Source organism: Anomaloglossus baeobatrachus, chromosome 1 (assembly GCF_048569485.1).
Source record: "Anomaloglossus baeobatrachus isolate aAnoBae1 chromosome 1, aAnoBae1.hap1, whole genome shotgun sequence".
In the NCBI taxonomy this organism is placed as follows: Eukaryota; Metazoa; Chordata; class Amphibia; order Anura; family Aromobatidae; genus Anomaloglossus; species Anomaloglossus baeobatrachus.
In genome coordinates, this window is record NC_134353.1 from 819,340,907 (window position 1) to 819,485,085 (window position 144,179).

A 144,179-nucleotide genomic window follows, 5' to 3' on the forward strand; every position below is an offset into this window, starting at 1 on the left:
CCATTTAGAGAATGTACCATTTATGACTACTCTTTATTTCCTATCTTTTAGCCAATTCCTTACCCAGTTGCATATAGTTTCCCCTAGTTCTTGCTTCTGGAGCTTTAGAATAAGGCTATTATGTGGCACAGTATCAAATGCCTTTGCAAAGTCCAAATAAATCACATCAATTGCATTACCAATATCCAGGTTTGCGCTTACCTCCTCATAGAACCCCAACAGGTTGGTTAGACACGACTTATCTTTCATGAATCCATGCTGTCTGTCAGTTATTATATTATTTTCTGCAATATATTTTTGCATGTCATCCCTTAAAATGCCCTCAAAAACTTTGCATACTACTGATGTCAGGCTCACTGGACGGTAGTTGACTGGATCCACCCTCTTACCTTTCTTAAATATCGATACCACATCAGCAATCCTCCAATCCTGAGGCACCAACCCTGTTACAAGCAAGTCTAAAGGCCCTGTCACACATAGAGATAAATCTTTGGCAGATTTGTGGTTGCAGTGAAATTGTGTACAATCAGTGCCAGGTTTGTGGCTGTGTACAAATGGAACAATATGTCCATGATTTCACTGCAACCACAGATCTGCCAAAGATTTATCTCTGTGTGTGACAGGGCCTTTAGAAGATGAGATACAGCGGTCTGTCGATTACAGAGCTCAATTCCCTCAGTGTTCGTGGATGAATGCCATCTGGCCCTGGGGATTTGTCAATGTTTAATTTACTCAGATGCAGACGTACTTCATGTTATCGTAAATTAATTATATCAGGTGGTGAAAATTGATTTTTCACTTGTTGAATGATCCCTGGTACAGTCAGTTCCTTGGTGAACACTGATGAGAAGTGCTTATTTAATATCTCAGTCTTTTGTTTGTCTTCTATAACGAAATTGTTATAATATTTTAAGGGGCCGATACTATGCTTTGTTATCCTTTTGGCATTAATGTATTTATAAAAGATTTTGGGATTTATTTTAATGTCATTGGCGATTTTTATTTCAGTAGCTTATTTTGCTTGCTTGATTTCTTTTTTCATTTCTTATTGAGATCTTTATACTCCTGAAATGCTATTTCTGTATTCTCAGCCTTCAAGATTTTAAACGCCCTTTGTTTTTGTTTCATTATACTTTGTACTGTCATATTTATCCATAGTGGTTTCTTTTTATTCCTGGACATTTTATTACCAGAGGGTATAAGTTTTTTACAGGACTCTAGCAGTATATCCTTAAACTTACCCCATTTATGTTTGGTATCCCCAGTAACCATAACATTGTCCCAATCTACACATTCAAGCTCTTCCCTTAATTTGTTGAAATCAGCTTTCCTAAAATTCCAGGTTTTAGGATTTCCCCTTTGAAATGTTCTATTGAATATTACTTTGAAGCTTACCATATTATGGTCGCTGGTGCCCAAGTGCTCCCGGACCTGTACATCTGAAATTGTATCCGGTCTATTTGACAGGACCAGATCTAGCAAATGATCTCCCCTGGTCGGTTCATCTACCATCTGAGAGAGGAAATTGTCTTGAATAGTAGATAAGAACTTACAGCTTTTAGCACAACCAGAAGATTCTATATCCCACTGTATGTCTGGATAGTTGAAATCCCCCATAATAAGAACCCGATTATTATTATTAGCTGCCTTTTCAATTTGTTCCAGCATTTCACCCTCTATTTGTTCAGGTATGTTAGGAGGCTTATAGCAAACTCCAATTAGCATTTTTCCATTATTCCCCTCCCCATGTACATTTACCCATATTGACTCTACATTGTTGCAGTTCCCCCCCCAATGTCATCATTCAACACAGCTTTCTTGCTTTAAAAAAAAAATAAACAAAAATGCTGACACCAAAAAATGCATGAAGAAAAGCGAAAAACTATAAAAGTGTAAAAAAATAGAATAAGTATTCAATATACAGTGCAGATGGCTATTGTGTATTTTAATGTGGACACCTGTGGAAAACAAGCTGTTGAAAATTTCCACTGCGGGAAAATGACCTGAGAATAATGAGCCTGATGAAAACTCTTCCTGAAAGTACAGAAAATATGAGTCTAAAAAAGCACAGTTTAAAAAAATTGAAGATTACTAATATTGTTTTTTTTTTTAATAAAGAACATCACATATGAAAAAAACACTTCCAAAAAAGACATGTAACACAAAAACCTGATTTTAACAGTAGGTCTTTTTTTTACCGATTGCTTCCTTTTAAAGCGAAACCCTACCTTCTAGCCCACATCGCAACATGGGTGAACTAGAGATCGCCTACCCGCTGCATAAGGGTACGCTCACAAGAGAGTATGAATCGGACGAATGCAATGCGAGAAAATCTCTCATTGCACTCGGACCAATGTTAGTCAATGAGGCAGAGCACTTGGTCAGCTTTTTTCTCATCCAGATTCTGGATGTGAAAAAAGTTGTAACATGCTGTGATTTGCTGCTAAAAATATCTGAGTCTCGCTAATACAAGTCAATGGATGCGAGAAAAAAACGGACGTCGCAGGGACAGCACACGGACCATCCTAGTGACGTCCGTTTTTATGGATGTGACATAATCTCTGGGGGTTACTGGTCACCGGGCCGGTGTCGGTTTGGGCTGTCACAGCGGCCTGGCCCGGTTTCTTGACCCCGGCGGTGTCAATAAAGATGGGATGATGGGAGTTGTTATTCGTTATGCCACCTGTGGTGTGCGGCATGTATTAGCAGTCGCTGCGGGAGGTCTTCTCTGAGGCGGATAATAACGCAGCTCAGATGGTAAAGCTCTCCACAGGCAGAGCTCAGGTCCCGGGGAGGATGATGCTGGTGGCAGTCGCCTATGGTGAAGAGGCGCGAAGATGCAAGCACTGGCAGTAATGGAATGACACAAAGGGTGCAGTTCAAGTTCTTTTACTCACTGAAAATACACTGCCGTTGGCGTACCAAGCTACGCTGTGATGGATTCCTGCCGATCCCGGATACTTCGGATGTCGAGGCCGGTGTTTCCTTCTGTGCGTCACCTTTTGACGGTTTCCCTCCAACCCAGCTCCTGGGCCATGGAACGGGTCATGGGTGCCTGCTGCACTCCGCACGAACCCTGGAATTCCCCTTCTTTCCTAAGAACCCTGGTCAAGCTTCTAGCTCCAGACCACGGGCCCCGAACTGTCCGTGTCCTTGCTTGTCTGTTTCTGCATCCGTCTTGGTGCTTGCTGCGCCTGGAGCTAACTGAATGCTGTGTGAGATGGCTTCTCACTTCCCCTCTTTGTGCCCCGCCTCCATGGTTACTGAACTAGTGGGCAAGAGATCCCATACCTCATGATGGCAACCCCAGTACTTACCCTAGCCCAGTCCCAGTGGAAGAGCTGTTTATCTGTTGGATGAGTGTAATGGTGGTGATTACCGAAGACAACCTCCTCCGTATCTGAGATGAATACTGCACCTCGGGTGAGGCGCAGTACCCGGTGGCGCCTGAAGCCGCAGGGGCGCCACAGATGCATTACTATCATGTAGCACAGAACACTGTAAATGGTCCTGTAAATGATTGTAAATGACTATGTGCGCACACTGCATCTTCGTGGTGACCATAAAGATGCACGTTTTTGGTGCCAAAAAAACACTCCCTTGGCATGCATTTTTTTGCTGCGTTTTACTGCATGTTTTTACCGCATTTTGCCCAATGCGATTTTAAAGTCAAATCTATTGACTGGAAAGGCTCAAAAACACTGACAAAAAATTACAAAGAATTGACATGCTGCATCTATGTGGTCACCACAAAGACGTAGCCAAAAAAAGCTGAAAAGTGCAGACAGCAAAAATGAAATCTCATAGACTTTGCTGGGGAAGAATGAGCGTCTAATGAGCGTCCTACTCTGTGTCTCCTGTCCCTCCTTTCGCCGTCCTCTTGTGCTGATTGATGTGGATGACCCCTCGGATACCATCCACGTAGGCGGGCAAAATCTCCATGTACCCGGCTCGCACAAAACATAGGTGCGCCTGCGCAAATTGGCGAGTTCTCTGTGCAGGAGCAAGATTTTGCAGGCAATGTGGGTGACATTACCTGCTTGATCCACTGGACCAGACAATTTACATACAGGGCGGGAGATTTTATAAAGGTATTTGTGGGATCTACAGGGGGGGGGGCAGGGGGTAATGTGCACTTTTTTGGAATGCAGCACAGGTGCTGCGCTTAAGGTGCTAGTTTTAGTTTAGAAGGCCATAATCCGGTGACAGGTTCCCTTTAACAGATAGAATGACATGATAAATTAGGATATTCTTGTGACACCTTTACTTTACCACTTTCATAAACGCTGTGACCCATAGTCATTATACCTATGTCAATCATCAAGTAGTACTAATTTTTTTGGCCTATATTCACATCATTTTTGGCGAATGTCAACCATAACTGTAATGCACCACAAGGCTTCTATTTTGCAGACGTATTTGATTAATATCTTTTTTGCAAATGTTTACATAGTTAGGGTGAAAAAAGAAGTCTAATCCAGGGATGAGAAAGGCAGTGTTTCCTCCTGAGACCATTATTGGGAGGTTACTAATATGCTCAATGCCAGACAGCTCATGTTCATGTGCTCGTTGGAGTCCCCGGTGCTTTGAACCACATACTGATGGATTAATATCTGTCCTTTTTAGCTTAGAACCTTTTTTAGGACATATTCACATTGGAAAAAAAACAACCCATGCACATTCTTATAGATGCATGGACATTATGTATGAACTGTATTTCTTGCTTAACTGTATAGGAAGGCGATGCAGAATTGACTTTCCTATACAGAGGGCCACTGCAAAGAAATGTATAGTATGTATATGGTATACGATTATTTATAATGTACAAACGGACAGATGGCTTGGCGTTCATGTGTTTTTGACACAACAAAAATATGTAGCATGAAAAACTCACCAAAAACTCATCGTGGGAACATAGCGTCATTCTGCTAATTCCATTCCATGTATATTTTCACTGTGACCTATCGGAAGACACTATTGGTGCCCCCAAAGTGTCTGTCTGAGGGGGGTTATGTTTTTAGCAGAGTATCTCTGAGTGTGGCAGGATAGTACTCACCAGTAGATAGCCTAAGTGCAATATAATTATACATTGACAAGTTTTACAAAAGTGAAGCAGTCATTCTTGTCAGCGCTCTGGTCACATGATGGCACACCTGTGCTTCGGCAAATGGATATAACTTCTATAGTCTTCCAGCTTTGTCAGGTAACTATGTGAAGGCCACTTGTGTTTTTCCACAAAATCCAGTTCTTCAGCTAAAAAGAAAAAGAAAAATTTAAGATTACACTAGATACATTCCTGTATGTGACAATGTTTAGTTTTTACCAATGCATGTGTGGACTTCAGTTAAGGTGCAGTATTCATCCCGGGTAAGGAGAGAGTTAATCATCGATGTTTCCACATTTCACTTTACATACAGCTTAGGTACTTTCTCACTGGGGACTGGACTAGTGTAGGCTGGGGGATGGACATCACGAGGCATGGGACTTTCCTGGTCACTAGGACAACCACCTGGGGGGGGCGGGAACTACTTGGGGTAGAAGTAGGAGCAACCTTGACACAATCTTTAGTCTAGTCAGGACTACAGTTCTGGCAACACGACACCATTTTCTTCCTTCTTTCTTCTTCAAGGGGCCTGAGGCTTGAAGCAGGAAGCTCAGCCCGGGTTCCTCACTTCTAAAGGAGCAATCCCTGGGAAAGGACACTTTCAAATACCAGTGGCTACCTCTAGCTTATCCAGGATTGGCTGGACCTCATCAGGGCGGAGACCGGCACCTGCAGGCAGCCCATGGACAGTGAGTAAAGACATTGAACCGCAACTACTGTGTCAGGCCATCATTGCCGGCGCCCCGCGCTCCGGTGCCGACAGCCACTACTACCCCCTCCATCATCCTCCCTGGGGCCTAGCTTCCCTTGCGGGAAGCTGAACCATCCTAGCTGCGACATCATCCGTCCCAGAGGACAGCGACTGCAGCGGCGGCTAATCCCTGGCCGCATACCGCAGGTGACGTCACGAGACAACTACTACTCCTCAACTCCCAACAACCTCATCAGATCCTTCATTCCCCTTTTGTGGACACCTCAGGGTCACGAAACCGGGCAGGGCCACCCGTGACATCCCTTGAGCCTCACCGGCCCAGTGATGAGTATTTCCCAAGACCCCGTGGGGTGCTCCACATGTAAGGCCCCCTTCATACGTGAGCATAAAAAAGCACGTGTGGCATGTTCCGCATTGTCCATCCATCTGGCCATCTGTATGTCATCTGTGAGATATGTACAGTAAAAAAAAAACCGCATGACACGGAAATGAATAGTTTTTAGGTGTTAAAGACGTGCAAAGAGAGATACAATAGATAGATGATATGTAAATAGATACAGCGGAGAGATGATAGATAGCTACCGTCTTTTCCCCAAAATAAGACCTACCATGATATTAAGCCCTAGCAGGAATTTTCAACCTTTTAGAATATGCTTAAATATAAGCCCTACTCCAAAAACAAGACCTAGTTGCAGTGGAATAATGAAGTGTTTGGGCAGCTATAAAAGTTACAGAATACAGCAGGACACTTCATTAAAAAAAGCAGTCACTCCAAATAGAGGGAAGACATCCTCAAAAAAAGCAGACAGCAACCCCCCCCTTCCCCCCAAAAAAAAAAAGAAAATGAAAAGAATGACACTCACCAGACGCTGAACAACTACAGCCGGCAAATCAAAAAAGGTGGATGGGCTCTCCCACATTGATTGGCATCACTAACAGGTCCATCACCGTTACGCTCACACACACACACACACATTGGGTCCAGTATCCCTCCACATGCACACACACACACGCACACACACACACACACAGACCAGATCCAGTATCCCTCCACACTCTCTCTCATACACACACAGATCAGGTCTAGTATCCCTCTGCTCTCTTAACTCCGCTCTCTCACACATACAAACACATCAGGTCCCAGTATCAATCCGCTAACACACACACACACACACACACACACACAAACACACACAGCCAATCGTAGTATTTCTCTGCTCTCACACACATAATGTCACGCTCGGACTGACGTGTCCGAATATATCGCGTAACAATTGTGCACAAACCTACGGGTGTCCGGTGCACAACACAACAAACAAGGATACACAGGGGACATTAAACAATGGTGGGCCCTGGTGCTAGGGAGAGGGGTGATGGGACACCTTAAGCACTAACCTGCAGCTGTACCCTGAGCTCCCTAGCATTCCCTATATGGGTTCTTGCACCCTGTCGCCGAGCAGGATACCTATTACCTTGCTTTCCCTAAATTCACCCTTACTAGTGAGTAGGCTGGCAAAAGAGCTAGTCTCACCGCTGCACTAATAAACACAAGGGGAAGGAAAGACAGACAAGAGGAAAAAAAAAGATAATGATACCAATTTCACAGCTACAGTTACATTTCTAGTCACCAGTCAGTACTCCAACAGCTCCTTCTACCCAGGCAGTTGAACAGAATGAAATTCTATCACCAGCATAAGCTGATGGGTCATGAGACTATTTGAAGGAGGTAGGCGTGGTAACGGAGCAGCTGCACCTGAAACAAATTACAAAAGAGCTGCTAGTGTTGACGGTACGAATTGAGTAACCTGAAGTACTTAATTCAGCCATTTCACAGACCCAAATATGGGATTTAGTTGATGTAACCTAACATATTTATGAATGCTTTTGTTTCCTACTAACTCAAATATAAATATATTCAGTGATTTTCCTTAATACAAAACGCCAGCCTTGGACCCTCTAATCTTGGGAAAAGTTTTGGAAGAGCCCATCCCACCAAACTGATGTCTCCCTGGCCTAGTCTGCTGAGCACTGACAGTGACAAGCGAGTTAACGTCTTGCCTCAGAAACCAATGGACCTGAAACAACTGAAGCAGAGAGCGGCTGCCATTCCACACATTATCTCAGAAGGCTTCTCTGAGCCAGCGCCACAAACTGTTCACATGAAGCCTCATCACGCTTTGGCTCTCTATCAAGAGCAGATCACAAAGATTCACGAGTCAGCCCTGGATGGACTAGCACTGACCAAGTATTCTCCTTATCATTTAATATCCGAAAAAGAATCACAGACAATCTGTAGCAGATGTTTTTTGGTTATGTGCTGACCTCAAGATAAGATCTAGACTCAACCTTCCTTGGTCAGGACAATGTGCCCTAATGAAAGTAATAAAGCCAATCCTAATCATGGAGTAAAGGCCACGTCTCACTAAGCAACATCGCTAGCAACATCGCTGCTGAGGCACGACTTGCCAGCGATGTTGCTGTGTGTGACATCCAGCAACAACCTGGCCCCTGCTGTGAGGTCACTGGTTGTTGCTGAATGTCCTGGACCATTTTTTAGTTGTTGCTCTCCTGCTGTGAAGCACACATCGCTGTGTGTGACAGCGAGAGAGCAACAACTGAGTGTGCAGTGAGCAGGGAGCCGGCTTCTGCGGACGCTGGTAACCACGGTAAACATCGGGTAACCAAGAAGCCCTTTCCTTGGTTACCCGATATTTACCTTCGTTACCAGCGTCCGCCGCTCTCACACTGTCAGTGCCGGCTCCCTGCTCCCTGCACACATAGCCAGACTACACATCGGGTAATTAATCCGATGTGTACTCTGGCTAGGAGTGCAGGGAGTCAGCGCTAAGCGGTGTGCGCTGGTAACTAAGGTAAATATCGGGTTGGTTACCCGATATTTACTTTAGTTACCAAGCGCAGCGTCGCTTCCACGCGTCGCTGCTGGTTGGGGGCTGGTCACTGGTTGCTGGTGAGATCTGCCTGTTTGACAGCTCACCAGCAACCCGTGTAGCGACGCTCCAGCGATCCCTGCCAGGTCAGGTTGCTGGTGGGATCGCTGGCGCGTCGCTTAGTGTGACGGTACCTTTACCCTCGAACAGATAAAATAGGTATCCAAGGCTGGAGACAGAGCCCGTAGAGCTGTGTCAAATAATGACCTATTGGAAGACCCCCACGTATATATAGATGTAATTGGAGTCCCAAGGGGGGGTCCCAGACGAGTATAGGGTCCGAGAATGTGACTAGCACATACCTATATACTGTAGCATGGGACTAAAAATTCCCTGGGAAACCTCTAGATTTAAGATGAAAGTAGACAGATAATCTTATTAAGCGGGGACTGTGAGGGCCTAGCTATGAATCAATTATCCAAAATAATAAGATCATCTGTGTTTGTATGATTATTGCTCAGATGCTGATGTGCAAACTAGGATGCGCCTTTGGAATGTGTTATTGAAACAAATTATGCTAGGCTAAACACTGCAAGTATTCAATAGCTGGTTCAAATCTATATATATAATTGCCTTATTCTGTCTGTCTGTCTGTCTTGCTCCAAAATTGTGTCCTTACCGTGACATGTCCTTACGGTGACAAACAGCGGATTGGCCGCTGGCCTCGCCATGGCCCCCCCCGCACGGATTGGCCGCTCGCCTCGGCTCCTCCCCCCCGCACGGATTGGCCGCTCACCTCGCCTCGGGTCCACCCCCCCAACAAATTGGCCATGTCCTTACAGTGACAAACAGCGGATTGGCCGCTGGGCTCACCATGGCCCCGCCCCCCCGCACGGATTTGCCGCTCGGCTTCACGGATTCGCCATGGCCCCGCCCCCCGCACGGATTGGCCGCTCGCCTCGGCTCCTCCCCCCGCACGGATTGGCCGCTTGCCTCGCCTCGGCTCCGCCCCCCCGCACGGATTTGCCGCTCGCCCAGACTCCGCCCCCCACACGGAATGGCCTCTCTCCCCGAGGTGAGAGCATCAAGGTCCTGCAGCGGCGGAACACACACACACACACGCACACACATAACAGAGACACACGCACACACATAACAGACACACACACACACACACACACATCAGATCACACTCACTCTCACACACACATCAGATCGCATCCACGTCCTGCAGCGGCGGAACACACACACACGCACACACATAAGAACAGACACACACACACACACACACATCAGATCACACTCACTCTCACACACACCTCACACACACATCAGATCGCATCCACATACTCACAACATCCCGTGATATCGCTTGCTTCTCGGCGGCGATACTGTGCAGTGACCTTCCAGGACCTGCCGGAGGATCACATGGCTGGAAGCATGTGGTATCTCCGGATGTTGTGATTGTGTCAGCGCGTATGTGCGATATCGTCAGTGTATGTGTGTGAGTGTATGCGATCGGATGTGCGTGAGTGTGTTCTGATGTGTGAGTGTGTGTGTGTGAGTATATGCGATCGGATCTGTGAGTGTCGGCAGAGGAGCATGGCGTGCAGCACAGCTGCTGGGACCGCACACCGGTGGGCACAGGGAGAAGTGGGGTGTGTGTGTGAGTGTGTGCGATCAGATGTGTGCGTGTTTACTGTCTGATGTGTGACTGTGGAGCACGATGGGGGGTGCGCAGCATGGGGGATGGAGCACGATGGGGGGGTGCGCAGCATGGGGAATGGAGCACGATGGGGAGTGTGCAGCATGGGGGATGGAGCACGATGGGGGGTGCGCAGCATGGGGGATGGAGCACGATGGGGTGTGCGCAGCATGGGGGATGGAGCACAGGGGGGGTGCGCAGCATGGGTGATGGAGCACGTTTGGGAGTGCGCAGCATGGGGATAGAGCACAATGGGGAGTGCGCAGCATGGGGGATGGAGCACGTTTGGGAGTGCGCAGCATGGGGGATGGAGCACGATGGGGAATGCGCAGCATGGGGGATGGAGCACAATGGGGAGTGCGCAGCATGTGTTATAGAGCACGATGGGGGGTGCGCAGCATGGGGGATGGAGCACGATGGGGGGTGCGCAGCATGGGGGATGGAGCACGTTTGGGAGTGCGCAGCTTGGGGGATAGAGCATGATGGGGAGTGCGCAGCATGGGGGATGGAGCATGATGGGGAGTGCGCAGCATGGGGGATGGAGCACGTTTGGGAGTGCGCAGCATGGGGGATGGAGCACGATGGGGAATGCGCAGCATGGGGGATGGAGCACGATGGGGAGTACGCAGCATGGGGGATGGAGCACGATGGGGGGTGCACACCTCCCCCCAAAACACACACACACACTGCCACACACGCACATCCTGCCACACACGCACTGCACAACACACCACACACTGGGAACCACAAACACTGCCCTACACAGACACCCACACACACAGACAACTCTGCATACACACACACACACAACACCCAACACACAAACACCGCGGCACACACAAATATACACACATACCGCACAACACACACATTGCACAAAACATACCTCCCACCAAAAACACACACCCCACACCCACACAAACCGCGCAACACACATACACAACGATACAGACACACAGCGCTCCACAAATAACGACACACAACGCAACACACAAACACCGCTCTCACCCCCCGCCACACCCAGACAACACCCAGAACATGTACAGCCCCTACACAAACACTTGGTAACTACAGACAACAACATCTATATATACATATAACAAAAATCATACATTAACTACACAATACGTAAATTCTAGAATACCCGATGCGTAGAATCGGGCCACCTTCTAGTTGGTATCATAAAAGTCAGTAGCAGGCTGATGACTACTACATAGGCCTTGTCGCTTATCTCTAAACAATGAAGGACAATGTTGAATTGTATAACTGTGATTGTTTTACAATATACGGGTTAGAAGAGCATTGAGCTTCTCCCAGATAGAGACACGTCTCTGTGTGGTCATTTTTCCTTAAGGCCACGTCTCACTAAGCAACATCGCTAGCAACATCACTGCTGAGGCACGACTTTTGTGACATAGCAGCGATGTTGCTAGTGATGTCGCTGTGTGTGACATCCAGCAACAACCCGGCCCCTGCTATGAGGTCGCTGGTTGTTGCTGAATGTCCTGGACTATTTTTTAGTTGTTACTCTCCCGCTGTGAAGCACACATCGCTGTGTTTGACAGCGAGAGAGCAACAACTGAATGTGCAGGCAGCAGGGAGCCGGCTTCTGCGGACGCTGGTAACCACAGTAAACATTGAGTAACCAAGAAGCCCTTCCCTTGGTTACCCGATATTTAACCCGATGTGTGCTGTGGCTAGGTGTGCAGGGAGCCAGCGCTAAGCGGTGTGCGCTGGTAACCAAGGTAAATATCGGGTTGGCTACCCAATATTTACCTTAGTTACCAAGCGCAGCATGCTTCCACGCGACGCTGCTGGCTGGGGGCTGGTCACTGGTTGCTGGTGAGATCTGCCTGTGTGACAGCTCACCAGCAACCCGTGTAGCGACGCTCCAGCGATCCCTGCCAGGTCAGGTTGCTGGTGGAATCGCTGGAGCGTCGCTTAGTGTGACGGTATCTTAATACATACATCTGCGCAGCTCTAATCTGGAATCCTCCTCCGTGACCCTGAAGACCCCCTAGAGGTCTTCCCCAACACTAGCAGCAAAACTGACATTAACCCCTAGTGCACCAAAAGAAAGGAAAATATGTTTAATATGAAGAGTCTCTCATGACAAAATAAGACTCAGGTCCCAGAACCTGTCACATCTCTCTTATATTGGGAAACTATCATGACAGAACCCCCTACCATTTAACAAGGGGCCTCAGGACCCTCAAGACTGGATACAACACTGCCAACTACTTGTGTTCACTACTATATGTAAACCGATCCTCACAGTAACCAATAAGGCTATGTGCGCTTCAGAGCGCAGCTGAAAAGCTGCGTTCTGAAGCGCATGGTGCCGGCAGAGAACGTGCGCTCTGCATGCTGCCTCTCCCTATAGACAGCATGCAAACCGCACGAAAGAAGTGACATGTCACTTCTTAGATTGCAGCAATTCGGGCAGCAGCCGAATCGCTGCGTTATAATAGGCCACGTGCGCACGGCTCCTGCACAATCTCCATAGATTGTGCAGGGGACGCAGGACGCATGCAGTTACCCTGCGGTGCAAAACGCAGCGTAATTGCATGCAATACGCACACATGCGCACATCCCCTAATGCACACCGGTGATGATGGTAACAACGGCTCAGGACTAAAAACACATCTCTTGAGTGACAACCTGTGAAAAAGGACATTTAGAACTGGGGGAAGCTCAAGCTGAACAGCCATAAAGTTAATTATGTTTGCTACATGATATGGACCAATAAACCTGAGGCCCAACCCCCCAGATGCACACTTCCACCTAATGTTTTTAGTAAACCCACTCATACTCATTCACACACAGGACCTTAACATTTATTACCAAGTATGCATCTTTTAGCAGAAAGAAACCTCCAAAAATGACAGACTACAGAGGAATCACCTTTAGACTGCACAACCTTACATTCAGGAATAACGGCCATCCCCCTCCTACCACCCCTCCATTGGGAATACGTAGGCCTAGAATTAACCTGAGGAGTGGGAAGGTTAACTCCGCTTCTCTCTAAATGACATAGGCTCTGTGCGCACTGGGAAATGAAATTTCCTTGAGAAAATTCCGCATGCTCTCAAAGATTACCGCACCCGCGGTAAAAAACCGCGGGAAACCGCACCCGAAAACCGCATGCGGTTTGCCGCGGTTTGCTGCGGTTTTACCGCGGTATTATTCGCGGTATTGCCGCGGTTTTGCCGCGTGCGGGTTGGGATGTGCTTTATTGCATTCAATGCAATAAAGCACATTGAAAAAAAAAAGTCATTTAATTCTGATAGTAGATAGACAGAAGAATAGATAGAGGGATAGATAGATAGACAGACAGAGGGATAGATAGATAGATGACAGATCGCTGCATTTCCCACGGTCGGCAGTGAGTTCACATTACCGGCCGTGGGAAATGACCGGTAATTACCTCTGTTGTCTGCTGCATTCAGCGCTGTGTCTGTGACAGTCGCGGCTGGATGTCAGCAGTGCAGGACTTGTGGATTACGTCGGAGCAGTGGATTACGCCGGAGCTTTGGTGCGGGAGGGGTTAATAAAATGGTGAACGAGGCTTGTTTGTTTTATTTAAAATAAAGGATTTTTGGTGTCTGTGTTTTTTTCACTTTACTTACGGGTTGATCATGTCAGCTGTCACATAGACGCTGCCATGATCAAGCCTGGGGTTAATGGCGGTGGTCCCCCATCACCATTAACCCCTTGTATTACCTTGCTGCCACTGCTACACGGCGGCAAGAAGAGCCGAGGACACGCCGGTGCTGCCGCATAATGTATGCGACAGTGCCGGGGCAGCTGCGGCTGATATTCTCGGCTGCGGGAGGTGGGAGTGAGGCGGGGGACATTACCCCTGCCCCTCTCCCTCCCCAGCCTGAGAATACCGGGCCGCCGCTGTGTGCTTACCTCGGCTGGACGGTAAATATGCAGCGGAGCCCACGTTCTTTGTTTTCTATATTTTCGTTTTCTTTCTATGTGTGTTCTATGTGTCTGTGTCTATGTGTTCTATGTCTGTGATGTGTTCTGTGTCTGTGATGTGTGTGTTTACTCTCTGCACGGCTTCCTCTTCCTGTAATGACATTACTTCCCTGCAAAACCGCAGACAGGCGATGTGCATTACCGGAGGTAAACCGCGAAATACCGCAGGGAATAACGCAGGAAAACGCAGTGAACCGCACAGAATTTGCTGCCTGCGTTATTCCCTGCGGGATTTCATGATTAACATTGGAGTCAATGGAGTGAAATCCCGCAGCAATGTGCGGAAAAGAAGTGACATGCACTTGTTTTTGCTGCGGGATTCCCGCAGCAAAACATGCAGCTGTCAAATTCCGCCCAGTGCGCACAGGATTTTTTTTCTCCATAGGATTTGCTGGTGATTCACTGCAGAGATGTTATGAACATTTTCTGCAGTGAAACATGCAGCAAATCCGCGGAAAATCCGCGGCAAAATCCGGTAAGTGCGCACATAGTCTTAGAGATTTCGGTAGGAAAGATGGGTGTTGCGAAGTAAATATATCCACTCTGGTCGTCTCCCTCCACACAGGGAGATGCAGCTTTTTGAAAGATGTTACTTGTTTGTGTATGGATGGACAAGCTCAAATGTAATGACCCTTAAGACCACAGTAAAAACATACCCCCATCCCATGAAGAACCGTACGCGACCTAGTATGAGGAGAGCCCCCCATGTGCATGGGTTCAACAAGTTGTACCTATGAGATCTCCTCCTGCGGAAGAACCACAGGGGGCAGGATAACAGTGGGTCTCTCCCTGAGGTGTCTATCCACCCTAATAGAAATTGCCATTGGGGCCTCTAGTAATTTTAGAGCAGTATACTGAGCCAGAGAATCCTTCAGCCTATCAGACAGACCCTGACAAAAATGACTCCTAAGAGCAGGATCATTCCAATGGGTCAACGAGAAAGGTCAATAAATACATTTCAGACCAAGGTCAAAACCCTGCAACTCTCACTTATAATCATAATCAGGAGAACCACAAGTCGATTTCAGCAATCATAAAAACACCTTTTTATTAATTTTATTAAATCCATTTATATAAGTAAACAAAACAATTGTTTCAAAACACAACCCCAATTCACAGTATAAATAAGCTGTTTGATCCATAATTATATCATGCTCCACACACACACACACACACGCGCACACACACACACACGCGCACACACACACACACGCGCACACACACACACACACACACACGCACACACACGCACACACACGCACACACACGCACACACTCACATTGTTGGGTAGCAGTATCACTCTGCTCTCGCTAACTCCAGCAAGGGGAGCAACTACTGTTGAATGCAGGTTGTCTGGGGTCTGGTAAGTGCGATTCCTTTGGTGGGGTATTTGCCTTCTTTGAGGCTAAAATTATCCGTATTTCCCCAAAAGACCTACCCTGAAAATAAGCCCTAGCACATTTTTCGGAGCAAATAATAATATAAGACACTGACTTATTTTCGGGGAAACACGGTACTAACCAAATGAATGAATAATTAAGAATTTTAAGTTAGGGTGGGTCCCAGTATACAAGAGATCACCTTGTAGTTGGCTACTGGGCTCTCATGCATTGGCCAATACATAAACTAAGTGTCTCTTTTTTCAAATATTCCTATAGCAGTAAAGCAATAACAGAGTATCCTAATTCAATGTTAGTGTTCTAGAGTGCAGCTGTATGTATTTTTGTAGAAGTAGAGTGAGACTGATGCTACCCTTATAGAAATACTGGAATTGAGTTAATGCAAGTGAAATTTGTTAACTAGAATCTTTAGTAGTTGTATGTAGTAGATCAGTCGATTGTTACCCTGCATATTGCTAACTATGAATTGATTTGCCTTGTCTTTAACACTTGTATCATTTATTGATTATCTGTCCTTCCTTCCTGTTGCTGTACAATAAATACTTGTTGTGAGTCACCACTGAGACACTTTTATTGTGTCGTTGCATTCCTGGCACCTGTTTACACTTGATGTAGTCAGCAGGATGCAACGAGGACTGGCAAGGTAAAAGAGAGGAAAAATGTAAGGGGTTGGCAAGCAAAAGAGGCTATCCATCGTCCCACAGCAGTTGTAAACAAATACCACCATCTGCTGGTGGGAGAGAACTGACAGGAACTGAAGTATAAGGAGTGTATTTCCTAGAGGAAAGAGTTTGAATGGAACGCCAGGTCAGGTGACAACTATGGTGCAGTTACAAAATATAAAAGGCTAGTCTAGCAGCAAAAAGGCGGAGTTGGTGCCACAACTAACAGGGGAGCGAACATGATGTGAGTCATCAATGAGCCTTCTTTATTGTATTGTTGCATTTCCTGTACCTGTTTACACATGCTCTCTGTTTTTCATAGATAGAACTAGATCCAGATATGCTCTATAGGGTCATGGATTAGATTAATTCTTTCAAATCATTGATGCCAGTGAATAAGAAAAGCTTGAAATTTTTGTTTCACTCAAGAAAACAGATGCTGCACTGATTGTAATAATGGATAATAGCTAAATATAGACCAAAAACGGAAAAAAATGAAGTTCAGCGCATGGGTGAAAAATTGTTTATTTTTCTCACTTACAAATTATCCCAAAAACCTAGATGAGGCCTTACAGACAACATCTGTCCGCAGCATAAAAAAGGCAAACAAAAAAAAAAAAAAACAGGTTAAAACACCAGAAAAAAATCAGAATAAGCATTTTTTAAAATGTAAGGCAATTCAAAATGAAAAAAATGCTGCAACTAGCTGAGGAGTAGCCTCCCACGGGGCATTTGTTATGGCAGCCGGGATGGTGTTGCTCCCCACAGGCGGGACGGGCCCCGGGTGGATGACGAGGGCAGTAGTCCATGGGAGCACCGATGCACAGGGCGATGGCGCCGGCAAAGACAGGGACGACACAGGGGGCTGCGGTTCAAAGTTCTTTTTACTCACAGTTCTTAAGATGCAGCTTGGGAACCCCAGTGTCTCTGATAAATGTGCCATCCCGTATGCAGGTAGCGTGAATCCTCACCGTGGGGTCTGGCTGCAATCCCAACCCCAGATCCTATGTGTCACTGTGCTCCGGGAAAATGGGTAGTGGGCGATGGGACTTAAAATCCCCATCCTCTGCAGATTCTGGCAGACAACATAGAGTATAATCTGCCCTAGGGCTTCTGCACCCTGTCAGCGCTGGCACTGTGGGAACGGTTAGGCTCGACCTCCAACTACCATGTTCTTATCTGTCTCACTATCTCCACCGGTTACTTCTTGCCCTCTTCCAGTGTGCCCGGTTCTAACTAGAATAGCTCTGAAGCACGCCTTCTAGCAACCGTGTTGTTCCAAGTCTCTGACTATTCTGAATTGAAAACTGTTTGTGTTTGCTCACTTCCTCTAGCAGACCCCACCCTTGGGATGACTCATAGTGGCTGTTACCCTGATAAGGCTGCTTTCACACATCCGGTTTTTCCTGTGTGGCACAATCCGGTGCTTTGCAGAAAACCTGCAACCGTTTTTTTTGCCGCCGGTTGCGTTTTTTTTTGCACAGACTTTCATTAGTGCCGTATTGTGCCGCATGGGCTTGCGTTCGGTCTGGTTTTTGCTGCATGCGGCAGATTTAGCCGATGCGGCGGTCGGATGGAACGTTGCCTGGCACGTTTTTTTGTCCGGCAAAAAAAACGCATCGGCCGATGCGGCGCGATTTGCAATGCATGCCTATGGACGGCGGCGTCCTGCGGCAAACACCGCATCTGGCCGCCGCATGCGGTTTTTTCCACTTCGCATGCTCAGTAGCCTGCCGCAAGCGGCAAAAACCGGACGGGCCGCATGTCAAAAACTTATGCAAAAGATGCGGTATTGTCGCCGCATCCGTTGCATAGGTTTTAGAGCCGGATTGGCCGGCTCTGCTAAAACCGGAGGTGTGAAAGCAGCGTAAGCGGGAACTTCCCAGGCTGGCTGGTTTCCTGAGTGGTGTAACTAGCCGACTCACTGACTGGATTTTGTGTAAGTGAAACAAACACCAGTGGTTAACTCCTTCATCCCCTGGGATAAAGCATTGCATCTTAAGTCAGTTACAATACCCTGTGGCGACTGAGCCTCAGGGGCGCCATTCAACCACAGTGGATAAGATTTATAGAAATCCTGTGCCCGCTGTGCTTCTTCTTTCCGCGTAAACTGACATGTGAAGCGGCTTTCCGAGGAGAACGCAGCGAAAGTCCGCAGTGCCCTGAGCCCTGATCGTGGGCACGGACTGCTGCGTTCTACTGGAGAGAACACTTACATCTCCGCAGAAGGGCAGCCACTGCTTCTAGGACTATGTGTCTGCAGATCGTATGCATATACCCTTACCATGCAATGTTTGTGCTGAATTTTTTCAGCAGCCAAAACCTATTCTACTGCTTGCATGCACTAGTTCAATGGTCCTATCTACAACTACAGCTTTAGATAAGAAAGGGTAAATGGGACATTCATAGAAATGAATGCAACACAACTTACCTTTTTGTTTGGTTCAGGTTTTCTAACACTATCTATGATTATTGTGTTAATTCTAGAACAACTTACCTGATAGGTCTTGGAACTCTTGCTTTTGATTGAAGATCATGTAGTGCGTTGCAACAAAGTAAAGTAGCCAAGTATAAAGGCTTTCTGAGTTATAAAACTATTAAACAAAAACAAATCAATATTAATACAACATATACATATATTCACAGGAAATCTGTACACACAACAAACATTTATAGCTTGTCATATACAGCATGGTTATTACTCTAGAGCAAGTTGTATGAAACAGTAAAACAGCACATTCTACCATATTTCTGAGGTTTCATAAACATGTTTTTCTATTATTCTTATGTTTAAAAATGGAATTGAAAGCATTATGGCTGTAAGGCAACCATATAAAGCACTATACATTGTCAAACACCTCCATGGTACAGAGGAGCAGAAACTCCATGCTAGGCCCCATTCACACATCAGTGATCCCCGTACGTATGACATCCGTTTTCATACGTACCGGAGACATGGACATACACAGACCCATTCAAATCAATAAGTCTGTGCACACATCAGTGTCTTCATAAGGATCGTGTTTCCGTATGAAGCGTGTCCATTTGTTTCGAATGGAGACAAGTCCGTTTTTCTCTGGCAGTACTAATGTCACATGAACCACACACTGATGTGATGATTCGTATGACATCAGTAGGATACATACCAGAGAAAACACATGTCTCTGAAATAAAATTATTTTCTATACTCACCTGTCTCCAGCACTGCTGTCTTCGGCGCTGCTGTCACTTGCTTTTGGGCCTGCTCATTATGCACATGGATATTCATTGCACCGCGGATCCGGAAGCAGCAGTGCTGGACACATCAGCATCGGGGACAGCAGCACTGGAGACAGGCGAGTAAAAAGTTCCTGCTCTCCGTGTGCTATCACGCATTGCACATGGTGAACACTAGTGTGCCAAAATCACGGCACACGAATGGGCCATATGCACCTTCTACATGGCCATGCAAAACACAAATGTTTTTCATAGGCGTATGAAGGGGACCTTATACGGTCATTTGGACATCTCTGACTGATTCCACTCTGTAGGCTCATGCTGCATTCTCCCCAAACAGTTCCCAAATTAAAAACAAAACAAACATATACCAAGTGGTATACACTGTTTACTGTATACATCTGTACAAGGCACTCTTCAATATAACAAATGAAGAGTTTACAGAAGCATATCACCCAATAGAAGCCAAAAAGACAGTCTTTTGGACTTTGTCAGGTGAATAGGGCTTATGGATACATTCGACCTATGTACCAGGTTCTTCTCAGCGTTTAGTGCAAAAAAATGTGAAAGTAGCCTTGCTATTAGAATTTAACCCTATCAGGGCTTTACTCGGGAATTAATGGTGCTCTATAAATAAATAATAATAATAATAATAAATGTGACTGCAGACTTGCGAGTCCTCACATTGTTAGCACTGTGCACTGTGAGGATTCTCCGGTGTCCGAGCCGGGAAGGTCACGTGGTTGCAAATATGCAATATGAATACTCCTGGACGGAATCCAACTAGATGAGCGCAACCTGGCTCAAGATATTTTTAGCAAAGCCAGGCCCATCTTATCTTTTCAGACCGTGCAAACTTTTTAATCTCATCCTGCAACTTGATTCAGGAGATTTGTTTTACCTATGTTCTTTATCCTTCACACAGTATAGTCTATAAAGACATATAAGTGAATTTCCCCCTATCTTACTTATTAGTCTGTTTAATAAAAAATTACTTAACCTTTTCTAAAAGTTTCCTTAACCATTTTATTGATATTTATTAGATTTCTTACGACCACTTGTACAAATAGAGAAAATGTATCTGGTGCTAGAAGCTGCTTATTTTTAATTACTGAAGCACAAAGATATACACATATTCATGTAATTTGGCTCAACAAAAGTTTCTTTAGGTCTTGCCAGGACATGGAGCCAGTAGAGCATGCAATTAATAAATAACCCTGACTCATCACTTTCCATGATGCTGCCTGCGTGTTGTTTGTTTGTGCTGGAACCAATCATAATGACATGTTTTACCAGCAGATCTTGAGAATCATGAAAACTGTTGCAGAAGATATGCATTAAACAGCTGAGCTATTTCCTAAGACTATTAAACAGCTTAAGTTCCCGTAACATCATGTTTAGAAGAAAAGCAGCATGACCGCCGAATCTTAATGAAACGTTTTGCAGTACTCGAGGTCCATTTTTTGGACTTTACCATACAATCTGTACAAAATGAAAACCTCAGACTTCCTTTCTAATGGGATAGTTTTTAGCCAAAAGGCTGCGACCGCACTTTGCGTTTCCACCTGCGTTTCAGATGCTTTTTAGATGCGTTTTGAGAAGCACCTTATTCATGCCAAAAGGCATGTGTTTTGATTTCACAGCAAAGTCTATGGAAAATGGGGATTTCTAGACCGCACTTTGCGTTTCTAAACGCTGCGTTTAATTTGCATATTTTGTGGCAAAAAACATGCAATCAAAGAAGCAACATGTCAATTGTTTTTGCCATTTTAGGTGCGTTTTGCTAACATTGGAGTCAATGAGAAATGGCAAAAACCAAGATTCCTACAAATTCCTGCGTTTTACCTGCTTTTTGAGTGCAGAAAACATGCATTTTGGCCTGACAACACGCATGCTTTTTGCACATTAAATTACTGAATTCATATGTCCCTTTACACACACACATAATCTGACAATTAAAATAAAGAAAATATTAAATTGAGTGCTTTTTATCTAAGAAATACGATATTACCGCTATAATTCCATTATATATTTCTATTTTCATTTTAATTTCGGCACTTATGTATTTAATCCTTTTTTTTCTCTTTTTTCAATATATTTGAATGTTTAACCTTTATTTAGCAGTGTCTAGATTTCCAAAACGCATTTGTCAAAACGCAGGTGGAAAAGCATGCAAAAAGCGCTGAAAACACATCCAAAACGCGGTAAATATGCATGCGTTTTCAGCGCTAAATTTCTGAAAAAGGCAACTTTGGTCAAATCAATTAAGCACAAAACGTGCGTTTAGAACTGCAAGTAGGTGAACGCAAAGTGCGGTCGCAGCCTAAGAGTATGTGCACACAATGTCTTTTCAGGCAAATTCTGACTGGAATCTGCCTGAAAAAGTGCTGCAAAACCTCTACAAAAAATGGACAGAATGCACAGCAATGTATAAAATGACATTGTTGTGCGCACATTTTCAGTCTTTTGTTATTTCTTTTAACTGCTTGAAGTTCTCAGCTAAAAGTAGCATCTTCATTCTGTGGCTGACTTCTACTAGAAAAAAAAAAAGACCTCGGTGGAGAAGCCAATGTAAAAATCAATGGCATAACCGCCAACAAAGCCACTTAAGGAAAAAAGGCTGCCAGTTTTTTCTTTGCCTAAGAAAACCTTAATGAGTACACCAGCATCTTAAAGAGATCAGTGTCACATTTCAATTATTTTTCTCAAGTATGAAAAAATGGTCTGTGTTTTTTACAATGTGCTAGATCCATTTTTGATCTGTGTGTCACTTTTTACAATTCTTGTTGCATCAGTTTTTCTTTTTTTCAGGTGCGGATAAGAGGGAGGGAGCACTTTCTCCCCATCTCCTCCGCTACCTGTCTCTGCGTTTATCGCACTGCACTTGGATGACATGCGAGTGCAGTGCGATGTTTCACACGCTCCCCTAGACTTGTATTCGGGTGCGTGAGCCAAGTCTCACTGCCAAACACAGCAGGCTGCGATTCATTCCGCATACCGTTATAGCATGAGAAATCAATGGACACTGCCCCATGGTTTTGCACTAGAGTGAGAGCAATCCAATGTTTCATTCGATTGCACTCGTTCGTGCAAAACGCAAATGGAACCGTACCCTTAATGTCACTTCCTAAATTTGGTTGTGTGGTAAAGGCTTTTCACTATTGTCACTCAATAGCATACAGATGTCTACATGGTAAAAAGTAACCTTTGGCAAAGATTTGGCCAATGTTAAGTTTTTAGTACTATATAAAGTCATCAATAAAATGTTATTCTATATACTACTTCCATAAACATGTGTCTGATGTAAATATTACAAACTGTTGACCACATGATGGCATTACCTTGGCTTTTTTGAGCAGACGGACCACATTCAGGCTTGTTGATGCCAGTTCTCGGCTCGGCACACTCTGGAGCTGAATGGTGATGTTACACTCACACATACGCTGCAGTCTGGATACTTGATACATCTCAGAACAAATCAGAAGTGACATGGTTTGCAGGACACTGGCTGTAGGAAAAAAAAATAATTTCCAGAGCTGCCCACACGTTCAATATGCAAATTCTTAAATAGGTAAAATTGAAATGTGCTTGTAAAAACAAGTAACTTTGCAGTATATCCCCTATTAAAATCTCCCTCTTTATGCTCAAGATTTTAAATGTTATAGTGCACAGTTTATTACTTAGGTTATTAGCTACCCTGCAATCTCAGAGTGGTCGGTTACCCAGGTAAGGAGACCTCACCACTTGTAGGCACTATGCGCTACCGCCTGCTCACAGCGCTCTGTAGCTGGCCGATTGCTGCAAGTTCACCTTGCGCTTATCTCATGTTGCAGAGGGGAAATTACCTCTAGGACAGTGATGACTAACCTATGACGTGTGTCAGAGGTGACACGCTAAGCCATTTTTGCTGACATGCACAGTATGGGCAGGTGGCCGCATCTCAATGTATAAGATAAGCCACAGCCGCCAGTGATTTAACTAGAGCTGCATGTGCGACCTCCAAAATGACCGGCCCGGAGTGTGGTGCAGTTCTAGTTAAATCACTGGCAGCTGTAGCTTGTGTTAAAGATTGGGATGTGGCAGCCGGTAATTTGTGTTCTGTATCTTTAGTGCGGGTCCTGAGTGAGGCATGCGTACGTATCACGCAGCGCATAACATGCCTCTCTCTAACCCAGGGATCTCAAACACACAACCCTTGGACCGCATGTGGCCCCTGAGGCAGCTTCTTGCACCCACAGGCCCCCTGATGATCGCAGCCCTATGCCGGGAGCCGCAGCCATCTGTGCTTTACTTCAGATGATTGATTTCCGCCGCTGTGCACAGGAACTCTCTGCAGAGCTTCATCAAAGGCAGTCGCCACCAAATTATACGCCAGCATGTGACGGCGTTGTATGACATCACCTGCGGGCGTCTGATTGGCCAGCGCATGCCATTGGAGAATCTCTGCAGAGCTTTCCTTTGCGCTGTGGCGGAGTACAATCATCTGAAGTAAATCGCAGATGGCTGTGGCTCCCGGCATAAGGCCATGATCATCAGGGGGCCTACAGGCTACAAGAAGCAGGAAAGAGGACACCGAGGCAACCGAGGACAGGTGAGAAGAATTTTTTTTTTTTTTTTAACGTGTGTATGTGAAAACGGCATAATGTGGCATGAATAAGGGAAATTACTACAGGATGAGGCACTACTAAAAGAAGGGGACAAAGATGAGCACATTACTACAAGGGTGACAAGTATGGGGCACATTACTACTGAGGGCAAGGATGGGAACATTACTACAGGTGACAAGGTAGGCACATTACTACAGGATGGGGCATTGCTATAAGAACAAGAATGGGGCAAAAGATTTGGCACATTACTACAAGGGTGACAAGATGTGCATATTACTGCAGGGGACAAAATGGGCACATTACTACAGGATGGGGCAAATTACTACATGATGGGGCACATTACTACAGGATAGGGACAAGGATTGGCACATTACTACAGAATGGGGACAAGGATCAGCACATTACTACAGGGGACAACATGGGCACATTAATACAGGATGGAGCATTGCTAAAAGAAAGAGACAAGGATGGGGCAAAAGAATGGGCACATTACTACAAGGGTGACAAGATGGGCACAGGCACATTACTACAGGGGAAAAGATGGGCACATTGCTACAGGGGACAAAATGGGCACATTACTACAATATGGGGCACATTACTACAGGGGACAAGGATGGGCTCATTACTACAGGATGGGGACAAGATGGGCACATTACTACAGGATGGGGCATTGCTAAAAGAAGAGGACAAGGATGGGGCAAAATAATGGGCACATTACTACAAGGGTGACAAGATGGGCACAGGCACATTACTACAGGGGAAAAGATGGGCACATTGCTACAGGGGACAAAATGGGCACATTACTACAATATGGGGCACATTACTAGAGGGGACAAGATGTGCATATTACTGCAGGGGACAAAATGGGCACATTACTACAGGATGGGGCAAATTACTACATGATGGGGCACATTACTACAGGATAGGGACAAGGATTGGCACATTACTACAGAATGGGGACAAGGATCAGCACATTACTACAGGGGACAACATGGGCATATTAATACAGGATGGAGCATTGCTAAAAGAAAGAGACAAGGATGGGGCAAAAGAATGGGCACATTACTACAAGGGTGACAAGATGGGCACAGGCACATTACTACAGGGGAAAACGTGGGCACATTGCTGCAGGGGACAAAATGGGCACATTACTACAATATGGGGCACATTACTACAGGGGACAAGGATGGGCTCATTACTACAGGATGGGGACAAGATGGGCACATTACTACAGGATGGGGCATTGCTAAAAGAAGAGGAAAAGGATGGGGCAAAAGAATGGGCACATTACTACAAGGGTGACAAGATGGGCACAGGCACATTACTACAGGGGAAAAGATGGGCACATTGCTACAGGGGACAAAATGGGCACATTACTACAATATGGGGCACATTACTACAGGGGACAAGGATGGGCTCATTACTACAGGATGGGGACAAGATGGGCACATTACTAGAGGATGGGGCATTGCTAAAAGAAGGGGACAAGGATGGGGCCAAAAAATAGCCACATTACTACAAGGGTGACAATATGGGCAGATTACTACAGGTGACAAGGATGTGGCGCATTACTACAAAGGACAAAATGGGCACATTACTACGGGATTGGGCACATTACTACAGAGGACAAAGAGGGGTACATTACTACAGAGGACAGACTGTACTGGCCTTGGGGTTGGAGAGATACATTAAGCAAACGCTAAGCTCTACATATGATGATACTGTAACGTGGCCGGGGCGGTAGTCCTGGGTGAGTTGTATTTCTTGTAGAACTCGGCACACTACATGAAAGATGGAGTCCTGGTTGGGTGTGTGCACTTGTGTCGTGGGAGCGGTACACAGCTTGTTGTTTCTTTGATATATACAACCCTTTTACCAGAAGTTGAGCAGAAAACAAGGTTAGAATATAATCTGTCTGCCTAATGATATAACTGATCTGCCAAGAATGAGTGGAGAAACTGAGGATTGATAATCCACTTGTAGTGAATCAAAATGTATGTCTTACCAGGGCAGCAGTTATCTGTATAGATGTACTCCAGGAAAGCAAGGAAAGTGTCTTTTGATATACCCTTTACTGGAATAAGGATGCAGTTCGCTTCCATGTAACTTCCGGAAAGCATGGCAGCCATTACTTCACAGCGAGCTACCAGTACAGCCCGATGAGCAGGGATTTTGGTATCTGGCATCCAAAACAGAAAAATAAAAAGTCAATAGTATGCTCTGTTATACATAAAAAGATGACAGAGGATAATCAGATTTCAGCTTTAAAAGGGAACTTGTCAGCTGATTCTTGCTGCCCAAACCACAGGCAACCTGAATCAGAGCCTAGATATACAAGTTCAGCCAGGTATATTATTCTATGAAACACTCCTACATTTCAAAGAATATATAATTCGAAGATCCGGCCGGTGACCAAAGCTGAAGATGAGTTTAGTCCGGTTCTGATTCCTGACAGCTTTGGCCACAACCGCTCCAGGTCTATTGCTATGGGATTAGATGGTGTTGAAACAATAATGTCTTTCAGTTATCTTGGTGGAAGATAGTAACAAGAATTATTAATAGATACAATTGTTTACTTAATGCACTTACAATAAATCTTTGATTGTTATATTGTATTGAATTATTTTATCAGTCTGCATTGGAGTAGCAATATGTGGTCAGATACGAACAGATGAGAAGCCTCCCTCTCTTTCTTGTTCACACCTTGGTAATAGACACTTGTTCTCTAACACTAGAAGTCCCAGAGAGGGGTCATTTAACGTTTCTACCTTTGGAACCCAGAGACGGGTCGAATGACCTGAAGAATTTTAGCTAACATCCTATAATCACCGTCTTTTGTTCTGTAATTAAGGCCATTACTGTCGCACCACAGGAGGTTGTTGTTTTCCATTGAGTTTAGCCATTTAGTTTCTAGTTAGTTCTATTCAGTTTGGACTAAGGGTCACTTGACCCTCTTTCGGGACTTCAGAGGGGAGCTCGAAATTTCTGGGACTTCTAGTGCTAAGCCTCTTCTCATAAGAAGCCCTAGGAAACAGTCCCTACTAGTTAATGTCTGCTGGCAACACAACTAAACTAAAGTCAACAATAAGATAAACTACAACAGAGCTGGTTGTTCACACAGCAAAAGCAACAAAAAGAAGAAGGGAAAAAAAGACACTTATGGTACTTATCAGTATTAAAATGTGCCCAACGGTGTAAAAAATTACATATCTGGTGCAGAATTACCCTAGTACCTGATACAATATTACCATAGTGTGCAATACAAAATAACCATAATACTAAAAAATAAAAAGTAGAAAAATTAAAAAAAGCCATAAAAAATGGGAATAGGGGTAAATAAACCTTATACGTACGAAAGTAGGAAATGCCCAAGGTTTTTAAGGGCATTATAAGAGATGACCGGCAGAAATATTTTGTAGATAATAATATAATAAATGATAACCAGCATGGATTTCTGAAAGATAAGTCGTGTCTAACCAACATGTTATGCTTCTATGAGGAGGTAAAAGCAAATATGGATATTGGTAATGCAGCTGATGTGATTAATTTGGACTATGCAAAGGCATTTGATAATGTGCTACATAACAGTCTTGTAATGAAGCTCCAGAAGTAGGGACAAAAAGTCATCATAAATGGTATATTCTGTAAATGGGCTATAGTCAGCAGTGGGGTGCCGCAGGGATCTGTGTTAGGACCAATTCTTTATAACATCTTTATTAATGACCTTGTGGATGGGATTGAGAGTAAAGTGTCAGTCTTTGCTGATGACACCAAACTATGTAGGATATTAAAAACAGACCTTGATAGTGCAATATTACAAAACGATTTGGATAAGATGTCGGAATGGGCAGATACTTGGCAAATGAGATTTAATGTTGATAAATGTAAAGTAGTGCACCTAGGACAGAGTAATCCTATAGCTGCGTACACATTAAGAAGTAAACTCGGGACTACAGAACAGGAGAAGGACTTGGGTATTCTGGTTACAAGTAAGCTGAGTGACGGGTCTCTGGGGTTTTTGGGTTACTCGTCACCGGGGCGGTTTGGGGATGTCACAGCAGCCTGGCCCTGTTCCGTGACCCCGTCGGTATCAATAAAGATGGAGAAGTTATTTACAGGGGAGTAGAATAAAGTTTGTCTTCATGAAGCCACCTGTGGTGTGCAGCTATGATGGGAGCCACCGCTGCGAGATATCTTTTCTCTCTGGGGCAGATGGTAACGCAGCTCAGATGGTCCAGCTCTCCACAGGCAGGGCTCAGGCCCCAGGGAGGATGTTGGGAGTAGTAGTCCACTCCAATAAGGGGAGCGCGGGGCGTGGGAAGGATTAGACGACACAGCGGTCGCAGTTCAGGTTGTTTACTCACTGAGGTGCTCCCGCCGTTGGACTGCCAGATTCCGCTGTGATGGGCTCCAGCCAATCCCGGATAGTTCGAAGACCAGGACCGGTGTTTCCTTCAGTGAGTCTTTCCTCCCTGCGCTGTGTTGTGTGAGTCCCTGCGACTTGAAGCTACGCTGGGACCCGAGTCGTTGGAGTTTGTTCAGTGCCCCATCCCGTATAGCAGGCAGCGCGAGTCCTTAGATGGAGCCGCCCTATGGTCATGACTCCTGGCTCTATGTGCTGCTTTGCCCCGGGCACTGTGTGTGGGCCAGAAGACTTGAAACCCTCTGCCCGGCTGATTCTGCTAGCGGGACTTGCAGTGCCCACCAGACTAGGGCTCCGCGCACTGAGGTGTGCTCTGGTACTGAGGTAGCTAAAAGCTCTCCCCTCAGCGACCGTGTTCTCCTACATTTAACTTGGTTCCCGGTGGTTTCTCAACTGACTGAGTGTGTATGTGTCACCTTGCTCCCCTGAACAGTCGCTCCACCCGCCTGGTTCCTGAGATAGTGGGTGAGAGGCCCCAGATGATATGGTGAAGATCCTAAATGACCCTACCCTAACCCAGTCCTGGTGACAGGGCAACTAGATATGTGTGTTGGTGAATTGTGGTTTACCAGCAATGACCTCCTCCTTACCCGGGATGAACACTGGCACCCCTGTGGCGACTGAAGCCTTAGGGGTGCCACATGAGCAGCAGCACTCAATGTTAGGCAGCCGCTGCAAAAGCAAAAAAGATTTTAGATCCCGTGATATCAATGTATTGTTACCCTTCTTTAAATCACTTGTAAGGCCGCATCTGGAATATGGGATCCAGTTTTGGACTCCACATTTTTAAAAGGATATTAACCACTTCACCCCCGGGTTTTTTTTGCTCCACTTCTTCCGAGAGCTGTAACTTTTTCATTTATCTGTCAATATTGCCATACAAGGGCTTGTTTTTTGCAGTACGAGCTATACTTTTAAATGAAATCATACGTTTCACCATATAGTGTACTGGAAAACAGCAAAAAAATTTCAAGTGCAAAAAAACTGCAAAAAAAGTGTGATCGCACAATAGTTTTTGTGATATTTTATTCACCATGTTCCCTATATGATTAAATTGATGTGTTAGTGTGATGTCTCAGGTCGGTATGAGTTTGTAGACATCAAACATGTTTAGGTTTACTTTTATCTAAGGGGGTTAAAAAAAATTCACAATTTTGCGCCATTTTCCAAAACTCGTAGCGTTTTCATTTTTTGGGATCTATAGCTCAGTGATGGCTTATTTTTTTGTGTCTCGAGCTGACGTATTTAACGGTACCATGTTTTCATTGCCTGTTATTGCATTTTGTGCAGAATTTGTGGCGACCAAAAAAAAAGGAATTTTGGCATTTGGAATTTCTTTGCCGCTAAGCCGTTTACCAATCAGATTAATTGATTTTATATTTTAATAGATTGGGCATTTCTGAACGCGGTGATAACAAATGTGTGTATGTTTTTTATTTTTTTAACCCTTTAATTCTCAATGGGGCAAATGGGGGAGTGATTTGAACTTTTATTTTTTTAATTTTTTTTAATTTTTTAAAACTTTTTTAAAACTTTTTTTTTTATTTTACTAGGTCCCCTAGGGGACTATAACGATCAGCAGTCTGATCGCTCTTCTATTTCTCTAGATCACAGCTACACAGCTGAGATCTGGAGAAAAGCTGCTTTAGCCCGGAGTCACACTTGCGATTGAATCGCACAAGTGCAATGCGAGAAAATCTCGCATTGCACTCGGATCAATGTTAATCAATGAGGCAGCTCCGATCTGCTATTTTTTTCTCAGCTCAAATCGGACTGAGAAAAAAAAATCGCAGCATGCTGCGATTTTTAGAGTTTCTTGCGCGAGTCACTCCAATGCAAGTCTATGGGTGTGAAAAAAAAAACGGATGTCACACGGACGGCACACACACCATCCTAGTGACATGCGTTTTTCTAAATACATTTATCGCATGTTGCAGAGTACACTGTAAATGAATGAGGTCTGTCGATGTAGGTCAATCTCTCTCTCTCTGTCTCTGTCGGTCTCTCCCTCTCACCCCCTCTCTCATAGTCACCGATCAGCGGCGCGGCCACTGCACAGCTGTCACAAAGCTCCGGCAGCTTTTCCTCTTTTGAAAATGCCGGCCGCTCATTATTTCATCTCATATTCACTGCTTTCCCCGCCCACCGGCGCCTATGATTGGTTGCAGTCAGACACGCCCCCACGTTGAGTGACAGCTGTTTCACTGCAACCAATCACAGCTGCCGGTGGGCAGGTCTATATCGTGCAGTAAAAGAAAGAAATAAATAATTAAAAAAAACAGCGTGCGGTCCCCCCAATTTTGATACCAGCCAAGGTAAAGCCATACGGCTGGAGGCTGGTATTGTCAGGATCGGGAGCCCCACGTTACGGGGAGCCCCCCACCGTAAAATTATCAGCCAACAGCCGCCCGGAATTGCCGCATTAATTAGATGCAAAAGTCCCGGGACTGTACCTGGCTCATCCCGAATTGCCCTGGTGCGGTGGCAATTGGGATAATAAGGAGTTAATGGCAGCAGCCCATAACTGCCACTAAGTCCTAGGTTAATCATGGCAGGCGTCTCCCCGAGATACCTTCCATGATTAACCTGTAAATTAAAGAAAATAAACACATACACCCCAAATTCTTTATTTGGAATAAATGACGAAAAAAAAAAAAACACCCTCATTCACCACTTTATTAAAATCCCAAAATACCCCTCCAGATCCGAAGTAATCCATGGAAGTCCCACGACGCTTTCAGCTCTGCTACATCGGAAGCTGACAGAGAGCGGCCACAGACCACAAATGCTCTCTGTGAGCAACTGAAGTGAGTCGCACTATCAGCGATGACGTCACTCAGGTTACCCGCGGCCACAGATCTCAGGTGGATGACTTCAGCTGTGGCCGCGGGTAACCTCAGTGACGGCACCGCTGATCGCGCAGATCACTTAAGTCACTCAGGGGATTTGCGGTCACCGGTGAGACCTTCACCGGTGACCGAAAATCAGGCTCCAACACACAGACAGAGCCGCGGGATGACAATGAAGTCGGGTGAAGTTCATCAGAGTTCATTCTTATCACGTGGCTCTGTCTGTGTCTGCTGTCAGCGGGCATGTAGCAGAGGTGAACGGCAGCTTACATAGCTGCTGAGAATAAAAAGGGATCACATACGGATCACACACGGATTGCACACGGACTACAATCTAGAGAAAAATCACAGAATCGCATTGCAGTTGCATTGCACACGGACAGAGCTCATGCTACTTTCTAGCATGAGAATCGGTCTGATTTTCCAATCGCAAGTGTGACGCCGGCCTTAAGGCCCTGTCACACACAGAGATAAATCTGCGGCAGATCTGTGGTTGCAGTGAAATTGTGGACAAATGTGGCGCCCCTGACCTGGTCAGGCACCACTGAGTACTGCACCCATGCTGGGGACAGTACAATACAGGTAATCCAGAAGGCTGACAGGGGTGTGGAACACAGGCGCATAGTGATCAGGTCTCACACATGTACCCATGAGAGGACCCCTGGGGATCCCAGGAGGGGGCAAAGCCTATACCTCCACTGGAATAGTGGCAGGGGGTTAAAAAGCCTCCATCTCCTCTCAAGGGGTGTGGTAAGAGAATCTGGTTGCTAGGTGGCGTAGGCAAGAACAGGAGAGGAGGGGCAGTGAGTCGGTTAGAGCAGAGAACTCCAGAGGGCTCAGTGAGGAGCAGACCTGTGGGGCTGATGCTGTCTAACAGCGCCCGCGCAGTGACTACAGACGGGGGAGAACGGTCAACTAGAAGTGCTGCCTGAAAGCCAGCTTCAGCTAGAGAGTGCACGGAGTGGGAAGTAAGGAGACTTCTAGAGAGCACCAGGCCCAACCGGGCGGCAGATCCCGAAGCGAGGATAGATTCACCTTTCCCTGCTAAACCTGCCGGTGTGGGGCTCTTACAGCCCACACCACAACAACCAAAAGCCGCAGCCACGTAACCGCAAGTAGGGCCCATAGGTCACAGGAGGCAAGAGGCTGGAGTGGCCTGGCCCGGGGAACAAGCACACGGCAAAACAAGAAGGGGAGAGAGGCTTGGAGCATCTTCCCTGGGTGACCCCCATAGGGACTCAAAGTCGGGGTCACCCCAAACCACCAAGGGCTAAGGAAGGCGAGTTTGTAGTCACCCTCATACAGTCAGCCGGAAGGATACCTGGTTCCCACCTGGTTCATCCCAGCTACGCCCGGGTTACTCACCCTGCCACCTGAAGTGAGTAAAAACCCTGAAAGACACTCTGCCTGTGTGTGGTCATTCTGCGACTTGTGGTACTACAGCTTTACAAAGGGCCCTGGGGCTTGCCTCACTCTCAGGAGGCTACTACACCCGACTGCACCCACCATCAGCCCCAGGTGCCTCCTAATCTGCAGTGGCGGTCCCCTCTGACCGCAAATCTGAGAGTGGCGTCACGATCAAAACCGAAGATTCCCTACCTGTGACCAGCACCAGCAACGTGGAGTCCCTGAAGGTAACGCACCGACACCGACACAACACCTGCGGGGCTTCACATCTGGCGTCACGAACAGGATAAGGACTAGACCTGTTCAGACAGGTGACCATGTGCCTGGGCGGTCCGCTTGAAAAATTGGAAGCGCCGCCATATTGCCACCATGAAAAGCGCGCTGAAAAACAACAGCAGCCCGCGCTGGAAGAAGTTACCGCCCACGAAGAGGTGTGGCTACCCAGAGATCCTCTGCAGAGTTCTGACCTTGCCAGCTATGAGAGTGGAAGCGTCGAGAGACGGCGGGAAGGAAAGGAAGCCACAAGCCTGCTGCTGGGAGAGGAGCTGCTGAAAGAGGCAGAGCAGAAGCTGGACAGCTTACTACTGGAGGCAGCGACGAGTCCACTGCTGGGAGACCGTGCAGAAGACGGCGCAGAAGGAATGGCGTCTGACCGCAGGAACCCAGAACCAGGCTCCGCTGCCTGGTGGTACCGAGAGCTGGCCCAGTTTTGCAACCGGCTGGAGACCCGGGTCGTGGAGCAGATTCGGGAGGAACGGATGGAACTGCAGGAGCTGACCGCGGCGGTTCGGGCCTATGAAGGGAGAGCTGCATGCCGAGTGTCAGACAGGACGGCGACGACGCAGACCCCGATGCTGCCACCGGTGGGTGAGTCAAGTGATGCCCCGGCTAGCGCAAGTGCCCCGACCCCTGCTGCCACGTCCGCGGTCCCTGAAGAGGCGCCCGGCGCGGCGACGCTGAACCAGGCCGCAGCCACGCCAGGTGCGGCCCGCCAAGCCCCGGCCGCCGCAGCGATGCCCTGCTCGGCCCACCAAGACCCGGTCCCTGCAGCAACGCCCAGTCCGGCCCGCCAAGACCAGGCCGCCGCCATACAGGGCGCGGCCCGCCAAGACCAGGCCGCCGCCATGCCAGGCGCGGCCCGCCAAGACCAGGCCGCCGCCATCCCGGGCGCGGCCCGCCAAGACCAGGCCGCCGCCATACAGGGCGCGGCCCGCCAAGACCAGGCCGCCGCCATCCCGGGCGCGGCCCGCCAAGACCAGGCCGCCGCCATACAGGGCGCGGCCCGCCAAGACCAGGCCGCCGCCATACAGGGCGCGGCCCGCCAAGACCAGGCCGCCGCCATGCCAGGCGCGGCCCGCCAAGGAAAGACTACCTCAGCATTTACCCCGGCCTGTAAGGCCAGAGCTGACACTGCTCCCCAGTCCCCGGAGGTCTCTGATAGGAAGCCCACGCTGGAGGAAGAATACTGGCAGATGAGGGCCGACATGGAGGCCAAGTTTCCCCAGTGGTTGGTGGATCTGTACCTGCGTCCCCCATGCACCCCTGAGGAGATTCAGATAACCCCTGCAGCTACACCAGAGAGTCCCCCGCATGGGCCAGAAGGAGAAAGTCCATCCCCAGTCCTGCCATCAGAGGAGTGCCAGGAAGAACTAAGGGGGAGAGGAGGCCAGGAGGCAGAAGGGCTAACTCCGACGCCAGCCGCAGCAGACTCCTACTCAGAGCCGGAGATGCTGCCATACTCCCGCTGGGACGAGGAGGACCTGACCCCCTCTGCAGAAGAAGAGCTGCCTAAGAGCCTCACCTGGGAGTTTGTGAGCTGCCCGCTACAGGATCCAGCCCGCAAGACACGGCGCAGAAGAACACAGTTTGCTCCAGCACCACAGTCTCCTGAACAGAGAGCAGTCACCGCCAGAGACCTAAAGGAGAAGCGTTTGTTGAGAGAGTCCAAAGCCCAGGCTAGAGGACCCCTGTGTTATGGCGTAGTGGAAGATTTCAACTTGAAAAGTGGTTATGGCTTCATTGTAGCACCAGGAATAAAAGAAGGGATATTTGTAAACCGCAGAGATGTGAACGCTCATCTGCCAAGAGGACACCCTTGCAGAAATCTAAAGATGGGAGATTCCGTTCAGTTCACCCTGCATCAAGGCGAAAGAGGATTGTATGCTCTGGGCGTAACGCTATGTCCCAACAAACCTTATAGCCATCCCCTGCAACAAGAAAGACAAGAAAGTCACAGGTGCCAGTGCCCAACGTGCCCTCGCCCTAGTGAAAAAGAGGAGTAAAAAGTAAAGTAAAGTACAGAAAAGAAGTACAGAAGTTAAAGTTTTGAAAGTTTTGTTTGCAACGTTTTAAAGTTCAAGAATGTGCCCACAAAAACTATTGTGAGAAATAAACTTAAGGCTATGAACTTGCTATAGCCACAAACTCTCGCAGTGTAAATAGTTACACCAGTGGCACCACCACCAGGGCCAGCCTGTTTAGGGGCTTGGCTCGTCTGCAACCAGGGGGGCCCGTCCGTAGAAAAGGGCCTTGGCTCACCTGCGACCAGAGAGCACGCCTGTTTATGGGGCCTTGGCTCACCACCACAAAGAGGGTACCTGGTCAGCACCAACTGTGGAGGCCGCCTCTGCATCCTACCAGAAGAGGCTGACGGCGCGGATCCACCAGGCCAGGTATACCCTGAAACCACCAGCCCATGTAAGCCGCCTCTACATCCTGCCAGAAGTGGCTGAAGCCGCGGCCAACGTGAGAGGGTTTTGGGTGGGCTAACGGACTTGTGGGTGGAGGGTGGTGATGTCTGATACCTGGTGCTTTTAAATGTTTTACATGTTTTAATGTTTTATGCATTTTAAAATGTTGTCTTGCAGCCCGAGGACGTGCTGGTGATAACTAAGGGGGAATGTGGCGCCCCTGACCTGGTCAGGCACCACTGAGTACTGCACCCATGCTGGGGACAGTACAATACAGGTAATCCAGAAGGCTGACAGGGGTGTGGAACACAGGCGCATAGTGATCAGGTCTCACACATGTACCCATGAGAGGACCCCTGGGGATCCCAGGAGGGGGCAAAGCCTATACCTCCACTGGAATAGTGGCAGGGGGTTAAAAAGCCTCCATCTCCTCTCAAGGGGTGTGGTAAGAGAATCTGGTTGCTAGGTGGCGTAGGCAAGAACAGGAGAGGAGGGGCAGTGAGTCGGTTAGAGCAGAGAACTCCAGAGGGCTCAGTGAGGAGCAGACCTGTGGGGCTGATGCTGTCTAACAGCGCCCGCGCAGTGACTACAGACGGGGGAGAACGGTCAACTAGAAGTGCTGCCTGAAAGCCAGCTTCAGCTAGAGAGTGCACGGAGTGGGAAGTAAGGAGACTTCTAGAGAGCACCAGGCCCAACCGGGCGGCAGATCCCGAAGCGAGGATAGATTCACCTTTCCCTGCTAAACCTGCCGGTGTGGGGCTCTTACAGCCCACACCACAACAACCAAAAGCCGCAGCCACGTAACCGCAAGTAGGGCCCATAGGTCACAGGAGGCAAGAGGCTGGAGTGGCCTGGCCCGGGGAACAAGCACACGGCAAAACAAGAAGGGGAGAGAGGCTTGGAGCATCTTCCCTGGGTGACCCCCATAGGGACTCAAAGTCGGGGTCACCCCAAACCACCAAGGGCTAAGGAAGGCGAGTTTGTAGTCACCCTCATACAGTCAGCCGGAAGGATACCTGGTTCCCACCTGGTTCATCCCAGCTACGCCCGGGTTACTCACCCTGCCACCTGAAGTGAGTAAAAACCCTGAAAGACACTCTGCCTGTGTGTGGTCATTCTGCGACTTGTGGTACTACAGCTTTACAAAGGGCCCTGGGGCTTGCCTCACTCTCAGGAGGCTACTACACCCGACTGCACCCACCATCAGCCCCAGGTGCCTCCTAATCTGCAGTGGCGGTCCCCTCTGACCGCAAATCTGAGAGTGGCGTCACGATCAAAACCGAAGATTCCCTACCTGTGACCAGCACCAGCAACGTGGAGTCCCTGAAGGTAACGCACCGACACCGACACAACACCTGCGGGGCTTCACACAATCAGTGCCAGGTTTGTGGCTGTGTACAAATGGAACAATATGTCCATGATTTCACTGCAACCACAGATCTGCCAAAGATTTACCTCTGTGTGTGACACGGCCTTTACTCTCACACACTGCTCTCTGCCGACAGTGAGACAAAGTGACTCATGGTAGCTACAGGAGTTATCCCATGACCCTGTGCTACCATGGCAAACACCAGAAGTCATGTGATCACGTCACGTGACTTCCGATGGGGGTGGGTAAGTTATCCTTATGGCGGCGCATTGATACATCTTACTGTCAGAATTTGACAGCAAGATGTAAGGGGTTAATAGGCACGGGTAGAACGCGATTCCACTCGCGCCTGGCAGGCACACATGTCAGCTGTTGAAATCAGCTATGTGAGCGAATCCTTCGGACTGCCCACGGCAGCCCGTGGGGATTAACCTCACACGATCCATGACAAACCCAGCACGACATGTGTCGTGAAGAGAAGTTAGAGTCAGTTCAAAGACGGTTAACTAGATTATTGCAACGAATGAAAGTCCTCCCATATGATGAAAGATTGGAAAAGTTGGCCTTGTTTAACTTGGGCAAAAAAAGAGGGAGAGGTAGAGAGGGGTGTTCAAATGCCGCGCCAAAAGATCACTATTCAGATGATCAGATTAATGTATCTTTATTTTCATCCAGGTCTACGCATTTCAGGAGCTTCTGCCCCCTTCCTCAGGACCGTCAAGCACAAAGACAAACATCAAATCTTGTCTTTGTGCTTGACGGTCCTGAGGAAGGGGGCAGAAGCTCCTGAAACGCTTAAACCTGGATGAAAATAAAGATACATTAATCTGATCATCTGAATAGTGATCTTTTGGCGCGGCATTTGAACACCCCTCTCTACCTCTCCCTGTTATCTGCCGTTTCTGGGTGGCTGCAGCCTTTGATCAATTCTATATGCGATTACAGTTGACTCTCACAACTACAATTGGTGAGTAGTTTCACTCCCCCCCTCCACCCCGTACATATTGGGGTAAGACCCTATTTTGCGCTTTCTCTCCACAGTTTTTGTTTTCTCAACTTGGGCAAAAAGACGTCTCAGAGGAAATCTCATTTCTATGTATAAACATGTGTGGTCAATATAAAGATCTGGCACATGAGTTATTCCTTCCAAAATCAATACTACCGTGTTTTTCCAAAAATAAGACACTGTCTTATATTTTTTTTGCCCCGCAAAAAAGCACTAGGGCTTATTTTTGGAGGAGGTCTTATTCTTGGAGAAACACAATTGGGGGTAAGTTTACCCCCCAAAAAAGCAGACCCACCCCACTTCCCAGGAGACTCATACTCACCAGCCCTGGACGTCTGCGTGGTTCCCAGGTCCTCCTGTGATCTTCGGTCGGTGCTGCACGCCGTCCTACCCTGCTGCTAGCTGACACACACAGCAGATCACACACACAAACATAGCAGAACACACACACACACACAGAGCAGATCACACACACACACAGCAGATCACACACACACACAGCAGATCGCAGATATACACAGCAGATCACACACAGCAGATCGCAGGCACACACAGCCGATCACAGATACACACATCCGATCGCAGGCACACACAGCCGATCACAGATACACACATCCGATCGCAGGCACACACAGCCGATCACAGATACACACAGCCGAACGCAGACACACACAGCTGATCGCAGAAAAACACAGCCGATCGCAGACACAAACACAGCCGATTGCAGACACACACAGCAGATCACACACACACATCACATCACATCCAGCACTTACGGCCGCAGGTCCTGTTCGTTTTGCTCCACTGCACAGACTCTCAGGATTCCTCCAGTGAGAAGAGATTGGTGTCGCTGGATGAGGTGAGTGTGTGTGCGATCGGATGTGTGTGTGTGTGATTTGATGTTTGCGTGTGATCCGATGTTTGTGTGTGCGATCTGATTATGTGTGCGATCCGATGTTTGTGTGTGAGATTTGGTGTGTGTGTGACATCTGAGTGTGTGTGTGTGTGTGAGATCTGATGTGTGCGGGTGTGTGATCACTGCAGGTCCTGCCGCTCAGTGTCGGGTGAGTGTAATTGCTGGGTGCCGCTGTGTATAATGAAGTGTCCTGCAGTATCTGTAACTTTTTTAGCTGCACGGACACTTCATTATTGATCCGCGACTAGGGCTTATTTTCGGGGGAGGGCTTATATTTAAGCCTTTCTCCGAAAATGCTGAAAATCCCTGCTAGGGCTTATTTTTGGGGGAGGGCTTATTTTTGGAAAAACACAGTAAGGACCAGAGGGCATACACTACAGTCATGGCCAAAAGTTTTGAGAATGACACCAAAATTATTTTTTCACATGATCTGTTGCCCTCTGGTTTTTAATTGTGTTTGTCTGATGTTTACATCACATACAGAAATATAATTGCAATCATATTATGAGTACCAAAAGGTTATATTGACAGTTAGAATGAGTTAATGCAGCAAGTCAATATTTACAGTGTTGACCCTTCTTCTTCAGGACCTCTGCAATTCTCCCTGGCATGCTCTCAATCAACTTCTGGACCAAATCCTGACTGATAGCTGTCCAATCTTGCATAAGCAATGCTTGCATTTTGCCAGAATTTGTTGGATTTTGTTTGTCCACCCGTCTCTTAATGATTGCCCACAAGTTCTCAATGGGATTAAGATCTGGGGAGTTTCCAGGCCATGGACCCAAAATCTCTATGTTTTGTTCCATGAGCCATTTAATGATCACCTTTGCTTTATGGCAAGGTGTTCCATCATGCTGGAAAAGACATTGTTGGGCGCCAAACTGCTCTTGGACAGTTGGGAGAAGTTGCTCTTGGAGGACATTCTGGTACCATTCTTTATTCATGGCTGTGTTTTTAGGCAAGACTGTGAGTGAGCCGATTCCCTTGGCTGAGAAGCAACCCCACACATGAATCGTTTCAGGATGCTTAACAGTTGGCATGAGACAAGACTGGTGGTAGCGCTCACCTCTTCTTCTCCTAATAAGCTGTTTTCCAGATTTCCCAAACAATCGAAAAGGGGATTCATCTGAGAGAATGACTTTACCCTAGCCCTCAGCAGTCCTCTCCCTGTACCTTTTGCAGAATATCAGTCGGTCCCTGATGTTTTTTCTGGAGAGAAGTGGCTTCTTTGCTGCCCTCCTTGAAACCAGGCCTTGCTCAAAGAGTCTCCGCCTCACAGTGTGTGCAGAAGCACTCACACCAGCCTGCTGCCATTGCTGAGCTAGCTCGGCACTGCTGGTAGTCTGATCCCGCAGCTGAAACAGTTTTAAGATACGGTCCTGGCGTTTGCTGGTCCTTCTTGGGCGCCCTGGAACCTTTTTGGCAACAATGGAAGCTCTCTCCTTGAAGTTCTTGATGATGCGATAGATTGTTGACTGAGGTGCAATCTTTGTAGCTACGATACTCTTCCCTGTTAGGCCATTATTGTGCAGAGCAATGATGGCTGCACGTGTTTCTTTAGAGATAACCATGGTTAACTGAAGAGAAACAATGATAAAAAGCACCAGCCTCCTTTTAAAGTGTCCAGTGGTGTCATTCTTACTTAATCATGACTGATTGATCGCCAGCCCTGTCCTCATCAACACCCACACCTGTGTTAATGGAACAATCACTAAAACAATGTTAGCTGCTCCTTTTAAGGCAGGAATGCAATGATGTTGAAATGTGTTTTGGGGGTTAAAGTTCATTTTCTTAGCCAATATTGACTTTGCAATTAATTGCTGTTAAGCTGATCACTCTTTATGACATTCTGGAGTATATGCAAATTGCCATTAGAAAGACTTAAGCAGTAAACTTTAAAAAATTAATATTTGTAGCATTCTCAAAACTTTTGGCCATGACTGTACAGGTAAACGAAAGGAGATTCAAGAAGCTAAATAACAAAGGGTTCTTTAATGCAACGGTATAACACAGTCTGACTGCTCTACCACAAGAGGTAGTAATGGCAGAAACTATAACAGTTTGAAAAAAGGTCTGGATGATTTCTTCAGTACACACAACATTGTTGATGATAATTTAGTGACAAAAATGTATGATTGTTGGAGGAAGGTTAAACATTCAACATATGTAACTATGTATGTGTGCTGCCCCCATGCCCGCAGCAGCCGGGCTGCTCGGATTCGGATCCGCTGTGTGTCTCGAGGGATCCTCCGGACCTGGGGGTCACACGGACATGCTGAATGAAAAGGGGGACGTAGCTGTACGGCCTTGGCCGTATTCAGTTCGTGACGCCACCCACGGTGTGTGGTGAAGAGGGACACCACCGCTGCTGTTGTGGGATACCCGGGGGAGATGTAGTGGCAGCCGCATGTTAACCTCTCCGTGGCTAGGGATGGTTGCTCTGGGGCCCAGTGTCTCTGTGCAGGGTATGGCAATGGCAGGGGCTTGCGCGCCCGGACGTACCAGGGGATGTTTGGTCACTCACAATTAAATGAATCAGACAAGTCTTTTGGTAAACCAAGGTGCTGGTGGCCGGCCGCCGCGGCCGGTTGTACTCTGGTCCCCCACCCGGGCTGGTGGTCGCCGTCTTTTCCTCTGCACTAGTTTTGGTTCTATGTTTAGACTTCCCGGTATGGAACATGGGAGTCCGCTCCCAGCTTTTTGTGTACCTGAGGAGCCGTGCCCGCTGACTCTGACCCGTGGGATCTATGGGCCCTTGTGGTTGCCCTATCCCTCTCTGTGGGTGGTTGTCTGCTTTTGGGACTTTGGTTGGGACAGGACCTATAATCCTGCCCTCAATCGGTTGATTAGCTAGGTCGTTGGTTCCGGTCCTGGCTTCAGGGTCCGAGTACCCCCTCTGTGCACGGTTTCCGGTTGGGTCTCCGGTGTCGGTACCGGCGGGATCCAACCCTGTCCCGGTCCACCTCGGATCGCCAAGCCATCTTCCCGTCTCCTGCTGACGGAGACCACCGTCTGCCACCTAGCCAAGGCACCAGGGCTTCAACTTGAACTTCTCCTCTGCTGGAGCTACGCCTAGCCCCAGCCTCCACTCGTCTCAACTTGAACTAAATCTGAAACTTAACTGCCTGGTTTTCCTGCCCTGGGCTGTCTAGACCCCTAGGTGGGCGTTTCCTAACCGCCTGGTCCCACCCACTGGTGTGCCTGTCTTGCCCTGAGGGGGGTGACTAGGGTTTCAGGTCGCCTGTATGTGACCCTGTGGGGAATTGTGTTATGCGGGGGCCTAATGTGTGACTACCTGGTTTTGCCAGGGCATCACATATGACTATTATTCAGATGTTTTCTGCTTTGAAGACATTTCATATTTTACAATAGAAATTATAGAAATAATGGAAGACACCAGCGCTATTTTGGAGTCTTTTGTGAGTGCTTCTGCAAAAAAAATTGCTTGCCTTTTACTCATTGCTAAACGGGCTTTAAAAGACACTTAAAATCCCCCTCCAAAAAAACACTACGGAAAAAAGAAAAAATGACCCCCAAAAACAACACTTAACAAAATGCGAACAAATACTGGTTACAAACCCCTTCTGAACATGCTGGAAAAAAACATATAATAAATGCTTTTTGAAAAGAAATACAGCGAAAACACCAGCATTTCATGAAGCAGTTTTCACATGAAAGCTAAGTCATTCTTGCCAGCTTGAAAAAAAAAAATGTATGAGCATACAAGTATCTTTACAGCAAACATTTTTACTTTAGGGTTTTAAAAGGTATACAATTATTTATGTCTGTGGAAATTAGTACAATTGTGCTATGTTTATGTTTGAACAAGTCCGAGATAATTTTTGTCTGTAAGGCTGGTTTCACACTATGTCTTTTTACCATCCGTTGAAAACGTTTTTTTTAACGGAAGTACGGATCCTGCTTTTACAGCAAATAACGTATGCAAACGCATATGTTATTTTGCAGGATCCTGCAGTGGATGTTTCGGGGCGGGCATTGTAGTCATGTGATCGGGAGTGAGGGTAACTAGACTGGGAGGAGAGAGAGAGAGAGAGAGAGAGAGAATGCATTGACATGAAAACGGATTTGCACAGGATCCGTACTTCCGTTAAAAAAACGTTTTTGACGGATGTTAAAAAGACGTAGTGTGAAACCAGCCTTAGAGGATTAAAAACTAGTCCAACACCCTTTTACCTTAATAAGGACATTATGTTTTATTATGGACTGTTCGGAACTTCCACGTCCTTAATTGGTTGGTATGGTTACTATTAGCCATTTTGCAGTGGAGATAAACATGGTTGAATAGGTTTTTTTATTTCTCTGCAAAATCCATGGTTTTGCTGTTACATGCTATGCTATGTGCTATGTCATGAGAGACTATGCTGGAATTAAGGAAGTGTTGCTGAAGTGATTGCCAGCAGACTGTGGTAAAAACACTGAAAGTGATAGAAGATAGTGCATAAATTATATATAAGTTTATTATATATAATTATATATGTTTTGTTTCAACAGTTCTACATAAGGCAACAGCGTAACTTGACCAATCAAGCAAGATGCCTCCCTGTTAGTAAAATTGCTGAGAAAGCCATTTGTGTACGTCTCCATTCCTTCAGCCATACCAACTCCCTACCTTGACATGGTCACTACAGTCTACAATATTATTTAAAGGAGCATACCACCACCTAAACATGCTTCGTACACATGAACATGCTTGCAAACATCCTTACATAGGGCATTGATCCGTCACTTTCACTAAAGGTCTGCAGAGGTGTGCAAACTATATTGGAAAATTAAACATTAAAATATATTTTTTATGCCAGCAATCAATGAATGTAGAAATCCAAGTTTTACATTTAGATGCTGAAAACTTGGCCTGCTGCATGACAAACAGGAAACTGGCACTGTCTCAAAACCTCTCATGTATATTAGGTAATTTTAACATTGCCCAGGTGTGTTCCTGCATATTTTACTTAAGTAGTGAAGCAATGCTAATGAATGAGAAGAAACCCTAAATGTAAAAGGTTAAGCAAATAAATGTCTTGCATGTTTGATAGAATAAAAATACTGGATCCATGTTTGCGATGCAGGGGAAAATTAATTTAAAAGAAAAGTTCTGAGAATTGACTGTAGAACTATTTCTATACAAAACTACATTTGCAGAACTGCATAAAAACTGCTGATCTTAAAGCACCACTCCAGTGTTTTTTTTATTTTACCACTGGAGTGGTGCCTCTAATCAAAGTTCCCTGACGCCGGTCTTATACTCACCTGCCACAGTGTTCTCATTCTATGTGCACCGCTGCCGTCAGTCTTCTTCAGTTGGTGACCTGCCAGCTGCTACAATGTTTCATGCCGGAGGTCAAGCTTCTGTGCATCTCTATGAGAGCCTCTTTCTGGCTTCATTTTGGCTGTCAGATGTGTATTGAGAGCTTGTGACATAACTTCTGACTTCCGGCCAGTCAGAAGCTACTGTCATAAGATGGCTCCACGTGACCGGAGCGGCATTGGTAAAAGGATAAGATGCCAGAGGGTGAGTATATGTCTGGGGGCAGTGACCTGAGAATAAAATCACCACTCCAGTGCTGAAAAAAAAAATACTGCTGCTGTGGTGCTTTGAAGGAGCATGTTATGCAGTATTTAGCTATGTGCCCACGTTGCGTTCTATTACGCAGCGTGTAAGTCACTGCATGTGCGTCTCAGAACGCAGCCGAAAAGCTGCGTTCTGAGACGCATTGTAACTGCAGAATTCCTGCAGAATTCATGCGTTCTGGATGCTTGCTCTGCCATGAGAAAAGCATCCAGAACGCACATTTTTGACAGTGCGGTCCCAGTCGGCTCTGCTGCATCCCCAAAGACTTGCAGCAGAGCCGAGTGGGACCGGACTGTCAAAAAGAGCATGGCTGGCTGCGAGAGAGAGCGGATGAACTTCACCCGACTTCATTGTGATTGCGCGGCTCTGTGCGTGTGCAGTGGGTTGATTTGCAATCAGAGGTGACGGACTCACCGGTGACCACAAATCTCCTGAGTGACTGAAGTGAGTCGCGCAATCACTGGTGCCGTCACTCAGGTTACCCGAGGCCAGTTCGAGTCCTCCACTCGAGACCTGCGGCCGCAGGTAACCTGAGTGACGTCTCCGCTAACCGTGCGACTCACTTCAGTTGCTGCGTGGAGCTGACAAGAGCGGCGGTGTTCTATGGCCATTCCTGTCAGCTTCATGTAGCAGAGCTGGATGCGTCGTGGGACCTCGTGAGTCTTACGCTGGACATGGAGGCGTGTTTGGGCATTTTAATAAAGTGGTGAAAGAGGGGTTTTTTTGTCTTTTGTTTCAAATAAAGGATTTTTTTGGGTGTATGTGTTTATTTACTTTCACTTACAGGTTAATCATGTCTTATAGACGCCTGCAATGATTAACGTAGGACTTAGTGGCAGCTATGAGCTGCCATTAACTCCTTATTACCCATATTGCCACCGCACCAGGGCAGTTCTGGATGAGCCAGGTAAAGTCCCAGGACTGTCGCATCTAATCGATGCGGCAATTCCGGGCGGCTGCTGGCTGATATTTTTAGGCTGGGGGGCTCCCCATAACATGGGACTCCCCATCCTGAGAATACCAGCCTTCAGCCGTTGGCTGGTATCAAAATTGGTGGGGACCGCACGCTGGTTTATTTAATTATTTATTTATTTATTTTACTGCACTATATAGACCCGCCCACCGGCGGCTGTGATTGGTTGCAGTGAGACAGCTGTCACTCAGCATGGGGGCGCGTCTGACTGCAACCAATTATAGGCGCCAGTGGGCGGGAGAAGCAGGGAATACGAGATTGAATAATGAGCGGCTGGCATTTTCAAAAGCCGGAGATGCCGCCGCAGTGTGATAGCCGGTGACATTCCGGTGTTCGGCCAGTGATCGGTGAGTATGAGAGAGGGGGAGAGGGATAGACCGACAGAGAGAGAGAGAGACCGACCGACAGGGAGACAGAGAGACCGACAGACAGACAGAGAGAGAGACCGACATTGCAACCAAAATGCACAAAAGAAGTGACATGTTGCTTTTTAGAACGCAGCGTTTTGGCAGCATGCAAATCGCTGCGTTCCAAAATGAAACATGCGCATGATTATGCACAATCTTCATAGATTGTGCTGGAGACACAGTACGCATGCAGTTACGCTGCAGTGCAATACGCAGCGTAACTGCACGCAAATACGCAACGTGGGCACATAGCCTTACACAGTTGTGGGAAAAACCTTTTGATGAATCAGCACTTTTGTGAATTTCCACTAAAGCCCCATTCACACATCTGCATTAGACATCATTCACACGTCTGTGTTTCCAGTACATATGGTATCTTTTTTTTTCACAGATACCACACGTAACCAGTATAAGAACCAAATAACAAAAGTAGATCTCGCACAGCTTAGGGTTACCTTTAGGATTCCAGTGGCAGTGATACTGTCGAGTTTGAGGAGGTGCACGCTCCGAAGGTAGCTTGTATAACCAGGCAAATTCACATTTGAAGAAGAGAAAAATGAGCGGCTTCATGTGCATAAGAAACGTCAGCTTTATTTTATGAAAAGGTGTGTATTAAAAAAAGCAGCTGCGAAGCCGTGTGCAGGTTCCCCAGGACGACAGCCATTTCGCACTGTCAAGGCCATTTCACCTGCACACGGCTTCGCCACTGCTTTTACACACCTTTTCATAAAATAAAGCCGAAGTTTTTTATGCACACTGGAGTGTAGCCTCTCATTTTTCTCTTCTTCAAATGTGAATTTAACATAGCCAGTATAACCTACAGGCTGGTTTACATGTCCATGTTTTTACATGGACAATATGTCCATGCAAAACACACGGAGAAGACATGTTCATTTTTTTCGACAGCACGGATGACAAGGGTCAATACAATTCTATGGGTCAGCGAAAACCAACATCTGTGCTCTGTGCTCTACATGTTTAACGTTGAAAAGTATAGGAGAAACTTTGTAATTTACTTAGTTAATGATTTGTCCATGAAAAACACTGATTACACTGATGGTATAACCAGACCGTACACTGATGACACACCAATCCAAAACACTTATGACAACGGTACCATTTTGTCACGTATGTGTTTAAGCAAAGATGTGTGAAGGGGGCCCCAAATACAATATGGCGATAACAGTCTATAAATACTCTACAGTACGTATCCGGTTACTTTTTTGATCTGCAGATGTAATAACCTTTGCTGAGCCTAAGGCAGGCTTTGCACACTACGACATCGCAGGTGCGATGTCGGTGGGGTCAAATTGAAAATGACGTTCTTCCGGCATCGCATGCAACGTCGTAGTGTGTAAAGGTTCGATGATACAATTAACGAGCGCAAAAGCGTCGTAATCGTATCATCGGTGCAGCGTCAGCGTAATCCATAATTACGCTGACGCGACGGTCCGATGTTGTTCCTCGCTCCTGCGGCAGCACACATCGCTGTGTGTGAAGTCGAAATAGCGAGGAACTTCTCTTACCGGCGTCACCGCGGCTTCCGTAGGTTATGCGGAAGGAAGGAGGTGGGCGGGATGTTTACATCCTGCTCATCTCCGCCCCTCCGCTCCTATTGGCCGCCTGCCGTGTGACATCGCTGTGACGCCGCACGACCCGCCCCCTTAATAAGGAGGCGGGTCACCGGCCAGAGCGACGATCGCAGGGCAGGTGAGTGCATGTGAAGCCGGCGTAGCGATAATTTTCGCTGCGCCAACTTTCACAAGATATTGTACCTGCGACGGGGGCGGGGACTATCACGTGCGACATCGCAGCATCGGCTTGCGATGTCGCAACGTGCAAAACTTCGCCTAAGAATACTGTTACTTTCTTCTTATCAGGATTTTATTGCTCTCTATTACATTGTATATGGCTTTTTTTCTATCCAGAAAACCTGACAGAACTATTAGTCAAATGCAGAAAAACACAGCATAACATACCGTAACTCATAATGAATCGGTGAAAGATACTGCAAAAATGGAAGCCATGACTTCAGTGTGAACAGAGATGAAACTCTTATACGCTGATGTGCTCCATGTAGTCAATCACAGCACCACATGTGGTCTAAGCCCTCAAGATCCATTAGTGAATATAAACATTATGTCAATTTGTGGTAAGCAGGAGACCCAGTACACCAGACAGAGGGTCAGATCCTGGGTGTCATGGGTGGTAGTGGCCGTGCCTAGTGCATGGCGCACACATGCAGTGGATAGGTAACACGCTGCTACCGTGTTTCCCCAAAAATAAATCCTACTCCAAAAACAAGCCCTAGCAGGAATTTTCGGCCTTTTCGGAGTAAGGCTTAAATATAGAATCTACATAACAGCCATCATCTCCTTCACTGAATACAGATTTTACCTCAGAATTGATAATTTTGATAATGACTGATCACTTCTGACAGAGAAAGAAGCAGCTTTGTTTGATTGTAATATATCCTAATTTGCTTATTTTAATGTGTGCTATTGATGTATGAAATAAAAATTAAAATGACAGGCTATAACTGTTTTCTGCCTATAGTCCTCCTTCGCTAGGCAGCTTCTAATCTTTACCTCTAGGAGCACTACCTAAAAAGGCCACTAGTTGGCCACACTTATACTCTATGCATGAACACATTACATACACAATAGATACATGGACAGTTCTCACTATTATAATACATTGTAATTGGTGTCTTCAGGGCTGCCGCTTACGGGCCTAGTCCACCCTCTTACAGAGATCTCAGAAGAAATAGAACAGTATGTACCAACAGTTAGGGATTATCATGATTTCAAGCATGACCGCTAACTTTCATAATTAAGAAGGAAATACCCATCATTAGTGATCAGTCACCTAATCTTACATTGGCACTGACTGATGGAAAACACATTACAAAGATGACCTTCAGTATCTGTAAATGGCTCTATAAGCAATAAGTGATTCAAAAGGAAAAAAATCAAATGACTGAAAAGTGTCTTTCACATTAGATGGCTGCAGGACCAGCTCATAGAATTGAATAAAGATATGATGGAGCCAGTTTGGCCAGTAACACCGATACAGCCAAAATTGTTGACGCTAGATCAGCAAAAGCTCCATCATGTAATTGTGCTGGTGCCTTCCTAACTATGGAAGGCTATGTTCATACAGCGCTTTTTTGGTGCGTTTTTGGTGCGTTTTTGGTGTGTTTTTCAGCTGCGGATTTGCCTTGGTTTTTATGCAAATCCATGCTAATAAAAAGCTGCTTTTTACAGTACCAGCAAAGTCTATGAGATTTCTGAAATCTCATGCGCACACACACAAACACCTGTAGATTTTTTCCTGACTGTTACGTCAAATACCTGTGTTTTTGTTGCAGATTTCAAAGAATGAGCATGTCAATTCTTTGCAGCGTTTTTGCAACGTTTTTTCATTGATACAACCCATTTTGTAGAAAAAACGCAACACGCACCAAATACGCAGCAAAAACACCATTAAAAAAACGCACCAAAAACGCAGATGACGCAAAGGTAATTTCTTGCCACAAGATCAGGTTTTGGTCAGGAAAAAAAAACTTACCAAAAAAGGCCTTTGTGAACATAGCCTAAAACAGCCAATATTGATGCCCTCCGCTTATGAACAGCTGGCCTTGCTATGCCCTGTTCTAGCCCTCCTTGGATAATGTAGCCAAAGCAAATATTACAATACACTAACAGAGACAATGTAAATGTACAGTTTAGATAACCAAAATAAATATAGGGCCTGATTCATTAGGTGTTCAGGCCAGAATTCTGGCATAAAACATCCTAATAAGTCATAATATTTTTCAGCAACTCAGAAGTTGCCCAAAAATATTGCAACATTTGACATTCGCTAGTTTCGGTCAGCTATGCCAATATGGGATTAGCATGGGATGGGCATAACTGGGACGGGGCATGAATATGCCACTTTAATGGCCTAACTTACTCCAAAAAGTATTCCTGTACCTGCCTGATATATAATTCTGGTAGCGGTGTCTAATTCATTAAATGGTAGTGAAACCTCAGTTTATTGTGCAACACAAAATAAATGCGATGTTCGGTCCAATCAACTCGGACGTTTATCAGACCGAGCACTTTGCCGAAAGAGCATTAAGGCTATGTGCGCACTAGAGCTTTTTACCTGCGGATTTACCCGCGGATTTGCCCCGGAAATTTCTTGAGAAATGTCTGCAATCTTTGTGCAGACATTTCCCATGAAATTCAATGAGAAAAAAAAATAGCTGTGCGCACTGTGCGGATTTTTCTCAAGAAAATTTCTTGAGAAAATTTTCTCGAGAAACTTTCTTGAGAAAATGTGCATGTCCATTAATTTCCGCAGGTACCTGCGGTATTCCGGGGGTATTCCGCAGGTAGCAATGATGTGCGGTATACCACCGGAATAGCCGCGAATTACCTGCGGGAATGCTCATCGCTGCCTGCGGTTTTGCAGGAAGCGATGTCATTATGCCAGGAAGAGGAGGCGGAGAGAGTAAACACACGTCACACTCCCTGGACGCCGCACAGAAGCACTTCCGTGCGATCTCCAGGTCTGTCCCGTGCAGTCTGTGTCCTGCTCCGGCCTCGCGGCTGCCTGCACTGCAGGGTGTCAGTGTCTGCCCGCAGTGTCAGCAGCCTGTCACGCGGCAGAGCAGGCAGACACTGACATCCTGCAGTGCTGGGAGCCGCGGGGATGACGATCGCTGCTGTCAGGAGGTGAGATCATTACCTGCTGTGACGATCTCCTGCCTCCTGACGTCACCGCGGTCACTGCTGTCTATGCCCGTCTCGCGAGCGGCCCGAGACTGTCACTAGCGGTGACTTCACGGGCTCTCGCGATACTTCTGACAACGCGGCGGGCATAGAAGTCAGTGACAGCGCTGACATCAGCAGTACAGGAGATGATCACAGAAGGTAATGATCTCATCTATGCTCCTGATGGCAGCGCTCGTCATCCCCTGCAGTGACCTGAGCTGACCTATTGATGTTAGCTCAGGTCACTGCACAGCTCTCCCAGCCAATGGGGAACATTCTGTTCTTCATTGACTGGGACAGCGACTATGGTATGGATCGCCGTGGGACCCCCCCCCCCTTATTGGATTACGCCGGACGTGGATTGATTGTTCTTTTCAATAAATTGGTTAAAGAGGCTATGTGGGGAGTGTTTTTTCAAATAAATAATATTTTTTGTTGTCTATTTTTTAATTATTACTGACTGGGTTGGTGATGTCGGGTATCTGATAGACGCCTGACCTCACCAACCCCAGGGCTTGATACCAGGTGACATTACACATATGGCATCAACCCCATATATTACCCCGTTTGCCAACGCACCAGGGCGCGGGATGAGCTGGGGCAAAGCGCCAGGATTGGCACGTCTAATGGATGCGCCACTTCTGGGGCGGCTGTGGCCTGCTATTTTTAGGCTGGGGAGTGTCCAATAACAGTGGACCTCCCTAGTCTGAGAATATCAGACCCCAGCTGTCCGCTTTACCTTGGCTGGTGATCCAATATGGGGGGGACCACACGTTTTTTGTTTTAAATTATTTATATAATTTAAAATAACAGCGTGGGGTGCCCACTGTTTTGGATTATCAGCCAAAGTAAAGCTGCCAGCGGTGGTCTGCAGGCTGCAGCCGTCTGCTTTACCCTAGCTGGCTACAAAAAATGGGGGGACCTCACGTCGTTTTTTTTTAATTATTTATTTATTTTATGGCTAAATACAAGGCTAAGCACCCTTTAGTGCCACATGAAAGTCACTAAAGGGTGCCAGCTTAGAAAATGCAGGGAGGTGGAACATTATATAGGTTTTTCTCATCTATCTATCTATCTATTTATCCCTCTATCTATCTATCCATCTATCCCTCTATCTATCTATCCATCTATCCCTCTATCTATCTATCTATCTATTCATCTATTCATCTATCTATCTATCCCTCTATCTATCTATCTATTCATCTATTCATCTATCTATCCCTCTATCTATCTATCTATTCATCTATCCATCTTTCCCTCTATCCATTATCTGTCTATCGATTATCTTTATTATTTATTGCAGGGACAAACCTGCGGTAAATCCGCAGTAAATCCGCGGCAAATCCGCGGCAAATCCGCGGCAAAACCGCATGCGGATTTGGTGCGGATTTTTTCTGCAGGTCCGGAAATCTTTCACTGGCAGAAGTTTCTCAAGAAATTTTCTTGAGAAACTTCACATTTCTAGTGCGCACATAGCCTAACTGCGACAAAGCATTTCATATAACAGTTTGTCTTTCCAGTGCAGCTCTTTTTACTAGTCTATCTGCAGCTCTTATACAATCCGTCTGATGAAGGTCTGAATTGATAAGACCAAAATGATTTTGGATTGCACAATAAACTTAAGATTCACTATTTACAATATAAAAATGCTTAAAAGCAAATATAAGACTTTACAGTACCTTGTACCTGGAAGTGCATGTCTGCTAGTGACGTGTTGTTAAAAAAAAATCCAAGAGATTCCCATAATGGCAATGGCTTCTGGCAATGTGAACTTGTACCCTATTGAAGAAAAAAAAAAAAATACATCCTAAAGGTAAATCATAAGTATTTAAAGTATGCATACGTACACTGACAAGGAAAGTGTAACAATGTTTTGAATTTTTGACTTCCAGGCTCCATATCTCACCATCCACTACAGCTTTGAGTGTGAGACTACCGTCATTTTATAGATGATCATCTTGGCTATCTCATACATAAATTTGACTTTCAACTATTTAGCATAAGATTAGTTATGCAGATTCTTGTCATGTGACTGCATTGTTACTGTTTTGCTCCTGGTGGTGGAAAAATCTTTTTCTTCCTGTTTACTACAATTTACAACCTGTTCTCACATTCCCTAATAGCTCCCAAGTTCCCAAGCGAAAAGTCACTGGTATGAATTGTGAAGCAGCCATGAAGATTTCCCAAGGAAAGAGACACAGCATTATCCAGCTCATCAATAGCAGTCTCTTGGCCAAGAAAATTGCATCATGTGAGTGCTATGACAGTTGGAAGAATATAAATAGAAATCCATCTATCCATTCAAAATAAAAAGACGTCGACGTCCAGGCAAAGATTGGAGCCAATAAGTCGGTTTGTCACAAGGTCTATCAGTTCGGGCACAACAAACACAGCAGTGGAGGTGGCTCGCATGTTTCATAATAGTGAGCTCACAGACATCCTTGCAAGCATAGTGTGATGCACATTACACAAGTCTGGCATGGTGGTCCGAAAAATGATTAAAAAGCATCAACTTCAATATTGTCATAAGAAACTTTGGCTTGGATTTGCAAAAAAAGTACGAAAAGTGGACAGTAGAGCAGTATACACCAACATTGTGCCCGTGTAAAGAGACCTGGGATCAGACATTGGTAGAGACATGCTTGAATCTGATCGAGAGCATGTCCAAAAGAATTCAGGCAGTGTTAAAAGCCAAAGGGAGATTTACAAAATACTAACAAATTAATAAAAATGACATTTAGATTTTAGGAGCAAAACAGTAACAATGCAGTGACATGACAAGAATCTGCAAAACTGATCATATGCCAAATAGTTGAAAGCAAATTTATGTATGAGATAGTCGAGATGATTGTCTATAAAATGACAGTAGTCTCACGCTCATAGCTGTAGTGGATGATAAGATATGGAGCCTGAAAGTCAAAAGTTCAAAGCATTGTTATCGATTTGCTTGTCAGTGTATATCATATATAACTTTAGGTCCTGACATGAGCATGGAGTTTGCTACAACCAATAAACAAACTCAGCAGACCAGTAGTGTTCACTTCTGTTGGCAAAGGACATGCTTTTTTTATTTTTTTTAGTACAACAAAAATTATTCTCATCAATGTATTTTATTTAACTTTCTTCTTTAGTCCTTCTTTCTGTTTTTTTATTTTCTTCAGTGTGCCATCTGTTTTTTCCTTATATGCAAAAAAATAAAATGGTTGTCAAGCTTCTCCTACCCATTATATACATTAGCACAGCACTAGTAATGGCCTCTATGTGCTCTGGTTTTTACCACTGAATCACTGACTTTAATAGACAGTTTTGATCGGCATATCAGATCAAATTCAGACATGACTGTTTAATCTGCATAGCGATGGTGTGGAAACAAAGACAGGCATGTAATAAAAGGCCAAATACTATAAATGAGTATGTTCACATGCTGGCATTGATATCATGCTGGCCTTGCTCTCACGCAGGCCTTGCTCTCACGCTGGCCTTGCTCTTATGCAGGCCTTGCTCTCACGCAGGCCTTGCTCTCACGCTGGCCTTGCTCTCACGCTGGCCTTGCTCTCACGCAGGTCTTGCTCTCACGCTGGCCTTGCTCTCACGCTGGCCTTGCTCTCACGCTGGCTTTGCTCTCACGCTGGCCTTGCTCTCACGCTGGCCTTGCTCTCACGCTGGTTTTGCTCTCACGCTGGCATTGCTCTCACGCTGGCCTTGCTCTCACGCAGGCCTTGCTCTCACGCAGGCCTTGCTCTCACGCAGGCCTTGCTCTCACGCTGGCCTTGCTCTCACGCTGGCCTTGCTCTCATGCAGGCATTGCTCTCATGCAGGCATTGCTCTCATCCAGGCATTGCTCTCATGCAGGCCTTGCTCTCATCCAGGCATTGCGGGCTAGAAAATTATTTGTTCCCATTAGCATCTGTTTTATTTTTTATGTGCCCTTATTTAAACTGAGGCTTGATGTTTACTAAGTTTAGATTCCTATATTTTCAAGGTGGATAATGCAAACATATTATATAACTTTTTTAAGTAGCATACTAAACTTTGAAAAAATTATCAAAAGCAGAATACTTTCAAGAATAGAAGTGTTAAGAGTTTAATTTTATTAACTGACAACTTCAAAAGTGAATGAACGAAAAAGAAATCTAAATCAGACTACTTACACACAGTTTTTGAAGGACCTTGACAAGGAAGTTGTTCTACACATCTTTAGGAAATAATTAAAGATCCTCTCTGGATCTCGCGCAAATCCTTATGTATCGTCATGTAATCCCAGATAGACTCATTGATGTTGAGATCAGGGCTCTGTAAGGGCCGTATCATCATTTCTAGGACTCCTTCTTTTTCTTTTACAGTGAAGATGACATTGGCTACATGTTAAGGGTCGTGGTCCTGCTGCTGAACAAATTTGGCGCTAATTAGATGACATAATGGTATTGTATGATGGGCAAGTAACTGTCTTTTTTCTAAGCATTGAAGACACCAAGAAATGGGCAATGTTGAGGATTGTTGATGCAGAGGTTGGCCAGTGAAACTTAAGCGGGCTTTACACGCTACAATATATCTAACGAGATGTCGGCGGGGTCACGTCGTAAGTGACGCACATCCGGCATCGTTAGTAATATCGTAGCGTGTGACAGCTATGAACGAGCAGAAATACTCACCTTCTCGTTCATCGTTGACACGTCGCTCATTTTCTAAAAATCTAACGTCCAGTTTTACATTGTTCCCGAGGCAGCACACATCGCTCCCTGTGACACTCCTTCAGGGAGTAGTTGTTCGCCGTCCACAGCAACGTCGTTTGGAAGGTAAGTACGTGTGACGGGGGGTTACAGCATTGTGCGACACGGGCAAAAAATTGCCCGTGCCGCACAAACGATGGGGACGGGTGCGATCGCATGATAAATTGTAACGTGTAAAGCAGCCTTTAGTGAAGCAGATGAAAGACACACCAAGCTTACTTCCAAAATCAGAATATGTCCAGCAGTACCATCAGCAAGAATTGTGACCACAATCCAAACACTCAACATGGCAACTAAGATAAATGACTCAAATAAGCACAAGAAACATAGGAACTGTGGTGCAGAGAATTGGCAACAGATGCTTTGGACAGATGAGTCAAAATATAATTTATTTGGCTGTAAAAGAAGGCAGTTTTTTCACGAAAAGGCTGGGGATAGTGATGACTGCCTGCAGGCAACAGTAAAGCATGGTGGAGGCTCCTTGCATGTTTGGGGCTGCACTTCAGAAAGTAGTTTTGGGCGTTTGGTCAACATAAATGATCTCATCAGTGCTGAGAAACAGAGGCAGGTACATATCCATAATGTAATACTAACAACTCCAAAGATAAGGTCAATATCATTAACAACTATTTTCAGTGTAAAAAAGAACAACATAATGATTTGCACAAACCTATATCCTCAGAAGATTTGTGGTTAGTTTTCCTAGATGTTTGGAACAACATCCCTGCCGACTTTCTTCAAATCGTATGTAAAAGTGTACCTAAAAATATGATGTTCTGATATGTTTTTCTGACTTTGTTCTTGTATCCGTGACTCTGTTCTTGCATTTGTAGATTTGTATAATTGTGATTGTGCAATGTGTTACCAATATACCTTCATTAAGTTGCAGTCTTTCCATGATTGGTCGTGTGTATTTTAAATGTTTTCCCATGTTGCTATTGAACAAGGGCTTTATGCCTGAAATGCGTTTGAGTGGCTCAGACCAGACATGGATTTTAAATAGTTTTTTGAATAAATTGGATTTAATTTTTATTTTGGAGATCTCCGTTTTTTCTTCTAATATAAAAAGTGATGCTTTGATGATGTGTTGAATACAAAGACCGGAGACCAAATATGGATTTAGGCCCTGTGCGCACTAGAAAAAGGATTTTTCTCAAGAAATTTCAAAAAACGCACCAATAACGCATGCATTTTTACCTCGATTTTACCGCGTTTTTGATGCGGTTTTTCCGCAGGTTGGTCCCTGCGTTTTTTTACCATTATCTATGGCAAAAAACACAGGTACCTGCTGAAAAGAAGTGACATGCTCATTCTTCTTCTCAAGAAATTCTGCAGAAAGAATTTTCTTGAGAAAAAAACGCAGTGTGCGCACAGCTATTTTTTTCCATAGGTTTTGCTGGGGAATGTCTGCAGAAAGGTTACAACCATTTTCTCAAGAAATTTCTGCAGCAAAAAAAAAAAATGCGGGTAAAAACGCAGTGTGCGCACAGGGCCTTAATTTAGGTTTAGCTTTTGTTCAAACACTTTAAATTTTGTTAACTTTAGAAAAATAAATTCAAAAGCATTTTTACTTTGAATTTTTTTTTATACCAGCCTAGAAGTTTTACACAGTACTAGGTGGAGAGAAAATGTTTTGCATACACACAACGCATTTGCAGTTACAGACTAGATCCACTATGTAGAATTGTTTCAGTTACCATGTACCATTGTAAGAAATGAACTTACATCAGGGTAAATTTATCAACCACGCCCCATCTCCACTAATCTACGCCTACTTTCCAAAAATTCATCACAGCCAACCGGAGATGTCATAGGAAACCAAATCCAAACCAAATGACTTACATTTTGAATCCTGAATAACAGGAGAGAATATAGTATGCCAGTGTGTACAAGCACTAAAACTGCAGTAATATTTCTGGTTCTTAAATTTACATTTCTAGCAATCAGCTGAACTAAAATTAATCTAGTCAAGCCTGCATTCTAATTTCTTCTTATTCCTACTCTCCGGCAGCCTGAATAATTAAAATAACAGGAGTCGTGCTGAAGTAACTGTCAACGGCCAGCAAATGAAGCCTCGCTCAGCAACTCTGTTCAAAGTGTTTACACCTGGCCACCACCGGAGCAAAAATCAGCTGTTTGCTGTGGCACCAGGTTTTGGACTCCCACCAATTTTCTATTGATGACCTATTCTTTATCCCAATGTTACCAGGGGAATAGCTGTGCAAATCCCTAATGGAAGACTTCATGCTGAATTTTATGGATTACAATATGGCTGTCACTCATAGGGCATTGTGTCTATGTTTAAAAATGGTTTTGCAGTTGCCTTTAATAAAAGCACTTAAAGGAGGAAATTGCACAGTGTAGACACGCCAGTTCCTCCCGAAGACAAGTGCACGGACTCTGCAGCGCACCGCAAAAGAGCAGGAAAAAGAAGTATGTCCAGCATTAAGATGAAGTGAAATATTTTAAATATATTCAGCCACGGATTAAATGTTCCTCTGGAACTATAAGGATGTTTAGGAGAAGTTAAACAATAAAACCACACCACTTCCCCTTCTCACACCACTTCCTCATCTCGCCCCCTATCTGTCGGTGTCCCTCAAGGCTCAGTTCTTGGACCCCTGCTGTTCTCCATCTATACCTTCGGCCTGGGACAGCTCATAGAGTCCCACGGCTTCCAGTATCATCTCTATGCCGATGACACACAGATCTACCTCTCTGGACCTGACATTACCTCTCTACTAACCAAAATACCACAATGTTTGTCTGCTATTTCATGCTTCTTCTCTGCACGATTCCTAAAACTTAACATGGACAAAACAGAGTTTATTGTCTTTCCTCCTCCTCACTCATCTCCTCCAACAAGCCTTTCCATCAAACTTGATGGTTGCTCACTCACCCAAGTCTCACAAGCTCGTTGCCTTGGAGTGACCCTCGACTCTGCTCTATCCTTCAAGCCACACATCCAAGCCCTCTTCAACTCATGCCGATTACAACTCAAAAATATCTCCCGGATCCGTGCTTTTCTTAACCAAGAATCTGCAAAAACATTAGTGCATGCCCTCATCATCTCCCGCCTCGACTACTGCAACCTCCTGCTCTCTGGCCTCCCTTCCAACACTCTTGCACCCCTCCAATCTATCCTAAACTCTGCAGCCCGCTTAATCCACCTCTCCCCTCGCTACTCCCCAGCCTCGCCACTCTGCCAATCCCTTCACTGGCTTCCCATCGCCCAACGACTCCAGTTCAAAACATTAACCATGACATACAAAGCCATGCACAACCTGTCTCCTCCCTACATCTGTGACCTAGTCTCCCGGTACCTACCTGCACGCAACCTTAGATCCTCACAAGATCTCCTTCTCTGCTCCTCTCTTATCTCCTCTTCCCACAATCGTGTACAAGATTTCTCCCGTGCATCCCCCATACTCTGGAACGCTCTATCTCAGCACATCAGACTCTCCACTACCGTGGAAAGCTTCAAGAGGAACCTCAAGACCCACCTCCTCCAACAAGCCTACAACCTACAATAGCCCTCAGCCCAGTAGACCACTGCGCAACCAGCTCTGTCCTCACCTATTGTACCATCACCCATTCCCTGTAGACTGTGAGCCCTCGCGGGCAGGGTCCTCTCTCCTCCTATACCAGTCTGTCTTGTACTGTTAATGATTGTTGTATGTATACCCTCTTTCACTTGTAAAGCGCCATGGAATAAATGGCGCTATAATAATAAATAATAATAATAATAAATAATAATAATAATAAAACACTTACTGGTCCATTTATTATGCTTTGCACTGTGCGGGACACGTGTGATAACTCTTCAGCATCTTTCAGTTTTTCTTCAAGATGATGTTCTAGCAGTTGCCATTGTGATGCACCTATATCATCAGAACATGGTTATATCTAGAAGAATCATTGGTGAATAAAATTATGCTATATAATATTATATTGAATCGATAATCTACAGTGGGTCATATAAGTATTAACTATGTCACCAATTTTCTAAGTTAATATACTTCTAAAGGTGCTATTGACATAAATTTCTCACTAGATGTTGGTAACAACCCTATCCTATCCACACAGGCAAGTAAATAAAAAAAATAGATGTCCATTAGTTTAGTGATGTGTAATAATGAGAAATGACACATGGAAAAAGTATTGAACGTACATGAAGAGAGAGAAAGGTGAAAAAAATCCATGGAAAGTAATGACACCAGCTGTAATCTACCAGTAATTAGAAAACAATCTACCACTTAGTGAAAAAGAATATTAGCTGGTTCAATTGATGGCCGATCAAAAAATGTCTTATTACCAAAGTGTCACACAAGAAACATTGCATGATAGGTAAAACCAGTGAGCTGTCTCAAGACCTTCACAACTTTATTGTTGCAAAATATACTAATGCAATTGGTTACAGAAGAATTTCTAAACTATTGAAGATTTCAGTAAGCACTGTTGGGGCCATAGTCCAGAAGTGGAAAGAACATCATTTCACCATGAACCGGCCATGACCAAGTGCTCCCCGGAAGATTTCAGACAAAGGAGTAAAAAGAATTATCAGAAGAGTTGTCCAAGAGCCAAGGAACATCTTTGGAGAGCTACAGAAAGACCTGATATCAGAATATACAATTGTTTCAAAGAAAACAATAAGTAATGATCTCCATCTCCATTGCTGTTTGCATGTGTGAAGCCCGGTCGTCCCAGGGACATCGATCCACCTTCAGGGACGTCACAGGGTCTTCTGTATATGGCAAGGCAACAGGTATGTAGTTTTTGTTTGTATGTATCGTGATGCCACTCACGGTTTGCGGTCAGGAATATGGGTGACCGCCACTGCAGTTTTAACGAGCGTCTGGGGCTGATGGAGTCTGCAGTCGGATGGTGTGGCCTACCGTGAGTGAGGCTGGCCCCAGAGGCTCGGGTGTGTAGAACCACAGGTCCCAGAATAACTCAGGCTCAGTCCAGAAAGTCTTTCAACGGCTCTTTACTCACTTTAATTTTGTTAAAGTTAGCTGACCCGGGCGATACTGCAATAAACCAGGTGAAACCAGGTATCCTTCAGGCCGGTCTAAGGGTAACCATTAACACGCCTTCCTAGCACTTCTGTTTTCGGATAACCCCTGACTTGAAGTACTGTGGAGTTCATCCAGGGAAGTCGCTACTGCCTTTTCTCCCCTTTTTCGACCATTTGCCGGCAGCGTGGACCAAGTGAGATGGCTCCAGGCTCGATCCCCTCATGGGCTCCCTCTTTGCTGCTGAGGCTCAGACTCTAGATGGTTGGTGAGGGACTTGTAGTTCCCCTCACCGACAGGTTTAGCAGATCAATAAATGACATCTACTCAAGGGACCTGTACCCCGTGCGTGCCTAGTCACCAGAAGTCCCCGTACTCGACCGACTCTCTCTCTGTCTTTCTGACTGACTGAATGGTCACCGTTCTCCCCCGCTAACGGCTACTTCACGTGCAGAGTCTGACTAGTCTGAGCGCGCGTCTGCGTCTCCTAGCTGCCACTCACCACTACCAGACTGGCTCCCTCCACTCCTTCCCTTTTGCCTCTGCAACTTTAGCTCCCAGCCCCTACACTACACCCCCTGATGAGATGTGGAGGCAAGCCCCCAAGGGTCCCCTCTCAAGGTGTGGGAGACCTGGTTGCTATGTGACTGTGCGTACACACCCTATTCCAGCCTTTAGGATTACCTGGAAGTACTGTCCCAGCATGGGTGCAGTACTCAGTGGTGCCTGACAAGGTCAGGGGCGCCACACATGCTCACCATGCAAAACTCCATTGCTGAGGAAAAAGACTCAATTGCTGAAGACAAGCCTGTGAAACACTGTGAGAAAATAGTCTGGTCTGATGAGACCAAAAACTGAAGTTTTTGGATGCCAAAATACACACTATGTTTGGAGATAAAAACGCACTGCACATCAGCCCAAAACCACCATAACAGCAGTGAAGTTTATAAGTTGGGGACATCATAGTGATTTTCAGCACACAGCATTAATACACATCATGTAATTTAAGGAATGGTGGATGGACAAATGAGACATTCTTGATAAAAATCTGCTGTCATCTACCAGAATGATGAAGCTAAAATGAGGGTGGACATTTCAGCAAGACAATGATCCAAAACACACAGCCAAGAAAACTCTCAAAAAGAAAATAAAGCTGCTAGAATGGCCCAGCCACTCACCTGACCTGAATCCAATAGAAAATTTATGGAAGGAACTAAAACTCAGAGACCTTAGAAGGAGCCCACCGAACCTTCAGAATTTGAAGAATGTGTGGAAGAATAGCTCCAACATCACACCTAAGCAATACATGCAACTAATTTCTTCATAAAGGAGGCATCTTGAACCTGTCATCACCCAGAAAGGATTATGTACAAAGTAAGAAATACATTTCGGTAAGTGTGTTCAATACTTGTCCCTGTATCATTTCTCATTCTTACACATAATTTAATTTATGGACATCTATGGTTTGATTTCTTTGCCTGTGGATGGGAAATTCATGTAAATATCACCTTTACAAACATATTTACCTTGAAAATTGGTGACATGTTCAATAGTTATTTCAACCACTACATATACATACAGTCATGGTCAAAAGTGTTAGCACCTTTGAAATTGTTCCAGAAAATGAAGTAATTCTCACAGAAAATAATTTCAATTAAATATGTTCTGTAATACATGTTTATTTCTGTTGTGTGCATTGGAACAACACAAAACAAACTGAGAAAAAAAACTTCAAATTGGACATTATTTCAAACAAAACCACAAAACCCAGGCCTGGAAAAAATTGTAGGCATCTTTCCAAAATTGTGGATAAACAACTTTATTACAAGCATGTAATGCTCGTTCAAACTCACCTGTTGCAAGTAACAGGTGTGGGCAATATGAAAATCACACCTGAAACCAGATAAAACAAGTAGAAATTTACTTAATTTTCACATTGTGCGTCTGTGTGACACACTATGCATGGAGAATAGAAAGAGGAGAAGAGAACTGTCTGAAGACTTGAGAACCAAAACTGTTGAAAACTATCAACAATTGCAAGGTTACAAGTCCATCTCCAGAGATCTTGATGTTCCTTTGTCAACGGTGCGCAACATTAAGAAGAAGGTTAAAACCCATGGCACATAGCTAATCTCACTGGACAGCAGACATAAATTGATGAAAAGTTGCAACACAGGATAGTAAATAAGCAGCCCCAATCAAATTCCAAAGAAATACAGCTGTCCTGAAGGCTTAGGGTATATCAGTGTCAGTACAAATTATCTGTCGACATTTGAATACAATGCAATGCTATGAGAGGAGACCCTGGAGGACCCTACTGCTGACACAGAGACATAAAAAGCTAGACTGCAGTTTGCCAAAATGTTTGGGAGTAAGCCAAAATCCCTCTGGGAAAGTGTCTTGTGGACAGATAAGACCAAGACAGAGCTTTTGGCATACCACATCATTCTACTGTTCACCGAAAATGGAATGAGGCCTACAAACAAAAGAATACAGTACCTACAGTCAAATATTGTGGAGGCTCAAAGATGTTTTTGGGGTTGATTAGGTGCCTCTGGCACTGGGTACCTTGACTGTGTCCAAGGCTTCATGAAATCTGAAGATTAAAAAATTAGTTTGGGTCACAATGTACTGCCCATTGTCAGAAAGCTGGATTTGATTTCTAGGTCATGGGTTTTCCAGCAGGACAATGACCCCAAACATTCTTCAAGAAGCCCCCAGAAATGAATGGAAAAAGTACTGGACTGTTCTGAACTGGCTAGCAATGAGTCTGGATTCTAAACCCCAGTGAATACTTATGGCGAGATCTTAAAATTGTTGTTGGGAGAAGGCGCCTTCACATATGAGAAACTAGAGCAGTTTGCAAAAGAAGAGTCATTTCAAATTCCAGTTGAGAGGTTGTTGATGGTCATAGGGAGTGATTGATTGCAGTTATATATTCCAAATGGTGTGCAACCAAATATTAAGTTGAGTGTGCCAACAATTTTATACTGCCCAAGAAAAATATCTGTGTACAACAAAATGTGTAATTGCAATAATTTTATGGGAGAAATACTTAATTTTCTGGAACAATTTCAAACTGTATATGGTTACAGTTTGCAGAAAATTGGAAGAAAGTGCCAGGTAAAAAATAGTCAGCAATTGGTTTTTTTACAACAAATATATGAAGATGGCAAACTTCAAAAACTGCACCAAAAATTTACAGCACAGGCCATGGCATGGGCAGTTGAGAGTTGTGTTTATTATTACAGTTTTTGTAAAAATTGTAGTTGTATTGGTAGAATTCTGACATAAACTGATTGAAATGATGCACAACTCGTTTTAAGACTAAAGTGAGAAGACGAACAATCGTTTGTTGGATGTAAAAAAAAACCCCAAACATATCATTTGTTTTAGTTTTTTTTGCCTAATGATGCAAACAAATCATTTGATTAAAAGGCTCAATCAGTGTTTTATATGATCGTTCATTGGTCGGTCATTGGTCAAAATGAACAATCATCTCTTTGACCAAAACAATCATTCATTTGACATGGTCAAATCATCTATTTTGGCCGAGTTTTAGCTTATGTTTTTGAAGTCCAAAATTGCCATTACTCAATAATAACAAGACAAGCACGCAAATTGGTGTATAGAAACAGTAAATTTGTAAATGTATAACTGTGGTACCTGAGTAAATGAACTGAAGGATGTCAGATAAACATTTTTGGAAGAGATGGTCTCCAACAATGACTCTTACTGGAGAATTCTTAGCAGCAACTGCAGGCTCCTGGTACACAGAGAAAAAGGTCTGGGCTATGTTTTGTGAGCAGGAGTCATGAATATCTTTCCCAGATATCACCCCAAAGAGCAGCCTAAACACGGAGCTCACGCTACACAGTACGACTCTGTGAGCTGCAGATATTGGACTCAGGTCAGCAGAACAGAAGACGACATCCGCACACTGGCAGTGATCCAGCAGCTTTCTAAAATCAATAATATATCGCGAGGGCTCATCATTCAAGACAGGCATCTTTTCTGTAAAAAAAATAATACATAGAGCTTATAAGTAACATCCATTGGTATTCTGGCCCTCTTGGTGGAAGGTCCTGTGAAAGAGTGTTCCAGAAGTCGGACTTTTTTTTTTTGTTCCTGTTTCCCCTGTTTGTCATACCTTTCTTTCTGAATATTAGTGCAGCGGTGGGACTAGCGTCTACCACCTGCCAGTGCACTAGCCATGGTTTTCTCATGGTTTCAGAGCAGCCTAAATATACGCCCCCAAACAATCAGGTGAGCCACACCTCCTTGGTGAAGACCATAAAAATTTGCATCATATGAAAAAGTCTGAATCTCTGTAGCCACATGGCAGATTAAAAAACAACAAAGGAATACTCAGGGGAGCGGAGAGGATAAAATAAGAGCAAAAACTGGGCATTTTTCACTTGTTAACAGGTGCTCTTTAAAAAGCAAAATAGCATTTAAAGGGATACCCTGAGCCTCATTAATGCAATATATTATAAAAATAATATTTGAAGTTTAAAATATCAAAAATGAATTCTGGATGTGGAAAGTTTACAAGGATAAGTGTACAATAGTGTGCTAATAAAATAAGAGAAATAGATACTGTACCAGGTTGCTGTAGTTTGGGAGGATAAACCTTAAGGTCTTGATTCTTCTTTTTTCTTTTGGCTGATTTTTGGTTCATAACCTGCCTTATAAAGTATTCCAGCTAGAAATAAATGTAGAAGACTATTATGGTGACATTTGTGAGAAGTTCCTGCCTATGAAGAGATAAATAAGCGATCCGGTTCAACCCTTTTAGCTTGGCATGTTGGATTTTTGCCTGGGTTAATTATGCAGTAATTATCAGTTTGCCTCTTGTATTAATGGTGAGCAATGCTTCATATGGAAAGAAGACCTGGGTAGACAGCAGCTTTGACAGCAATATATATTGTCTGTGCGCAGGATAGTTTTCTGGTGCATTTGTAGGCGGATGCCAGATTACCCCACTCCTACTGAGTGTATACTGTGTTTTGTGTATGTATATATATATATATATATATATATATATATATATATATATACACACACACATATACTGTATATATATATAAATAAATAAAACACCCTCTAAGTGTATTACTGTGCGTTGTATCCTATAGTGTTTTATGTAAAGGATTTTATTACGGAAGAGATACTGTATTGTGTTATGCAAAGTGTAAGTTGTCATGTGTGACTAAATGTATAATCCTATAGGAATGTTGTAACTCAACTTTTAGTGTAATATAGGGACCAATCGTGCAGGAGGGGGTGAAGTAGTAGATAGATACTTTGGTAACCCGGAAGACGTGATGGACAGAGGGAGGAGTGACAGGGAGTGAGTAGCCAGACACGTCAGGAAGTAAAGTTAGCTCTGCAGAGAGGTTACCCAGGACTAATGTGCTCTATTTAGGGCTCCGCCTGGGAACCGGGAGGTCTCCTCCATTGTGTCCTAAGGACACGGAAAGCTGCAAAGATAACTAACGGGGAAGAGCAGAAGTCAGACTCGGCTGCTGGAAGACTAGTATCCAGGGTGAGGGCTAGACAAAAGGGTACCCCATATAACAGCAGCAGCAGAATGGTAAAGCAGGAGGAAACTGGCATGTCTGTCCTGGAAGATTTGTTATGAAGGTGTCCCTCACGAAGATTGTGTGCCAAATAAAAAGTTTGTCTTTAAGTTATAAAGCAACTGCATTCACGTGTGTTACCCAACTACGTCTACGAGGATGACCGGCGATAAGGTGGCGGACGAGCCGCAGAAGTCGTAATTAAGTGTTGCACCCCCCAACTGGGTCGGAACACATCCACAGCACCAGATTGAGGAAGGAGAGTGGAGCCCTGCCGGCCATCACCTGGCCCCCTCCTTCAAACGTAAAATATCTAAACCCGGCACCCAGTAGGACTATTCTGTCTACACTAGGGCTTTGCTACCCCATCTCAGAGCAACATGATGTAGGTGCAGAGATCCTGATTCTTGTGATGTATCATTTACAGGGCTGCTTGCTGCAGTTTTCATAAAATACCTGTTTTATCTGCTTCACATCTACCTGTTCTTTGAATGCTGAGCTCTGTATAACCCCACCCACACCACACTAATTGGCTGCTTACTGCTTACACTATGCATTAACCAAGAACTAAGGGGTTTGAAGCACACCAATCACCAGGATTTTCCTATATAGCCTAAAGCCAGTGCTATACTGGCGCTATCAGGCTGATTCTATACATACCTTTAGTTGTCAGCTAAGATGTATAGTTTTTGAAACACAAGCAAGTATAGTTTGTAAAATGTACATTTTTTTGATTGACAGCAGCTAATAGCTGAGGTGGGGTTTTATAGTTATTCCTGCTCTCCTGCCTGTCCATCTTTTTCTATCTATTATTTATGCTAATTTCATTAGAAGGACCTTGCTCACGTCATACCCATATGACCAAAAGGGGCAGGGCCTCAGCCAATATAGCTGATACCAGGAAGCAACATTATTTTTTTGTTGGCTGAGGCCCCACACCTTCTTGTCACATGGGTGTCAGGCTGCACGACTGAAGTTACTGAAGCCACAGGTAATGTAGCCTCAGAGTGCAGTTTAGCAAGCAACCACTAGGGGTCAGCAGAGTAGTCAGTAATCTGAGTCAGCAGCAACAGGTCTAGGACAGAAGCCCGTGGAGAGACAAATCGTGGTCAGAAGCTAGCAAAGAGTCTGGAGCCAAAGAGAAGCGTACAAACCAAATGGGAGAGACGAATGTCGGAGTCAGAAGCAAGGATACAGGTCAGCAGCCGGGGAGTCCAAATATAGATAAGGAAGGAGGACAAACAGGTTAGGACATTGGAAAGCAGCAGACAGACACGGGTAGTCAGGGACCAGGACGAGCAGACGAACGGGGGAGGGTACAAGTCAGGACACAGTAGCAGGGAGGCAGGACAGATCGGGAACACTCACCAGAGCCAGTATATAGATTGCAAGGCAGAAATATCACTGGTACTGAACCATAGGTACAGCTGCAAGATATAGTGTGCTGGAATCCAGAACAAGGCAGGGGAAGTTAACCCCTGACATGACCAGGCCGGAGCTGAGTGACACCACAGCAGGGAAAAGCCGGGCTGGATCATGACAATGGGTATGATGTCAGCAAGGTCCTTCTATCCACAATGATTTATAGCCACAAACTTCTAAAATGGAATTAGCATAAATAATAGACAGGGGAGGACAGACAGGCAGGGGTGCAAGAATAACTATCAAACCCCACCCCACCTATTACCTACTCAGCACCTGCTGCGAATTGAAAAACTGTTCATTTTACAAGCTTTACATGCTTGTGTTTCAAAAACTATACATCCTAGCTGACAACTAAAGGTATCTATAGATTCTATAGGAATCTGCGTCATAGCACCGGTATAGCAGTGGCTTTAGGTTATATACGAAAATCCTGGTGATTGGTGCACTTTAAAGGTGCAATAGGGTCTTATCCAAGAATATGTGAATGACAAGAAAGGATAACTTGCTGACCTTGTTAGGTTGTAGTACCCACGACACAAAAAACATTTGATGCATTGAACAGAATCCACAAATTTAGTGTCCAGTGATATTAGGATAGAAGGATAATGAGCTTTGTGTAACCCTGCCCCTACTGCTGATTGGCAGCTTTCTGCCTATGCACAGGGAATTAGTATAGAAGGATAATGTGGTAATCTACGCTTTGCTGTTGTCATAGAAAAAAACTACAATACATGAGCAGAATTGCGCGTTTCTAAGTATTCCACTCTTTTTCTGCACTGGTCACTCAGTTTTTTCCTGAGCAAGAAGTGTGAAACAATTTGAAACGTGTTCAATAAACCGCCTCCAATACTGCTCATGTATCCTACTCTTTTTCTATGACATTGACATTACCCCAACATAGGACACATTCTTGCGAAGAAACAATTTATCTGTTTAGCCTTTTATCCATTACAATCTTCTATTTTTACAATAAAACATTGAATTACTGAACAAACAACAGTATTGTGAGCAGATAGGGCCGGCAGATCTGATTGCCGGGGGTCTTTTCTTGGCCAGTCCCGACACTGCACTGAGCTCATTTCCTGAATTCGATTGTAATTAATTTTGTGATTAAAACTAACTGCAATCAGTTCTATCTGAAAGGTTTCTTTATTTGGCTTAGGGCCCTGCGTGTTTCATTTAACAGATATAGAAGTTCTACAAAGCAGCCTTCACATAATACTTTTGGTTTGCTAAATTCATTACTACTCTCCTTATATTGAGTCGTCTCCATCATCACAAAAGTAAAAATTTTGTAAAATACACTGCAAACATACCAGTGGTCCAAAGAATGCCTTAATATAGGAGCAATGATACACACGTATTTCTAGGTATGTGCCACCTAAGTCCTTGGAGAGTTGAATCAGCTCTGAAGCAGGAACACATTGCTCACCGGCTGAGGTGCATATGGGGCAGGTGCATGAAGGCCCATCTGAGAAAAAAGAACATTTATTAACCCATCTATGATGACTCTTTCTTTTCTATAATACTGAAATGCAGCAATAAAATGAGATTTTTTTGGTTCTCACATATCTTTTGCATCTCACAAATCCATGTATTCTTCTAGTTATTTCTTGTACCATGACTTCATAAGTTTTTTCAAGTTGATATTTTTTTCCCTAATTTTCCATGATAATAATGACACTAGACCTTTCTGCTTCTCTAAAAAGAATTCAGGAGAATACACTTGTCGCAAATCCATTTAAGCAGAGACACAGCAATAAAATAAAAGCACAAAAGCTGGTTCAAAAGTTTAGTTTGAGTCCCCACCCTCCCAACATTTCTTTGTGACCACTGGTTTACTCTAATATTTGGCTGCATCACTGGGTCTCAGAAACAAATCATCAATGAACCCCCAACAGCTGGACTTATTGCTAAACACCACAGTAAAGTTTGCCCTCCCCACCCCCTGTCAAAAAAATATATGTACTGTAAGAATTGGTAAGACACTCAGAAATGATAGTGTTGGCCCTCTCAAAAATAGTGAGGGTAAAATGGTGGAAGAGGATGAAGGAAAGGCCATCCTGCTAAACGACTTTTTTCTCTACAGTATTTATACAAGAAAATCCCATGACAGATGACATGATCAATGATACCATAAATTCCCCATTAAATGTCACCTGCTTAATCCAGCAAGGAAGTACAGTGCCGCCTCAAAAACACTAAAGTAGATAAACCTCCAGGCCCGGATGGCATACACCCTTAGTACTGCAGGAATTAAGTACGGTGATAGACAGACAATTATTTTTAATCCTCACAGATTCCATAATAACAGGAACCACATGAGTAGCGTATAGCAAATGGTGTGCCAATATTCAAAAAATATGAAACTGGAAATAATAGACCAGTAAGTTTAACCTCTACTGTGAGTACAATCCTTGAGGGTTTCCCAAAATATGCAATCCTGGAGTATCTCAAGAAAAATAACCTCATGACACAGTATCAACATGGGTTTATGAGGGATCGGTCCTGTCAAACTAATCTGATCAGTTTCTATGAGGAGGTAAGTTCCAGACTGGACCAGGGAAATGCTGTGGATGTTGTCTATATGATTTTTTAAACACATTTGATACAGTGCCACACAAAAGTTTGGTACATAAAATAAAAACAATGGGAATAGAGGGAAATATGTGTAACTGGGTTAAGAATTTGCTCAGTAATAGGAAAAAAAGGGCTGGTTATTAATGGAACACACTCGGACTGGGTCACAGTTAACAGTGGGGTACAACAGGGATCAGTATTGGGTCCTCTTCTTTATAAGAAATATTTATTAATGACTTTGTAGGGGGCATTGTGAATAGAATTTCAATATTTGAAGATGATACTAAACTCTGCAGGGCAATCAATACAGAGGAGGATAATTTAATATTACAGAAGAATTTATGTATGCTAGAGGCTTAGGCTGAGAAATGGAAATTGAAGTTTAATGTGGATAAATATAAGGTCATGCACTTGGCCAGAAGAAACAAAGAAATAAAATGTATAACAAACTATGTACTTAATTGTAAAACACTGGCAAAAACTGTCACTGAAACAGGCATGGGTGTATGGGTGAACAGCAAACTCATCTTTACTGACCAGTGTTGGACAGCTGCTGCCAACGTTAATAAAATAATGGGATGCATTAAAAGACACATAGATGCTCATGAGAAGAACATAGTTTTCCCCCTATACAAGTCACTAGTGCGACCACACTTAGAATACTGTGTACAATTTTGGTCTCAGGTGTATAAGAAGGACACAGCTGAACTAGAGCAGCTGCAGAGAAGAGCAACCAAGATTATTAAAGGAATGAGGAGAATGTAATACCAAGACATGTTATTAAACTTGGGGTTATTCAGTTCGGAAAAACAAAGGCTTAGAGCCGATCTTATTACAATGTACAAATATAGGAGAGGACAGTACAGAGATCTCTCTAATGATCTTTTTACACCTAGGCCTGCGACGGGGACAAGGAGGCATCCACTATATCTAGAGGAAAGGATATTTAATCATAATCCCAGACAAAGATTCTTTACTGTAAGAGCAATGAGTCTATGGAACTCTCTGCCACATAATGTTGTAATGCTCTAAAAAATGTGATACCACACAATGGAGTAGCTGCTATCCAAAATATTTTATTATTAAACAGTCACAAACATTTTTAAAAGGGGGTGCACAAAGTACACTCCTAATCCTGGTAACAGAAAGGAAGAGGACATAGAAAACCTCACAAACGTGGGGACCAAGACCAGACAATAAATATAGGGGTCTGTGTCTAGGGAATCATAAGGCAAATCGCCAATCTAGTAACACATAATATCTGTGTACCCAGATACAGAAGGTAAACTCCCTTCACCTAGCCTCACCAGCGAATGTGCATAGTATAGTCACCCAGAGTGCTCGAATGAGCAGAGCCGGAGACACCATTATCTGAAATACATACCGGAGGTTGAAGTAGGAAGGGAGCCGGTCCAAAGTCCACGCCCGACGCGCGTTTCGGGTACCTTTTTCAGGGGCACCACACGCTGTTATGGACCCCTTTCCCTCACCTTTAAATACCCCGTGGCCCCCAGCTGTTGTCCATCTGCCCGCCCATCACGCGCACACGTACATCACGTCTCGGGGATGTCAGTATACAAGCCGGCGGTAAGTATCGACAAACTGCGCATGCGTCGGAGCAAATTCTCCAATGACGTCTTTAGCGCATGCGCACAGTCACCTTAGATGCCGCCGGGTGTATACACCCGAGAATCGCGTCTGGACGGCGCGCTGGGAAGGTCAGAGATGGACAAAAGCAAACGGGCCACTAAGGATATCATCTACATTACATGTTTATATCATGTTAGTGAATTCATGTACTAAAATGCCCCGTCCATATAGATGGATGCAGCCTCCACCACACAGTAAAGGACACGTTAATTTAATATGAGCATATTACATCCATCTACATAGGCACAGGCTACAGGAAGCAATGATAGTATGGTTGCACATTCAAATTGAGTATCTGGTCTGTGTCCATAATTGGACAGATGTATCCATTAACTCACATATAATATAACAACCCATCTCGATAAATTTGAATGTCCCACTCATACACCAGACACGTCCATTTGGCTACAACATAGCAGATCACAAACTTTACTATATGGACACATACGATCTCAAATTAGGACATAAATACACAGTAAAGAGACCCATTATATCCAGTGATGCTTCATGAATCAGCCATCAAAGAGAACCCATCATGTTAGTGAATTCATGTACCAAAATGCCCCGTCCATATAGATGGATGCAGCCTCCACCAAACAGTAAAGGACACGTTAATTTAATATAAATATATTACATCCATATACATAGACACAGGTTACAAGAAGCGATGGTAGTGGTGAGTTAATGGATACATCTGTCCAATTATGGACACAGACCAGATACTCAATTTGAATGTGCAATCATACTATCATTGCTTCCTGTAGCCTGTGCCTATGTAGATGGATGTAATATACTCATATTAAATTAACGTGTCCTTTACTGTGTGGTGGAGGCTGCATCCATCCATATGGACGGGGCATTTTAGTACATGAATTCACTAACATGATATAAACATGTGATGTAGATGATATCCTTAGTGGCCCGTTTGCTTTTGTCCATCTCTGACCTTCCCAGCGCGCCGTCCAGACGCGATTCTCGGGTGTATACACCCGGCGGCATCTAAGGTGACTGTGCGCATGCGCTAAAGACGTCATTGGAGAATTTGCTCCGACGCATGTGCAGTTTGTCTCCGCTTACCGCCGGCTTGTATACTGACCTCCTCGAGACGCGATGTACGTATGCACGTGATGGGCGGGCAGATGGACAACAGCTGGGGGCCACTGGGTATTTAAAGGTGAGGGAAAGGGGTCCATAACAGCGTGTGGTGCCCCTGAAAAAGGTACCCGAAACGCGCGTCGGGCGTGGACTTTGGACCGGCTCCCTTCCTACCTCAACCTCCGGTATGTATTTCAGATAATGGTGTCTCCGGCTCTGCTCATTCGAGCACTCTGGGTGACTATACTATGCACATTCGCTGGTGAGGCTAGGTGAAGGGAGTTTACCTTCTGTATCTGGGTACACAGATATTATGTGTTACTAGATTGGTGATTTGCCTTATGATTCCCCAGACACAGACCCCTATATTTATTGTCTGGTCTTGGTCCCCACGTTTGTGAGGTTTTCTATGTCCTCTTATATTCTGTTACCAGGATTAGGAGTATACTTTGTGCACCCCCTTTTAAAAATGTTTGTGACTGTTTAATAATAAAATATTTTGGATAGCATCTACTCCACTGTGTGGTATCACATTTTTTAGAGTTTAAACTGGAGTTTTCCTATTGTATTTAAATCCTACTATGGGGACTATTATGGTCAGATGATATCTGCTCAATATGTTTAATTACAGTGATATATATCCCCTTTTGTCTATGAAAATCATTTCAATAATGTTGTAATGGTTGGTTCATTACGAAAATTTAAGAGGTCTGGAAAACGTTCTTGAAAAATATAACATTACAGGTTATGTGCACTATTTTCTGTGATTGGGCGTTGATCCAGGGAACTAGTCTCATTGCCGCATGTAGAGGCGGGAAGGAATTTTCCCCTAATATGGAGATTACTGTCTGCCACATGGGGTTTTTGCAGTCACGAGAATGTATGGGGCTGGAGCTACATCGGTATAAGGCCGAGTACAGGGTCCTTAGATTTAAATCACCACTAAAAGCATGCTGGAGTGGTGCTTTAAAAGTGACTAATTAGTCAAAAATGTCATAAAGTAGAAGAAAAGGCGTTACTTATAACTTACCCTTTGAATCCCCAACTGCTCCTGCACAGATATCAGTATCAGAAGTGATGACCACCATTCATATGACGCTGCAGTCAATCATCAGCCCCAACAGTCACAGGGCATGAAAACGTCACTGTTGAGGCCAGTGAATAGTCACTTGTTTGAACAAAATTCCTGGTATGGGAGGAAGCCACCGACTGGTTTCAAGGGGTAAGTAATGCTGATTTCTGTCATAGAGAACATTTTCGACTGCGTACTTTTCTAAATTCCAAGAAACAGCCTATAACAAACATCTATATTTTTTCTCAGACTAAAAAGATATGGTGAAGCAATTATGATCATAAAACACTGCTCGGCAGGAACAACTGATTTACTTGACTAACGCTACCAAGACAATCTACAATTTGTTCTGCCAACACAATTCTTCCTAATGATATCATACAAGAAACAGATTACAGAAAAATATGCCTCATAACAAGAATGATGACTTTTACCCTTCCCTCCTCTTTAATGTGTGCCAGGGGCATCAGCGTCATCACAGTGATGTTCTGAGATGGGTAGAGCGGTGCCCTGTCTTCAATGCTTTACAGAGAGAACACTGTAGAAGTAAACAGGTCTAGGCCAGACAGCCTCCACAAGTCCTAGAACAGCACTGCTATGGTCAACTGTGGCCCCTATAGTGATGTTACCTCAATTACACATTGTTTCTTATCTATTTTTTAAAAAAAGTAATTTCAGTTTTATTTTACATATGAAACACAGCAAGCGCCAGTCTCTAATTTTGTTACATTATGTTTAATGTTAAAACTATTGAATATTGTTTAAAATTTTGATCACCAGTATACAAGTAAAACATAGAAGAGCATGAGCAGCTTCTAAGGTGACACACCAAAAAAAATAAAGGGAATCCATCATTAAGTGCTCTATCACACATACCTAACACCTCATTTGCATATGAATGAAAAAGGAACAACAGATAGAAGACAGATTCCCTTTAAATAATTGTTATTTTATTTTTTTTAAATAAATCGCTATTAGAGATGAACAAACCTGGTGAACTTCGGGTTCAGTGTGTTCAGCCGGACTTTAGATAGAGTTCTTTTTGGGAAGTCACTCATTGAGCAGTTTGGCCTGCCACCCACATACAGCCAGCCATACACAGAGCATTTCAGGTGAAGGGAGGGTTTTTCAGTTTTTTTTTGTGCACACTACATTCGATAACACTGATTTTACCACCAGTGGGAGCCATTGAAATACCGAAAGTGGACATGAACATCATACTTTAAAGTTTGGGTCCTCTCTTCTTTAATCACTAGTAAACATGAAAATAAGACACTTTGTAATGTATCAGAAAAAAATGTTTCTTTCTCCTCCAGGATTGCTCTTTCACTCTCAATTCATGGTTAAAATCTGTATTCAGTGAAGATCAATTTTCCCATAAGGCCTCATTAGACATCCGTTTTCTTTCTTGTGCGCAAAAAATTGGTACAACTGTCAACAAGGTTTCGGGTGACAGTTCCATCAGTATTTAGTTAGTGCTAGTTTTTACCATCGTTTCCATTTTACCATCTTTCATCAGTGATTTTCACATATGGATAAATAAAAAAAATAAATTCCAAAGTTTCTCCTATCATTTGCAATGTTAATCACTCACAGCACACTGATGACATTCTCTGGAACACTCTACTCCAAGAAATTAGGACTAACCACAACTTACACAGTTTTAGGTGCTCGCCAGAAACACATCTTTTTAAGTCGGCCTCTCACGTTCCCTAATTTAAGTCCTTTAATATAGAGCCCATTCACTACTTGAGGTGAGCAAACCCGAGGTTTGGTGTTTGTACGTATGCAAACCACTCGTGTGAGCATTGCTGTGCTCGGTCCTCAAACCAGTGCGAGTCGCTTGCAGTGTTTGAACGGCTCACACTGGGGGAAATAACAGAGTAATCGGATGTAGTGTGCACCCCCAAAAAATGGAGAATTTCTCCCACCCTCCCGTGGAAGGGTTGTGTTAATGGCTTGTTGCATGTGGGAAGAGACCCGAACTGCCCAATTAGTGACTTTCAATGGGGTTTAGGGCAAATCCGGGTCCCAAACTGAACTTTAGCAAATGTCCTGCTGAACCCGCCGAACTGAATTCCACGGTTCTGCTCATCTTTGTTCACTACTTCTCTGAACATAATTGTCCATAACCCCTTCACCCCCGGGCGATTTTTCAGGGTTTTTTCTCCCCGTCTTCCGAGAGCCGTAACTTTTTTATTTTTCTGTCAAACTTGCCATATAAGGGCTTATTTTTTGTGTGACTAGTTGTACTTTTGAATGAAACCATTAGTTTTACCATACAGTGTATTAGAAAACGGCAAAAAAAATTCCAACTGTGAAAAAATTGCAAAAATAGTGTGACTGCCTGATTGTTTTTGAGATATTTTATTCACCGTATTTACTATATGGTAAAACTGATGTGTTGGTGTGATACCTCATGTCAGTGCGAGTTCGTAGAGACCAAACATGTATAGGTTTACTTTTATCTAACAGATTAAAAAAAATTCACAAGTTTGTTTAAAAAAAGGCGCATTTTTTGCGCCATATTTCGCGATCCGTAGCATTCTTATCTTTCGGGATCTATGGCTTAGTGACTTATTTTTTGCATCTCGAGCTGACGTTTTTAACTGTACCATTTTTGTGCAGATGCCATGTTTTCATCACCTATCATCGCATCTTGAGCAAAATATGCAGCGACCAAAAAACGTAATTTAGGCATTTGAAATGTTTTTGCCGCTACGCCGCTTACCGATCAAGTTAATTGATTTTATATTTTGATAGATTGTGTATTTCTAAACGTGGCGATAACAAATATGTGTATATTTTTAATTTTTTTAACCCTTTAATTTTCAATGGAGCGAAAGGGGGGGTGATTTGAACTTTTAGGTTTTTTAATTTTTTTTTTTTTAATTTGCACTTTTTTAGTTTAACTTGTATTTGTACTTTTCATCCATAGTGCTGGAAAAAAACCAGACATTTCTCCATGATTTTTGTATGGACATGAACATGAACACTTGAACAGCCACATAGACTGTATGAGTATGTGAAAATCATGGATAGCACACATACATGAAAAAAGATTGTCTGAATGAGGCCTTACCGAGAAAGGAGATAATTGCATTAAATCCAGCAAAGAAGAGAAGTAAAAATTCCAATTCATTTGGAAACCACTTATAATAATAAATAAAAATCAAACATTGCAAAATAATCTGCTGCATTTGTTTTCTTTTCTCAGAAAAAAATGCTTTGTGTAAATGTAAGATGATAAAACAATCCTCACCCTCTGTGGCTGAAGATATGCACCGCCTCAGCATCATGATTCAGATGTGCTTGACTGTGTCCATATAAATGTAATTCTGTCCTAGTCAATGTCAATTTCATTGTCATGCTGTAATGTCATTATTCAGCCACCAGGAGCCGCGGTCTTATAGCAGAACAGAAAGACTGTATACACATGGATGTAAACACAGGAAGGGGAAGTGCGGCCATTTTGAGGAGCAGTCTGTAGTTATCTAGGAAGGAGGCAAGACGGCGATTCAGGGTCATCTGAGTGGAAATATCCCTACGGGACCAGAGCCGAGGCTGTGTGAAGCCTATTGTGTCTGTGACCAGATCTGCGGCAAGTGGGACGAAATTACTGCCAGGAACGCGGCTGAAAGAGGGGAAAAGATCGGAGCTCAGTGTGAGCAACGCTAGACATCATGTGGGAATTAAGTAATCACCATCTGCGCCACCTGCCAGAGGGGATTCTTATCCCTCCACATCCATCAGTTATCTGTCTGGACCAGACCCGGGTCAGTAAGACAATTAAAGGTCACTGCGCCGCCTCTGTGAGTAAAGGGGGCTTTACACGCTACGACATCTCTAATGCGAACTCGTTGGGGTCACGGAATTGGTGACGCACATCCGGCTGCATTAGCGATGCCGTTGCGTGTCACACCTATAAGAAATTTTGCATCGTTGCAAAAACGTGCAAAATCGCTCATCGGTGACATGGGGGTCGATTCTCAAAAATCGTTACTGCAGCAGTAACGAGGTTGTTCCTCGTTCCTGCGGCAGCACACATCGCTCCGTGTGACACCGCAGGAACGAGGAAGCTCTCCTTACCTGCCTCCCGGCCGCTATGCGGAAAGAAGGAGGTGGGCGGGATGTTACGTCCCGCTCATCTCCGCCCCTCCGCTTCTATTGGGCGGCTGCTCAGTGACGTCGCTGTGACGCCGCACGGACCGCCCCCTTAGAAAGGAAGCGGTTCGCCGGTCACAGCGACGTCACCGGGCAGGTAAGTATGTGTGACGGGTCTGGGCGATGTTGTGCGGCACGGGCAGCGATTTGCCCGTGTCACGCAACAGATGGGGGCGGGTACCCACACTAGCGATATCGGGACCAATATCGCAGTGTGTAAAGCCTGCTTAACTGTGCACGCAACACATTACCTATAAGGTTCTATACCTTTTTTTATATTGCATATCAAGCTAAATCGGTTTGCCAATATATTCTCCAAACTAAATACATGACAAAATTCAGAAAATTAAAGATTTTTCCAATCCGCTAAACTAAAAGATCTCCTTAACGGAGTTTTCCACTTTCACAAAAGTGGTGCCCAAACATTTGCCCCACATAAAGCACCGGCTCCTGAATCTCTGTATTTGCTGCAACAGTGTCAACATGCCTACAACACAAATCACGGCTGCAACCAATCTCTGAGCTCAGTGGCTTTTGCTGTCTATATCACTAGAGCCACTGAGTGCAGTGATTGGCTGCAGCGGTGATGTGCGCTGTAGTTATGATATCACCACGGCAGCCACAACACAGACTGGAGCAGCAGCAGGAAAAGAGAGCTGAACATTGGGACGCCAAATACTATCTGTGTTTGTTGTTTTACAACTATGCAATTGTTTTGGCATCACTTCTGAGAAACTGAAAAACCCATTTAGCTGGACTAAGCTGCAGAACCAAAACCACGTTGGAGTCCTTGAATCTTATTTGTATTGGTGTCTTACAAAATAGACAGTGCTGTGCCTGGTAAACAAAGAAAGCAAAGCTTTACTTTCCAGGGTGCCAGAGCTTCTTCAATCAGCTGATCAGTGAAGGTGTCGGAAGTCAGATCCCCACTCATCTCATATTGATATTCCATCAAATAGGCAGACTATCATAGACATCAACTATAAAAGCTCGGAAACCCCAAAAGTGTCATACATTGGAAAAAATACAAGTTGTGCGCATTCCTCATTATTGATGAGGTTTAAATGGTGGAGTCTGAGGTCATACATCTGCTATGATTTACAGCTGAGAAAACTGCAAGTTAGATATGAGGTTTGGTAAATATTAACCTCACATACACTTTGGCCCAAAAACCTTAAGGTATTTATGATGCTTTGTTACAATGTAATAAGAGAAAGTGCAAAACCTTACATACATCTATTACCACATTTATGAAATCTTTTTTTCTTGATATATTTATCCCAAATCAAGGGGTTCATGAAAAAGCATTTTTATTGGATGGGGACAGAAACATTGAAATGATTCTGCATGAAAATAGACATTAACAATGTGATATAAGAACTGAATAATCAACTGAAACCTGTCAGCAGTTACCCCACAACTAAACCCGCACAAAATGTCAACATTATCCTTCTTTACGAAAATGTGTGTTTAAATCTGGGGCGTTGGGAGGAGGCACCGAGTCTGTTGCATTTGTTACAAAATATCCTTAAGGGAACATAATTTCAAAAGAAAAAAGTAAGTACTACTTTTTTTAATAAAAACAATAAATAAAAAATAGCACCGCTAAGAAATGGTGTTGCTAATAGCGAAGACCTGGGCTTCTGGTTGGGTGCCCTGGATCTTCAGGTGAGTGATACTTTGAACTGTATTGGAATCTGTTTATGCAGGGGAGAAGATTTGGTTGCTTTGATAACCTAAGTATAACCTTTTTTTGTGGGGGTAGCACACATTTGGCAATAATTACTTCTGGGTATCTCAGGGGGCATAATTTATATGTGACACTAATAATTTTTAAAAGGGGTACTCAGTGTCACAAGAGTTTTTTGCAAGTATCACCAACTGTTATAGCAGCGTCAGGATCTGTGCTAGAAATTCCAAATTCTTGCACTCTGCCTTCAAACTTCTCTAATGTTTGTGATCAGCACAGTAAGACTCATGCATCGACCCGCAGACTTATCACTCAGGAACAGGATATCAAGAGTTAATCTTTGCTGGCCTGCTTGTTAATTTCCGTTAGTCACATACTTTAGAAGAGCCAGTCATTTTTACTCCCCTCCTATATATGCTGGCTGGACACTTCCATAAGTGCCAGCTATAGCTCGTCTACACTGGTCTGGATAAGTGGTTTGATCCAGACTTACTGGTGGTTGTAGTACTTTATTGTTGTGAGAAGTTGTGGTGTTAACTTTAACCCTTGTTGTCCTTTTGTTGCTACCTTACTTCTCTTGTTTTTCTCCTTCGTTTCTTACTCTACAAACTCACAGAAATAAACAGTATCTGAGTTTTTTTCCCCCCCTGTCTGTCTAAATCTGTGTTTCTATCACACTCCTGCCACTTTGAAGGGGAAACAGATTAGCTTTGGTCAGGAATATAGCCAAGCACAAGACTCAGGCATCTCAACCATTAGGGGTAACACTGAGGACAGGGACTAGTGTGATGGACAGTATAGGAGCCCCCTTCCCTCGTTACCCTGCAGTCACATTGTGACACTCAGGAGCATTATTTGTTTTACGGGGAACACAAGAGTTATTGTTCTAGGGGGACATTCAGGGGGCATTATTACTTGGTTAGGGGCACAAAAATTGCCTTGTCAACACCATGGCACTGGTGTGGTGCACCCCTCAGGTGTTAGGTGTCAAGGTGGGTGCCAAAAGCAGAATGTCTAGTGACTTCAGTAATGAGTGTTACACATGGGAAATCAAGTTAGGTTTTTTCAGTTTTATTCCTAACGGCATCTTTGGAGAGAAGACATTATAGTCTGTCCCGTGTAACACAAACCTCATAATAGTCTTTGTATTGATCTTCTTACTCTATAATTAAAAAATACAGTAAGATTCAACAATAGTGAAATTTCTTACCTTCTGTATTAACATCAAATGCTAAAACCATCACTGGTACAGTTCGCTGATTCAATATTTGTTTTAATAATGGAGCAAAATTGTTCTTTATTTCCAGAAATAAAGATTTGTTTTTGACGTTAGACTTTAATATAATGATATCTCCTTCTGAAATTGTGGCCAGAGAGCTTTGCAAATCACTTGCAAATGTACCCTAGAAAAGAGTAAGCAGATATGTTTCAACACTGATGATTTCTATGTGTATAATCTTTATTTCTTTCAGTAGCACTAGGCTTGGTGTCCTTTCCTAGTGAAAGGTTTCCACTATGTTTGTACATCTGGAAATATCTATCACAAATCACCCACTGAGCTTTTGTGCTTGTGTAAGGAACATCCGTATAAATGGTTCTCCGCACCCACTCCCCCAAATCCTGATTTAAAAGAGAAATTATTTTATATTTATGTATGAGTGACAACAAAAAGAAAAGAAAAAAAGCTTCTCATCCAACACCCACTCATGACTGGAATTTGGTTAAAATAAAATAAAAATTTGCATAAGACAACTACCGTGTTTCCCCGAAAATAAGACCTACCCCGAAAATAAGACCTAGCAGGAGTTTTCCGCAAGGCTTAAATATTAGACCTATGCCGAAAATAAGACCTAGTCGCAGTTCAATAATGAAGTGTCCATGCAGCTAAAAAAGTTAAAGAACACTGCAGGACTCTTCATTATAGAAAGCAGACACCCCCAAAAGAGAGCAGAAAGAAGACAGAAGACCCCGCAATCTTACTCACTAGACACCGACCGGAAGCAGTGGAACACATCAAGGACCTGCAGCGGAACACACACCCACACCCATCAGATCGCACACCCACACACATCAGATCACATATACACACATACATGAAATCGCACACACACATTCACCACATCCAGCAATATCGATTGCTTCTGGGCGGCATAAGGATCTGGGACGCTGTGCAGGGGAGTACCAGGACCTGTGGATGGACTGTATGGAGAACTCAGTGGTGGAACGCATCACAGAGATAAGAGAGCAGAAAGTCCCCTGCTGTCTGGAAGCAAATGGTATCACCGGATGTGGTGAGTGTGCGTGTGTGCGATTGTATGTGCGATCTCATGAGTGTGTGTGTGTGTGTGTGTGTGTGTGTGTGTGTGTGTGTATGCGATCTGATGTGTGAGTGTCGGCCAGAAACAGGGGAGGATGGCGTGCAGCATATCTGCTAGGAGCGCTCATCGTAGATTGAGGAGGACCTGGGAGGCACGCAGACGCCTCGGTTCTAGTAAGTATGACAATCTTGAGAAGGGGATCTGCATTTCCCCCAACCATGTTTCCTCAAGAATAAGCCCTCTCCCAAAAATAAGACCTATTGCTTTTTTCGGGGCAAAAAAAAAAAAATAAGACTGTGACTTATTTTCGGAGAAACAGGGTAGTATGTGTCACGCTGTACTCTAAGATGTACAATAGCAGTACAGCGCAGTAATGTGGGACTGAGAGGATTCCTGAAACTATCTGAGAAGGTAGTTAGCTGGTAAACCACTAGGGGGCGTAAAAGTGGAGGAAACGTATGAGCAGGGAATTCCCTAGCAGGGGTAATACTAGTCAAGCCCACCAGATGGCAGTAGAATCGTCAGAAAGCCGTGTCACAACATGAGGTCTTGTAAGTACACAAGGGCAAAGTCTAAACGTAGTCAGAGGGAAGCAAATAGTCAGTAGCCGGGAAATCAGAGCCTAGAAGCGAGGGGGAGTGGGAAGACAAGACAGAATAGAGGTAAACAGATATGGAACGAACAGGGAGACAGCGGGAGAGACACTGATGGAAACAGACAACAGAGGAGGTTACCAGGTCAGGTGAACACGGAGGTCAGGAGGGGGCAGGGCAGACAACAGGTCACTCAAGAGCAGAACACAGCAGAGCCAGAAGTATCACTGGCAAAGTCCAAGAGAAACAGTGCCCTAATAAAGCAGCCTGACCTCCAGAACGAGGCAGAAAGGATTAACCCCTAATGTGACTTGCATCAGAAGTGAAACTAAAAAAAAGGCTCAGCTCCAGCTGAGCCAGGAGTCAATCATGACAGTATGGTTTTGATGTATAGGGGCATATGGGTTGCAGAGGTAGCAGTTGTACCAGTGCACAGGTGCAGAAGTTGGGGTCAGTTATACCTTTGCCATCTGAGAAGACAAAAGTATTATAAATGGTATAAATTAGGAGGTGGTTTTGGTGCAGTTTTTGCATTGAGGTCCACAAACTATACATGTGCCTGCAGGTAAAACTCTGTATGCCCATATTATTTTTCTCAGAAGCAATTCAGGCATGAATCTCAGTTTTACATTGCAAATGTCATTGCCATTATTAGTACAGATGAAAGGGTTAAAAAATTGTAATAATTGTGATAATCCTGATGGAGTATCAACTCCGAAATGCGTTGAATAAAATCACTTTCTTGCGAATTGGTATCATCCTTTTGTGAACAGCAGTGAGGCTTTTAACCCTTTCAATCCTACTGTCTGCATCTCCACATCATGGGGGCTCTTATCATTCACTCCTACAGTGGTTATGTCTCACACAACCTGCCCAGATGAGCAAGTAATTACTTTGGTCTCACCTCACTATCTTCTCAGATAAGACCCTATTGCTCTTGTCTCTTCCATATCTATTTCTACTATCAGGTGAGGATTACTACAACAGAGGGAGCTTATTTCTGAATGTATATAGCAGATATGAGGGGACTAATCACCCACAAAGATCAAGAACTATCCCCACCAGAGGGTACTGTACATTAATGCCTGAGTATGAAAATAGTGTCATGCCAGAAACACGTATGTGTATGTGTCAACTGACTTACTGTATCCTCACCCATCCCTTGTAGACTGTGAGCCTTTGCGGGCAGGATCCTTTCTCCTCCTGTACCAGTCTGTGCCTTGTATTGTTCATGATTATTGTAAATGTCCGTATTATGTGTACTCCATTTCACATGTAAAGGGCCATGGAATTAATGGCGGTATAATAATAAATAATAATACAAGTTAATGTATGTAATGTAATTTTTGGGGTCCCTAGCCTATATGTAACTTCACCTGCAGGTGAGAAATAGAGATTACCTTGGCATTGGTTTGGGGCTCTTTTGCATTGATCAATACAATGGCTAAACATCTCATATTCCTATTATTCATAGCAGTTATGCATATTCCATTTTCATGTTTTTCACTTTTTCAGATAGTTCATTGTATTTTTCAGTCTAGTATTCCCATAGCAGTTTTGCTTTTCATCAATCCCATATACATTGTGACTTGTGTGCAACTCTTTATCCTCTTGAATGTTGAAACACTGTCACCAAAAAGTGGTATATTATATAATATATGAGGGGCTGCTGATAAGTCTTTGGCTTTACCCAGAAAGAAGTGAGATAGGATGATGAAACCTTACATTTATTCCACATACTCTCCACTGATGTCAACCCACTTCATACATCGGTATTCCAAGTTCTGTAAGCCTAGCAAAAAGAAGGATTTCGATTGTGCCTCAAACAAGGCATCCGTAGCAGCCAAGGCATCAGAAATGGTGTAAAATTTGGTACCCTTGATGTGTTTCTTCAGGTTTGGAAACAGATGATAGTCGAAGAGAACTAGATCTGGTGAATAAGGTGGGTGGTCAACCAGCTGGAAGCCCAGCTCTACCAGTTTTCCAGTGATCGCTTGTGCAGTGTGAGCAGAGACGTTGTCTTGCAGGAACAAGATTCCTTTGGACAGCTTGCCACGCCTTTCGGCCTTCAGAGCTGCCTTCAATTGGTTCAAAAGTTCAATGTAATACCTTGCATTGATGGTGGAATCCTTTTGAAGGTAGTCCACTAGCAGCACACCCTCCTTATCCTAGAACACATAGACCATCACCTTGGTGGCTGATTTGTGTACCATGAACGTCTTTGGACGAGGAGAACCACTGTGCCTCCACTCTTTTGACTGCTCCTTGTTTTCAGGGTCATACAAATAAATCCAGGTCTCATCCATAGTGACCAGTCAATCCAAGAAGTTCTTATCAGTCTGGAAACGCTGACAAATGGACCGGGAAGTTTTCACTGGCATGTTTCTCTGATCTGTTGTCAAACATTTGGGGACCCACTTTGCAGATAGCTTCCTCATGTCCAAATGTTCATGTATAATGACCCAAACATGTTCATGGGAAATCCACATGATGTCTGCTATTGCTTTAGCTGAAATTCTTCGATTCTCCAGTATGAGGTTGTGCACAGCCTCGATGATCTCCGGAACAACAACCAGTCTCGGTCGTCCAGGATGTTCCTCATGATATAGAAGGGTTAATAGTTTCTATATTTCTTCATTAAAGATATTTTATTGTTATTAGTAAGTATATCTGGTGGTAGTTCATAGTCATTATGGAGCCTTCGGAATAAGAGACAGGCTCAAGGATTATTTTTGTCTCTAAATGTTCTTCTTATCTTCTTCTTATCTCATATGCATGACTCTACATTTTTGTTTTGCTAAAACTTAAAGGTCATATGAGCAACTTGTAAAGTCCAGCTAGAAGCTTTATTTGCAATATCACATTGATCTGTAAATGGTATAAAGTGTACTTTGGTTAAATAAACAGAAAATTGATCATGCCCACATGGATGCTGGTCTTTTTCTCCGAGCGCTCGATCTTGATTAGGTCTGAAGAGGCCTAATTGAGAAGACCTCACTGGTGATCCCATAAGCTGACTTGTGACAAAACAGAACAGCTACAACAGTTTTTGGCGCCCAACGTGGGGCCGTGGCCAACCAGCCTATTCGGAAGAAGTTTTGGGGACTCTGGAGACAGTGAAATTTCAGCTGCAGCAAGGTGAGAAGCTTTATTCTTACACTTTATTTCACTTTATTTCACTCTCTCTGATTTCCCGAATATTCTGGGTAAGGCTGTACACACGGTTCAAGAACTCTGGCATCACCAGTGAGTATTGTTTTTTCATGCATGTCTGAATGAGAGTTGAAATATAGAGTAATAAGATAATCTGTTGTCCGTCCATTAACTGATTGCATAGATTGCATAGTACGGAATTTGGGACAGTCTCTGTATAATTACATTTGCTGTGTTGCTGTGTTTTGTGTTTTGCTTTGGTCATCTTTGCATCTTTGATGGGCAATACACTGGTCTAGGGATATGTGTTCATAAGTGGTTTCATATTAATGCCTAGATAAAGTAGGCAGGCAATAGGTTGTTGTATATTGATGAGAAGTTTCTGAATAACAAAGTGATGAGAAATTGAGATAAGAGACTTGGTGAAATAATATGTATGTATAAGTTTAATGGTTATAGGTCATACTGTGGACTGTGAAAAGATGTTCCGGTTGTGAAATGTCACAGGGCATAGCCATATAGAGTATTTGAGTGGATACCTGACATATGTATGTTTTCCCATCAGTGTCAAGAGCGGTTTAGATAATTTTATTTGCATGTGAGGTTAACTGATCCTTGGAAGGTGTATTGTTACATATGTTTCTGGAATCAATGAATGAGTAGGACAAGTGGTCCTGGGATCTGTCCTTATAGTGAGATATTGTGTGTTTCTTCCCCTCAAAATGGGGATGAAGGTTTTATAGCAAAATAGAATATTACTACTGTGAAGGTATATAAGTAGTCTCAATTTTCTGCTGGGATTGTGTATTATACCAGTGGGTATTAGGATTGTGTTTTGGAAAGCTGAATCTGGACGAGATAACACTCTTGCTAAACAAACTGTGCGCTGACATTCTTTTGGGAGGGGTCAAGTGAACAGCTGCGCGATTTTCTGCCCTCTGTGAGAAGTCAGCTCTGTTAATTGTTTTGGTTTAACTCTAGTTTACGTTCGTTGCTGGAATACTTTGTAAAGGACCAGCATGGAGTAGCCAACTGCACATCAGGTCTAAGTGGGTTAGAGAGCATTTGTGGCCTTCCCACTTACATGGAGGTGGTCTAGCAGGTGAGAGGACTATCACACCTGGTCCTTCCTGCTTTAGTCATCTGGTCTATTGGGTGAGAGAGGTTTTTTAACCCTTCCCAATACGCCCTACAAGTGTAGCAGGTGAGAGTGAATGCTGATTGAGCCTTCTTGCTACCACTTGAGAGCCCATTCTGACTTGCCAGGAGACGTGTGGCCTGTTAACAAGGTTCAGGGACACTGAGAGGGCATTTGCAGAAAGGTGGGCTGTGTGGGAATAAGTTGAAGCCATGGGCAACTTGTTCAGTGTGCAGTGTGGGGCTCCAGCGGGATCCAAAACAGCCAAACAGATAGTGCAAGAAAGAGAAGGCAAAGAAGCAGTGAAAAATGTCAGACCGATACTCAAAAAGGCAGACATGCCAGAGTACGGATGTTTGGATGTTGAGAAATGGCACAGATTCAGGGAAGAGGTGCAGCATTGTGGATGTAAAGAAATAACAGTGGGATGTATTATTATATTATTGTTATGTAAAGTGTATTATAAATGTTTTAATGCACCAAGAGCAAAAACTGTGACTGCTACCGCCCCCCCTTCACATGATCAGAAACCCAGACCAGATGAATGGACTTGTAAACATTGTAGTCAGAAAAACCCAGACTGGAGAAGTACTTTTGCTACGTGTAGTGTTACTCGCCCTAAGCAGATTGCACTAAATCCTGTTCGAACCAGATCACATGTGATGACAGAGGACGCTGACACTGAGACAGAGGTAGTGAAGGAATTGAGTTTTGCGGAGGAAGCTGGACATTACTCTGACGGTGAGGAAAGAAAACAGTTATCTGACCCTGAAGACCAACCTTTCCCTCTTTCCCTGACTGACGTAATACAGCAGGAAGGGGAGAGTATAGAGACGTACTTTTGGAGGTTACAGCTGAAGTGGGCAGACGTGGGGTACAAAGTCAGAACCTCCCTTAATGACAAAATACTGATGAGTATATTTGTTAACGGTATGAATAAGTTTTTACGAGAAGCAGTACAGACAGCCAGACCTGAGTGGAGAAACATGGACCCAACAGACCTTCTGCAAGTAGCTAAGGGAATTGAACTGACAAAATGCAAGCGACCAGTTATGTATGCTAGAGCACAAGGAAAACAGTGGAAGCAGAGAGGGAGGGCACCAGGTGACCGAGTGACCGTACAGTGCTGGAATTGTGGACAGAATGGACATTACGCCAGACAGTGCAAAAACCCCAAATAGGAGAGGGAGCAGACTGACTCTCCTCCTTCCTTCCCTCCTCCTTTGCCTCTGGCCTAGGAAACTGGTGACCACGAAGGGACTGGAGGGATTGGTGTTTGAAATTCCCTTGATAAAACAGTATCCCTTAAGCCCAGCCAAATCAATGGCCCTGACCAGAGAATATGTGCAAGCAGGGGCTCTAGTACAAAGGTCCTCCCGCCTGTAACACTCCCTTGTATCCAATCAAGAAAAAAAGGGCCCAAAGGTTCCCCTGACACGTACAGAATGGTGCATGATTTGAGAGCTGTCAATGCTGTCACTGAGAGTGTAACACCAATTGTTCCAAACCCACATACCTTACTGTCACAAATCCCAGGGACCTCCAAATGTTTTACAGTAATTGATTGGGCAAATGCATTTTTCTCTGTGCCTCTACACCCTGACTGTCAGTATCTTTTTGCCTTCACACATGAGAGGAAACAGTACATGTGGACAGTCCTCCCGCAAGGAGGAATGAATTCACCTACCATTTATTCTACAGCTATGGCAGGAATTCTGGAACAGTGGCAACCGCCTCATCCACAGGTTACGCTATTGCAGTACGTGGATGACCTTTTGCTCTGCTGTCCAGACCAGACGTCCTGCAGAGAAGCCACAATTTCTTTGCTGTGTTTTCTGGCAGAGAATGGTTGCAAAGTTTCACGTGAAAAATTACAGTACTGTAAGCAAAAGGTAACATTTTTGGGTCACTGTATCTCTGAAGGTACAAGACACCTGACTGAGGAGAGAAAACAAGCAGTCCAAAATCTCTCCCTACCCAGGTCCCACCGGCAACTGCGCACCTTTTTGGGCTTAGTGTCATACTGCAGGCCTTGGATAAGGTCTGCCTCGCAAATGATGCAACCCCTCTATGATTGTCTGTCATCTGACCCCTTTGACCTCACTCAGGAAGCTATTGATTCCTTTCATTCCCTTAAACTACTCATTGTATCTGCCCCGGCCCTGGGTATTCCAAATTACGATCAACCATTTTCCTTGTTTTGCACAGAACAGGGAGGGCATGCGACAGCCGTCCTCACACAGCAACATGGTGACAACAGAGACCAATAGCTTACTACTCAGCGCGATTGGACCCAGTTGTCAGAGGGTCTCCCACGTGTGTCCATGCTGTAGCGGCTGCTGCAGTACTGCTAGGGAAGGCTTGCGAGATCACATTGATAGTTTCCCGCTACAATTTACTCCCCGCATGACATCCATGCTATACTTGTGCAAGTCCAACCGAAACACCTGTCTATGGCCAGACAGCTCAGACTTGAATGTGCCCTTCTGATTCCTGAGTATGTCACCCTCAAGAGGTATAATGTTCTGAATCCAGCCACCCTTTTGCCAGTAGATTCAGAAAAGGGGGAATTGGTGACAATGGTAGCAAGTGAGGATGAATACTTTGACATGACGCACGAGCATGGCTGCATAGAGCTGATGAGTCAGGAGACAGCAGGTTTTCCACATGTCTATGATACACCTATTACTAATGCAGATTTTGAGTTTTTTGTAGATGGCTCCAGATACCACCTGGATGGGAGATTCTACACTGGATATGCAGTAGTATCCTCACATGAGGTAATCCGAGCTGAACCACTCCCGCCGCACATGTCCGCGCAGGAGGCGGAGCTAACAGCGCTCATTGAGGCGTGTAGAGCGGGATCAGGTAGGAAAATTAATGTTTATTCAGACTCAAATTATGGATTTGGGATCTGTCATGATTTTGGCCCTATCTGGAGAAGTAGAGCTTTTCTTACGTCAGCTGGTAAGCCTATTAAAAATGCAGAATTGGTAAAACGGTTAATGGAGGCACTAATGTTACCAGTCCAGGTTGGCATCATTAAGGTGAAAGCACACACAAAAGGTGACTCACTGGAGGTAGCGGGCAATAGAAGGGCGGATGCAGCTGCGAAAGCAGCGGCAAAGAGGCCTAGGGATCAGAGGATAGTGGCAGGGAGCCAGCAAGTCCCAGCCACAGTGAGTCTGGATGTCCTGAAATCCCTCCAGCATCAGGCTGCCCAAACAGAGAAGGAACACTGGGGAAAATGGGAGCTGGGCTGAACTCAAATGGAGTATGGGAAAGTAAGGATAGGTTGTGTTTACCAAGGTCCCTGTTCCCTATGATGGCACAAGCAACACATGGCCCCTCTCACGCCTCAAAAAGTCACATGTGTAACCAGGTGAATGCCTTCTGGATCGCTCCTGGCTTCAGTTACGTAGCCTCCAAACACGTACAATCCTGCATTATCTGCGCACAACACAACCCAGGTAAAACAGTAAAAAGTCCCTAAGAAAGCAACACCCAGACCGCTCTACCGTGTCAACGACTGCAAATAGACTACATACAACTACCCAAGGTAGGAGTGTATGAATACGTCCTGGTATGTGTAGATCTCTTCTCAGGATGGGTTGAGGCCTATCCAGTAAAATGTGCAAATGCTAAAACAACTGCAGAAAAACTGATGAAGGAACTAGTCTGCCGGTATGGCATCCCAGAAGCCATAGAAAGTGACATGGGTACACACTTCACTGGAGAAATAATGAGGGACATTATGCAGGCCCTGGGAATAGAGCAGGCATTCCATACCCCTTATCATCCACAGAGCAGTGGAAAAGTAGAGAGATTAAACGGGACACTTAAACTAAAAATTCAAAAGGCCATGGCAGAGACAGGAAAGAATTGGGTAGAGTTCTTATCCCTGGCACTCTTTTCAGTCAGACACACTCCAAATAGAAAGACAGGCTTGTCTCCTTTTGAAGTCCTGTTTGGTAGTGCCCCAAAAACAGGTCTCTACTTTCCACAAGTGTTACAGATGCAGCACGGCACTATGACAGCCTACGTCCAGGCCTTACAGGAAAGACTTAATGTGGTGCATAAACATGTCTTTTCATCCATTCCAGATCCCAATGCAAGTGCAGATGTGTATCAGCTGAATCCAGGTGATTGGGTGGTCGTGCGCAGACACATGAGAAGGAGCCTAGATCAACGCTTTGATGGCCCATTCCTAGTCCAGCTGACCACATCCACCTCAGTGAAACTTGAGGGAAAGCCCACCTGGATCCACGCCAGTCACTGTAAAGAGGTCACTCCACCGGCAGAATGACAGTTTTGCTAATTATCCTGCTAGGTGTAGCAGGGTTGCTGCACCAAACAAAGACACTGAGCGAACTTTTAAATACGGACTGGGATAATAAACTCATTCGCCACCATATTTCTCTTACTGAGGACATGGAAGGAGAAAAGCCAAAAGACTGTTGGATCTGCACACACAGTTTTATTTTCTTCAAAGACTATGCCATATTTAGCCTTACCTCTGGAACCACAGGAGGTGTTGATATCAGACTGTATGTACAATGAAACCTGGACTCTATCGATATTCTGGTGAAAAGATGTATTTGCCACCTTGACTATAGCTGGAAAGGTCACTAATCCCTGGTTCCAGCTAAATATCACACAGCCTAGGGGACAGTCGTGGTGGATGGAATACAATCCGGACATTGAGGATGTAGTTACCAAAGTAAAGACTAAGATCCCTCATTCAGGCCCCATTACCTACGATGGATTATGGTTCAGTCTTCAATATAATGATGTTGCTATCTGTGGAAAGGACAATGATTGTTTCCGTGTGTTTGTGTCTATGTGTGTATCTACATACATGGTCACCAGTTTTTGTCTGTTCTCCTATTATATGTATATACATGTGTATGTATATATGTATATATATGGATGACTCCAGCGAAGACTCCTGGTGAGGAAATACATTTTCTTTTATGAATCCAGCTAATTGGTTTAAGGGCCTAGCAGGTTGGGTTTCTGGCATTATACAGTCCTGTATGCAAATATTGTTATTCTGTCTATTGCTTTATATAGCTGTAAAAGCATTGATATATGCATTAGCTAAACTAATGAATAATGTATGTTCTAAGAGTTTCAGTATTGAACCCTCTGTAGTTTACTACGGACCCCAATTGGCCTCTACTGACGGGGAGTAGGTGTCCACACTGAGGGTGGATGGGTGAAGTGGTAGGAAGACCCCTCATGGGTACTAGGCCCATGAGCCAGCAGCTCCTGTTTGGACGCCTACTGACCCTGTACTGAAGGTTATACCATTTACAAAAGGGGGAAATTGATATAGAAGGGTTAATAGTTTCTATATTTCTTCATTAAAGATATTTTATTGTTATTAGTAAGTATATCTGGTGGTAGTTCATAGTCATTATGGAGCCTTCGGAATAAGAGACAGGCTCAAGGATTATTTTTGTCTCTAAATGTTCTTCTTATCTTCTTCTTATCTCATATGCATGACTCTACATTTTTGTTTTGCTAAAACTTAAAGGTCATATGAGCAACTTGTAAAGTCCAGCTAGAAGCTTTATTTGCAATATCACATTGATCTGTAAATGGTATAAATAAAGTGTACTTTGGTTAAATAAACAGAAAATTGATCATGCCCACATGGATGCTGGTCTTTTTCTCCGAGCGCTCGATCTTGATTAGGTCTGAAGAGGCCTAATTGAGAAGACCTCACTGGTGATCCCATAAGCTGACTTGTGACAAAACAGAACAGCTACAACACTCATCATTGGTGCTGAAGTGGCCCTTTTTAAATTTGGCAACCCAGTTCTTAACTGTGGAATATGAAGGGCATTGATCCCCCAGTGTCTGCGACATAGCACCATGAATATTCTTCACGGACTTTCCTTGCAAAAACAAGAATTTTATCCCTCCTCTGCTCTCAGTTGCTGTGATTATCGCATTAGACTGCACCTTTTGTTTTCCCGCGTGCGTAGAACACTGTTGCCATAAGCAACAAACACAAAATTTTGAAAACATATATTAGACACATAAGACTTTCATGTGATGTAACATTCATTACCATAGAAACAAAAAAAGATCACAAAGCCAAAGACATATCAGCAGCCCCTCGTATTTGAAGGGGTAGTTCACAAACATTGATAACCAAACAAAACACCCTTTACACATCTGAATTAGATATAAAACATCACAGCTAAGTGTGGAGTTTGGGGATATGGTAGTACATGGGCTGAAACTGGAAAGCCATGAAAAAGCATCTTTATTTTGGCCAGAATATTACTACGCCAAGAAATGGAATCATTGCCAACGATGTTAAAAATTCCTCATTACGCTTTTGATTACAGTTGGTGGTCAGTTTGTAAGAGAGCTACATGAGTGGTGCCATTATCAGTTTTTAGACCTACACTCCACATTTGACTTCATAGAGGCATACTCACGTCACATTCACTCAGGAGTTGTAGTAGACTTTTGCTATTTGCTCCATGACTCTCTTTGCTGTATTCTCTTCTGTCGCCTCTTGCAGTCCAAGGTGTTCCCAGGGACATAGGCTGCGAATGTGGCCTTTCAATTTTATCCTTTGTACAACCCTAGAGATGCTTCACACCTTATTTTTAACCCCAGCTGGTTCTGCAATGTCATCTACTTTACTTGTAGGCTCATACTGTTAGGCCCATCCTGGCACTTAATCACCCTAACACATCACTGGCAGGATTACACAACACAAGCAGTCACTCCTCATGTCCACAGGCACCCCTATTCTTCTGCAGAAGAGGTCACAACTTTTATGGAGCAACAGCTCTTCGGCTTCTTCTTGAGATTACATTGCCTCTCACATATATGGGCTGCAATCTAACCTTAGCCCCTTATAAATGGGTAGACTCTTTTTAGGGAGTACATAGACATTCATATGGTAATCTGGCAGCTTCTGGTGCCAATCTAACCTAGGTGTGATGCATCAAATTGAAAGTGATGTCTACTCCCATTTTTCTACAACACAGGCTAATTACATCAGTTCATCTGCCTGTGTGTGGTGGGAGAAAAGGAGCTTATGTAGTGTCATGTTCAGGGCTGTATTTGTAGCACCCCTGAACCCATCAGGGCACTACAAGGTACTGCATCCTGTCAAAGATGCAGGGACTAACCCCAGGGACCTGGAAGACCAGTAAAAGCAAAACACATTAAAATCCCAGTTTTCCCATCCACAGACTGGTGACAGACTAGAGTTGGACCCAATGCATGGCCACCCAGTGGTGGAGCCGATCCAGTCCACTAGACAACAACCAAGTGGCAGGGGATGGACAGTTAGACAGTTCGTAAGTGGAAGTGAGAGGAGACGGACGTAACTGCACTGACACGGGAGTGTGACGGTGACCTGAGGGCCGAGGCGTGTGGTTGCCGGTGGAGTACGTAAGAGTACTCCCGGAACCATAGCACCAACGGGGTACAGAGCCCTAGGTCAGGCAAACGCTCCAGGCAGACCTGATAAAATCTGCACAGTGAGGTAACCATCCAGGACCTCAGTGACCTTAGAAGCCCGGGGGCACCAGCAGTAACGGGAGAACCAGGGACCGTAACGGAAAACCGACCCTACAGGGTTCACACTGCTCGCCGTATGGATCAGAGACTGAGAGACTAACAGGAGGGGACCCCCAGACGCTCCATGCCACGGGGACCCACCAACTTGAGAAAGGTATAGGGGAAAGAAGCCACCAGCTCACCAACCCGGCACTTGGACTAAGGGAACCAGAGGTGAACTTTATTAAATATTCCTCTGTACGTAACCCCCTTCAAGTGAACCCCAGGGTCACGAAACCGGCCACCGGCCACCCAATGAACTGTCCCCGTAAATATACAGCCCGGGACCGAGTACCCCATAGCCCTGGGGCGAGTTATATTCATATGTTCACTGGATGAAACCTCCTCACTCAACTCATGAAAAGCACTTTTTGATGTTTTAACCCATTACATTTAGTGACCATAATGGGGTAACTTTCAGATTGTTACTATCACCCAACCGTTCTGCCAGGAATACTGGCTAGGGCTTGCTCAGCCAAGTGATACCAACATTGGTTCACAAATATGCATGAAAACAGCATAAATATATTAAAGGCTGAAAATCGATAAGATACGCCCAATATAATGGCAGCCAATAAAGTCTCACTTAGAAGCTGTACGGTCCCAATAAAGTGATTGGGAGGGTTACCCATGCTTGCAGTCCACTTGTTTGTTAGAGGGTGTGGAGACATTTTTCCATCCTCTTATAAACTGTCTGTTTTCTATAATTGCCTACAGAACGTCAGCAGAATCTTTACACACCGGCAAGCATGGCCCCTCATAAAGCCACCAGTGTCTGCTGACCTGCAGTATATTAAAAAGATCTGGACATGCATTTTACATAAGAAAAACAGTACTTAGAAACTTTCTCATGTTGGTCTAATAATGCTATATTAAATGAAAAAAATGTAGAAACAGATGTTAACACAACCAGATGTTAGCATATAATCCTTATCTTACAGAATGTGTACTCTCCACTGACATTAATTCTTATGCATTGCAGCATTATTCTCAATGAACACTCAGCAGAATATACTTTTTGCAAATATGAACCCAGTGCTAACCTTTTATTTCTGTCATTACAGTCTACATTTTGGAATGAAGCGTAGGCGATCAACTTAGACAGTGTACAATGAAACCATTATGTGAAAATGTGGCCAGAGAAGTAAGCATGTGTCTAGATGAGTATTTCAGTTTTCCAGTATGTTCCAGGACATTCCTGTGAAGGACAATACCGTGAAGGACATATATTCTTATTATCGGTCCCAGACAACATTGTTCAATATATATATGAAAAGGAAACAGGGAACAAATACAGAGGTTTCTGCTTCCTTTCTGGCAGAAGGGTTAGGAAATCTCAAGGCAGCGTCCAAATAACTATAAAAAAACTCATCTAATAATTACACTGACAATATCTGACAAATCTGAAGTCACAGATCTGTTGGGGGTTTGGTTGTATATTTCCCTACTCCACTACTTATCTCACAGTCTTCTGAAATATATAATTGTCACCTTTGACTGTGAGGTTCATCTGCAAGAATACCAGGACATTAAAGGGGTGGTTCACAATTCTGCAGTGGTGACCACATCTTTGTAGAACTGAAGGGAGGCTTTATGTAAATACCTTGTGCTGCCAATTCAGCCTCTGAGCAGCGCTATCACAGTCTGCTGTTCCCCATCACGTGACCCCCCGGGCTCCGTGACCTCTGGGATCTGGTGATGTCAGGTCAACTTCCATTGCGGCTGGCTCCAGTCTTCCTGTGTGACTGGGCTGTGGGCGGCGTTTCACTGCTTGTCACATCCCAGCATCACAGCCCAGTATGTTTTCTGCTTGTGGCGCTCTACAGTGAAAGAGAGCACATACGAGATAGTGGGCTGTGATGCTGGGCTGTAATGAGCAGTGAAACACCACCCACAGCCCAGTCACTCAGGTAGACTGGGGCCGGCCACGATGATGTCAGGTCAACTGGAAGTTGACACGACATCACAGGATCCCACAGGTCACGGAGCCCGGGGGGGTCATGCAATGGAGAAGAGCAGACCATGATACGGCCGTTCAGAGGCTGAATTGGCAACACATTATTTCTGTCCAGGCCTATTTCATGAGTTTTATTTTTTTAAAAATTCTGTGGAATCATGGTTGAAAAGCAATGTCTGACTTTCATTTGTTCATTTTCAAAGATCTTTTTATTTATTATTACTTTTGTAAGATTCAAGTTATTTCTGTAACCAAAGTGGGTTTTTCTTTCATTAAATGAGGGGTACCAACAATTTTGACCACATGTATAAGTATAATTTTTCCCTTTTACTAATCTTATGCTTTATATTCTCAGAGCGTAACTGCAAGACCAGTAACATATAGCAAGAAATAGGCTCCATACTATCCACAGATAAACTGCAGTTTGTGGCTGTTGACAAATTACAAAGATATGCAAAATTTGGGTGTATGAAAATGTTTTGAAATCCAATGATTGTTATATTTTCTTATGCCCTGATTTAAAAAAACAAAACAAACAAAAAAACACTCCTATTTTTAACGATCAGCGAGATGAAGAAGAAAAGTCTTTATTGTAGCCAATAATGTACACATGATTTTATATAAAAATGTATTGAAATAAGTAACTTTTTTGGAAATTAATTCTTGCGCCTTTTTCTTTTCTCTTCAAAGCTTTTTTTGATACCTTTTCTCTGTACAAGTCCTGCGGATCTTCTCAGTAAAGCATCCAGCAGTTGTCTCCCATCATGTTCACGTTCCAACTACCTTGGTATCTTCGGTCCATCACCTTGATATCCGGATGAAATCTTTCTCCTCACTCTTTGCTAACAGCACCAAGGTTTTCAGGAATTAGTCCATATGGGAATATAAAAAATATAACGTCAAAATTCATCAGACACCTCAAGGCTTTGAAATGTGTCAGCATTTTCTCTACGATGAACTTTAATTTTGGATCTTTGTTGTTACCTAGAAATTTCTTTACGACTTTTTAAAAGAATCCCAAGCCCTTTTCCCAACAACTTTCATTTTTGTTTCAAATACGTCGTCCTTCATGAATTTTCAATTACACGAACCCACAAAAATGCCTTCCTTCAGTTTTTGCTTTGGACAGTCCCTGAAACTTGATACACAGGTACTTAAAAGTCTCTCCTTTATGTAGAGCTTTCATGAATTGCTTCATCAATCAAAGCTTAATGTACAGTGGTGGCAGGAGAGATTTAGGGGGATCAACTAAATCTTCTGCAACTATGCTATTGAATCCAGTTTGCAAAAATGTTCTCGTTGGAAAACTTGTTTGGCTCCAGTGATGAGTCCTATCCTGGCTGTCCCATTCATATCAAAAACATTGGTACTTTGTGCATCCTCCTTGGTGCCCAAGAAGTAAGAAAAGAACTTTCAGATCACCACATATTGACCATCCTTTGATTCTCGTAGTTACAATTCTTGAGAATAAAGTCTACATTTCAGCTTTCCTTCAAGTGCACAGAATGGCCTACAGGCACTGAAGCATATTTGCTGCCATTGTGCAGTAGCAACTTTCAGACTTTTTTTTGGATGAATCAATAAAGAGTCTCTACTTGCTCACATTGTACTCAATGTTAAATAATTTAAACAGCCGGGAACATCACTGCAATACACTAGAGCCCCATCTTGAGAAAAGTATGGAAGGAATTCCTTTTCTCTCCTTCTGTACCATGAAAATCAGGTACCAGGAGCTAGCAGGTTCTTTTCCTTTAGTCTAGGGCTTAAAATGTTCTGCAGAATGTTTAGGAAAGTCCAAGTCTCTGACTAAATATTTTAATTTGAACTGGGAAAAGAGTCATGGATTGTTGGGACAAGTGTGAAAGTCTTCATCAGAATCCTGCTCTTCATGTTTTAAATCATCTGAGTCAGGTCTATCATCAAGTTTCTCTGGGGGTGAAGGGACAGGTATTCCCGTACTGTGAGGCACAGGACGATTCGTTGACTGGAGGTCTAGGCATATCATTTCCTTCTTATTTTTAAGGTTGAATCCCTCTATGTTGCTTGTACAAAAGTACCAGTCATCACTATGGTTTTGCATTTCCATCCAGATCATAGGCACACCAAAACAACCGCTCTCTTTCTTCTCTTTAGACCACTGTCGTAGTTGTTCTACACAAACACAACACACTATATGTAGAGCCCACAACTTGTCCTGATCACCTAGTTTTACACCAAAGTATGCATAAAAGATTTTTCTAACAAAGTCTGTAATGTTCCTTTGTTGTTTCTTTACTAAAAAATAACGGCAAATGTAGCAAAAGTTGTCCGGTGAATTACAACACCACATTGTACCCAAAATCATCTACTAAAGACCATGCAAAGGGGTCAAAGTATGTGCAAGAAAAAGCCTATAGACTCCGTGTTTGTGCAAAAACTGTAAATGATGGAATTTTTTCGATATTTTTACTGAGTTTAGGGATTGAAAGTATATAAAAATCACCTCTTATCAAATAATTTTACCCTTGTGTAGTTGACTACAAGGACAGTCTAAAAAACCAGTGTATTGTGCTCTGTATTACATATCATCATATTCAACTTTTGAGCAATATATTGTACATAACAGAACAGTATTATGCTGCACTTATTATAGCTTAAAGGGGTATGCTCAAGTTGTCTCTAGAGCAGTTCAGAGCAATGCAGCCTCCTTACTTCCTGGTTTATGGCAGGACAGCCTCTACTTCTTGAGTGACAGTTCTGGTGATTAGTGGAACTGTAGTATTAATAGGACTATACAGCTCAGCACAAGTTCTGCTGTAACACATTCAGATAATGGTGGTTTGTTCTGGCATGTATGTACTGTTATCACTATATTCATATATAGAGATAACAGGGCATTTGAACAAGCACACAGCTGAGGACAGCAAAAGCCAAGAATATAAGTCCTGCTCTGAGAGCAGCTGATAATTGGTGCTGATGATTTTGCAAGACTTAATAATAATAATAGCAAATTGTGAGGAACTGAGACGCAGGGGGAGGGAGGTGAGCGTTGAATACATATCAATGAACTAGAGACAACTGAATGGTATGTTAGTAGTTAATGCTCTCCTGGAATCTACCTACTGAAGACTCTTGGCCAGGGTCTAAGCAGACACTAGTGCCCGAGCTATATGGAAACCAGCTGTACATTACAGTATGAAAGATAAAAGAGTTCATTGCCAGAGAATGACAGCAAATATAAAAAGCAAGTCATTTACAAACTTGCTTAATTATATACTCTCTAATTAACGCAAATTATTAATTTGACAATACCCCTTTAATGAAGCTTTTTACCAAGTTGTAGACCTTTCTTCCCCCAAAAATAATGCAAAAACTGGGGGAGGTCCTAAATATTGCATTTTTGTTGAATATTATTTTATATTTCAATTGAAAAGTACCAGAAAACTTGTGCAATCAAACTAATAAATCTATAAGTACAGTGTGGATAAAAAAGTATTTAGTCAGCCACCAATTGTACAAGTTTTCCCACTTAAAAAGATGAGAGAGGCCTGTAATTGACATCATAGGTAGACCACAACTATGGGAGACAAAATGAGAAAACAAATCTAGAAAATCACCTTGTCTGATTTGGCAAGATTTCTTTTGCAAATTATGGTGGAAAATAAGTATTTAGTCACCTAAAAACATGCAAGAGTTCTGTCTCTCAAGGACCTGTAACTTCTTCTTTAAGTGGCTCCTCTGTCCTCCACTCATTACCTGTAGTAATGGCACTTGTTTGCACTTGTTCAGTATTCAGTACTGTATCAGTATAAAAGACACCACAACCTCAAACAGTCACACTCCAAACTCCACTATGGTGAATAACAAAGAGCTGATAAAGGACACCAGAAACAAATTTGTCACCCTGCACCATGCTGGGAAGACTGAATCTGCAATAGGCAAGCAGCTTGGTTAGATGAGATCAACTGTGGGAGCAATAATAAGAAAATGGAAGACATACAAGACCACTGATAATCTCCCACGATCTGGGGCTCCACACAAGATCTCACAACATGTGGTCAAAATGATCACAAGAACAGTGAGCAAAAATCCCAGAACCACACGGAGGGACCTAGTGAATGACCGGCACAGATCTGGGACCACTGTAACAAAGGTTACTATCAGTAACACACTACGCCGCCAGGGACTTAGATCCTGCAGTGCCAGACGTAATTCCCTGCTTAAGTCAGTACATGTCCTGGCTCATCTGAAGTTTGCTAGAGAGCATTTGGATTGTCCAGAAGAGTATTGGAAAAATTTCATACGGTCTGATGAAACCAAAGTAGAACGGTTTGGTAGAAACACAACTCGTCGTGTTTGGAGGAGACAGAATGCTGAGTTGCATCCGAAGAACACCATACCTACAGTGAAGCATGAGAGTGGCAACATCATGCTTTGGGGATGTTTCTCTGCATAGGAACTAGGACGACTGATCCGTGTACATGAAAGAATGAATGGGGCCATGTATCGTGAGATTTTGAGTGCAAACCTCCTTCCATCAGCAAGGGCATTGAAGATGAAACGTGGCTGGGTCTTTCAGCATGATAATGATCCCAAGCATACCACCAGGGCAACGAAGGAGTGGCTTCATAAGAAGCATATGAAGGTCCTGGAGTGGCCTAGCCAGTCTCCAGATCTCAACTCCATAGAAAACCTTTGGAGGGAGTTGAAAGTCAGTGTTCCCAAGTGACAGGCCCAATACATCATTGTTCTAGAGGAGATCTGCATGGAGGAATGGGCCAACATACTACCAGCAGTGTGTGCCAACCTTGTGAAGACTTACAGAAAATGTTTACCTCTGTCATTGCCAACAAAGGATATATAACAAAATATTGAGATGTACTTTAGTTAGTGACCAATACTTATTTTCCACCATAATTTAAAAAAAAAAAAAATTGCCAAATCAGACAAGGTGATTTTCTGGATTTGTTTTCTCATTTTGTCTCTCATACTTGTGTTCTACCTATGATGTCAATTTCAGAACTCTGTTCTCATTTTAAGTGGGAGAACTTGCACAATTGGTGGCTGACTAAATACTTTTTTTCCCCACTGTATGTAATGCAAGAATGAGTACTTTAAAGGGTTATTCCCATCTCAGCCTTTACATGACTGAAATATAAATAACTCCTTCCAGGATCCAACCATTGCAGTTGGAGCTATGGAAACAACTGAGAGTGGCTGAGCAATGCTGTTTGCCTTACTCCTGAGTTATAGTTTGCATATGGATTAAGAGACATTGCTAATTACATTGTCATGCTCTCACCACCGGGGATTCAGGCCATGAGCGCGGGTAAAGAGGTGGACTCACTGGAACACAGGGGAGATACCCACACTTACCCTTAGTGGAAGAGGCTTAACTAAGCGCCTGCCACGAGGTGGGATGCCAGGTGCCACTCCTAGGAAAGCGACCGGGAATGTGGCAGCTGAGCTGGAAAGGATAATAGCAGAACTGGGGGACAGAAACTCAGAGCAGCACAAGGGGCACAGTCCTGAAGAGGAACAAGCAGTGTAGGCATCGGGAAGAAGTTCAGCTGTCCAAGGGAGAGCTGCCCACAATCAGCAGAGTCCAGAGGCAGAGCATTTGTGTCGCCCGGGGACCAGGGGGTACTCAGATCCGGGCCACGGGGTCACTTCTGTGGGTATCACGGTGGCGTGACCCGGTCTGTGATCCCAGGCTCCACAGTAAAAGGGGATTTGGTAAGGGAGATTGTCCGTGACGCCACCCACGGTTGTGGTGAGATTGGAACACCACCGCTGCTCTGGAGGGGGATCCCGGGAGTGATGGTATGGAGCAGCTAGATGTTATTTCTCCCCTCCGTGGGTAGGGAGGTTGGTTGTCCCGGGGCCCGGTGATGGGGTAAGCAGGGAGCAGGGCGCAGTGCTGTGGTGCAGTGCCCGAGGGCACGGGCGTACTCACAAATATTTCACACAGAGTCACTGGTAAACTAGGAATTGCCGGTGTCCGCAGCCTTCGGTACGGGGGGTGTTAGTGTCCCACACACGGTGCAGCAGCTCCTGTTCTTTCCCTGCAGCCAGGTGCCTTTCTCTCCACTCTCTTCCTCTTTCTCCTGAGCCGGGAACGGGGAATCCACTCCCCTGTAGTGATCCGGGTCACCCTAGGTACCGACGGGCCACTACCCTGCTCCGGCTACCTCTGGCCCCTTCCTCACTACGGCCTGTCCCGGCCCTCTCGGAGCACGCTTCACTTTCAGCCTGGGAGCTACAACTCCAGACTTCTCTTCTCTCTGTCTCTCCAAACACTCTGCTCCAGCCCCTCCCCTCTGCTCTGCTTTTCTCTTACCCTGGGGGATGTGGTTTGTCCTGCTGCACCGGTGTGAGATCAGATTACCAAGGAGGATTAACTCTTTCTGTGACAACCTGGCTTTGCCAGGGCGTCACACATTCTGTCATGCTCTCAGCGCCTTATGACCTGTACCAGCTGATTACCTGTGCCTGACAACTGGGGCCGCCTGGTGACCTGTGCCAGCTGATGACCTCTGCCTGATGACTGGTGCCACCTGATGACCTGTACCAGCTGATGACCTGTGCCTGACATCCTGTGCCAAGTGCGTGATGTCCTCTGTCTGCTGGTACCTGCTCTGCTCGTTCCCCTTCAAGACTGTGCCCCTTGTCCTGCTCTGAGTTTCTGTTCCCCTAGTCTTGCTGTCACCCTGTCCCTTTCAGTTGCCACAGTCCCAGTCGCTACCCTGGGAGAGGCACCTAGTGTTCAGCCTTGCTGTAGACGCTTAGTCAAGCCTCGTCCACTAAGGTTAAGCACGGGTATCCCCCCTTGTGATTCAGAAGGTCCACCTCGACACCCTTGCTCACTGCCTGGATCCCCGGCGGTGAGAGCATGACAGACTCTGCATCTCCTATCAGGGGAAGGAGCCTTAAATAGCTGGTGCGTCCCAGCGATAGACTGGGGACACCTTAGCAATGTGCGCACATCTCCCTATAAAAGCTATAATATATGTGCGCGTGCACCCCCTAGGGCGGAGAGCAGGAAACCCCACACAACATGTGTAGATCCTGCAGCCTAGGTGGGAGCGGAGCCAACAATCATGTGAGCATCCACGGGGAAACCAAGCCGGTGACTGCACTTACATGTGGACAGCAGAGAAGAGGGAAGCAGGTACAATGCGCAATGTGCAGAGGGGCACCGGCATACTAGGGAAGCCGGCATTACATACATGACTCATCTTGCATTCTGCCCACATCTGTTTCAGATGCTCTGTTCTGAACCTCTGTTGCAGATTGCAGGCCTACAGACAGGCCTACGGACCTCATTAAAAGTCAACAAGGTGCATCAGGTGCTGTTGGTGTCATGCAATGGCTCTGCCAGATTGATTGACTATTTCCAATGACAAGTGATTGTGCTAATGTGAGAATTGAGAACACAGTGATGTTTTATGTATACTCAGTTTTTGATGTTGATTATATTATTAAAGCACTAGTTCATTGCTTTTTTTTATTTTTTTAACTTCACCACTGGAGTGATGATTCTAATCTAAGTCCGCTACCGCCTATCTTATACTCATCGTCGGGCATCTTCATCTATTTTCACTGCCACTCATGTCGGTCTCCGGCAGTTTGTAATATGCCATATGCTCCAGTGTTTCATGGAGCCAGCCGGAAGTCACAACTCAATACAAGTCTAGGAGAGCCTCGTTCTAGCCTTGATTTTTGGCTTCATAGACTTGTATTGGACACTTATAATGAAACTTTTGACGGACACAAGATGGTGTCGCGGGACAGGAGTGATGCCGAAAAAAAGATAAAAAACGCCAGGGGGTGAGTAGAAAACCAGTGACAGAGGACTTATATTTAAAGCACCACTCGAAAAGTGAAAAAACACCCCACTGGAGTGGTGTTTTAAAGGAATTCTAAACTGTGTGTAAGAAAATACTTAATGACAGTTCATGACTAGTTTTAAGTATTATTTACTCATTTTTAGCACTTACCCAGTCCTGGCACTCATGTACACAAATATCCACATTGTCCAAAATATTGGCTTGATAGACACTGAAAGCTGAGCCATTATCCTCTATGTGCAAGCCATTAGATTTGATTCCAAAATAGTAAGAGATCAGATTCACATCACCTTCATTCTCATATAATCCACTGTTCTCATTCCCGAAGGACACAATCTGAATAATTGACCTTAAACAAATATACCAGTTACTCATTGAGTATTAATATTAAGGTTGATCAAACAATCATAATGAACTCTGGAAGACTGTAAATAAATACCAAGCAAATAGAAGAGCACATGGAGTCAGGTTTGATTTTACAATCCAGCAATAATACATTACAGCAGGGGTCTCAAACTCGGCTAGGTGTATGGGCCGCACAGAGGAAAAAAAATAATTTAGGGGGCCGCATTCTTTGCAGGACAAAGTAACATTTTTATTGGTACCATATATATATTTTTTTTTTTTTACACACCTTGGGATCACTGATTTTGAACATTTTCACTTGTTCATTATAGCAAACGTGCACATTCTTTGTTTAAATATAAACCTTTTTTTTTTTACATTTTATTCCTTTCTTGTAACTAATAGTCTTACAATTAGCACTTAACGTGCCCATCCTTGTCCCCTTGTAGTATTGTGCCCCATCCCACAGTAATGTGCCCATCCTTGTCCCCTTGTAGTATTGTTCCCCATCCTAGTCCCCATCCCACAGTAATGTGCTCATCCTTGTCCCCATCCTAAAGTAATGTTCCCCATCCTTGTCCCCCTATTGTAGTAATGTGTTCATCCTTGTCCCCATGTTATAGTAATGTGTTCATCCTTGTCCCCATCCTATAGTAATGTCCCCAATCTATAGTAATGTGTCCATCCTTGTACCCCATCTTATAGTAATGTTCCCCATCCTTGTCCCCATTTTGTTGTAATGTGTTCATCCTTGTCCCCATGTTATAGTAATGTGTTCATCCTTGTCCCCATCCTATAGTAATGTCCCCAATCTATCATAATGTGTCCATCCTTGTCCCCCATCTTATAGTAATGTTCCCCATCCTTGTCCCCTTGTAGCAATGTCCCCATCCTATAGTACTGTCCCCATTCTATAGTAATGTGCCCATCCTTTAGTAATGTGCCAACCTTGTCCCCACCCTATAGTAATGTCCCCAGCATTATCCCTATTGTATAGTAATGTTTCCCATCCTTGTCCCCTTGTAGTAATGTCCCTATCCTACAGTAATGTGCCCACCTTGTCCCCATCCTGTAGTAATGTCTCCATCCTATAGTACTATGCCCACCTTGTCCCCATCCTATAGTAATGTCCCCAGCCTTGTCCCCATTCTATAGTCATGTGCCCATCCTAGTCCCTATCCTATAGTAATCTGCCCATCCTAGTCCCTATCCTATAGTAATGTGCCCATCCTAGTCCCTATCCTATAGTAATGTGCCCATCCTAGTCCCTATCCTATAGTAATGTGCTCATCCTATAGTAATGTGCCCACCTTGTCCCCATCCTATAGTAATGTGCCCATCCTAGTCCCTATCCTATAGTAATGTGCCCATCCTTGTCCCTATTCTATAGTAATGTGCCCATCCTAGTCCCTATCCTATAGTAATGTCCCCATACTATAGTAATAATGTCCCCATCCAATAGTATTGTGCCCATCCTTGTAATGTCCCAATCTTATAGTAATGTCCCCAGCCTTATCCCCATCTCATAGTAATGTGCGCACTTTGTCCCAATCCTGTAGTAATGGGTCAGCAGCTCCCCTCACCTTCCACAGACGCCGGAGTGAAGCTGAGGGGAGTGGTCTGCGGCCCCAGATCCACAGTGATTGGAGAGATCGGTCACAAGGCCGGTCTCTCCAATCAGAGCTGGGGGCGGGTGAAACACAGGTCACCCAGCTCCAGCCAATGATCAGGGCTACAGCTGCACTGATCTTGGCTGGATTTCAATGTTTCAGCGATTTTCAATGGCTGAAACATTAGTGGCTGTGATTGGCTGAGCGGCGTTCGTCAGCCAATCACAGCCTCCGTAGGTCCGGGGAGGAGACACCACCCCTCCTGAGGTCCCCTCTTCCCCGAATCTAAGGTATTTGCAGCAATCGTAGCCACCGGGGCTGCGATTTCGCCATGACGTACTGGGTACGTCATGGGTCCATAAGTACCAGGGAGCCATAACGTACCCAGTACATCATAGGTCGCTAAGGGATTAACGTCCAACACACACACAACACAGACACACTCACACACAAACCATTCTTCTCACCTGTCTCGCGCTCCCTCCGCTGCCTTATCTCTGCTTCGTGCGGCCCCCAGGCCCATGCCCCTGTTCACTATTGTGGCAGGTGCAGTGTCACAGTCAGTGGTATATGTCAGATGATTGTATTGCCGGCGCGAGAGCGCAGCACCCGGCAACACATTCATCTGACATAAAGTGCAGACAGTGGCTGCGGCCCCTGCACCTGCCGCGATAGTGAACAGGGGCACGGGCCTGGGGGCCGCACAAACTAACCTGAGGGGTCTTATGCGGCCCGCAGGCCGTGTGTTTGAGACCCTTGCATTACAGTGAGTACACTGTTGAATTACACTGATCAGTCATAACATGTCATGTCCATATACAGTCCCTGACAGAAGTTCTGTCGCTTATCCATGTTATGTAAATAAAATCTTATAACCTGACATTAAATTCATAAATTGGTTTTATAAATTACTCTTTTGAAGGCTGAAACCCTCCCAAATTTGGTTTACCTCATGAAAATAAAGTTGCTGCAAAGCTGAAATATTGATCATTTAATGAACACAGAAAGGTCAGATTTTGGCAAGACAAAAGTTTTGTCGCCCACAGAAAGTAATGTGAAATTCAAACAAATAATTAACTTCTAATAGAAAGATACATTGCATAACATTGGTGAATAAAGTTGTGGTGCTATTAGAGCTATATTTAATATTTTGTGTAACTTCCATGAGCTTGAAGGACTGCATCCATGCGGTTGAACAATGATTCATACAATTTATTGATGAAGTCATCAGGAATAGCAAAGAATGCAGTCTTACATGCCTCCCAGAGTTCATCTAGATTCTTTGGTTTTGTCTTCCAAGCTTCCTCTTTCATCCTATCCCAAACATGCTCAATGATGTTCATGTCTGGTGACTGGGCTGGCCAGTCCTTGAGCACCTTGATCTTCTTTGCCAGGAGGAACTTTGTTGTAGAGATGGATGTATTAGATGGAGCACCATCCTGCTGCAGAATTTGACCCGTTTTATGATTGGGAATGTAAGAGGTAGCTAATACTTCTTGATATTTTAGGCTATTGATATTGCCTTCCACCTTGCTAATGTTTCGCACACCCCATACTGAATGTAACCCCAGACCATGATCTTTCTCCCACCAAACTTAACTATTTTCTGGATCCATACGGGCTCCAGTAGGTCTCCTGCAGTATTTGCAGTGACTGTGGTTTAATTCAACTGAAGATTCATCAGAGAAATCCACCTTCTGTCACTTTTCCAGCGTCCATCTGTTTAGCAGGCTGTGGGACTTGGCAAATGCCACATGGTTTTTTAATTGCCTTTTGTTTAGTGCTGGCTTCTGGGCACTGATTCGACCATAGAGGCCATTTCAAGACAGAATTCTACAAACTGTTCTAGTTAAAACAGGAACTTGAGGTGACCAAGCCTTTTGGAGCTCTGCTGCAGTGGAAGAGGGGCTGGCTTTGGATTTTCTAACCAACAAAATGTTCCTTCTGAGCAGTTGTCTTGCGGGGTCTGCTGGACCTGGGCTTGTCAAAAACATCCCCAGTCTCTTCAAATCTTTTTTTAATTTTTTGTACTTGACGCTGAGACACATTAAAGGTACCAGCCACCTCTGCAGTGGATCTGGTCTTCAGCCTCTTGATAATCAAGGTTTTGGTCGCAGGGTGGATATTTGGCATGTTGTCAGAGGTCAAGTTGCAGTTCAAGTGAAGATCTGGGGTGCTGAGTTTCTTTTTATACACACCCACTAATTAACTGATCATTTAGTGAGCACAGGTGAGAGTGTAAACTAGGATTGGGTGCATGGGTGACAAAACTTTTGCCTTGCCAAAATCTGACCTTTCTGTGTTGATTAAATGATCAATATTTCAGCTTTGCAGCAACTTTAATTTCATAACCTAAACCAAATTTGGGAGGGTTTCAGCTTTCAAAAGAGTAATTTATAAAACCAATGGATGAATTTAAAGTTAGGTTATAAGCTTTTATTTACATAACATGGATAAGTGACAGAACTTCTGTCAGGGACTGTATGTTGTATTTCGTTGGATACATACTGGCCTTAGACAATGAGCTGCCAGCAAGTACATCCATTTCTCACTGCAAACTGGGTTTACTTCATATGATAATAAGTGAATAAAGCCAGATTAGGTGGGTTTAGGACAGACCTAAGCAAAACGTGGCCCATAGGCCACATTCAACCTTTTGGCTGTTCCAGCGTGGCCCGCAGACCAGGACAGACAAGGGGATGTTAACAGTGGCATTATGCACAATATGTCCACCCCTCGCACTGTTATGGGCATCTGTATCCTCTGGAGGCTGATACCAGTGAAAACAGTAGTGGAATAGGGAGTCATCAGATCCCTCTTCCATCATTGTGCCTGTGCGTGATTAAATGACTACATCGCAACAGCTGTGCCTTAGTACACACCGCAGACCGAAGCAACAAGGCAAAGAGGTTATGTGATTATTTATTTATTTTTTTACATTTTTTTTAATCGACACTACATTGTGGTAACATAATACTGTTTAAGGGGGCTGTGTAGGTACAAAGTACTGTGCACAGGAGCTGTGAGTGGACATAGTACTGCACAAGGGGGCTGTGTGGGGATACAATACTGTGCAGGGGACTGTGCGGGAATATAATACTGTGCAAGGGGGCTGTGTGGGGATACAATACTGTGCAGGGGACTGTGCGGGAATATAATACTGTGCAAGGGGGCTGTGTGGGGACATAATACTGTGGAAGAGGGTTGTGTGGAGTCAATATACCGTGCATTTTTTATACAGCCAAACCCTTCTCTGTCTGTTTTGGGTGTGAATTACACGTGTGCTCTGTCTACAATACTTATTTAAAAAAGTCAGTTTTATCAGCAAAAAAATTGCTAAAAAATGCCTTAGTGATTTTTGCAGCATTTTTTTAATTTTCGCTTTCCTTCTATGGATGAAAAAAAGGCTGCACAAATGCTGAAATAATTGACATCCTGCAGATTTAAAAAAAATTACTGCAGTTCTCAAATTAGGTCAAGAAAAAAACAAACGTGTGCAAGAGATTTTTAGATCTCATAGGTTTTGCTGTGAATATAGCATTACTCTAAAACTTACATATGTTATATATTGTAGGATGGTGACGAGAGAGAGAGAGAGACTGACTCAAGGGGAAATGGCCCCTGGAGGGGGCTGTGTGTGTACTGACTGGAGTCAGTGTGTGTGTACTGACTGGAGTCAGTGTGTGTGTGTACTGACTGGAGTCAGTGTGTGTGTGTGTGTGTACTGACTGGAGTCAGTGTGTGTGTGTGTGTGTGTGTACTGACTGGAGTCAGTGTGTGTGTGTGTGTACTGACTGGAGTCAGTGTGTGTGTGTACTGACTGGAGTCAGTGTGTGTGTGTGTACTGACTGGAGTCAGTGTGTGGGTACTGACTGGAGTCAGTGTGTGGGTACTGACTGGAGTCAGTGTGTGGGTACGCACAGTGGTGCTACTCATACACACTGCTGGTGGTAGTGTCAGATAGAGGTATCTTGTATTAGATAGTACCCAGGACTGTTTGGGGTCTGTGTCACTGCCATACCGCGCTATAACGCCCAGGGCATCACAATATGAATATTACAGTGTATATATATATATATATATATATATAGTGTATTGTTAAATAGGGGGGTTAAAATAATTAACAATGATATATGGTTAGTAATGTTTTTTTGATCTTGAGCCTGCATGTTTATATCCATTATTATTATATGAAGATGAGGATAAGGGGTTTCCGTACTCCTCTGGATCTTCTTACCTCCTGACTGAACAGAGGATCAAGATATATTGTTGAATTGGTATCATCCTACAAACAATAATTTTTTGTGTATGGTCAGCTTAAAAAATGGGTTATCTAGCGCTACACAATTCAGCATCAGAAGTGAGCAGCGCTGGTGTCCTGCATGTGTGTTATTCTAATATCCCTGCATGACCGATTGTGTTGGCACCCTAGAAATGGTTCCAAAAAATGAAGTATTGATCCTAGAAAATTATTGAAATTACATGTTTTGTTATACACATGTTTATTTCCTATGTATGTATTGGAAAGAATGGCAAATTGGACAAAACTTTACACAAAACTATAAAAATCAGCATGACAAAATTGTTGGCACCCTCAACTCAATAATTGGTTCCACAGCCTTTGGAATAAATAACTGCAATCAATCGATTCCTATAACCATCAACAAGCTTCTTACACCTCAACTAGAATTTTGGACTCTTCTTTTGAAAACTGCTCCAGGTCTCTCACATTTGAAGGCATCTTCTCCCAACAGCAATTTTATTATCTCTCCACAGGTGTTCAATGGGATTTAGATCTGAACTCTATTGGATTGCTGGCCCCTTCAGAACCCCCCAGTTCTTTTTTTCCATTCATTAATGAATGCTTCTTGAAGTATGTTTAGGGTCACTGTCCTGAAGGAAGACTCATGGCGTAAACCCAGCTTTCTAACACTGGGCACTACATTCAAATCCAAAATCCTTTGGTAATCTTCAGATTTCCTGATGCCTTGGACACATTATAGGCACCCAGTGCAAGAGGCAGCAAAACAACCGCAAAACATCTTTGAACTTCCACCATATTTGACTGTAGGTACTATGTTCTTTTCCTTGCAGGCTTCATTCCCCTTTCAGTAAACAGTAGAATGATGGACTTTTTACAAAAAGCTCTATCTTGGTCTCATCTGTCCACAAAACACTTTTCCAGAAGGATTTTGGCTTGGGTTCTCCTGCGTCTTCTGCATCTTCTGCCATAGCGTTTCATTTCATTCAAATATCAATGGAGAGTTCCAACTGACACTTATCTGATGCCCCCTGAGCCTGCAGGACAGCTTGAATATCTCTGGAACTTAATAACTTGGTTATCCATCATCCAGACTATCCTGTGTTGTAATCTTTCAGCAATATTTCTTTGCCATGCATATTCAGAGAGGTTAATTGAGTCAACTTCTCTTTTTATCTGGTTTCTGGTATAATTTTCATATTGCCCACACCTGTTACTTACCACAGGTGAGTCTGAAAAAGCATCATATTCTTGAAACAAAGTTGTTCACCCACAATATTCGAAAAGTGGCAACAATTTTGACTGGCCCATTTTAGGAGGTTTTGTGTGAAATTGCATCCAATTTGTTTTTGTTTCCTGTTTTTTTTGTGTTGTTTCAATACATACAAAGAAAATAACCATGTTCCATATTTTTCTGATTAGATGCACTTTTCCTCCCAAAAATTTCTGAGGAAAATGAGGGGTGCATCTTAAAATCTGAATGTGAGGCTCTGTGCGGGGGGCGGTGAGGCTCTGTGTGGCGGGCGGGTGGCGAGGCTCTATGCAGCAGGCTGCCCTGCTCTGTGCGGCGGGAGGTATCGAGGCCCTGTGCGGTGGGCGGATAGCGAAGCTCGGGCCATTCTGAAGATGTTAGAGGTAAGTTCTTCAAATAATGGCGTCCACAGTCAGCGCGTGCACAGATGTAGCTCTCGACTCAAGCTCTTATCTGCGCAAGCGCCGACTCCGGCCACCATTTCTTTGAAGTCTGCACCGCCGACATCTTCAGAATAGTCAGTGCCTCTCCACCCGTAGCGAGAACCAGCACACAGCACCGGCTGCCCCAGAACACACCAGTGCCTGCTACCACAGCACAGCACCGCACCGCAGTGAGCATCTGGGCCCCCCTCTGCACCACCCGCAGCATCAACCTGCTCCACCACCACCCCTGCCTCCTGTGACCCCGCTCCACCTCCGCTGCCGCCCCCCCCTCTGGTAAGACACCACCGGATTATAAAACAGACCCCATATTTTTTTTTTTTTTTTTTTTTTTTAAACCTTTTTTTAGCTTTAAATTTAAGGTGTGTCTTATAATCCAGTGCATCTTATAAAACAAAAATTACTGTATATAACAAAACATGTGCAATTGCAATAATTTACTGATATAAATACTTAATTTTTGGTAACAATTTCAAGGGTACCAACACTTTTGGCCATGACTGTATGTTTTGGAAGGTGTGTGAGGTCTAACATCATCCGCATTGCTCACTTCGAATGACCAAGTGAGCAGTGCCAGTTAAATCATTTAAGGGGAGCCTCTCACATCAAGAACACTACTTACCTGCAAATATAGTGGTAATCTGCAGCTCAACAGTGGTTAACCCCTTCACGACCGCGGGCCGTAAAATTACGTCCTATTTTAACGTGACTTAACGACCAGGGACGTAATTTTACGGCCTAAACTTCATTTGATTGCCGTGGCCATAGCAACGGCTTTCAAATGATGTCCCCTGCTGTTTCTTACAGCAGGGGACCTTTGCTTGACCCCAGGGGGGGTGGCATCGCCACCCCCTATCGACGATCGATGTGATTGGCTGTTCAAATCTGAACCGCCAACCACATCGATCGCACTAATTTCGGCAAAAATAATGCCCGAATTAGTGCGATCCTGTGAGATCCAGCTATGAGATGCCGCAGCTGCTGCAGCATATCATAGGTGGACCTCAAACATGCCGCCCCCAGCCCCTGCAGCACTGATTGGAGCGATCGTGCTATGACGCGCAATCGCTCCAATCAGTGTGCAGTGGGGCGGTCTGATCTGCCGGTGGCCGCCTTCCCCAGGCCTGTGCTGCTCTGGGGACCCTCCCCCAACATGGCTGCAGCGTGGAGTGGCTGGTACTTTTGGTACCACGCCACCGCTGCTGCCGCCGCAGACGCCGCCTCTGCTGTCACCGCGCCAGCTCCAAAGGTAAGTATTGCGCTCCGGCGATGGCCCCTGCGCGCTCCCGTGAAGGCCCCTGCGCGCTCCCGTGAAGGCCCCTGCCCGTGCCCCCCCAGATCTGCCCCCCTACGCCCCGATCTGCCCCCCTACGCCCCGATCTGCCCCCCGGCATCCCGATCTGCTCCCCACGCGATCTGCCTGCCTCCTCTGTCATCTCTATTCTGCTTCCAAGGTTCCTTCCTTCTGCCTTTGCTTCTCCGCCCCCTCTGCTCTCCCTCTAACCCCCCCCATCTGCCCCCCCTCTGCCCCCCCCTCTCCCCATCCCCCCCTGCCCCCCCCGACGTCCTCTTACCTGCCTTCACGGGTCGTCCGAGGTCTTCACTGGCCCGATCACATCTGCCTCCATCGCTGGGTCCTTCTGCTGATCTGTCCAACGTCCTGCCTGCTGCTGGTGTAAAGCTGTCTATCTCACTGCCTTCTTGTTCCTCTGCAACTCTTCTGGTCAGTGATCCTCTTGGTACTGTGAGTATAACTTTTTTTTTTTTTTTTCTTGTATCCTGTCCATTTTTACACTTCATCTGTCCGTGCGTCCCGCCAAGCGCTGATCAGGGATGCAGATAACGGATCGGCATCCCTGCTCAATTTTTGGCGTGACTTTTTTTTCCGTATCCCCGACGCTTTTTGTATCGCGTCCGTCCGTGCGTCCCGCCGAGCGCTGATCAGGGATGCAGATAACGGATCGGCATCCCTGCTCAATTTTTGGCGTGACTTTTTTCCGTATTCGCGACGCTTTTTGTATCGCGTCCGACCGTGCGTCCCGACGAGCGCTGATCAGGGATGCAGATAACGGATCGGCATCCCTGCTCAATTTTTGGCGTGACTTTTTTTTCCGTATCCCCGACGCTTTTTGTATCGCGTCCGTCCGTGCGTCCCGCCGAGCGCTGATCAGGGATGCAGATAACGGATCGGCATCCCTGCTCAATTTTTGGCGTGACTTTTTTCCGTATTCGCGACAATTTTTGTATGGCATCCGTCTGTGCTTCCCGCCGAGCGCTGATCAGGGATGCACATAACATATCTGCATCCATGGTCAATTTTTGGCGTGACTTTTTTTTTTACGTATCCCCGACGCTTTTTTTATCGCATCCGACCGTGCGTCCTGCAGCGGCCGATCAGTGCACTGCGTCTGTGCGTTTGAAAAGTCAAATGGCGCTCCTTCTCTTCTGAGCCCCGCCATGCGCCCAAACAATTACTTTCCACCACATATGAGGTATCTGCGTACTCAGGAGAAAATGCACAATACGTTTTATGGTGCATTTTTTCCTGATAGCCTTGTGAAAAAAAAAGCTACCTAGTTGAAGCAACCGTTTTGTGGTAAAAAAAATTTTTTTCTTTTCACGGCTCAACGCTATAAACTTCTGTGAAGCCCCCAGGTGTTCAAAGTGCTCACCAAACATCTAGAAAAATTATTTGAGGGCTCTAGTTTCCAAAATGGTGTCACTTGTGGGGGAGCTCCACTGTTTAGGCACCATAGGGGGTCTCCAAACGTGACATGGCGTCCGCTAATGATTCCAACCAATTTTGCTGTCAAATGGCGCTCCTTCTCTTCTGAGCCCCGCCATGCGCCCAAACAATTACTTTCCACCACATATGATGTATCTGCGTACTCAGGAGAAAATGCACAATACATTTTATGGTGCATTTTTTCCTGTTACCCTTGTGAAAAAAAAAGCTACCTAATTGAAGCAACCGTTTTGTGGTAAAAAAAATTTTTTTTCTTTTCACGGCTCAACGCTATAAACTTCTGTGAAGCCCCCAGGTGTTCAAAGTGCTCACCAAACATCTAGAAAAATTATTTGAGGGCTCTAGTTTCCAAAATGGGGTCACTTGTGGGGGAGCTCCATTGTTTAGGCACCTCAGGGGGTCTTCAAACCTGACATGGCGTCCGCTAATGAGTGCAGCTAATTTTGCATTTAAATGGCGCTCCTTGCCTTCCGAGCACTGCCGTGTGTCCAAACATTTGATTTCCACCACATATGAGGTATCTGCGTACTCAGGAGAAAATGGACAATATATTTTATGTTGCATTTTTTCCCAATACCCTTGTGAAAAAAAAAGCTACCTAGTTGAAGCAACAGTTTTGTGGTAAAAAAAATTTTTTTTCTTTTCACGGCTCAACGTTATAAACTTCTGTGAAGCCCCCAGGTGTTCAAAGTGCTCATCAAACATCTAGAAAAAATATTTGAGGGCTCTAGTTTCCAAAATGGGGTCACTTGTGGGGGAGCTCCATTGTTTAGGCACCTCAGGGGGTCTTCAAACCCGACATGGCGTCCGCTAATTAGTGCAGCTAATTTTGCGTTCAAAAATTCAAATGGCGCTCCTTGCATTCCAAGCACTGCCGTGTGTCCAAACATTTGATTTCCACCACATATGAGGTATCTGCGTACTCAGGAGAAAATGGACAATACATTTTATGTTGCATTTTTTCCCGATACCCTTGTGAAAAAAAAAGCTACCTAGTTGAAGCAACAGTTTTGTGGTAAAAAAATTTTTTTTTCTTTTCACGGCTCAACGTTATAAACTTCTGTGAAGCCCCCAGGTGTTCAAAGTGCTCATCAAACATCTAGAAAAAATATTTGAGGGCTCTAGTTTCCAAAATGGGGTCACTTGTGGGGGAGCTCCATTGTTTAGGCACCTCAGGGGGTCTTCAAACCCGACATGGCGTCCGCTAATGAGTGCAGCTAATTTTGCGTTCAAAAATTCAAATGGCGCTCCTTCCCTTCCGAGCTCCGCTGTGCACCCAAACAATTGATTTTTACCACATATGAGGTATCGGCGTACTCAGGAGAAAATGCACAATAAATTGTAGGGTGCACTTTCTCTTTTCTCCCTTGTGAAAATGAAAATTTTATGGCTAAAGTAACATTTTTGTGTTAAAAAGTAAAATTTTCATTTTTTCCTTCCACATTGCTTTGGTTCCTGTGAAGCACCTAAAGGGTTAATAAACTTTTTGGATGTGGTTTTGAGCAGAGTGAGGGGTGCAGTTTTTAGAATGGGGTCACTTTTGGGTATTTTCTGTCACCTCGGTCTCTCAAAGTCACCTCAAATGTGATGTGGTCCCTAAAAAAAATTATTTTCTAAATTTTGTTGGAAAAATGAGAAATTGCTGATGAACTTTGACCCCTTCTAACTTCCTAACGAAAAAAAAATTTGTTTCGAAAATTGCGCTGATGTAAAGTAGACAAGTGGGAAATGTTATTTAGTAACTATTTTGTGTGACCTATTTCTCAGATTTATGGGCATAAATTTTCAAAGTTTGAAAATTGCGAAATTTTCAAAATTTTCGCCAAATTTCCTAAATTTTCACAAATAAACGCAAAAAATATCGGCCTAAATTTACCACTGACATGAAGTACAATATGTCACGAAAAAACAATCTCAGAATCGCCAGGATCCGTTGAAGCGTTCCAGAGTTATAACCTGTCAAAGTGACACTGGTCAGAATTGCAAAAAATGGCCCGGTCATTAGGGTGTTTTAGTGGCCGGGGGGTGAAGGGGTTAAATTATATGTAACCAGCTTACTGGAGGAGCAGCTGCAGGGAGAAAATTGAGTTTTATTTTCCACTTTGGCACTGCACTGGGTTTAAAGGGAACCTATCATTTACTTTTACTCTTCCCCTCAAACCATTTATATGACTGTGTAGTTTTTTAAAAGGTAAGCCAGTCCATCCCCTAATGACCCCAGTGTGCTGCAGGAGCAGAGAGAAATTGTGTTTTGAAGCTTAGTCTGGAAGTGGACTTACAACTCCTTAGCCTCTGATGTGTCAATAACCTAGCAGCACCCTCCTCCTAATACGCTGGTCACTAACCTGTAAGTCAGCCAGGGGAGGGTGATTCTAGTTAGGAAACTTAGCTTGGGGCTGAGAAGCTGTAAGTGCACCATCTTGCCAAAATGAACTTCCATGTATACAAAACTTCAAAACTCCATTTCTCACTGCTGTAGGAGTTATAAAGTTATTGACTGGGTTATCTTTAAAGGGGGCTATACAGTCATATACATGGTTTGGAGGGTAAAAGTTTCTGACAGACTCCTTTAAACTTTATCAGCAGATTACTCCTATATCTTCAAGTAAATGTTGTTTTTCAAGGCAAGAGGATAAGGCTGCTTTCACACTACGTCTTTTTAACATGCGTCCTGAACGTTTTTTTGCTGCAAAAGCGGATCCTGCATGAAATGAAAACGCATTTGCACTGAATCCGTTTTTGCGTTAAAAAAACGTTCAGGACGCATGTTAAAAAGACGTAGTGTGAAAGCAGCCTAAGTTAAATCGGATCTGTCAGCAGGTTTTTGCTATGTAAGATGAAGCCAGCATGCTGAAAGTGTTCAAACAGAATGCCTGTCTTGTCACAGTCTGATCTGTTGTTTATTTGCTATGTTTGATTAAGCAGCAGGACCCTTATCATTGCTCAGATCATAAAGTCACATGCACTGCAGTCCGGCATACCCCCTTTTGTGATTGACCACTCACTGTCAATGTAAAAGCTCTATAGAGGGCCTGGTGTGGGTGGGACAGCTCTGTTAGCTCTGCTGTGTTTCTAAATCTAAAAATTTGATTTGTCAGAACAGCTGCGCCCAGTAATCTAAGTGATATATCATTGGATTCAGGATCTCTTTGCAAACATCATGCTGCTGTCAGATGTGGTAGCAAAAATCTGCTGACATATTTCTTTTAATGAGGGGAGGTTTGCATAAAGCCTCAACAATCTTTATCTGGCCCTGCTTGTTTTCCTACTGAAATATTATGGCAAAGTTAAATGTTTATGGGGGAGTTGTAGTTTGGCCGTATTCCAAGGATGATACAGCCGCCAACTTGTTACTCACTTATTTTTACATGCAACAAAATTAAACAATGGCGTGGAGTTTTTTTCATTAAAACTTGTAGCAGAATAACACATTGTTTTTCTCTATATCAGGATCTATTTTGGATCATAATATATATATATATATATATATATATATATATATATATAGTGATCTCTATTTAAAGAACCCGCCCCCATAGAGGCGATCATTTGCCAGCTACTGTATTACATTTGGCTACACCCAGTCATGTTGCAAGCTTTATACATATTCTTTCTTGTGTAAAAAACAAAACAAAAAAAACAAAACCGTATCCAGGGTTAGTCTTTTTTTTTGTTTGTTTTAAGGACAAAAGTCGCTATAGAGTTGAATCCTGTTGTAGAAGTATTCGGGATCGGACTATATAGCTCTACAAACAATATATAATACAGTCAGTAGCAATATTCCAGCATTTTGCCTCCGCACAATCCCCTTTGCATTGGACTGAATAATACAATACTGCAGACACCCCTGAAATGCAGATGTGTCACCTACATTGCTGTAGATCAGCTGCCGCTTGTCACATCGCTCCGGAGAACATGCAGGCTGCAGTATGGGAGTGGCGGGCACAGGCTACGCGTGGGTTAATGTTCAGCCTGCTTGTGCCGGAGCCCAGGCTGCAGCGCTGCCTTCCCCAGCGTCATGAGCTCACACAGTGTCAATGGCAGGATGCACCGGAGAGCTGGGCAGCTATGAATGGCTGTAAACAATACACTACAGGCAGCATGTGGTGCTGAGGGCGGGAGCTCTGCCAGGCCCTGCTCAGTCAGCTGCTGTTCTGTACAATGGAGGAGAGTGTTCAGAGAAGAAAGAGCATTCCCTGTCTGTATGCAGAGCCAGGCTGTGCAGTGTGGCCATATGTAGCAATACAGAGTGCAAGTTTGCGCTCTGCCTCCCCACTTATTTCTTTAGATTGTAATCCTGTAAATGCTGAACTATGTGTTACATTGTATTGTCTTTATTGTCTGTACATGTCCTCGCTCAGTTGTAAAGGGCTGCAGAATATGTTGGCACTATATAAAATTATCATTCCTAGCTGTAGTAACCGGTGTTGCCCGGAATAGAAACTAAGCGTCTCTCTGTCTCTGGCACTCTCTCACGCTCCCTCTCTGTCTGTGTCTGCCTTTCTCTTTCTCTCTCTCTGTGTTTGTGTCTGTGTGTCTCTGTATGTATCTGTCTGTGTGTCTCTGTCTCTCTGTGTGTGTCTGCCTTTCTCTTTCTCTCTCTCTGTGTTTGTGTCTGTGTGTCTCTGTATGTATCTGTCTGTGTGTCTCTGTATCTGTCTCTCTGTGTGTCTTTTTCTCTGTGTCTCTATGTGTCGGTCTGTGTGTGTCTCTGTATAACTCTGTGTGTATCTGTCTGGGTCTCTGTTTCTGTGTGTCTGTCTCTGTGTATGTCTCTGTCTCAGTGTGTCTCTGTCTCAGTATGTCTCTGTTTCTGTGCATCTCTGTCTGTCTCTGTGTGTATCTGTTTGTCTCTGTATCAGCCTCCGTGTGTCTCTGTCTGTGTCTGTGCTTGTGTCTCTGTATCAGTCTTTACGTGTGTCTCTGTACGTGTGTGTGTGTCTCTGTGCGTGTGTGTATCTCTGTATCAGTCTGTGTGTCTCTCTGTGTCTCTGTTTCAGTCTCTGTGTCTCTGTGTCTGTGTCTCTGTGTGTCTGTGTGTGTGTGTCTCTGTCTCTGTGTGTGTGTCTCTGTGTGTCTCTGTTTCAGTCTCTGTGTCTCTGTGTCTGTGTCTCTGTGTGTGTGTGTGTGTGTGTGTGTGTCTCTGTGTTTCTATGCATGTGTGTCTCTGTCTCTGTGTGTGTGTCTCTGTGTGTGTCTCTGTGTGGCTGTCTGTACTGAAATCATATTATCTCACACAGAAGTTTCCTATACTATGAATGTCCTTTGTTGCCTATAGCAATCAATCAGAGCTCCTATTAATGACCTGTAGCTCCCAGCTCCATTGACTTTAATGTAAGCAGGTTTTTTGGTGAATGACTATTAAGCGCGGGGTTAAATTTTCCCCTCAAAACATAGTCTATGACATTCCCTGAGTCAAATTAGGTGTCTGTGCAAAATTTCGTAATTGTAAATGTGAGTGCGATTCCTTTAGCAGACATACATACGTACATACATATATACATACATACATACACACTCAGCTTTATATATTAGATTATACCCACAGCCTACTTTAGTCCTTTTTCACACAATCGCACTTGTAATCTGTATTTCATCCGTTTTTGTGCAGATTGAAAAACGTTGGTGATGTACACCAATAGAGCCATTCACATGGACAAAAACACAGCCTGTGTTATCTTTTCTGATATGAATAGAATGCACCCATTAACTGCTATGGAGAGCACTTAAAGCACCGCTTCAGCATCTTTATTTTTCATCCTTGGAGTGACGCTTTAAATCTAAGCCTCTTGCTCCTGTCATATACTCCCCTTTCAGTGGCCTCACCTTTTGCCTTCTGCCCCAATCCCGCGGAACCATCTTGTGACCCAAATTTCTGACTGGCCGGAGGTCAGAAGTTATGTCACAAGCTCCCAATACAAGTCTATGAGAACCAGAATGAGGCTCTCATAGACTTGCACTGAGTTGTGACCTCCAAACACTGATGTTGTCAGCAGGTTACAGATCCCCCGGAGATCGGCAAAAGCGGTGTCAATAGAAGATAAAAATGGCATAAGGTGAGTATGTAATGGGATCAACAATTCAGACTGCATCATCAATGTAGAAATGGATTTGAACATTGCTTCAGCACTTGCCCACAAGGGAGCAGTGTCAGACTGTGCAATCACAGACACAGAGGTGGAAAATTCCCTACAGCTCGTGTGTTTGAACCAGGAAGTAAAAGAGCGGCAAGGCAGTACAGACCCGGAGCTCAGCCAGGAGAGAGCTACGTGTGGTCTCCCTGAACAGAGGGCTCTTTTGCAACCGGATTCTTGGAAGAATCACCCTGTGGAAGTGGTTTCTGCCATCCCCGGTCTGCAGGACTTTGTTTGCACCGAGGATCTAACCGGACTGCAGAGCATCGCACCCTGAGTGCAAGTGCAGGGGCCGTTACCGACACAAGGGAGCCATCCGTGCAACCGTGACCTCCCTTCTTCTGCTCGGTGTGCCCCGGGACTAAGAGACTGACTAGAATCCGTTACCAGCAGGAGAAGATCAAAGGAGAAGACCGAGGAGCTGCATCCCTTCAGCGCTGCACCGGGACCCATCATTGTGAGACTCCAGGTCTGCGACGTGGGAGCGGCATCTTCTTCTGGGATAGACTGGTACGTGACTTTAGGGAAAGTTGCCGCCATTTCTTTGTTGTTTTCTCTTTTCTTTTTTTTTTCTTGCTGCGTACCCGGAAGGAGTGAAGATCCGGGGACTCTACCATACACATGTGCGCAGATAGTTCGGTTGACTGTGTTATAAATATGTTTCATAGTAAAGAAATGTTACTACCGGTAAAATCTGAGTATGGGGATTTTGTTGGAATAGAGCATACACACACACCCGCGGCCCTACCACCGGTCGCTTCATGTGGCGTAGTCGGCGGGATGTGTGACCAACAAAATCATCCCCCGGTAGTAACTTATAACCGGACAGCTCCCCCGACGTCTATTGTCAATCAGGTGAGAAAGTTTAACGGACGGAACTATCCTGTAACTGAATGGACTGAACAACTTAAGATAGTGGGGGAAATGTATAACACTGATCCTAAGACCTTAGCAGAAATGGCCATGCTAACATTAGAGGGGGAAGCGTGGACGACAGTCAGGCTGGAGACGGTTAGGGGCCAGCGTACGTTGGATGACTTGGTGCGGGTGCTGGAGAACACCTATGGGCCGACCACATATGCGGGAACATTGCGCTATATGTTCTTCCGGCGTACTCAACTCGAGTCGGAGGACATTCCTCAATATGCCAATGCCCTTCAAGTGCTGCTAGAACAAGCCTGTAGAAAAGAAGAACAGATAGCTAGTACGGGTGCCCGTGACCTGGTGTTGAGAGATCAGTTCGTGACTGGATTGAGAGACCCGTACCTTAACCGCTCATTGCAAGATCTACTCCGGATAAATCCGGCCTTTACGTTCGCTGAGGTCAAACAAGAAGCTATAGAACGTTCAAGGGGACCTGTCGTGGAGACACAGACATATACCGCGGCTTGCAGGTCCATATCTGGTATCGGGACTCCGAACAGCGACACGGAAGAACTGAAGCAGATGGTGGCAGAGTTGCAGAAACAGGTGTTACAGCTCACCCTAGACCAACAGGCGGGCCGGCAAGCGAGACAACAACCCAGTTCTTCCCCCGGAGTGCTGACTGAAGTGGGGCGTAAAGACAGTGACGGGGAGGGGAACAACCGACCCTTGAGACGCACTGACCGCACCACTGCTGGGATCCCGCCCGGGCGGTCTTACAGGGACCAGATTGTATGGCCCACTTCTCAACCAACCCTGTGACATCTGCAGTCATCACTGCCTGGGAACCGACGGTAGTTGACAGGGACTGCCAACCTTTAAGTGGGGGGGTATGTAATGGGATCAACAATTCAGACTGCATCATCAATGTAGAAATGGATTTGAACATTGCTTCAGCACTTGCCCACAAGGGGGCAGTGTCAGACTGTGCAATCACAGACACAGAGGTGGGAAATTCCCTACAGCTCGTGTGTTTGAACCAGGAAGTAAAAGAGCGGCAAGGCAGCACAGACCCGGAGCTCAGCCAGGAGAGAGCTATGTGTGGTCTCCCTGAACAGAGGGCTCTTTTGCAACCGGATTCTTGGAAGAATCACCCTGTGGAAGTGGTTTCTGCCATCCCTGGTCTGCAGGACTTTGTTTGCACCGAGGATCTAACCGGACTGCAGAGCATCGCACCCTGAGTGCAAGTGCAGGGGCCGTTACCGACACAAGGGAGCCATCCGTGCAACCGTGACCTCCCTTCTTCTGCTCGGTGTGCCCCGGGACTAAGAGACTGACTAGAATCCGTTACCAGCGGGAGAAGATCAAAGGAGAAGACCGAGGAGCTGCATCCCTTCAGCGCTGCACCGGGACCCATCATCGTGAGACTCCAGGCCTGCGACGTGGGAGCGGCATCTTCTTCTGGGATAGACTGGTACGTGATTGTAGGGAAAGTTAGGGAAAGTTGCCGCCATTTCTTTGTTGTTTTCTCTTTTCTTTTTTTATTCTTGCTGCGTACCCGGAAGGAGTGAAGATCCGGGGACTCCACCATACACATGTGCGCAGATAGTTCGGTTGACTGTGTTATAAATATGTTTCATAGTAAAGAAATGTTACTACCGGTAAAATCTGAGTATGGGGATTTTGTTGGAATAGAGCATACACACACACCCGCGGCCCTACCACCGGTCGCTTCAAGTATAATACAAGGTGCAGTATAATATAGGGGGCAGATCTGCAATGCTCATTGCTTTTCCTGGGGTCTGTCAGTGATTTTCCTTAGATTACATATTATAAAAGGATCCACGAGACCTCCTCACCTCTCCCTCTGCTGAAGTAAGAGGGGGATGGCTGACTGAATGCAATTAAAACTCAGTGTTATCCTTAATGTCTCCTCTGGGTCATATTATTATACAGGAACCTTCTAGACAAACAATTTAGCTGCCATCTTACCGAATACATTTAACCCCTTTACGACCATGGATGTTCCTATATGTCTTGGAAGGGAAGTAGTTCCAGACCAAGGACGCATAGATACCTTATGGCGATTGTGAGAGCATCAGCGCTGTGCCTCGCAACGATCACTGCTGGGAACTCAGCTTACCCAACAGCTGAGCCCCGTCTCTCACAGCCAGGGATGGTGCCTGTGTCGCGGGCGGAGGGGTGGGAACGCCGCTCGTCTGGAATCGCTGGCGCTCGGGTCCGGTGCTTCTGCTCCTCGGTGGCTCTAGCACGGGGCCGGACCCGGGGCTCGAGCAGCGCCTCCTCGCCCATGAGTGAAAAGGGGAGGTTTTTGGTGGATGTTTGGGATGTCGGTCGTGACACCACCCACGGGTTGTGGTGATAGTGGGCACCACCGCTACTGGTGACGGGGGATCCCGGGAGCGATGGCGGAGAGCAGCTAAGGTGTTGACCCCTCCGTGGGTAAGGGCTGTTGGTCCTGGGGCCCCGGTTGGGGAGTAGGGAGGAGGTATAGGTGCAGGTGCCGAGGCGGGGAGGCAGCGTGGGCGCGGGTGCAACGTTGCGGTGCAGCACGGTGCCGGATGGCACTGTTGCACTCACTCAGACACAGAAGGACAGAGTCTCTGGTAAACCAAACGGCTGGATGGACGGGGTCCACAGCCGGCTGCGGTGTTCTCACTGTCCCCGGACGGGTTGATGGTGGCTGTCGTTTTCCTGCACCTGCGTAAGTGTATTTGACTCCTATGGCTTCCCACGGGTAGTCCGCTCCCCGGCGTGTCGGGAGAGCCCGTTTATCCGCATGCGCTGGCCCTTGGATCTCTGGCCCTTGGCGGTGGCACTTATCTGGACGGGTTGGGCTGTTGCCTTCTGACGGGACTTAGGTGGGAATGAACCCCTGAGGTCCAGACCGCAATCAGATAATTTGACCTTTACGGCGGCTCTTAGCCTGGTCAGGGTCTGAGTACCTTGCCTTGATGCTTGTCTTCAATCTGCTCCCCGGTTCGGTCCCGGCGGGCCACCGCCCAACCCCGGTCCTACGGTTCCGCTGACCTACACCACCTCCTGCAGACGGCCACCACCGTCTGCCGACCTTGTTGAATGTGCCTGGGCTCCAACCCAGACACCAACAGTTTTCACTCCTCTCACTTTCACTGCCTACCACAATCTTACTGTCTTTTCCCGCCTCCAGGCCTGTGAACTCCTCGGTGGGTGGGGTCAACCGCCTGGCTCCGCCCCACCTGGTGTGGACATCAAGCCTGGAGGGTGGCAACAAGGATTTGATTGACTGGTGTCACCTACCTAAGGAAGGGGGTGGGTGTGTGTTTTAGTGTACTGTGACCCCTGGGGGTCCAGGGCGTCACACTCCCCCTTGGTTAAATGCAGACCGTCCACGGGCTGCCCGTCCATCACCGGTTTTATTTTCTGAAAAATATAAATATCAGGGAAACAAACAAATGGTATGCATATTTTTTCAAATCTTCCCTTACGGGAGGTATATTACTTCAAACGTTGCAAACGGTAATAAAACATTTTTAATAACAATGGACGGGTCCCAGTTCTTCCGCTTTCCCTCCCAAACAACCTAAATCTTGATGCTGCCCCTAAGAAGCGGGCAGCACCCCTTTTCCCCAGTCCAGAAACAGGAACCTGGTTCAGGTCGCCCAAGCGGGAATGGGTACGGTGTCTCGCACCTGGTTGTCATTCAGGGGGCCCCACGTCCAGAGGGACCCCTGACCCCGGATGATGGTCACCGGTCCTGGTGGTGACTGGACCCCAGCCTGCTCTGCTGCGGGTCCCTCCTCCAACCTGCCTCTCCGGAGGTGGTTAACGGAACTCCAGCCCGGAATTATTTACAAGCCCACCAGTTTGTGGGTGGCCTGCAAGTTCTCGGCCTTGTTCATAATTTCTCATGTGGGAGGGGGATTTTAGGGGTTAACGGTGACAAAGGGGACAACATCAGTCCCAACTGGGATGGGCGCTTCACAGCTCAGCACTGCCTGAAGAAAAACACAACTTAGGGTCCCAACGGGGGACAACAGTTCTGCTGAAACGGTGGTCTGCTGCTTTATTCATCCTCTTCATCATTCTCTGTGCTGGGGCGGGGTGCCTCATCCTCCCAGGTAGACTCTTCTTCGCCCTCTAGCATCTCCAGCACGTAGCAGGCCCGGCGGGAGAGGGCCATCCGGTACCCATCATTCCCGCACCGCGGGATGTACGTGGCCTCCATGTCGAACAGGCCGGGGATCTCATCATCTTCCGAGACCGGCTCCGTGTCGGGCCCCAAGTCACTGCTATTCATCTCGGCGGGGCTAATGACGGGACCCTGCGGGTCGGGTCCCGCCCTTCGTTCAGCTGCGGACCGCTCACCGCCAGCTCTCGCACCGGGGGTCACTGCCGGCACCTCCGGGTAGGCCGCTCTTTCAGCCTCTGTGGGCACTGCCATGCCCTCTTCCGGGCCCACGGTCTTGGCGGCATCCGCATCCTCCTGGGCTAGGGCCACAGACTCCGCTGTCGATGGGAGTGGCAGCGGGCCGAGCGGGGAAGCACAGGTGGCCAGCACGGGCCACGGGGGAGACCAGGTGGGGGCCAGGGGCAGACCGGGTCCCTCAGCCGCAGCGGCCGGTCCCTCAGGGACATAGGGGTGTGGGTCACCTACCAGCTCCGCAAAAATGGTCTCCACCTCGTACGACCGTGCGGCCGCAGCCAGCTCCTCCACTTCGGTTGTCCATTGGTTCATCAGGCGGCGCACCTCGGCTTGGTTGCGGCGACACAGCAGGATCGTCTGGGCCTTCAGCCAGTCCGCTGTCCCGGGCGCGGGCTGCGGGATCTCGGGCCTCTCGGATGGGGCAGACATGTTACAGCGTGCTTATCCAGGAACCAGATGAATGACAGAGTCCTGGCGTCCCTGCCCTTTATCCCCTCAGTTACATGATGCAGGACTTCACCTGCCCCCCCTTGTTTCTCTCTGGCACCTTCTTTCCCTGGGGGCGGGCCTTCACCTTCGCGCCTTCCCTGCTCGGGGAAGACGACTCGAGCGGGAACTTTCGCGCCCAAGATGGCGGATTTTCAAATTTTTCGGCCGGACACCGCCGGTGGGGACTGCAAGGCGCACTTCTACTGGTAAGTAGACGGGTAGGATCCTGTGCATGATGCCAAGTTGCCTAGTCGGGGTGGAGGGGTGGGAACGCCGCTCGTCTGGAACCGTTGGCGCTCAGGTCCGGTGCTTCTGCTCCTCGGTGGCTCGAGCAGAGGGCCGGACCCGGGGCTCGAGCAGCGCCTCCTCGCCCACGAGAGAAAAGGGGAGGTTTGTGGTGGATATTTGGGATGTCAATCGTGACGCCACCCACGGGTTGTGGTGATAGTGGGCACCACCGCTGCTGGTGACGGGGGATCCCGGGAGCGATGGCGGAGAGCAGCTAAGGTGTTGACCCCTCCGTGGGTAGGGGCTGTTGGTCCCGGGGCCCCGGTTGGGGAGTAGGGAGGAGGTAGAGGTGCAGGTGCCGAGGCGGGGAGGCAGCGTGGGCGCAGATGCAACGTTGCGGTGCAGCGCGGTGCCGGATGGCATTGTTGTACTCATTCAGTCACAGAAGGACAGAGTCTCTGGTAAACCAAACGGCTGGATGGACGGGGCCCACAGCCGGCTGCGGTGTTCTCACTCTCCCCGGACGGGTTGATGGTGGCTGTCGTTTTCCTGCACCTGTGTAAGTGTATTTGACTCCTATGGCTTCCCACGGGTAGTCAGCTCCCCGGCGTGTATGTGTCGGGAGAGCCTGTTTGCCCGCAGGTGCTGGCCCTTGGATCTCTGGCCCTTGGCGGTGGCACTTATCCGGACGGGTTGGGCTGTTGCCTTCTGACGGGACTTAGGTGGGAATGAACCCCCGAGGTCCAGACCGCAATCAGATAATTTGACCTTTACGGCGGCTCCTAGCCTGGTCGGGGTCTGAGTACCCTGCCTTGGTGCTTGGCTTCAATCTGCTCCCCGGTTCGGTACCAGCAGGCTACTGCCCGATCCCGGTCCTTCGGTTCCGCTGACCTACACCACCTCCTGCAGACGGCCACCACCGTCTGCCGACCTTGCTGAACGTGCCTGGGCTCCAACCCAGACACCAACAGTTTTCACTCCTCTCACTTTCACTGCCTACCACAATCTTACTGTCTTTTCCCACCTCCAGGCCTGTGAACTCCTCGGTGGGTGGGGTCAGCCACCTGGCTCCGCCCCACCTGGTATGGACATCAAGCCTGGAAGGTGGCAACAAGGATTTGATTGACTGGTGTCACCTACCCAGGGGAGGGTGTGTGTGTGTGTGTGTTAGTGTACTGTGACCCCTGGGGGGTCCAGGGTGTCACACCTGCACCATCTCTGGCTGTTTAACCTTCTAAATACTGTGATCAATAGCGGCACCTAAGGGAATGGCAGAGGGATCACACGCCCGCTGCCCTCTGATCAGTGCCCCCGCAATGTAATTGTGAAGACCCAATGGTCTCCATGGTGATGGGTCACCTGTCTATGGTAAGCCTGAGGGATCATGCCTGCGGCATGATCTCTGTTGCTTCTCAGTGCAGCTCTGACAGCTGCACTGTACTGCAGTGATCAATTATTGTAGTACAATGCAACTGCGATCAGACTACGACTTAGTAATAAAGTTAAAAAATATATAAAAAAATGAGAAAATAAAGAATACATACCCAATTCTAATACATTCTTATATTTGTGTAAAAAAAATTAAAAAAGTACTCATATTTGGTATCGCTGCTTTCGTAGCAACCCGATTTATAAAACTGTTACACTAGTTAACCCCATCAGTGAACACTGTAAAAAAAATAAATAAAAAAGGAAGAAAAACTGTATCTTTTCATCATACAGCTGACAAACAAGTGGAATAAAATGCGATCAAAAAGTCATATATAAAAAAAATGGTACAGCTGAAAACGTCATCTTGTCCAGCAAAAAACAAGCTACCATAGAGCTCCATCAGAGAAAAAAAATTAAAAAAAAGCTATAGCTCTCAGAATACTGCAATCAATAAACTGGGTATTTTCTATGTATAGCAAAATTAAAAAAAAAAATATATAAATGTGGTATGGCTGTAATAACATTGACCCGAAGAATAAAGCTGTCTTATCACTTTTCCAGTACAGTACACGCTGTAAAAAAAAATACCTGAATTGCTGTTTCTTCATGATTCTGCCTCACGAAAAGTGGAATAGACAGCAATCAAAAATTATTATGTAGTCCAAAATGGTACCAATAAAAACTGTAACTTATCCCTCAAATATCAAACCCTATATGACTTTGTTGGCAGAAAAACAAAAAATATAGCCTTCAAAGTTCAGTGATGCAAAAATCCTATATTTTGTAAAAAAAAAAAAAAACAAAAAAAAAAACAACAGAGTTTTTAATGTGATAGTAGCCACATCTAAACCAAAAGATGCAAATCTGGTATCGCTGTAATCATACTGCCCAGAGGAATAAAGCTGTCTTATCACTTATACCGCATGGTGTAGGGCATAAAAAATAAATAAATAAAGTCAATTCTTCAACTGCTGTTAATTTGTTCATACTGCCTCCCAAAGATCAAAGTAGTGAATGGACTCATCAAGGGTTTCATCTGATTCATGTTTTTCACAGATGTACATGGAAACCCCGATGTAAGCACTTAGCATAGAGCTCAAGGTAAATGGGAACTTATTCAAAATGTTCTGTACCAAAATCGCTACAAAATAGCATTCAACTCAGCTCACAAAAACACAAGTCCCCGCTCAGGCCCGTCATCTGTTAACGGAAATATAGAGGGTTTCCACGTTACTGGTAACACAAAGTCTCTCAAAAAACGCTATGGCTCCCCCTCAAAATAGAAATCTTGCAAAATCTGCGCTCCCAAATCCAATAGCCCCCCATCCCTTCTGAGCACCACAATGTGCCTAAACCACAGTTAGGGGCACTTTGCACGCTGCGACATCGCAGGCCGATGCTGCGATGCTGAGCGCGATAGTACCCGCCCCCGTCGCAGCAGCGATATCCTTGTGATAGCTGCCGTAGCGAACATTATCGCTACGGCAGCTTCACATGGACTCACCTGTCCTGCGACCATCGCTCTGGCCGGCGACCCGCCTCCTTGTTAAGGGGGCGGGTCGTGCGGCGTCATAGCGACGTCACACGCCAGGCGGCCAATCGGAGCGGAGGGGCGGAGATGAGTGGGATGTAAACATCCCGCCCATCTCCTTCCTTCCGCATATTCTACGGAAGCCGCAGTGACGCCGGTAGGAGATGTTCCTCGCTCCTGCGGCTTCACACACAGCGATGTGTGCTGCCGCAGGAGCGAGGAACAACATCGGACTATCGCGTCAGCGTAATTATAGATTACGCCGACGCTGCACCGATGATACGATTACGACGCTTTTGCGCTCGTTAATCGTATCATCGAGCCTTTACACACTACGATGTCGCATGCGATGCCGGAAGTGCGTCACTTTTAATTTGACCCCACTGACATCGCAGCTGCGATGTCGTAGTGTGCAAAGTATGTGCAAAGTACCCCTTAGGGTCCACATGTTTGGCATTGTAGTAGTGAGGAGTTTTTCTATATAGGCAAAACCATCAGACCCCTTTTTAGAAGATTTAGGGAACACCTACACTCCATAAGTACAGACATAGGAGTCACACGCCTTATTACACACATGCACGAAGTCCATAATGGTAACCAGAAATTATTAAACTTTGCGGGCTTAGAAAAAATTACCCCATCCTCAGCAGGAGGCGACACATAAATGTCTACTAAGAAGAGAGGCGCGCTGGATTATGGAGACTAAAAGCTCTGGGGCCCATCGGTTTTAATGATAAGAATGACCTAGTTATTTTTCTATAAGTATTGTTTGTGTGTAACCACAGTCGCCGATATAGCATAAAACAAATAGACTGATAACGGGATTTTTTAGTCTTCACCCATTAAGGGTATATAAATAATGCTATTTCAGCAGAATTTCTATCTATAGAGATTATGACATGTTATACCGGTTATTGTGGAAATACAGGATTGTTTTTTGTCTTCTGCCAGAAATTAACCCTTGAATTGGAATCATGTTAAATCTATTCTTACAGTCATATGAAAAAGTTTGGGCACCCCTATTAATGTTAACCTTTTTTCTTTATAACAATTTGGGTTTTTGCAACAGCTATTTCAGTTTCATATATCTAATAACTGATGGACTGAGTAATATTTCTGGATTGAAATGAGGTTTATTGTACTAACAGAAAATGTGCAATCCGCATTTAAACAAAATTTGACTGGTGCAAAAGTATGGGCACCCTTATCAATTTCTTGATTTGAACACTCCTAACTACTTTTTACTGACTTACTAAAGCACTAAATTGGTTTTGTAACCTCATTGAGCTTTGAACTTCATAGGCAGGTGTATCCAATCATGAGAAAATTATTTAAGGTGGCCACTTGCAAGTTGCTCTCCTATTTGAATCTCCTATGAAGAGTGGCATCATGGGCTCCTCAAAACAACTCTCAAATGATCTGAAAACAAAGATTATTCAACATAGTTGTTCAGGGAAAGGATACAAAAAGTTGTCTCAGAGATTTAAACTGTCAGTTTCCACTGTGAGGAACATAGTAAGGAAATGGAAGAACACAGGTACAGTTCTTGTTAAGCCCAGAAGTGGCAAGCCAAGAAAAATATCAGAAAGGCAGAGAAGAAGAATGGTGAGAACAGTCAAGAACATTCCACAGACCACCTCCAAAGACCTGCAGCTTCATCTTGCTGAAGATGGTGTCAATGTGCATCGGTCAACAATACAGCGCACATTGCACAAGGAGAAGCTGTATGGGAGAGTGATGCGAAAGAAGCCATTTCTGCAAGCACGCTACAAACAGAGTCACCTGAGGTATGCAAAAGCACATTTGGACAAGCCAGTTACATTTTGATAGAAGGTCCTGTGGACTGATGAAAAAAAGATTGAGTTGTTTTGTCATACAAAAAGGCGTTATGCATGGAGGCAAAAAAACATGGCATTCCAAGAAAAGCACTTGCTACCCACAGTAAAATTTGGTGGTGGTTCCATCATGCTTTGGGGCTGTGTGGCCAATGCCGGCACTGGGAATCTTGTTAAAGTTGAGGGTCGCATGGATTCAGCTCAGTATCAGCAGATTCTTGACAATAATGTGCAAGAATCAGTGACAAAGTTGAAGTTATGCAGGGGATGGATATTTCAGCAAGACAATGATCCAAAACACCACTCCAAATCTACTCAGGCGTTCAGAATTACAATGTTCTGGAATGGCCATCCCAGGCCCCAGACCTGAATATCATTGAACATCTGTGGGATGATTTGAAGCGTGCTGTCCATGCTCGGCGACCATTAAACTTAACTGAACTGGAATTGTTTTGTAAACAGGAATGGTCAATTATACCTTTATCCAGGATCCAGGAACTCATTAAAAGCCACAGGAAGCGACTAAAGGCTGTTATTTTTGCAAAAGGAGGATCTACAAAATATTAATGTCACTTTTATGTTGAGGTGCCCATACTTTTGCACCGGTCAAATTTTGTTTAAAAGCGGATTGCACATTTACTGTTAGTACAATAAACCTCATTTCAATCCAGAAATATTACTCAGTCCATCAGTAATTAGATATATGAAACAGAAATAGCAGTTGCAAAAACCCAAATTGTTATAAAGAAAAAAGGTTAACATTAATAGGGGTGCCCAAACTTTTTCATATGACTGTATGCTAGCGGAATGTGCTGTTATTCTGTGAATGTTTTAATTGTTTTTATTTGTAACACATGTAGTTGAAAACGCCCTATAAAAGAGGCCAATACTCACGTTTTTGTATGGACCCATGAAAGAACCCTTAGAGGTGCGAAACGGTACCGTCATCCTCATGCTCACCTTCCTCCGCTCCCCACCTGTCTGCATGAAGCTTTATTAAAAAATCCAAGTCAAACTGCAGAGTGCTGCCGTTCTTTGTCTTTGGATGGACTTTCTGTACTATGGCATAAGCAACACGGGTAGCATCAGTTTTTTCTGCTGGCCGGATGGATTTAGTGAAGACTGAGAAGGCGCACAGGATCCCGCTATATACTGAATAAGTACACGTGGCTCCCTCATACTGAACAGATCTGTCTGAGAAGACGCTGCCGTCATTTAAGATATGGTAAGCAGTGCTCAGCATATTTTTCCTCTCACTTGCGTTACTTTAGTGGTTCTCTTTTCACTTTGCAAGCACGCTTACGTTAACATATGGACTAATATTGCGTCTTATTGTTCACTAATCTACGGTAACTATGATGGAAATACCGTATTTTTCGGACTATAAGACGCATTTTTTTCCCCCCAAATGTTGGAGGAAAGTGGGGGGTGCGTCTTATGGTCTGACTATAAGGTTGCGGGTGCGGGGAATGAGGGTGCCGCGGTGGAGCGGGTCATCGGCGGCACCAGCAGGCTGTAGCAGCCTGCAGCAGCCTGCCGTGACCACGTGGGCCTGCTCATTACATATGCACGCCCATCCTCCCGCCCATCATCTCTCAGCGAAACCGGCGCTGACAGGTGGGCGGGGTGATGGGCGGGAAGGGGGTGTGTGCATAATTAGCAGCCGGCCGTGATCACCCCTGGCAACTACAGCCTGGAGTGATCATGTGCGGCTGTATTCACTGCCCCCCGTGCATCATTATCAGCGCGGGGTGCAGTGAATCAGTGTACTCACCCGTCACCGTGTGTGGAGCCGCCCCCCTGCAGCATCGCGTCTTCCTGTCTGTGCCGGCGGTCAGCTGATCTGGACACTAGCGGCGCGCACCGCAATGACGTCATTGCTGTGCGCGTCGCTAGTATCCACCAGAATCGATCAGCTTACCGCCGGCACAGACAGGAAGACGCGATGCTGCAGACAACGGTGACGGCTCCACACAGCGGCGCTGCAGCTGAGACAGAGATCGGTGCTTCAGGGAGTGAGGAAGGGTAAGTATAAACGTTTATTTATTTTTTCCTGTGCCACAGGATACACGCCATTTACCAGGATGGGGGTATATCATGAGCAGGATGGATGGGGGCATTTCATGAGCAGGATGGATGGGGGCATTTCATGAGCAGGATGGATGGGGGCATATCATGAGCAGGATGGATGGGGGCATTTCATGAGCAGGATGGATGGGGGCATTTCATGAGCAGGATGGATGGGGGCATATCATGAGCAGGATGGATGGGGGCATTTCATGAGCAGGATGGATGGGGGCATATCATGAGCAGGATGGATGGGGGCATATCATGAGCAGGATGGATGGGGGCATTTCATGAGCAGGATGGATGGGGGCATTTCATGAGCAGGATGGATGGGGGCATTTCATGAGCAGGATGGATGGGGGCATATCATGAGCAGGATGGATGGGGGCATTTCATGAGCAGGATGGATGGGGGCATTTCATGAGCAGGATGGATGGGGGCATTTCATGAGCAGGATGGATGGGGGCATTTCATGAGCAGGATGGATGGGGGCATATCATGAGCAGGATGGATGGGGCATATCATGAGCAGGATGGATGGGGGCATATCATGAGCAGGTTGGATGGGGGCATTTCATGAGCAGGATGGATGGGGCATATCATGAGCAGGATGGATGGGGGCATTTCATGAGCAGGATGGATGGGGGCATATCATGAGCAGGATGGATGGGGGCATATCATGAGCAGGATGGATGGGGGAATATCATGAGCAGGATGGATGGGGCATTTCATGAGCAGGATGGATGGGGGCATATCATGAGCAGGATGGATGGGGGCATATCATGAGCAGTATGGATGGGGGCATTTCATGAGCAGGATGGATGGGGGTATATCATGAGCAGGATGGATGGGGGCATATCATGAGCAGGATGGATGGGGGCATATGATGAGCAGGATGGATGGGGGCATTTCATGAGCAGGATGGATGGGGGCATTTCATGGGGGATGGGGGGTATATTATTAGCAGGATGGGGGGTATATTATTAGCAGGATGGGGGGTATATGAGCAGGATCATATACAAAGCAGGAGGATCCTTATCAGAATGGGGTACCTTAGTAGAGAATTTGGGGACATTACCCCCATAACAGTGTCAGCAGCAGATCCTCGCCCCATAACAGTGTGTCATGACCATATTTTTTGGTTAAAATTTTATTTTCCTATTTTCCTCCTCTAAAACCAGGGTGCGTCTTATGGTCAGGTGCGTCTTATAGTCCGAAAAATACGGTAACTGATCTGGATCTTCTGGACTATTCAGTCACTCACATCCTATAAAGCCTCAGACCATGTACCCAGGTATTTGAGAGTCATGAAAAACATTTCCTTCTACCAACATGATCCAACATTCAAAGAAAAATGGGAACAGGTACAAAAAGAAAGTTCAATGCATTTCCTGAGTATAGTTCTGGATAAAAATATTGAAGAGCACAAAATAGTCACACAAGAACTAATCAGGCTGAGAAAAGAACTAGAATCCTGCTTTTCCAAAGAAAAATGGTTACTTTTTTAGAAAATCTTGATAAGAAACTGATCCCGTTTCAGACGGTTATTAAAGAGAGGAAAAAAGAAAAATGTATCAGAGACAAACTTGATTACGAAACTAACATGATTTTCAAATGGAATAACAAAAATACCGATGTGGGATCACTAATTAAAACATCCAGATTTCGGAAGAAACTCCCTAAAACATTTGGAAAAACAAAAAGAGGCGCCTGGACCACAGAGTCGGACTATAGCGGCACAGATGAACCACCGCCCACCAAGAAAATACCTAGTGGAGATGATATTCAGAGGCCATCCCGAGTAGCCCCTTTAGGAAGTGCACACGCAGAGGCGGGAGAAAGCAGAGAAGAAACAGAAATCAGAAACATGAAACAAGTGTCATGGAGACAATAACGAACCAGGAACTAACAAAATCTATAATCTTTCTCACAGAGTCCTGAATAAAGACATATGATATCACCGTTAGAAAAAGGACTTAATTTCTGTGTACCAGAAAAATTTAGTTTCACGGACTTTCAAATCGATCTACATAAATCCTGCCTGAAAATACATCTGAGGAAATTTTTTGTAGATACTAAAACCCCAATGAAGGAATCAGTTATAGCAGAGAAACCTTGTAATATAGGCCCCTTGGGTTTCAGTTTTAGAGGTTCAGCCTTCAATGAGATACGGGAGGATGCCCTGACACTGTTAATTTTAACACAAACCATAGAGGTTGAACAGCAAATACAGTACCTGCTAGTAATCACACTGCTGTCTTTCAGGGTGGCATAAAATCAGATTTTTTCCCACCAGTATCCCCAGGCAATTGTATAGATCTCTTTCAAAAGTTGGTTTTACGGGCTATAGAATGTCTCAACTATCCCACCATGTCCCCCATTTTAACTAAAGCAGAGTTAATAGCAGTTAAAACATTGGAGTCTTGGGAAGGCGCAGTAATACGCAAGGCAGACAATGGGGGAGCAATTGTGCTATTAAGCACAGAATATTACTTGCAAGAAGCTTATAGACAACTAGCAGACCCTACGTATATAAAAAAAACTTAAAGAGGATCCTATGGCCAAGATCAAAGAAAAATTATGTAGTTTTCTAAATAGGTAACAATAGGAACCATATCCAACAAAAAGGCAGAGTTTATTGCCCCCCCCACCCCAACAGACCACACTGGTATTCTGCCCCGAAAATCCACAAGTCACCAGTGAAACCACCTGGATGACCTATAGTTTCAGGGGTGGGTTCAGTAACAGAACCATTATCCAGTTATTTACACTGGTTGCTGAACTCACTCCTGAAAGAAATTCCATCATATATACAGGATGGAGAAGACTGTTTGATGGCTCTGAGGGATGTTCAATGGCAACCAGGTTATAGCCTGGTCTCAATAGACGTTGAGAGCCTCTACACCCGGATCCCACAAGCTCTAGGTGTAGAGGCAGTAAGATATTTTTTGGAGCACATGGGAGAATCCACACTTTTTACCAATTTTGTGTGTGAAGCGTTGACATTGGTCCTGAAAAACAATGTCTTCAAATTTGGAGACTCGTGGTATTTACAACATCGGGGTGTGGCCATGGGCACCCCCATAGCATGTACTCTAGCCAACCTGTTTTTGGCAAGATTTGAGAACAATGTGATTTACAACCATACCAACAAATTTCTGTGCCATATAAAACATTTTTTCCGCTATGTGGATGATATCCTAATAGTATGGGATGGCACACAAACACAATTTGATAGCTTCATCACGTTTATAAATTCAACAAACAGGTACAACATGCTCTTTACCAGTATATTTGGGGGAGACTCTTTACAATTCCTGGATATTAAGATATCAATACAGGACAACACTATAAAAACAGAGTTGTACAGAAAACCCACATTAGTCAATACGCTATTGCGACATGACAGTGCCCATCCGTACCACATAAAAAAGTCGTACCCTAATCTCAATTTTTGAGAATTAAGAGACTCAATAGTAGTAGGGAATGCTTTCTAGAACAAGCCAATAGTCTGGGTGATTGACTGAGGGAAAGTGGGTACCCACAAGAAGTAATATCTAAGGCCCTAGAAAGATCCAAACAGGAACCAAATCAGGTAGTGAATAAAAATAGCAACCAAAAAAACTGATAAGATGGAGAGGTTTAGTTTCAATTTTAAATTTGGACCCATGGATAAAATAATAAGACCTGTAATTAATAGGCAATGGCATATCATTGAAAATGATAAAGCTCTACAAGAGATAGCAGTAAACAAACCCCAAATCACTTATTGAAGGTCAAAAAACCTAGGAGACATGTTAATAAAAAGAAGATTCATCCCACAGAAAACATGGTTAGAAAAAGCAGCTCCTATGGGGAATCATAAATGCGGCAACTGTTCCTACTGTAGACAACACTTGAAGGGTAAAACCATAAAAATTGGAGCCAAATGGCATATAGTTAAAGAGTTAATTACCTGCCGTACAAAATGGGTAGTATATATTATATTCTACCCTTGTGGGTTTTAACTTTATAGGGAAAACCATCAGACCACTTTTAATGAGATTTAGGGAACACCTACACTCCATAAGTACAGGTATAGGAGCCACACGCCTTATTACACACATGCACGAAGTCCATAATGGTAACCAGAAATTATTACACTTTGCAGGCTTAGAAAAAATTATCCCATCCCCAGCAGGAGGCGACACATAAATATCTGCTAAGAAGAGAGGTGCGCTGGATTATGGAGACTAAAGGGTACTTTACACGCTGCGACATTGCTAACGATTTATCGTCGGGGTCACGGTGTTTGTGACGCACATCCCGTTAGCGACATCGCAGCTTGTGACACGTACGAGCGACCTTCAACGATCGCAAAAGTGGTAAAAATCATTGGTTTTGGAGAGGTCGTTCAAACACCAAATATCGTATGTGCAGTAACGAGGTTGTTCGTCGTTCCTGCGGCAGCACACATCGCTATGTGTAACACCACCAGAACGAAGAACATCTCCTTACCTGTGTCTACCGGCAATGAGGAAGGAAGGAGGTGGGCGGCATGTTACGTCCCGCTCATCTCCGCCCCTCCACTTCTATTGGGCGGCCGCTTAGTGATGTGGCTATGATGCCGAACGAACCGCCCCCTTAGAAAGGAGGCAGTTCGCCGGTCACAGCGACGTCGCTAGGCAGGTATGTGTGACTGTTCCTAGCGATGTTGTACGCCACAGGCAGCGATGTGCCCGTGATGCACAACCGATGGGGGCGGGTACGCTCGCTAGCAATCTCGCTAGCGAGATTGCAGTGTGTAAAGTACCCTTAAAGCTCTGGGGCCCATCGGTTTTAATGATAAGAATGACCTAGTTATTTTTCTATAAGTATTGTTTGTGTGTAACCACAGTCGCCGATATAACATAAAACAAATAGACTGATAACGGAATTTTTTAGTCTTCACCCATTAAAGGTAAATAAATAATGCTATTTCAGCAGAATTTCTATCTATAGAGATTATGACATGTTATACCAGTTATTGTGGAAATACAGGATTGTTTTTTGTCTTCTGCCAGAAATTAACCCTTAAATTGGAATCATGTTAAATCTATTCTTATGCTAGCGGAATGTGCTGTTATTCTGTGAATGTTTTAATTGTTTTTATTTGTAACACGTGTAGTTGAAAACGCCCTATAAAAGAGGCCAATACTCACGTTTTTGTATGGACCCGTGAAAGCACCCTTAGAGGTGCGAAACTGTCCTGTCGTCCTCGTGCTCACCTCCTTCCGCTCCCTTGTGTTTGTCCTACCGGTACCTGTCTGCATGAAGCTTTATTAAAAAATCCAAGTCATACAGCAGAGTGCTGCCATTCTTTACTTTGGTTGTAGTGAGGAGAAACCGCTTAATTTATGGGGTTCAGGTTTCCAGAAGCACAACCTAGGCACAATATAAGAGCACAACAATGTACTGGGCACGATAAGGACTTATTTGCAATTTTTATTTCTGCAACATTCACTGTGTTTGACACCATCTGTGTTTTCCACAGGCTAAATTGTCACTGCACCCATAGATGAACTCCCAGAGGGGTGAAATTTCCAAACTTTGGTCACTTGAGGGGATTTCTTCTGTTCTGCCACTTAGGAGCTTTGCATATGGAGTCCGCAAACTATTCTAGGAAAATCTGTGCTCCAAAAATCAAATGGCGCTCCTTCCCTCTTGAGGCCTGTGGTGCGGCCAAACAGTACTGTACAGTCACATGTGGGGTATTGCCACAATCAGGAGAAATTGTGTAACATATTATAGGGCTTTTTTACCTATCCCACTTGTGAAATCTGGGGTTAAAACAACATTTTAGTGGTAAAAATGTAATTATTTTTTTTTCAAGTAGTATAAACTTTTGTGACACACCTGTAGTATCAATATGCTTACTGCACCCCTAGATTAATTTATTGAGGGGTGCAGTTTGTACAATAGGGTCACTTGTGATGAGTTTCTGCTGTTCCAGCACATCAGGGGCTCTGTCAACTTGGCATGGCACCCACAAATCATTCCAACTGAATTTGAATTGAAATATGACCCTTCTTCCCTTCTTCACTTTGCTGTGCCTCAAAAGTAGATTTTGACCACGTTGGTATTGGAGTACTCAAGAGGAATTGCACAACAAAATGTACAGTCCATTATCTCCTGTTACTCTATTGAACTTTGGGGTTAAAACAACATTTTTGTGGTTAAAAATGTGATTTTTCATTTTCACGGCTCAACGTTATATAATTCTGTAAAGCACCTTGTGGTTCAAGGTGCTCACAAAACATCTAGATAAATTCTAGTCTAGTTTCCAAAATGGGGTCACTTGAGGGAGATCTCCACTGTTTAGGCACCTCAGGTGCTTTGCCAACATGACTTGGCACCCACAAACCATTTCAACTAAATCTGAACTAGAAAATGGCACTCTCTCCCTTCTTCACTTTGCACTGTACCTCAAAAGTAGTTTTCAACCACATATGGGGTATTGGTGTACTCGGGAGACATTGCACAACAAAATGTACAGTCCAGTCTCTACTGTTACCCATGTGAAAATTAAAGCTTTGGGGTTAAAGCAACATTTTTTTGGTAAAAAAAAAAAATCTTTTTTTTTTCATTTTCATGGCTGAATGTTATAAAATTCCATTCAACGTGCTCACCAATCATGTAGATAAATTCCTTGAGAGGTCTAATTTCCAAAATGAGCTCATTTGGGGAGGAGGTCTACTGTTTAGGCCTCTTTCACACGTACGTGCCTCGGGTACGTGTTTGGCAGTTTTCTCACGTACCGGAGACACGTACACACGTAAACCTAGGTATTTCTATTGTTTTGGACACGTAAGTATTTGCGCAGGACCGTGTGTCCATTCCGTACTCACGTGTGTCCGTGTGTTTCTCACGCCGACATGTCCGTTTTCTCGGATGTGTTCCGTGTGACACACACCGGAGAGAAGATATGTGTCTGTGGGAAAAAAAACCCAAAACATTACTCACCTTCTCCAGCCCTGCAGTGTCTGCCGCTGCTGTCACTTGCTGCCGACCGCCGCTCATTATGCTCATTGAATATTCCCTTCACTGCGGCCGGAAGCAGCAGCAGCGGGAGTTTGCAGGGCTGGAGACCGAAGATCAGTACCACAGACAGCGAAGCCAGGGACAGGTGAGTAGAAAGTTCCCGTTCTCCGTGTGTTATCATGGATAACACACAGAGAACACACGTAGCCCATAAACACGGGTCACGGAGGGCAAAACGCACCTCTGACACGTCCGTGAAAAACGTGTGTGGTTTTTCACGGGCGTGTGAAAGAGGCCTTAGGCACATCAGAGGCTCTCCATTTGCAACATTGCATCCGCTAATGATTCCAGGCAATTTTGCAGTCAAATGGAGCTCCTTGTTTCCGAGCCCTCCCGTGCGCCCAAACAGTAAATTTCCACCACATTTGAGCTATCATCGTACTCAGGAGAACATCTAGATAAATTCCTTGAGGTGTCTAGTTTCCAAAATGGGGCCACTAGTTGGGGAGCTTCATTGTTTAGCTATATGAGGGGCTCTCCAAATGCGACACTGCTTCCTCTATTACAGACAATTTTACACTCTTAAGCCGGGGTTACACGCTACGATTTATCTGACGATATGTCATCGGGGTCACGGTTTCTGTGACGCACATCCGGCATCGTTAGCGACGTCGTTTCGTGTGACACCTACGAGCGACTCCGAACGATCGCAAATAGGTTGAAAATCGTTGATCGTTGACACGTCGTTCAGTTTCAAAATATTGTTCGTTGTTTGGATCGCAGCAGACATATTGGTACGTTTGACACCCTGCCAACGACGAACAACATCCAAACGACCGCCTTGGTCAAACAACATATCGCTGAATGATGTTGCGTCATTTTTGAGATTGTTACGTGTGACCGCTAATAAATGACCTATGTGCGATCTCGGCAAAAAAACAACGATCTGGGCGTGTCACATCGTTTAAGAGATCGTCAGATAAATCGTAGAGTGTAAAGCGGCCTTTAGGCTATGTGCGCACGTTGCGGGTTTTTTGCGTTTCTGCAACGTTTTGAGCAGCAGCGTCACATTGTCAAAATGCATGCATTCTGGTTCCCCAACAAAGTCTATGAGAATCATGCAAAATCTGTGCGCACGATGCTTTTTGAAACGCAGCGTTTTGATTGTCAAAAATTTGACAAAATCTCTGCGTTTAGAAAAGCAGCATGTCAATTCTTTTGTCCGTTTTGGCAACGCTCTACACCCATTGAAATCAATGAGTTGTAGAAAAACGCTGCCAAAATGTTAAGCAGTGCGTTTGCACTGCATTTTTCTTGCAATCCGCATGTTTATTTGACATAACAAAGGCAGGTCTTTCAGTCTCTTTCTCTCTGTCTCAAATGAAGGGGGTATCTACAGGGGATTGTGTTAAAGTTTGTGACGCCACCCGTGGTATGTGGTAATGTGGAGTACCACCACTGCAGTTGGGAGTACCCGGGTGCGATAGAATGGGGCAGCCAGGTGTTAGAACCCTCCACAGGTAGGGGGAATGCCCCGGGACTCAGTGATGGGCTTCGGGGAGTGCTGTTGGGTGCGAAGGGGTCACTTTCGTACTCACTCAGTCCAGTAAGCTGACACCGACAACTGGATAAACCTAAGTTCTGGATACCGCTGTCGCTGAGGGGAGCTAGTTCGGGTCCCGTCCCCAATGGTGCTGCCTGGTGATCTGTGACCTTCTCCCTGGCACTAAGTTTTCTTCTCTGTTTGTCCCCGGTAGTATGGAACTAGTCAGGTCCTGCTCCCCACTATGGCTAAGTGTGGGAGCTTGCTCTCAGGCTTCACGCTTGGGATTTTCTGGACCGTTTCAGTGGAAAGTTCTATCCCCTCGTTGCGCTAGTACCATGATTTTGGAGCGGGTGGAGAGTGGATCTTGAAGGCTCCGTTCTCGTCGGGTAAATTGTCAGGTTGCCTGAAGCTACTCCCTGACCTAGGGTCCACATACCCCATCGTGCCCTGGTCCCAGCCTGGTGATGGTGCAAGGCCGCCGGCTGTCCTCTTTAATAGTTCCGTGCCCCTTGCCACGATCCCCTGCGATTGGGGGTCCAGCTTCTCTAGGCCCAGACCACTGTCTGCTACCTAGATGGCTTCCAAGGAGCCCGACTCCTGACCTCCTCTCTCCTTCACCTCCAACATTTCACTCTATCAAATGACTGTCCTGCCACTCCTGACCTCCCCTTACCAACCCCCCAAGTGGGCGACACTATTCCACTTAGGCCGTCCACTGGTGTTTCTGGTGGGTGTGGTGCAGAGTGTACCTAGGATTTTAACTATCTGTTGTAGGCAACCCCATGTAGTTAGGGACCCATAACCAAGAAGGATGTGGATATTGCACGGGAGGGCAGATTGTACAATACCCTGTGACAACCTGATAGTCCAGGGGCATCACAGTGCAATTTTAAAATTGCAACATTTGAATCTCACTTGCGGGTGCGCTAAGTTTTATTTGCAGCTTTTTCCTATAGAATTACATTAGAAATGGAATATCCACAGGTAAAAAACGCGTATAATCCACACAACTGTATCAATAAGGGTTAATCAAAGTAAAAATCCAGGGAGTATGAAAACAAAATGCTTCATTTAAAACATGACATACCAAAAAGAGACACAAAAAGCGATAAAAATGCAGATAAAAAAAATTGCAATTAAAAAAGTAACCTCACTTTCCTAATAGGTGCAGAAATGCTGCAGTAAATCTGCAACATCAAAAACGCATCATGGAAACAAAGTCTTAGGCGGGCTTTACACTTTGCAACATCGCTAGCAATTGCTAGCGATGTCGAGCGCGATAGCACCCGCCCCCGTCGTACATGCGATATCTGGTGCTTGCTGCCATACCAAACATTATCGCTACGGCAGCTTCACACGCACATACCTGGTCGGCGACGTCACTGTGACCGCCGAACAATCCCTCCTTCAAGGGGGAGGTGCTTTCGGCGTCACAGCGACGTCACCGCGAAGTCACTAAGTGGCCGGCCAATAGCGAAGGGGCGTAGATGAGCGGGACATAACATCCCGCCCACTTTCTTCCTTCCGCATAGCCGGTGGACACAGGTAAGGAGATGTTTGTCGTTCCTGCGGTTTCACACACAGCGATGTGTGGTGCTGCAGGAACGACAAACAACATCGTATCTGCAGCAGTAATGACATTATAGAAATGAACGACGTGACACAGATCAGCGATTTTTTACGCTTTTGCGCTCGTTCATCGTCGCACCTAAGA

General features: G+C 44.9%; 1 protein-coding gene across 1 annotated transcript; it reads right to left on the minus strand.

Annotated features, from left to right (window-relative positions):
* Window positions 1–655: 655 nt before the first annotated feature.
* Window positions 656–118,969, minus strand: RHOBTB3 (Rho related BTB domain containing 3). Its single transcript, XM_075325082.1, has 12 exons — window positions 118,788–118,969; window positions 104,410–104,608; window positions 80,889–81,081; window positions 68,744–68,898; window positions 65,026–65,125; window positions 64,087–64,434; window positions 59,180–59,286; window positions 52,355–52,454; window positions 26,288–26,461; window positions 23,017–23,183; window positions 18,957–19,053; window positions 656–5,253 (listed from the first exon to the last, which is right to left on the minus strand). Coding segments are annotated over exons 1-12 (1,758 nt in total). The 5' UTR covers window positions 118,790–118,969; the 3' UTR covers window positions 656–5,137.
* Window positions 118,970–144,179: the final 25,210 nt, after the last annotated feature.

Bases quoted from the DNA above. Each gene is read 5' to 3' on its own strand.
- RHOBTB3 (XM_075325082.1), bottom strand. The intron at 26,462-52,354 runs GTACTGTAAAGT...TTTGGATGCCAG, and splicing joins CATGCACTTCCAGGTACAAG to ATACCAAAATCCCTGCTCAT. The intron at 23,184-26,287 runs GTAAGACATACA...TTTTTCCTACAG, and splicing joins TACAGATAACTGCTGCCCTG to CCAGTGTCCTGCAAACCATG.